General features: G+C 39.2%; 1 protein-coding gene and 1 pseudogene across 1 annotated transcript; one reads left to right on the forward strand and one right to left on the reverse strand.

Moving 5' to 3' along the window:
* The first annotated feature begins 26,773 nt into the window (after positions 1-26,773).
* Positions 26,774-110,095, forward strand: LOC126253695 (DNA-directed RNA polymerase II subunit RPB2). Its single transcript, XM_049955221.1, has 21 exons — positions 26,774-26,925; positions 27,025-27,245; positions 34,360-34,564; positions 34,924-35,051; positions 38,829-38,987; positions 45,828-45,992; positions 51,300-51,496; positions 51,897-52,016; positions 55,280-55,466; positions 70,833-70,989; positions 74,371-74,528; positions 75,051-75,286; positions 81,706-81,928; positions 90,509-90,753; positions 95,974-96,067; positions 105,522-105,644; positions 106,028-106,246; positions 106,399-106,506; positions 106,589-106,863; positions 109,467-109,662; positions 109,780-110,095. Exons 1-21 carry the CDS (start codon positions 26,910-26,912, stop codon positions 109,867-109,869), a joined length of 3,522 nt encoding a protein of 1,173 aa, XP_049811178.1. The 5' UTR covers positions 26,774-26,909; the 3' UTR covers positions 109,870-110,095.
* On the reverse strand, positions 48,644-48,761 carry LOC126253721 (5S ribosomal RNA; annotated as a pseudogene).
* Positions 110,096-144,179: the final 34,084 nt, after the last annotated feature.

Raw genomic sequence — 144,179 nt, forward strand, 5'->3', positions numbered from 1 at the left:
AATGTCTAATTTACTTAAAGATTAGAAAATGTTGATGTTTGCACTAAGTTGTATATTTAAAGGTACATGTCGTCAGATGGGGGTTGTTCACCCTCAGGGGACATGCACTCTTTGTACTGTCAGGTGTCTGATGAGCACCAGATACCCCAGTCGTTGCCAACACTACTTTCGTTTCTTTTCATATTGTCAACCTTCCTCTTCTTCATTCGGAACTTTGACTATCTTCTTTCCTTCTTCTTTATCAGGATGAAGTAAATAGTGTGGTAATAATATAATATACAGTAGATGTTTGTGACAGAGATGTGGAGTAGAAAATTTGCCACACTAGAAAATGACCAAGAATAATGTAAGTATAATGGGTATAGTAAAGAGAAAATGTAGCGCAAACTAAATGGAAAAAATGCTATAATATTACTAAATGTAAATGTTTTGAGAAAAGGGATAAATATGATGTTGAAAAACTGTATGTGTGTTCAAAACTGAGGAGATAAACCTGACTAATGTGTGTAAAATAGATATGAGACATATGTGTCTAGTGCCACAAAAGGTTGGCAGAAATCACTTGCAATAGGATATAAAATTATTGTCCTGATCTTGACATATGTGATAACCTAAATGTGTGTAAAGATAATTAAACTGAATATTGACTATGAAAGAAATATTACTGAGTAAGAAAGTCGGGAGAATAACCACAAATCTGGGACTCTCAAATATCTCCTTAACATTGTCATTATACCAAAAATGTCATTTAAATTTTTCTTGATTAGTGATGTGTATGTTACCTGTTGTCATGGTGTAAAGAAATGTTTATTATTACCAGTGTCTAATTACTGTTTCAAAGTCGCAGGTTTTATGTTTTATACCATTAATGCAATTTGTACCAAAGATGTGACAAAATGATGAAAAAACCTTGAGATGATGGCAATAAACTGCTCAAAAATGTGTTATTGGGCAACAAACCAAACCAACAAAAATGCCAATTAGTTCTGAAGCAGAGAACTATCTAAATTGCTATGTGAGCAATCGCCAAAGGACTTGCTCTTGTAGGGCAGTTATATAGATAATGAAGTAAGTACTGCCAACTGTAGCAAGCAGTAAAGGACTTGCCATTACGGGGCAAGTGATTGATGGGTATGCACGAACTGCCAAGATTAGTATTGGGCAGTATATCTACCAAAAAAGTGTCTTGTTAATGTGCTTGTGCAAAATAGTGTTTATATGTCTAATTGCTTACATACAAAGACTGCCAAACCCATAATGAGCAGAATGTGAATTTGTAATGATTCTTTTGAAATATTTTTTGTATATGTAGAAAAATGTGTTTAATTATTTATAACATGGACTGCTAGTGCAGAGGCAGGCAGTGAAGTAAGTTAGGTTTTTCGATCAATGTGTTGTGGGTTGACTATTGTTATTGAAGTCAGTGAAAAGTTATTATAAAATGTATATGGAATGTTGTTCAGATAGTTGTAGATGTTTTGAGACTAGGTTTTATGGTGTAACTTAAAATTTTGGACTGTCTTGTTTTAAAACACATCAGAGATAACTAAAGCTAGATTCTGAATATGGTAATGTGTTTATGCACAACAAACACTTTGGACCACTATGTGTATTTTTTTCCTCCCAACTGAAGTTGGATGGTATAATTTTTTTCCCTTGAAGTATCTGTTACAGGAAATCACAACGAAACATGGGGCATGTGTAACACCACAACTGAGACCCTACCTAACTCTTTACTGATTCATTTTGCTTTTTGTTTATTCAAGGTTACATCGTTGAGCTTTTGTAATTATTATTAATTCAGTACTGCATAAAACATGTATAATCTTCTCTCAGTTGAAAACTTTGATGTCTTTTAGATTGTAGGAAGTGTAATCTCTGTAATATGTACAATATGAGCAAATGATATGTTTTGTCTTTCTCATACAATCTGTTTGGTTATCTTTAAAACTGAATAATTTTATTTAAATAATTTTGTGTAGAACTTCAAATATGTGCAAATGATATGCTTTGTTTAAAGTGATAGTTTGCTGTTATGTGAACTGCTAACGTTCACTTAGGGTTCTTAGTTATTTTGTATGTAAAAGGTGGTGTGGTTCCCCTTGGGAACGGAACTGTGTGGTGTGCACGATATGTGGTTGGCATGGATAGAATGGTGGAACAAAGAGTCAGTCGGAGACGAGCTACCAAACTGCCAACTGCACATGTAAAAGTTGTGTATTGTGCTGGTGCCGAGAGAGGCTTTTCGTGCCGTTTTCCAATGTGCCAAAGCCTCGGATCGATAGATAAAGAACTGGAACTATTCTGGAATTGGTTTCTATCATCGCCACCAAGAAATTGCCACCATTTCCGCCTGCAAATCCAACCACCAACATGCACTCGCCACCATGTTGTGCAATCACTGTAACGAAATCATAGAATTGTAGAAATGTACAGTGAAGGATCACCTCATGTGGATGATTTATTTGTTTTCCATTGTAAGGTAAGCCAAAATACTATTTATGAAAACTTACCTTGCTTTATCCTCTGTCACATTTCCACTTAGAATCCTTCCCGTGCTAAAGTGATTACTGAGTGTCCTTATTGAAAGAACATTACAGCCCATTGTTTTACTAATTAATGCCTCATGAACTTAGTAGAAAGAAAGTTGAAGTTAATGTAGCAAAAGAGTGAGCTAAAGTAAATAATGTTTGCTGAAAGTAATTTTGCAATTAAAACTGCTTATTAAAAGTTTGTGAGCTTGCTAAAAAAACTAAAGTGAAAAATAGAATTTTAAGTAATAAAGTAGTACAAACAGGTATTAGAACAGTTTGCTATCAAATTCAAAATTAAAAGTTCTTAAAACTGAGGCTTATAAAGTTTTGCTTAGTAAATGACCATATTGCTGCCTGTTGTAAATCGAAAAATGTGAGTCAATATCTTACAAATATGTCAATTTTGTGTCTCGCTGCAGTAAAAGTCGAAAGTTGCAATTCTGGAAATTTATATACTCATGCTTGCTAAGTATTCGTTTATCTTGTGTATTGAAAGTCCATATTAATAGTGTAACAGGATCCACAGTTTGTCCATTATTCTCGTGATAGACAACAATTAATAGAAGGACCACTATCTATGAAAACAGTAACTTCTTTTATTCAAAGGTTAGTGAGAAAGCGTTTGTTAATGAAATACATTAAACTTTCATTCTAAATAGAAAGGTATTGAGCTGAGAGAGACTTAACCTATGCCCAGTTTATAATTTTGCAGTGAACATCATTTACAATTTTTTTGTCAGATAGGAAAATGTTTGAAAAGTAATACTGAACTTATGTCCAATTCATGATTCTACAGTGAATGTTAATAGTAATATTATTGAAACCATTCATTTTGACTAAGACCTGAAGATAATAGTGTGTATCATTATCTTTTATATTTACGAAAATAGTTTGTCGTGCTCTAACTGTCAGCTCCAACCTTAATGGTATCATATGCAAGTGCCAGAGTTCACTGCACTCTTGTGTGGCAAAGTATAGGTTGTGTTGGTCCATTAAATTAACTCATATCTATTTTCTTGAACAACGCTGTTAATCATTCTCATGCCTAATTAGGCTGGCGACCATTTTCTTTACTTTTTGAACTGTGTTGATATGTAAAATGTTGTTTGTTACTCTTTAAATATTTATGTAATCCTGACTTTCACTTCCGATAAGCCACATCTGTTAGGTACCCGGGGTCAACACAACAAAATTCCTTTCAGAGGGTAACACTGCTCTGTTGCTTTATACCACAATTGCTTTATGATCTGCCTCCAACGTTAAGGTTATGGTATAGCAGTAGCGTATGTTAGTGTTATAAACTAAAACTGTTTTTTCCATTTATGCTGACATGGAATGCGTGTTGCAACCAGCTGCTGGTTGCAGTTGCAGTACTCACTCTGGTTCATATGCCAAGCAGATGAAATTGCATAAACCATTCAGCAGTGCTTGATACTTACACTAGATCTGTCAGCACGAATATTCCGAGCTTTAATTTTACAGGGGCTGTGATTGCATGAAATGATTCACTGAATAGCTCAATGCAATCGCTTGAACTGTGAACGCCTTTTTATTACAAAATAAAAAAATGGTATTAAGCCTCGAGGAAGTATTAGCATTTCACTCAGAAGAAAGTTGCCATTTCTTCAGGAAGACCGCTGTCATTTCACCAGTGTGCACCGAGAAGCAGCACACAGTAATTGCCATGTGAATAACAGATCTCACTCTACAGTGCCTGTTGTATGCCACAATCTGAGGAATTGCGATGGGCATTTCTTTATCAGGAAAACGTCTGAACAAGAGACAACGTATGGCGATGAATAAATAAAATTAAATCCATGACACATTTTCATTCTGCCCTCCAATACCGAAAAATATAAACATTTTACGAAAATTATTGCTGAATATGTTCTGAAATATAAATTTCAGATCTATCAATTCGCTAAATTTCTTGATGTGCTAGCTTGAAAAATGTGGATCTTACCTAATATCCAATAAACTCAAAATAATGACAACATTTTCTCCCGACGATAGAAAGTTGAATCTAGGTAATCAGAAGGGAGTTTTTCTGTGTTAGTAAATGAGCAACGAATGGTTTCTGCTGGAAGATCGCCAGCTATCAATTTAAAAGCTTAAACGTTTATTAATAAGCAAAACGATTACAAAGGCCAAGTACTGAAGAGCTGGCAGTGTATAGAATATATTGAAGTGTAAAACATTTGGAGACTATTCCAATTTATATTTAAAAATTGGCGTTCTACTCCTTTGAAAACTTTGACAGTCCTTTCAGTAAGAGATATAAATTGGATCCAGTGCTTCATATTACTGCACCTGGCTCAGCATGGGGTGCTCTGCTTAAAAATTACAAAGGCAGAATTCAATACCAATATTGAACTACTCCAGTTTACTGAGCATTGTGTCAGAGGCTGAACTGTCCATTATCATTGCAGAAATGTAGGCTCCCAACAGATTCATGGTCGATTATAATGGTAACATTAACGAATTTTACGTCATATGCCGATGTAAAAAGCCTATACAGCTGACCGATGTTGCAGCATCATACAGCACCCAGTTTTGAATGGCTTCCTCCATAGAGGTTCGAAACACCTTACGTGAGAAACGTACGAAACGATTCGAACACGTAGGACATATTAGAAATTTGTCTTGAATACCCTGAGAGTATCCACTGTTTACATTTGGATTTGCTCCTATGTCCAGATAAAACCGTCAAACCACCTGATAATAAGAAACCAAAAAAACTGTTTTCCACTAATATGACAAAAAGCTACGTTACTCACTACAGATATATGAGACAATGTTTATAACCATTTTTTGTACAGAAGTCATGGCTCCTGAAGGAGAAAAATACATTTGATCTGACGTTATTTGCTATTGCTCCTGCTTGCTATATTCTAACACTATGAGAATAGTTACATCAGTTCGTAATCTTCTTTTTGTGCAATATAGGTTTTCACTGGCCATGTATTACAATAAGATCTATATAATTTTTCGCTATCAGATAAGGCCGATTCACACTCGGCATCAGCGAAAGAAACAGAACATTGAGTGACTTCTCTGTCAAATGGTGGAGTGTTCATACTAGAGAAAACGTCAATATGGTATCAGTTTGCTTAGCCCAACACCGAACAGTGAATGTGAAGTTGTTCATAACACAATAAGTCAGTATATAGCATCATAATTAGGGAACTACTAATGGTAAACTTTATTAATAGTCAAAGCAAACTCCATATCGGATTTTCTTGATCAGTTTTGTGGGGTAAACTGTCGAGAGTAAACCAACATTATGAAAAAATCTTTATAAGGACATACATACTTTCCCCATCATGTTTTTCCCTTGATGATAACAATGTGAGAAAGAAATGCATTTTTCTTCTTCTGTATAGCTCACTTCTTTGCTTAAAAAGTACTCACTTAATCAAATTGCTTCATCAGTTTATGTTCTTTTTATACACAGCGTGAGTGACTTTTCTGTTCAGTTGTTGTTAAGACTTAAGTCGCTTTTTGCTTTCAGATTCGTGGCCTCGCTTATAGTAGAGCAAAAGCATCAGGTGGTGGCAACCCTTTGATATCTGACACACGAGAAATCCCTGTCGAAACATGTGCTGTCTCTGTCTCTCTCTCGATCTCTTGTCCTGTAGTGTACCACTGCCAGGCCTGCACATGCCGTCGGTCGTGGTCGAATCGAACCGCAAACAAAGCAGCGTTTACCTGGTAAACCCCTGTGGGATACCGACGCACGCGAGAGCTACTCCCAAGGCAAATGTCTGATTGAGAATCGATTCAGAAATACTGCTGAAGTCAATAAATAATTAATTTCCGGCCATGTGTTCGTGATGTATGGGATATAAGGAGGGTGCGATAGCTATTTCACACACAAAAATTGATTAGGTCAGATAACTAGTAGCAGGCTGACTCGAAACACACTTAAAAAAAAAAGATCGCTGTATACAAAGAGGAAGAGAGCTGTAGTTTGCTTTGCAGATGTTATGGGAACCAGCATGTGATATTTCATTCTACCATGGGCCCTAAGCTGCTCCCAGTCTTCCTGGCGCACTTCCAAGAACTTCTTCAGGTGTTATTAAACCTGGTGGGGAGTATCACATCTTGAAGATGTCACAAACGTCGCTACAGAAGACGTGCAACGGAAATATTAATTAAATCGTTAATATAGATGTATATACAATTTGCTTCACACAGTTTAAAACTACTCGAAATAATAAAAAGAACACTACACAAAGTAGCAGATGTGGGTCGAATTTCCCGAATTGCATAGGTGTTGCCACTTCCATATATTGCCTTGCATTTTCTAATGAATAGCTGGACCCTATTTTCTCTACAATACTTAAAAAATAATCATTGAAAATGTTTTCTATTTTTGACTTTTCGTTAGCAAACTTTTCATTAATTGTTATAGAAACACAGTCTTCGTGTTCTCTTGGTTGCCCTGTTTCCCTTTTAACAGTATTCAAAATTGTTTTAATTTTATTATCAGAGGTGCTAATCTCAATCATAATACACATACTTTGGGAGATTTTAATAACTTTTCTTAATACAGGGCAGTAGCTTTTCTGTTTCACAGTTTTTGGAACATTAATCCTTGTAGCTGTAAGATGCATGTCCCTTTTCCATTTACAAGATATTTTTATCCCTTTAATAAGCCATAGCTTTTTAGATGGCTTCTTACAATTACATTTCACTGTTTTCTTAGAAAAACTGTTTTCAAATATACTCACAAAGGTATCATGAAATAGGTTAACTTTTACATTAGCATCAGGTTCCCTGTACACCTCACCCCAGTGTAACTGTTGCAGGCTTTCCCTAAAATTTGCAATTGTTATATCGTTAATTGAACACATTATTTTAGAGGACTGTTTTGCATTACTGTATGGAGCTATCTCGTGCACTGCAACTACCTGTGCTTCATACTCAGACAGACCATTCTTAACAGGAAAAAACTTTTTTTGACTAAATTTATCCTAGTTTATAAAACCACTATCTATCAACGTGATGCCTTCCTATACCACCTGAGTAAGAAAATCAGTTACTGATGCCTAACTGAAAGAATCAAATAATATTTCGAAGTCATGCTTTCTATCGGATTCTTTTGGAATATCTATATTGAAATTCCCACAAACAATAATTTACTTCCCTCTGGCTGACAGATAGCACAACAAAGAATCGAAGTTTTTAAAAAATAGCTAAAAGTTTCCAAATGGGGACCTATAAACACCTAGAATTATAAGAGTACCATTATTTAGTTTAAGTTCACATGCACATGGTTCCGTACGTTGCTCTACACTACATTTTTCATACTATGATAAATTGTAACAATTATGGCAACTCCTCCTCTCTCCATAATGTCTCTACTTACATGTACTGAAACCTTAAATCCAACTACATTTACATTTACTATATCTGTTTCTGTATGATGTCTGGACAGGTATTGTACATCTATTCCACCCTCAGTGTCTAAATCTTTTCAACAAACAAGAAGCCCATCTACTTTGTTTTTTAATCCCCTGATATTCTGATGCGGTATACTAACAATATTTTTTACTGCGCTTTTATAAGAATCTTGTGGTATTTTAACATCTCTAGTAACTGCCTGTCTGAGATTCTCATTAAGCTTAATTTCATTCAGTGTTGAATCACTGGACACCGATCTCAGCCTAAAAAAGAGGTACTCCGTGGGTTTCAGTGCACCCCTCTACCTACCTTGAAGATTTTGCTATGATCCCATCTAATTTACCCTCCCCTTTCCTACTGAGATGCAGGCCATGTCTTGTCAAGTCCCACTTCCCAATGCCATCAACAGGAACCACACCTACACCTGAAAAAGGAACCACTCGAAACAGCTGATCTAGTTCCATATTGACACTCCTGACAGAACTTCGTTTTTAATCAAGCAAATAGCACTTTGATTGTCGACGTGGAGTGTTTTTTGCGTTTATAACTGAAAACAGAGTTCACTGAGTAAGTCATGCAACCAAACAACTTCAGTAGCAGCAGTTGACACTGCTACGTATTTGGCCTCAATTTTTGGTATGGTTACACATTTCTTCTGTCATGAATACCATGTCACAGACCCAGATGCTAACAAGCTCACATGACGTGTTGTTGATCAACGAGTGTCATAGTCACTGGCAAAATTGGCAGTGGAGTAGACCATCAGTCGAGTAGAGTCAGCTTTGTACCTTATGGCTTGGTCCTTGGTCCCTTGCCGACACTTAATAATCCTTTTACCAGCATGCCAATGATCAAGACCTGGATTATATAGAAACCTACTCACCATGCTCACAGCAAAGATCATGTACAGCCATGAGACAGTTCCTGCAACCATTAAGCTGCCAACTGCCTGTCGATAGGGTTCGCAGGAGAGCTTCTGCAAAGTTTGGTAGGTAGGAGACGAAGTACTGGCAGAAGTAAAGCTGTGAGGACGGGGCGTGAGTCGTGCTTGGGTAGCTCAGTCGGTAGAGCACTTGCCTGCGAAAGGCAAAGGTCCTAAGTTCGAGTCTCGGTGCGGCACATTTTTAATCTGCCAAGAAGTTTCAAAAATGTCTCTGGCATAGCAATGATTTATCAAGTATGTAATTACAGCTATCATGAATATAAGCAGTGAGAATGATCAGGTATTTTGTAAATTGTTAATTTGAATCAGCATGATAGATACATATTCACACCTGTTTCCTTTCAAGGATATTTATAGTGCTTTTCCTTTTTAATAGAAACAATTATGAAGCCTGTGCTTATTCACTGTATTCCTGCCTGGCGCAACCATCTAATGCATTTACAGGCTGTCTCATGTTCACAGTGGGAACATTGATTGCTTCCGCAATTTTCTACTAAACATATTTCATCTCCTTGAACATTTATGCTGTCAGTCTCTTTGATCCCAGAAGAATGTGTGATGTCTGTATTCACCTGTCAGCATTACACGCTCTTTGTACTATTTTGTTGCTCACACAAATCATGTCAACAACAAAAAAAGTAGATCAGAAAGCGGAAGAAATACTTCTGTGCTGCTAACACCTAAGTGGAGAGCATGCCAAGTTCCTTTAATGGCTCACTGAGAAACTGATAAGCAGTGGAACAAACAACTACAAATCCAAACTGCATGTGACTGAATGCCTTACGGGCAAATGCGCCAAGCTCTTGCACATCTGTACATCTGCATGTATAGAATTCTGTGTAAAGAGGGTGTGGCGGTATCAGAAAGACGATTCTACTCACGTGAATAGTTTTTGTGTGAAGTTTAAAAGGATTATATTCCCTGCTGTCGGCATAGTACTCATGTTGATTCTCATATAGTTGTTCTTTGAAGTGTGTCTTCTGCGAGATTGAAATGAAATAGTTATTTGAAGCAACCCTTCGTATTCTTCCATAATAAATACATATATGGTGATTTCCCAAATGGTGACCCTGAAAATAAAGAAATGGGGAAACATATATTCTTGGAAGAAATCGATTTGGCGACTGAAATATTGGCGGTGAGACTTAAGACGGAACAGGGTTTTTCACTGGAGCTAGGATTCTCGACAGTTAATTTGCCACCAAAAGAAGCTATAGAGAATAATGTTCAAGAGAAGTTAGCAGATGTCTGAAGTGGGAATGTCGTTATGGATCATGAGACCACAGCTTTGGTTTCCACAGGCTGAATGTATTTTTTAGCAGAACAAATTGTTAGCAAACAGTGATAAATTCAATACAGTGATTGCACACTTGAGGCTGGAAATTACAGAAGAGATTGAGGATGCCTTGGGACAAAAGGACTATGTTACACTCAAGGAGGCATTCATACAACAGTATACATTATCAACAGAGCTATTTAAAAAAATTCTTTTTGCAGAAGACTGTACAGGGGATAAGCGCCCACCACAGATGCTCAGTACCCTCTGCACTTTGACTGGGCCGGATCTTCTAACTGAACAGTCCTTATAGATGCTTTGGTTACGATAACTTCCGGCCAATATTTGCCGTGTTGTAGCAGCACAAAAAAATGCACCATTACAGGACTTAGTCAAGACGGCAGACATCGTTGCAAACACATTAGGGTAGCCTTCTAAATGTGCAACAATAAACACTAGGTGAGGCGAGGGCCCTGAGGCACAGGTGGAAACCGATGAGAATAGTGTGAACTCTTGTAACAAACACGAAGGATTCACACTTACAATATACGCCAACTGGATACACTGTGGAGCAATTGGCAGCACAAGTGGCCAAGCGCAATATGCATGTAGTTTCCCATCAGCCACAGATACATAGGTACAGCTGGAAGAAGCACAAGAATACTGAACCCAGGCATTGGTGGGACAATAATGCTTGTATCAAAAACTTGCTCGCCTATGCACTCAGTCCTGCAGTTGCCCATGCTGCAAAGACGCCTAAAACAGTATAAAATACACGACAGTACAAACGCAATTTTGACCTCAAGCAGTAGTTTCCAATGACCTGTTTGTGTACAACTATGCTTTCGGTGAAAAAGTTCTGGTGAACATGGGGCCAGACATCAGTGCCTGTCTGAGAAAGGCTACAGGCACAAGGAGAGCAACAACACAACTTGTATTGATGGCAGCTAACAATTCGAAAATTCAGACTGTAACGACAACTGTACATATAATAATTTTTTCTTTATGTATTTCTCTAAATTAGTGTGAAAAATGGTTGATTTAATTTCTTGCTCTTTTCGTGATGTTAAAGAAACTGTGGGTAACTTTTGAAATGAATATTATTAATTATGTTAGATTTCAAATAATGTGATAATCAAAAGGAAGTGTACTGTTAAAACTATTGTTAGATGTGAAAATTGTAATTTAAACACTTGGTCCATACGTAGGTAATGCAGTAGGATATGTGTAGTAGAAAACCTGTGGTAAATACCCTACCTGTAGAGGAGCGGGAAAAGGTGGAGGCAGGCGAGCGCGGGAAAACGCACACTGGGCGCGGTTCGGCATAACGGGCTCAGTAGACAGTCGGAGGAAAGGAGTTAGTCGGAGGCGAGCAACAGTAAGAGTCGGAGTGGTGAATTGGTCAGAGTAACACGTACTGTACCGAGGCGGCTACCCAGGAAAAGTGGATTCCATTGAGCCTCGGGTGCACCGATTCCGATGACTACTTGGCATGGCTATATTCTGAGGCACAAAGTTGGAAAGATTACGACGCTAAGAAGAAGGAAAGTGCCGATGTAGTGTGAGCCTTAGCCGTGCTTGTATGTGTGCCGTGCTGCCCGCTATCTCGCTACCCGCCAACCGCCGCACCGACTTGCACAGGTCAAACATTTATTTCATCTTTAGAAGTGTATCTGTGTGGACCAGTGTCGAAACTGTTTCTAATTGTTCAATAATAACGTGATTTTTACCAGAATTGCTTTAGCCATGAATTATCCTGATCACTGACCTAGACAGGATCCTTACCTCGTATTGTGCAACCCGAGTATCCTGAATTGAAAGTCTAAAATCAGTGTTAATAAGAATTATCAGTAGATCAATCTATGCTATAAAGAAGTTTGAAAAGTTCTGTGAGTTATTGCAAATGTTGGTAAAGAACAAGAGTATGACTAACTTGAAAGAGAGTTTTTTTTGCATTAATTAGCGATGTTATTTAATTAATTTGAGACAGAACTAATGACAGTTAAATTATTCAGAAGTAAGACAAAAGAGTAGTTGTCCATAGATAGATAATTTTGAGTGTTAATTTGCCTTTTAGCACTTAACAGTTTCAGTATAACGACTATAACAGTTTCAGGGCCCCCCCCCCCTTTTTCTTGTCCATTCTTTCAAACCTTGAAATGTGTTGATCAGATTTGACCAGTAAAGTTAAGTTCTATGTTAATCCTATGGGTATTAATGTTGTTTTCCAATGTTAATAGTGACAATGCAAGTGTGCTTTCAAAACTGCTTATTCTAGGGAAATCTATGCCCGATTCCAGTCTGATCAATATAAAGAATGCAGTTCGTAGTAATCATTGCTGTGTGGTGTTGTGTGAATTTAGCTCTTCCAAATTAGTAAAAAAGAGAAAGCTTTAGTTCAGTGGATTTTTGTGGTTACAAACTTTGCCAAATAACGCATCATTACTACGTGTTACTATGCTTGTACTTGCACCCACTTGTACAAGGAAAAACTCACTCATTGCCTAAGTAGGCTGGCGACCGAATCATTAATTATAGGTAGCATCTACTGTGTGTACTTCTTGTCCATGCGAAAGAGTAATTATACTTTACATTTGCTTGATGCATCGCTGTAGTTATTAACTGAGTACAAGTCCGATTTTGCTTCTATTAGGTACACGCGGTCAAATTATGTACTGAAATCCTTGTTTATAAGGTGAAGCCTGTGAACTTATTACAGTACAGGCTTTATACAGCTAATGTACGTCCCGTTAAAGGGCGGTAGCGTTACACGTGGCTTCCCGGTGACAGGACATCCAGTTGTTGTCGATTACAAATTAACGTAAAGATCGAACAGTGGATGTTCAGTGGCACGAATAGCAATAAAAGTTAGTAAAATAAACTGCAGTGGGAGTCAAGTATAATAGTGTGGTATAGTTGGCGTTTAATATGGACAGGAACGTAGGCAGGATAGATGCGCCAAGCGAAATGGAGAATGCGGCTGGCAGTAGCAGGAGTTTACGTGGCCAGATAACAGATGGCGTTAGCGGAAGACAATTGGCATACATACAGTACCATGAACACGTCAACGAACAGATTGAAATGTCGAGATCGTCTCGAATACAGCAAGGGACAAAACAGGAAGTAGAGGGTGACTTTGTAGATGATAGTGGGTACGTCAACGAATCCACTGACATGTTTGATTCACCACAGATAAAGAAAGAACCGAAAGAAACTTCTGAAGTAGAACCGGAACACACGGATTCCGTAGAACAAAACAGTATAAAAATTTTAAGTATGAACGACTTATTTGAACAATTAACCAAACAAATCGCAGGACAGAGTGAGCAGCTCAAAATACAGAACGAGCAGCTTAAAACACACGTTGACGAGCAAATCAAAACACAGAATGAACAGCTTAAAACACACGTTGACGAACAACTCAAAACACAAAATGAGCAACTTCAAAAACAAGTCGGCAATCAGGTTAATCAGCTTAAAACGCACGTTGACGAGCAACTCAAAACACACGTGGATCGAATTGAAGCACAGGTCGAAGGACAGGGAATTAAAATTAGTAAACAAATAGAACAAGTAGAACAGAAAGTGGGTAATTTAAATTCTGTGGTAAATACTCTGAAACTTGAAGTTGATACCATTAACAAGAATATGGATACTATGCAGGGGGAAATTGTTAACATTAACAGTAGGTTCGATGTTGAAATTCTCAACATCCAAGAGAAAGTAGAGCCCATGGTAAAAACAAAAGTAGACGAAAAAGTTTTCGGTCTCAAATCTGAGATCGTAAACGAATGTCAACACGGAATTTCACAGTTAAAAAGGGCAGTTTCAGACACTGAAAAAGATTTAGGCGAGAGAGTTACCGAATGTGAACAAAATTCTTCGAAAATTCAAGGCAAAATTTTTGACCTTGAGAATAAAATTAAAGATAGGCCTGGTATTGTCTGTAATGGCACACCGATTACGAAGCTGTTAGAAGGCGAGGAACGCTTTGATCCTGCCAAGAAACACAACGGATGGCATCCGTTAGATTTCATCAAAAATTGCGAGAGAATATTTCCTGAACACTTGTCTAATCAGGAAAAGATAAACGTTGTAATTAGCGCCTTAGCAGGTGACGCTAAGCGCTGGGGAATTAATTTGGACACCGAACGAATGACGTTCGAAGAATTTAGGCAAAGATTTACGGAAGAATATTGGTCTGAAGAAAAGCAGGACCATTTATGGCGGGAGTTCATCATGGCCAAACAGCATGATAACAGGGGCAGGAATTCTTTAAAAGATTTCTGCGAACATTGGTACCGGAAATTGACACACTTAAGAGGTAGGAGATCAGATTCGGAAATTATCTGGGAGCTATATAAAAAGCTTCCGGAGGATTCAAAGAGGTATGTAGGAAGCAATCATCGTAGCTTCCAAGCATTTCTAGAAAGGGTTGAAGACGAAGACCATTGGCGCGAAAGTCGTGCCAATTATCAAAATTTTGGTCATCGTAATAATCGTAATAATGACGAACGAAATGACGGCGAAGGATTTCGCGTCAATATGTTGCAAAGAGGTAGGGGCAGAGGTAGAGGAAGAGGAAATTATTCAGGTCGCGGTAGAGGGTATACCGCGCAAAGTAACAACGACGCGGGAAACTAATTTCCGCGAACGTTGCGGGCCAAACGGAAGCGGACAATACATACCGGCCCCGATTTGAGAAAAGATACCGGACCGACCGTAATGTAATGAGACAGGCTAGGGACAGGCACGGAACGCCGCGACGTGTTGTGGCGAAACAAGCGTCAGCTGCGAGCCAGAATGAGTCATTTCTGCCGCACAGAACGCTACATGTTAACAGGCGAGTGGAGCATCAGAGGGCAACGGCCCAGCCTAGCAGAACATCTGTTAGGAAAGAAGCCGCTAGAAATACGGCAGCAGTAGATACGAACATAGCCGTCAGAGCTAATGAAAATTTTACGAATGATAATTCCGTGGTAAAGGATACGATAAAGGAAACTGTGAATACACAGAGAGGTGCGGTTAGCAGTGTTTGCAATGAGATAAAAGTCGATGATGAATTAGCAGAAGTAACTGATTGGCGTGTGCAGATCGATGATCTGTACAAGGGCCTAAAGCAATGTGAGTGGGAGGATTTTAAGGAGTATGAGGCGAAGAAGGTAGTTAATAGGAAAGGAAATGATAGGGACGTCGATAAGGTGACGTGGCCCGAATTGGAAGAGGAGAGAATAAATAGCGCCGCGCAAAGTACGCGTGCCGCCAATAGGATGCAGATTAAGGATAGGAAGGATTTGGAGGATGAAATCCTCAGCATTGACGAAGAAATAACTTCTGCTAACAGTCCGCCAATGGTACAAGCTGCTACCGAGAGGCACCGTGGAGAAGGGGCAGATGATTACCTGAAAGTAATCAAAGTCCACGAGGATTACACCGAATATGAAGTCACAGTGGATGTGAATAAAGCTGAGGATGAGGCCGTATTGCCAAAAGAGGAGATTGAGTTAAAATCCAAGCCTGACGACAATACAGAGGAGGAACTTAGTGCCTGTCTCAGAAAAGCTTTTATGTTAGAACCTGAAAGCGATCCGGAATGGTCGGATTCCGACGATAGTTCGGATGATGGAAGATACGCAAATACAGACGAAAATGAATGTACTAACTCTCCCTATTGTGCAAAAGTAGAGTACTTAAGTGAATTTGATGGTGAGGAAGAGAGTAATGATGACTCTAGTGACGATGAATTTGCAGGTGTAAACGAAAGTGAATATACTTTTACTGAAAGAGGGTATGAGAAAATTAGTGACATTTTTCCAAAGAAAGATACAGAAAATAGAAGTGGGCAAGAACCGAATGAATTATTCAGTAATGTAAAACAGGGGCATAATTTGCAGGAACCTCCAGATGATACTATACTGGGGCACGCCTTAATAAATGTTTTGAAGGAGTGTGAATTACAGGAACAAAAAGAACCACCTGATAAAATGATGGCAGAACAGGGAATGTTGTACCTTGCTAAAGACTTTGAAATTTCAAAACCTAAAAAGCCGCCTGATGAAACGAAACGTTGGCAAGATCTGAATGGCTTAGTGAAAGATGTAGAAAATAGGAGGCCTAAAAAGCCACCAGACTTAAGTGACTGTTTTATGAACCCTAAAAGACTACCTTGTTAATAAAGAGACTGGGGGCAGGATACTGTATTTGTATGTATTATTAGTATTATGCATGACTTTATTATTATTGTATCTCAGGGTTACCTGAAAGTGAATTATTGGTTTGTTGATTTGGAGTCTGGGGCAGATTTATATCGGATTTTGAGAATGTCATGAATACATTACATCATGAAACTACAGGATTTCCACCGGAAGAAATTTTGTTAGACAGAAGTAGTAAAAGTTTAATTAAAGAAAAACTAGAGTTTTTACCTTGTACAAGTTTGGGATTGGATCAAAAGAAAGAATTGGTGATGATAAGGGCAAAGCAAAAAGTTGAATCTAGATCTAAAAGACACAATAAAAATTTAAAAGTTTCGAAATTTAAAATTGGAGATTATGTTCTTTTAAAAACCCACGAAAAGTCTAGTGAACTAAACCATGAAATTTCAAAATTTAAATATATTTATAATGGACCATATATAATACAGAATATTCCACACGACAATGCTTACTACCTGATCTACCCAAAATCCAAAAGACCTTTAGGTGTAAGAAATATTGTGGACCTGAAACTGTATGTTCCTAGAAATGAGTGAGATAAGAATAATCAGAAAGCGACTGGCAATAAATGTGCTGTATCTTATGCTAAACCCAAGTTATTCTAAATGTAACTAATCTTTGTAAATGTCTGTATACCCTTGAAAGTGTACTAATGTAGTTATGTGAGTTTCAGATTACCAATTGTAATGTAACTGTAAAAATATATGGAGAAAGGGACTGAAATGAAAGGATAAATGCTATCAGCCAGATAAAAGATGGGACTGTCAAAAATGAAAATGGGCAGTGTATGAACCATGATATGAAGGACTGCCAAATACCAATGAGGGCAGATAAATAGTCGATGGAAAATTGTAAATATGATCCAGGAGATGTGATAATATGAAGTGAAAAGGACTGCCCAAATCCGCACAATAGGCAGCAAATATGTGTAGTTAATTTTTTGAATATATGTGTGTGTATTTTGTTTAGTAAGTAAGGAAATGGACTGCTATTCAAAGCAAGCAGCGACAAATTATCCTATAGTGTGTACAAAATATGCAATTGTTTTTGTAGTTAAATGTTTGTATTCCAAAATTTAAATTATTTCTTTGAGAAAATTAGAAGAATTAATTAAATTACTATTTTAGTAATGTTATGATGGGAAGTTGGACTGTGCAAAAGGCACTTGAGTAAATGACAAATAATTATTCTTGATGTGAAAAGAGTGTAAACCTATGTACAGTAAGTAAAAGGGAATATGTAGTGTAATTCTTTTTGGACGTTTAAGTAAAGATTCAGAACCACTGTATAATTGTAAGATTTAGTGTTCCCATAAAATTTGGACTTAAGCAAAATTTTCTGGAAACAGGGGCATGTGTAACGACAACTGTACATATAATAATTTTTTCTTTATGTATTTCTCTAAATTAGTGTGAAAAATGGTTGATTTAATTTCTTGCTCTTTTCGTGATGTTAAAGAAACTGTGGGTAACTTTTGAAATGAATATTATTAATTATGTTAGATTTCAAATAATGTGATAATCAAAAGGAAGTGTACTGTTAAAACTATTGTTAGATGTGAAAATTGTAATTTAAACACTTGGTCCATACGTAGGTAATGCAGTAGGATATGTGTAGTAGAAAACCTGTGGTAAATACCCTACCTGTAGGGGAGCGGGAAAAGGTGGAGGCAGGCGAGCGCGGGAAAACGCACACTGGGCGCGGTTCGGCACAACGGGCTCAGTAGTCAGTCGGAGGAAAGGAGTTAGTCGGAGGCGAGCAACAGTAAGAGTCGGAGTGGTGAATTGGTCAGAGTAACACGTACTGTACCGAGGCGGCTACCCAGGAAAAGTGGATTCCATTGAGCCTCGGGTGCACCGATTCCGATGACTACTTGGCATGGCTATATTCTGAGGCACAAAGTTGGAAAAACTACGACGCTAAGAAGAAGGAAAGTGCCGATGTAGTGTGAGCCTTAGCCGTGCTTGTATGTGTGCCGTGCTGCCCGCTATCTCGCTACCCGCCAACCGCCGCACCGACTTGCACAGGTCAAACATTTATTTCATCTTTAGAAGTGTATCTGTGTGGACCAGTGTCGAAACTGTTTCTAATTGTTCAATAATAACGTGATTTTTACCAGAATTGCTTTAGCCATGAATTATCCTGATCACTGACCTAGACAGGATCCTTACCTCGTATTGTGCAACCCGAGTATCCTGAATTGAAAGTCTAAAATCAGTGTTAATAAGAATTATCAGTAGATCAATCTATGCTATAAAGAAGTTTGAAAAGTTCTGTGAGTTATTGCAAATGTTGGTAAAGAACAAGAGTATGACTAACTTGAAAGAGAGTTTTTTTTGCATTAATTAGCGATGTTATTTAATTAATTTGAGACAGAACTAATGACAGTTAAATTATTCAGAAGTAAGACAAAAGAGTAGTTGTCCATAGATAGATAATTTTGAGTGTTAATTTGCCTTTTAGCACTTAACAGTTTCAGTATAACGACTATAACAGTTTCAGGGCCCCCCCCCCCTTTTTCTTGTCCATTCTTTCAAACCTTGAAATGTGTTGATCAGATTTGACCAGTAAAGTTAAGTTCTATGTTAATCCTATGGGTATTAATGTTGTTTTCCAATGTTAATAGTGACAATGCAAGTGTGCTTTCAAAACTGCTTATTCTAGGGAAATCTATGCCCGATTCCAGTCTGATCAATATAAAGAATGCAGTTCGTAGTAATCATTGCTGTGTGGTGTTGTGTGAATTTAGCTCTTCCAAATTAGTAAAAAAGAGAAAGCTTTAGTTCAGTGGATTTTTGTGGTTACAAACTTTGCCAAATAACGCATCATTACTACGTGTTACTATGCTTGTACTTGCACCCACTTGTACAAGGAAAAACTCACTCATTGCCTAAGTAGGCTGGCGACCGAATCATTAATTATAGGTAGCATCTACTGTGTGTACTTCTTGTCCATGCGAAAGAGTAATTATACTTTACATTTGCTTGATGCATCGCTGTAGTTATTAACTGAGTACAAGTCCGATTTTGCTTCTATTAGGTACACACGGTCAAATTATGTACTGAAATCCTTGTTTATAAGGTGAAGCCCGTGAACTTATTACAGTACAGGCTTTATACAGCTAACGTACGTCCCGTTAAAGGGCGGTAGCGTTACAAGACGTATGGAGAAAGACGACCAGAAATCCAACTGAACCAAAATTTTCACACCTCGTGGACTTTTATAATTGCAGATGTGCCTGGTCCTATAATAGGTGCAGATTTTCTGTAAAATTGTCGCCTCATGCCAGATTTAGTCTACTGTCACTTGGTGCCAATTCATGCAAAAGAAGCACTGTCCATAATGCCTTCCAATTCAGGTTTCATACAATATGAGGTGCCAGTGACTTACCTCGCGAAGACATCTCATTCCTCTTCCACGACAACTGCATCAAGGTTTCAACACTGCAGTTCCATTTCAGCAATGACGCAGGACGCACATGGATGTGCCACGCAGGAAGAACTCTGGAAGGCATTGCAAATTCGGTTGTGGTAATCAGCGTTACAGCACCACGCTTCAGCTGTCCATTTCAGAAATGACTGCTTGACTTTGTAGCACTTACAGGGCCTAAAAGCTCCTCGAGGAATGGCAAAACATTGAATACAACGTCATATCTGTACAACTCAAGGAGAACCTGTTGCCTGTCTGCTGTGGGGCCTGGCTCCAGAGAAACTGCTCGAGGTAGACAAAGTGCTAAAAACAGGTGTCGTAATTAGTTCTGATAGCCACTGGTCGTCGCCAATTCACATGGTTCCAAACAAAAGAAAAATCCTGGAGGATATGTGGCGATTACAGAGCATTCAATGCACGGACAATTCCTGACCAGTACCCCATTCCTAACGTGATGCACTTCAGCAATACCATTAGTGGCGCGACAGTATTTAGTGTGATAGATTCCCATAGCTCTGGCTGATATTAAAGAAGTTGCAATGACCACGCATTTCTGACTTTCTGAATATCATTTCATGGCATTCGGTCTCGGGAATGCCATGCAGATGTGACAGAGGTTCAGACACGAAATACTACGATTTGCCATTTGAATTTTGTTACATGGATGACGTTTTGGTATTCTCTGCTTCGGTAGATCAGCATGCAGAGCACCTACGACAGCTTTTCCACCGGCTGCAAGATTATGGCATCATTATTAATGAAGTGAAGTGTGTCATGGGAAAGACTGAAGTTTGTTTCCTGGGATACTTAGTGTTAGCTGCTGGTTTGGCACCATTACGTGAATGAGTCGAAGCCTTCACACATTTTTGAGAATGCTAAATTATTCTAGACGCCATGTACCTGAACTCGCAGTAGCCCAGGAGCCACTCACAGCGTTGCTCACCGGAAAGACGAGGAATATCTTTCATGGGCAGAGCTACTAGGACATCCAAATCCGGGCAGTCCTGTAGCTGTTATGGTAGATTCAAGGCAGACAGCAGTAGGTGAAGCCTTGAAACAGAAGTCAGACCGGAAGTTGCAGCTACTTGCATCCTTCTCTAAGAATTTGATGCAACAACAACAACAAAAATGGAGCTCCACCAACCATGAACTGCTTGCAATGTACCTGGCAGTCCAACACTTTCACACAGCTATAGACAGGAGACGTTTTACGATCTTCACCGACCGCAAGCCCCTGGTTGCCATTTTCGAATGAAGCACAGAGATTAATTCGCCATGTCAGTACAGGCATATCGAATATATAACTCAGTTCACAACAGATGTGCAGCACATAGGAGGAAAATAGAATGTGGTCGCAGACTGTGTCAATCTATGATCTGCTCACTGGGGCAAGTTAGCATCAGAGCAGCATGTCCATGTTTTTCTACATAGTCTTCTCCAGAAACCATGCACGGGATTATGACTCAGACGAGTACCATTTCCAGATGTCTCAGAAGGAATCTGATGTGACGTGGCAAGAGTCAACAGTGGACCTATATTCCAGAACCATGTTGCCAGCAAGTTTTCGAAGTGCTGCACAATCTGATACACCGAGATGTGCGAGCTGCAGTTAAGATGGTCACTGCCAAAGTAATGTGGCCCAGGGTGCAAAGAGATTGTAGGGTGTGGGCATGTATGTGTTCAACATATCAGTGAAACAAGAATGGAAGGTATGTGTTTGCACCAATTGCTGAGTTCCCAAAACGCACAGGCAAATTTTCACATCTCCACGTGGACATTGTAGGACTCTTGTAGAGCTCTACATGATAACTGTCTTTGTTAATTATCATCAACTGTTTTACAGGGTACGAATACTGATATATCGACAGAGCTGGTGGCGAAAGAACTGGTACACACACACAGTTCATGGAGGTTCGGCTTACCACATGTTATTACCACAGATTACAGAAGGCAATCCGACAGACAACTATTCAACAAGCTCATGTTATTATGTGGCTGCAACCATCTACACACAACAAGCTACCATCCCGCCAGTAACGGCAGAGCAGAATGTTTCCATCACACACTCAAGATGTTGCTAATGTGTCGTCCATTGGAGTCGACAGAAGCACTCCCATTCACCTTTCGGGGAATATGAACGACAATAAAGGAGGACATTCAATGCTCTGCAGCACCATTAGTTTATGGCGTACACTCGCAGTATCCAGTGGAATTAATTCTGCCGGACTCCACACAGTAAACAGAACCACAGTCTTGCATGCAGTTTGCACAACGGCTCAGTAATGGAATGAGGAAGATACAACCAACCAACCAACCCCGGTAGACATGGCAAAGAGAAGGTCTTCATGCACAAGGACTTGGAAACAATGTCTAATTTGTGGCTTCAGGATGATTAAGTATGTCCCCTATTTATCTCGCAATATGCTCGTCCTTACAAAGTGATACAAAGGTGAAGCCACATATTCAAAAATGCACAAAGATGGGAAACAAGAAACAGTTTCCATCGACAGGATCAAACAAGCACACGCGGAAGAGGGTACTCTCCCGAGTTAGCCCGACACTTCGCTTTCTCAAGAGAAAATAGACAAGCTGATGGACAATTCCGTGGAACAGGTGACAACAAACATCAAGCCTGACACCAGACGGGAGCAACCTGCACCTGCAGCCACTTTTTACATGAGGTTGTTTGGCAAGTAAAGTGCTAGTTACCTCACATTCCAGGAGCGCCTGGCTTAAAATAAAAAATGGGGGGGAGGGGGGGGCGCATGTGACGGCATCAAGCACACAAGACACCACATGTGAATAGTATTCTCGTGAAGTTTAAAAGGATTATCTTTGCCACTGTCGGCATAGTAACTTGTGTTGATTCTCATATAGTTATTGTTTGAAGTGTGTGTTTTGCGAGATAGAAATAAAATAGTTATTTGAAGCAACCTTTCGTATTCTTTCGCAATAACTCCGTATATGGTGAGTTCCCAAAGCTGTTTCAGAAACCTTGACTTGATGTCCTTGTTCCATTATCTCGATGACCTCTGTGAATGCTGCCATGTGAATTGCTTTAATGTTCTGATCCGTTTTGTCAAAAGTGTCTCTACATTTTACCTTCAACAGAGCTTATTCTACACTATCAAAAACTTTTAGAGTCGACACAACTGAATACGTAATAGCGAGTAAAATACATTTAGTGCTAGTAACTGTATTTGCACTTCCAGATGAAATACGTTGAACACAACAGTCAAGGAACATTTAATTACATACATAAAACTCAGAGAGAGGTCTATTATATTCCACATGATGCCCTTAGCCGCCGTTTCACACGCAATATATTGTTCACACAATTCGAACAAAAGCAATATTTTAATGAACATTATTTAATCTATTGGTGTTCTTAGCTATGCAGAAAGTTGTCTGTGTAGTATAAAACCTAAATAAGCTGTTGATTTCATTTATTTGATCTCAATACTTATATCTGGCCTCAGAAAACTATCCTAATCCTCACGGGATCTACACAGACGATGTCAGTGCCACTTACTACTTCATCAGCATCAACTTAGCCCGAAGATTGTCAGCGTGAAAACTTCCTTTCCTAAAATCCTTTAAGCCTATTCAGACTTGCCATCACGTCATGTCACATCACCTTAAAACATTCCGCATTGCATGTCAAATGGTGACGTTCACATTAGCCGTCAACGGCACGAAACGTTTAGTCACGCCACTACCAAGGTTTCTCAGTAAGAAAGTCTTGACTGTCACTTTGATTGGGGACAACAGTGAATTTGTTTGCTAACATTGGATTTAACCTATTTTCGTCACACTCACTCATGTTATAGTACTGGATTTCGTATTTTGATATCTTTAAATCTTTATTTTTTTTGTTATTTTGCTTTATTTTCAAGGCAAACGCCAAAAGTTCCTTGACGACTTGAATATTCTTTCCATTGAGTTTTCTTCCCTAAATGAGGCCAGATATGTGACAATGAAAAATGATTTAAGTTTTACAATAACAAAGCAGAGTTGGAATTTACACTGTTAGTTAAGCCAGGTTCAAACACGCAACAAAAGTTGTGCCACAGCTATTGGCATACTGCAGTTGCATGTACAACGTAAGAGACGTAACTTTTTATTGCACCACAAGACGTTGTCCTAGGTTGTACTTTGTTGTGCCACTTCCCTTCCACCACTGCTTCCTGGTGGCTGTATTTCGATACACAAGCATTCTGGCGCAGTCACCATGGAGTAACTGCTGCTGTACTTCTGTCGATTTCAGTGTGAGATCAACAGCTTCTGTAGCTGTGTGTGTGTGTGTGTGTGTGTATCATATTTGCAAACCAGTGATGTATCTGACAATCTTGCAAACCAGTGAAGTATCTGACAATCTTGGAAGATTTTTGGATGAATAAAGAAATAATATTTAACCAAAAAAGCGATTCATATAGACTTCAAGTTTGTGAGACCAGGCGCTGTATAAATTGCGGATCATTTGCGAAAATAGATCCTGAGTGTGATGTGGCAGATATTAAACTAAAAATTAATTATTCAAATTGCTACATCAATGAATACAATAACATTCTAAAATCTTGGAAGAGTGGGTGTCTGCAGATGATAATTACACGACAGCTGTTGGTTAATTAACTGAGTGGCAGTGCATCTGACTGGGGTGCAGCGAGTCCAGGTTCGATTCCCGGCCAGGTCGGTGATTTCCTCCGCTCGTGGCTGGGTGTTGTGTTACCCTCTTCATCATTTAATCGTCATCGACACGCAAGTCGCCCAATGTGGCATCAGCTGAAAAAACTTGCAACTCAGCAACTGAAGTTCTCCTGGTGAGGATACCCTGTTTTCAGTCCCATACGTTCATTTATTTCAGTTTGTCATAGCAGACAGCAGTAATGTCTTCAAGTGTTATTTCTTTTATAAATGTGTTTATGGCTCCTGATTTATCCTTGCGCGAAATCTGTTTTAAGGTCCAACATTTGTGTTTCGTCTTCCTTGTATTTAACTCTGGTCACAGCTCTAAAGGCACTATAACATAGATTTCTCCCTCCCCCCCCCCTCGCCTTTTATGATTTCAGTTGATACCATATTGAAAGCTGTGCAACTACGTTGAATTTGTGGCATTATGTGAATGGTTGCTCACGGATACCACTATAGAAAGCCATAACTTTTGGCTTAATATTAGCTATGTGTGTGAAAATGTCTTTAGTTAGTTTCATGTCCCATGGATTATTTTTCACGAAAGATGAAACTATCTGACTAAAGCCCGGTCCACACGCAACGATCTGTCTGTGGAGACATCGGTGCAGATGTCTGTACATGCAAAAGATCGCTGCAAATGTGGTGTGTTCACACGACACAAACCCCAATCTACTACTCGCCCGCCATCTGTCGGTGTAGAAAAGAAATATCAGTGGGAAGCGACTACGCTCCCCGTAAACGTCAAACATTTAATTCAGTTATTTTGAAATATAGAAATGGAGGAAGTTCTGTTGTGGTCTGTGTTCGCAACTTGTGTTGCAAAAAACATTCAGACCAACCGCAGGAAACAGAGAAAGCGGGCAAAATGGTGTAGACAGTGGCTGCTAAAGCGAAAGCAGTTTTCTCACGTAAATTTACTGAGAGAGTTGCAGGACGAACCTAACGACTGGCGAAATTATTTGCGGATGGATGTCGAAACTTATAATTATCTCTTAAAGCTTGTAACCCTTCATATTATGAGAAAAAATACTTGTATGGGCAGGGCAATTTCTCCTCATGAACGGCTGACGGTAACATTGACACTCCAATTTCATCTTCAATTGTACTCCTGCTTGGTCTTGGTGTTTCTTGATCACTAAGAAAGCCAAGCAGATCAAAATACCATAACGTTGGCTGGTATACTTGATCTACTCCTACACCAGATCTAGATTTCTGAACTTTGGATAACTCAATTAGAGCATTGTATGCTGCAGTCTTTTTGTCTCGGTCACTATATTCTTTACTTTTAATCTTCCACAAACATGGGTGGTTTCTACATATTTCAATGAATTCACTTACAAACTCTCGAGAACACTGACGAGTATCAGCCAATTTCATGCCCGGTGTGCACAAATACAAACACTAGACTGAGCAAACAGCTGTTTCGCGCCAGATTTGCGGCGATCTCCTGTCCACACGCTCCAACTTGTCTGCGCAGATGTGGTTTGAACCCACAGATTTGAGAGGTTTCGCTCAAACCTCCAACTCCAACTTCCAGGTTTGCACACACCTCAGGTTGGTGCAAATCTTCTGTCCACACGCAACGATCTGTCTGCGCAGATGTGATGTGCGCAGACTTTTGCGCAGACAGATCGTAACGTGTGGACGGGCCTTAACAGTGTATGTCATCTCTGTTCTGTTATTTTAAAACCTAAATCAATTTTAGTTTTCAGATATTTGGCTTCACTTATAAATAAGGTGATGGAGCGATTTTCACTAAATAAATTTCTATGTACAAAAGTCAGCTCTATTTAAGGAGAAAATGCTATTGTTTATGACGTGATTTGTTACATAAAAAGAACAAAAATGGATCGGATGAATAGGTTCTATTTATTTCGATATAAATATTGTTTCAGGGTTTGTACGTACGAATTTTCGTTAGCAAATTAGTGTCGATGTTTTGGAATCTTGTTTCACTCCTCAGTAATTTTCCATACAAAGTTGATCAAGGACATCTGTGATGAGTTTTGCTTTGGTCATTATTAAACTTTATCGTTGTTAGTTCCTCAATACCGATACAATACTCAGAATTTTTTTTACCGCAGTGGTATTTCATAACCTCACTTTCAACGTTCGGTGTTGGGCGAATTGACGTGACGTCCAGTGTGGATACACCCTAGAACGCTACGGTGTCGTGATGAGACTGTCCGTTGATATCTAGTATTACTCGGCCTAGCCAAATCACATACAGCCTGTCTCTGGCGACACCTTTCACAGTACACTGTATAGACTAGTGAGCCCTGTACCGAGATCACTGGTATAGGCGAACTCAACATTATCTTTGACGGACAGTGGTTCTTCGTACTGTTTTTAGTGGAGTTGTTGGTGGAAAGTTTTTGGTAATTTGAAGTGATTAGTTTTATTAACAATACAGGATGTATGATGACGAAGGTAAGTAGTTATGTTTTATATGAGCATTCCTATTATTCTGTTAGTTGTCACTCTTATTGCAAACAAGCATGTTTAATATTTGTTCAATTGTTATGACAGATCAGTATGAAGACGATGGCGAGGAAATCTCCTCAGAACTGTGGCAGGAGGCCTGCTGGATTGTTATCAACGCGTATTTTGATGAAAAGGGTCTTGTGCGACAGCAGTTGGACTCATTCGACGAATTTATCCAGATGTCGGTTCAACGTATCGTAGAGGATTCACCACAAATCGAGTTGCAGGCAGAAGCTCAGCATACATCAGGAGAAATTGAGAATCCTGTATGTTTTTTAGTTTCACTTTGCCATTTAGTGCTGTAGCTTGCAGTATTGTCGTACTGAATAGTGCCTCTGAGTTGATTACGAACAGATTACCAGTCTTCTATATATTTTGAACACGGTACTAGCCGACGTTGACTGTGTTTCACTTGTAAAAATCCCTGTGCAATTGATGTAAACAAACGTGTATGTGTTCGCGCGCGTGCGCGTTCCGCTAAAATTTTGGATACAGGCAGCTTTTATTTTTATTTAGATACATCCGCACAGACAGAAGAGTAAACATCAGCTTAGTTTAATAATCATTGGTTTTACTCCCATCATTTATACGAAGTCATAGTATAATTCTTAGGTTTGCCAAGATTGAAACTCAAATGGAAGTTGTATGTTTTTACTTTACTTGAAATAGTCTTGCACAAATTTGTAGTAATTTGTGTCGCGAACAAACAATTCCACCAGTTTGTGATAAAAGGAAAAGGGTGATATTTTAACTGTTCATGTTGCTGAGACTGGGTCTCTCAGATGGAAAACCAGTACTAAGCAAAAGAGGGAAAGCAGAAAGGTGGGAGGAGTATATTGAAGGTCTGTACTAGGGCGACTTACTTGAGGGCAATATTATGGAGATGGAAGAGGACATAGATGAAGATCAGATGGGAGATACGATACTGCGTGAAGAGTTCGACAGAGCATTGAAAGACCAAAGTCGAAACAAGGCCCCAGGGAGTAGACATTCCATTAGAACTACTGACAGCTTTGGGAGAGCCAGCCATAACAGATGTATGAGACAGGTGAAATACCTTCAGACTTCATGGAGAATATAATAATTCCAATCCCAAAGAAGCCAGGCGTTGACAGGTTTGCAAGTGACCGAACTAAAAGTTCAATAAGTCATGACTGCAAAATAGTAACACGAATTCTTTACAGACAAATGGAAAAACTGATAGCTGACATCGGGGAAGATCCGTTTGGAGTCTGTAGAAATGTTGGAACATGTGAGGCAATACTGACCCTAGCCTAGAAGGTAGAGTAAGGAAAGGCAAACCTACATTTCTGGCATTTGTAGACTTAGAGAAAGTGTTTGACAATGTTGACTGGAATACTCTTTAAAATTCTGAAGGTGGCAGGTATAAATTACAGGGAGAAAAATGCTATTTACAATTTGTACAGAAACCAGATGGCAGTTATTCAAGTCAAGGGGCAGTGGTTGGGCAGGGAGTGAGATGGGGTTGTAGCCTATCCCCGACATTATTCAATCTATATATTGATTAGTCAGTAAAGGAAACAGAAGAAAAATTTGGAGTAGGAACTAAAATCCATGCAGAAGAAATAAAAACTTTGAGTTTTGCTGAGGACATTGTAATTCTGTCAGACAGCAGAGGCCTTAGAAGAGCAGTTGAATGGAATGGACAGTGTCTTGAAAGGAGGATATAAGATGAACAACAACAAAAGCAAAATGAGGATAATGGAATGTAGTGGAATTAAATCAGGTGATGCTGAGGGAATTAGATTAGGAAATGAGTCACTTAAAAGTTGTACATAAGTTTTGCTGTTTGTGGAGCAAAATAACTGATGGTCGAAACAGAGGATATAAAATGTAGACTGTCAATAGCAAGGAAAGCGTTTTTGAAGAAGATAAATTTGTTAACATCGAGTATCGATTTAAGTGCCAGGAGTCTTTTCGGGTAGACCAAAGCGTCCGATCCCACCCGTCAGCTTTGACTTGCGATGTAAGGCTGTTATGGTGTGTGATGTCATGATGGCGTGTAGTTTGGTTTGTGAGTGTGGTGTGTTTGCTGGTGTCATTTTGTTGCAGTTCGTTGTGCCCTCTGGTGGTGTGTTAGGGATTTCGTGTTGTGTGGTGTAATGGGTTCAGTTTGGTCTTGCTCATTCTAGTGACTTTTATGAAGGGTGAAAATTTATATTGTGAGGCATAGATAATAGATGGGCGGCAATTGAAATTTTATGACAAGGAAGAAATTTATTTGTTTCAAAACATTGATGAAGGTAAATGTACTAAATGCAGGCTTCTGCTGCAAGGATTGCAAGAAAGTCACATTTCATCCAGATTGCACATAAAATAATTTTTATGTTTTAGCTGTTCTGGTTCTCACAGTTATGCTAGTCCGGACTCTAATGAGAAGGTCTGCTTAGAAAAGACATTGGAAAGTGATAAGTAAATATTGTTGGCTTTCAGTCAGGGGGATAGTGTTAAAGGAAGAACTTTGCAGTATGAGTAGCAGACATGTGGAATACTGCTCAGAGTAATGTAGCATAAATAGTGATTTTTGAGCTTTTAGTGACACAGTTTAAAAGTTTTGAGATGTTCAGTCTCATTGTCAGTTTCATTTTCTTGTAAAAATTTTGACTGTGTGTTATTATGGACTCTGCAACAATACCGGACTTCAAAATTACACCACATGATATAATTGGATCAGGAAGTGGTTTGGTGAAGTGAAAATTAATGTATTGGACAAATAATTTGTGAGCACTTATTACTAGAATAGTAATGCTTTTGTCTCATGTGCATTACAAAAATATTAATCTGTCAGCTTCGTAAAGGAAAAAGAAAAATTCTGTACATAGCTATCCAAATATGGTATGGAAAGTTCTGTCAGAATGTCAATTTAAGAGTAAAGGGGACAAAACACCAAATGCAAGTGTTGAGTTGTCTACAGGAACACAAAAAAAAGAATGAAAACTCCACTAGTGTTTTGCCAGTATCAGTTGTTGACAATTGGTATTCATCAGTAAAAACTTTGTGGTTGCTACAGACCTATTGTGTGCATTTAGTAATAGTCCTTTAAAATTAAGTTCATGTTCCTTGTTTTTGTATGTTCAGTGAAAATTTATTACATGCTGCCAAATTGTAAATGTTCTCAAGTTTCATTTGCCTTCCCAACAAGTTGAATTTAATGAAATACTTTCGTTTATCGCATGGTGAGGACTTATTCAGATTTTTGGTGAAACTGAAGAGTGCGTTTCCACCTGTCAATTTTGAACTATAATGTCAAGATGGACAGTCCTACTTCGAGCATATACAATATGGTTATCATGGCACCAGACATTACACACTCAAACAGACACAAATAATATGAGAAACATTTATTTGCAGAAATTCAATGAAACTAGTGGGACAACCACGGGAGTTAGTATTTTGGGTGCAGCAAAATAAGTACGATGATTTTAATACTGAAGATGTACCAAAACAAGTACTAATGCAAAACTCGAGCAAGATTCTCAGCAACCAACAAAACCACAAAAAGAATCTGAATAAAGAAAAAAATGTTATCTGAAATGTCCATTGACCTACATAGTTCCAATGAATTCCATGATACAAAAAACCATGCACAACTTGACAAATGTGCTATATAACACTTGAATTGATCTATATAGCTAAAACAAAGTTCATGGTACCATGAAACAAAAACTCGCTCATATAGCTGATATTGTAAATGTAACCTCACCAATGTAGGTAAAATAAATTCCACAGTATATGCATTACAGTCAAACGGAACCACCAGCAACTAACAACACAGTCCAGAAATTCACAAAATTGCATTTACACAGATTTCAGTACACAAGAAACACACACAAACACACACACACTATTATTAAAAACAGTGAAACCATAAAAAAACACAATTAACAATGAAAGTCAGCTGACACACAAATCTAGCAATACCAAAAAGTCATCAACACAATCTCTCAAATTGCTGGCCTACACTTCTCAATCCAGGCATCCCTCCAGATAGAACGCTACATGTTGTCCTGCAGACAATGCCACATGTACTGCTCCCTGGCCAGAGTTGCGGCATCTTTGTTCGAACCTTCTCTGCAAACCTAACACTTCATAGTCAGCAATTAAACTGGAGAATTGTAAGGATTTAATCATGGCCAACATGTCATCCTCCATTACAGTATGCAGGAACATACTTGTGAGCTTCATTGTCACATCAATAACTAACAAAAATGGATACCAAGTATAAGCTGGGCGTGAAGACATTGTGTTGATATAATTTTTTGCCATTGCTAGATTTGTTGGCTGAGTGTCTTTGGAAAATGTCACATATTTGGTTTGACCTTGCTGAAAACCTCCAATAGTTGTCCCATTAGTTTGTTATTTCTGCAGTGAAATATTTTTCATATTATTTTTCTGTTTGCATGTGCAATAAGTTATGTCCCCTCTAGGAAACCAGCAAAGAACCTCCTGTTGACCTTCCAGCGATTGTAATGGCAAAATGGCTGGCCTAATTCAGTTCTGTTTTTATTGCAGTCATAATTACAATCTTTCTTCATTGCAATCTGTTACATGATGTGCTTGGTTGTTCTCTTGTCTCTCCCAGTAAGTCCCATTATGTTCCTGTCATTACCTGAGCTGTCCTTAGTTTCGGAAGGGTTTTCACATTAAAGTGTTTCTCAGTGCCATAATTCAGAACTGGCTGTAAACGTTTGTTTTCAACACATGCAAAGCAAAGCTTGGTTTGGAAAATCTTGTGTAGCTTACATTAATTTGTACTATTAAATTCGTGATGCTTTCGTTATACATTATAATCATTACTTTTTTAGAGAGGTGTCAAAATTGCCTTATTGAAGTTTTCCATTAGTTGTTAAATTTCATATAGGGTGCAATAGTTTAGCCAAGGCATCAGTAGTTTAGTCAAGTGATTAGTAAAAAACAGTCTAACAAGAAGCATATAAATAGTGTCTCCGGGGGTAGTGTATCAGGTCCAATTCTCTTCCTGATATATATCAGTGACTTTCCAGACAGTATGATGTGGAAAAGTTACGTTTATGAATAGAGCATGTAATAAAATAACATCAAACATAAAGAAAACAAGCAGTGTTTGCTTGGAACATGAATAGGGAAGACAACTGTTGCATGAAGCATAGAGGATAAATCTATAGATTGTGTAACAAATACAATTTTTTTGTGATGATTATTGATTGTCAAATCTGGATGCCTTATTTGGATCCTACAATTAGATTTCGGAAATTAAATTTCCAACATGTCTATATTTGCTGCCGTGGCATAAGTAACTAACGCATGCTTATGCAGTGGGATTCAACTCCCGGGTAAGCAAGTTCGAATCCTGGTGATGGAAAAAATTTTCGCTACCAGTATTTGGCTGACAAGGGGGGGGGGGGGAGAGGTGATGGTGTAAAATTATTGATCAGCAGACTCTGGGTCAATGCCCTGGTTTAAATGCCAAACCCCTCTGCAGTGTCTCATGAGATGAGGGCATGTGGCACTTTTTATGATTTGTCCTTCTGGTGGGGATGTTAAGCTTGGCAGCCCCCTTGGTGCTATTCGCGAGGATCAGGCTATGTGCCAACACTGGATTTCACTGCCGCCGCCGCCACCACCAGCAGCAGCAGCAGCAGCAGCAGTTGCAACATGATTGTCATCACACACACACAGAATTACAAATACTGTAATGGAGCATGTTGCAAATAAGCAAACAAATAGAAAGTCGTGTGGATAAACACAGAGACTTTAAAATTGCTAAAGTTTTTGTTGGTGAAGCTCAAAGCAAGAAAATAACTTCAACCAGAAACTTCATTCTGGGAACAACTTCATACCTAATAACAAATGCTCTCTCTGATCATGATGCAGTTACAATAAATAAGATATTGCCTTACAATAATAATACTTCTCAGTAGAAATCAGTTGAAAGAATTGATGACTGTAGAACAGAAGTTTAATAATAATTTATGAGAGATGACCTGGGATGGAGTGTTTTTGATTTCCTTGCCAAATCCAACTTGTATCCGTCTTATTTTGGAAGAACATGTTAAGGAAAAAATGTTGCTTTCAGCAAATTCTTTTCATATGTCCAATGTCATTTGTGCTAATCTTGTATTCAGTGTTTTCCACTGAAGACTATAGAAAGTCTTTGTTTGCTTTTCCCATTAAAATGCTCCATTATCTTGTCATAAGATTTAACAGTATCTGTAAGTCTTCGCAGATGTCTTCTACCTAATCAGGTTGTAGGCGTGTCTGGGCATTTGCTCACATAATTTCAATGCTGTGTCTTTTATTTTTAAAACAAACCTTGATTTTGTCTGGAACTACTTCAGTATATGTAATAATGTTTTTAATGTTCTTGTTTACAGTAAAACCTGGACCTGAATTTCATCAGTGGTCTGTTCCTTTATAGTAAAACATATATTTGTTCTCAGTATTTTGCTGTTTTTATAACAAGCATACTGTAACTTATCTATTTGATTATATTAAAGTCTGGTTCCAATTCCACTAACATATTCTGATCTAATCAATCTGAAACTTTTTTGCAGTCAAAAAGTGGTAGAAACAGTAAAATTTCTGAGGGTGTTGTTCTTGTCTGTTTAACCAGACGTCTTGTAAAACAAAGTGGTTGTAGCAGCAGAGCACGCATGTTCTGAATCCATTGCTTAAGTTTGCTTATGCTGACATTTCACCAGGATCAGACTACTGACGTAACTAGAACTTGCACATGAAAGTGGGGTCTCTGGAAGCTGCACCCATGATATAAACTAGCCTGTCAGAAAATGAAGTCATGAAAAGACACTTAAACAGTGCTAAACACTGCTGAGCTACACTCATTGTAATCTCAGTACAGGTCTTGAATGCTCCAAAATCTGAACTTGGAATAAAAGTGGTCTTTTTGCATGCCCCTCACATTCCAAAGTTGACTTCATATTACTACTGTCTCTCTCTCTCTCTGTCTAAAAGTAATCTTTATTGTTATTTTATTTGTACTAGCATATGCAAGGCATGAACTTCTGAGTTAGACATTGGTACTTAACTTGGTTTGTCTTAAACCTCTTTAAGATGTAAGTTTACACTAACCTTTCCCCTCCCCCTCCACCCCTTTCTGTTTCAGCCCGAGCAATATTTTGCAGTTGCAGATAAATTGTGCTTTTTTATGGTTGTCTTGTTTTCTAGCTTATGCTGTATGTCTCTGACATCCACATATTCAGATTATTTGCACTTTATATTTGAAGAATATCCATAGGTTATAAATAAAGATGAAGTCATTCTTGACTGGTAATGTAATCTGTATTATTGCTGTTGCAATATATACTGTAATTCAACGTTTGTTTATAGATTTTCATGTCAAAAATGTCTTTTTTTTAACAGCCAAGGTATTTGCTGAAATTTGAGCAAATATATTTGTCAAAACCAACACACTGGGAGAAAGATGGTGCCCCTTCACCAATGATGCCCAATGAAGCAAGGCTACGCAACTTGACATATTCTGCTCCACTTTATGTTGATATATTGAAGAGGGTTGAAAAACATAAAGAAGAACCTGTTGAGACACTGCATCAGAAAACATTCATTGGTTAGTATGGAGATTTCTGATAGTAAGATTGAGTGTTACTGCAGAATTGGCAACTTTGGCTTAAAGTATGCAAAATTTAAAACTAGAAAAGTAAGTTCTGAAAACTTCAATATTTCACTTGTGAAACTGAATCTCTGGTTAAATATGTACCCGTATAGCTGGTTGAATGTGATATGTATTTGGGATCCATTTTATTTTTATTTATTGTGAGGGTTTGCCATGTAATTACTTTCAATACCTATAAACCTTATTTTGTTTATAGTTGCTAAGTTTCTAATGTTTGATAACTGCTGTGATTTCCTTATCTGATGAAAGCTTTCTTCTGTTGATTTTTATCACAATGAGCCAATTGTTTACAGGAAAAATTCCTATAATGCTTCGTTCAACTTATTGTTTGCTGAGCACTCTCACGGATCGTGACTTGACTGAGTTGAATGAGTGTCCTCTTGATCCTGGAGGATACTTCATTATAAACGGATCAGAGAAGGTAAAATTTGTTTTATACTTGATGAAATAATTTAGTTTGCTGTTGGTTGCAAATATTTTCCTGTAAAAAAATTAGCCGTGCTGGCAGTCTCCTAGTGAGTGTGGAAAAAGAAATTGGACATCAGTGTGGAGAGAGAACTTTGACATCAGTAACTTAAACAGATACGTCCAAACTGCCCCTGCAGGGGCCTGTAAGATGGCAGAGTTGGTGTCAGGTGGTGAATCTGTTGAAGAAAGATAAGGCATCACTAAATTGCTGTAATTACACTAACCCTATCTATAATGCGAAATTTCAGTTTGTGTTTGATATAACAGAACATGAATTTGTAAGGAATCTATATTTTAATGTTTAATTTTGACAACCAGACTGCAACGTTCAGTGTCACCTCTTGCAAGTCTTGCAGCCAACGTAGAAACATAGTGGGAAGTTCTCGAGATGTCCTTTCTTCTGTTCCTCTATGTCTGTCAGACACTTCACTTTCACTATAACACTACTACAATATGAGCCATACCTCCCTTGTTTGATTCAAGATGCAGTTAATTGTCAGCCATTTGTGAGAGGGAAGATAAAAACTGTGCAACCTTCATTGTTGGTTTTGCATCAGGTGAATGTTCATTCCAGCATGTTTTCACATCTTGGTGAATTCTGTAACTTGAAGATTGACCCAAGATGGCTTGCATGACTTTGGGTATGTAGCTGGCAAATTCTGGAAAGTACTCCTAAGAAATTCATTCTTATATGACTCTATCTTATTGAGATTTTTCACCTTTCCAGCTTTTCTTCTGATATCTGAAATAACAGTATTGGATTAAACAGGCAGCCACCGACTGCAAGTAGATCTGACAATTCCAGTAATGGTCTCATTAAGACATACATCTATCTGAGTTGTACATTTGTCATTTTCCCATCCAGATGCACAATAATTAGCAGCTGAGTACACAAGTGAAAATGCATCATTGCGTAGCATACTTGCATTTGCTTCCCATCTGTTGCTGGCTATGTTGTGGAATAGATTTGCTGTTGAGCCAAGCTTCTTTGATAGGTGTGTGCAGTGTTGCTTAAATGACAGTGTCCATTTTAGAAATGTGGGGACATAATTATGGGAAACTTATACCGCATCAAATGTTGTTTAACTTCCTGCATTCCTCTTCATTATTGAGACGGAATGCTGTTGTCTCTGTTTGCTTGGGGTGGTTGTCATCTCCATTTGTAAAGTACTTGTTTAGTTATTGTAACAATACTTGATACCTGTATTAAGACAGATAAGGGGCAATCAAAAAGTTTTTTCGAAGGCCATAAAGGCCAGGATTGGTATGCTAATGCTGCAAAATCGCCATGAGCTTTGAGACAATTATCCTACCAACACACAAGATACCTATATGGTAAAACGCCGTGTCCTGCTTTTCGTTTGAAGTAGTTGGTAAATGCCTGCTGCATGTCCTCATTTGACAAGAATTGTTCACCCATCAAAGCCTTTGTTTTTCAGGAACGAAAGCTGTATAGTCACGTGGGGAGAGATCAGGACTGTAGGGTGGGTGTGCCAGTCTCTCCCACTCGAGCTGGCGCAACTTCTGTGTTACAACATTTGCAGCACGGGGACGTACGTTATCGTGAAGCAGCAGCACCCCCTTGTCATAGTTGGCCTTAATTGCACACCATAATTTCTACAGTGCTGCACAGTACCATTCCTCTGTGATGGAGACATAATAATGGATGAGGCCGGTCTCAGATAAACCGAGAGGACGAGGTTCAAACTCGCATCCGGCCATCGTAATTTAAGTTTTCCGTGATTTCTCGAAATTGCTCCAGGCAAATGCTGGGATGGTTGCTCCATCTCTAATGACATCATTGTTGATGGGATGTTAAACACTAATCTCCTGCTCTCTGGTAGACCAGCACGGAACTTGGCACGTCATTCCACAATGGTGGTTTTCGACAAACGTGCTGCCTTCACACACATTCCTCATTCTCCGATAAATATTTATTGGTGTTTGGTCTTCGGCAGCCAGGAAAAGAATAACAGCTTGTTGGTCCTGTTTGAACGTATTTAGTAATAATGTTGCCGTAGTTCATGTTGCTGCATTTATTGGACGCACATCATCAAGACACGAATGCCACGCTAGTCTCTTGCTTACATACCAGCATTGAAGTCACACTACATTGCATATACACTATAGCAACATCCTCAAATGGAAACTTTCTGGTCACTCACTATACCAACTCATCTACATACTGGATTTTCGTGGAGCTAATTGCTGGAATGTTGTGGACGTACAAACTAATCAGTAAGGGGGCCAGGGTTAATCACTGAGCAGACTATTATTCAGGGTTCTCTGTCTACTAACTTTTCTATTCAGAAAAACTGAAAGCGTTTGATCAGGAAGCATGTTAAGTAAACTTGCTAGTATCTAATGTGCAATTACATCCAAGCCAGTTCTTCTCTCCATACCATATTGTAAACTGCAGTCAGGTTGATGAAAGATGTAGCTTGATTTGAGATCTTTGAAATAGTCAACCCCTTTTTCAGAGTATTAGCACTTGATTTCAGCTACTTTGATTTTATAGAGCCACCCTCCTCCACTGGAATTTTATGTTCTCTTGGATGCAGTTGAGAATTAACATCTCCAATTGTACCATGAAGGGAGATGGGTCTACAGCTAGCTGCATAGGGTTCGTCTTTGCCTGGTTTCAAAACTGCTGTTATTTTGTATTTCATAAGCATCACTGGTAGTTTGTCAGTTCAAAATATTTTGTTAACGAATTTGGGAAGCCGTTGTTTTCATCCGGCATCATACAGACGTAAGGTACTCTGAATACACTCGATCAAATTCAGCACGAGCCCCGAGTTCATAGACACCAGCCACATGCATACTGAGATTTCAAACAAGATCTTTTCTTATAGTGTTTTCTTGAGGTTATTTATGCACCATATCCCAATTTACCTTTTATTAACCTGGCAGCAACTGCAATAACGTGTGTGTGTGTGTGTGTGTGTGTGTGTGTGTGTGTGTGTGTCTTCTTTGTATAAGTGGATCTGTACCAAGTTTCCTTATAAAGTTCCTGGCTTTACAGCTGGAATGTGTAAAATTCAGTGGTCTTCCGCCATCTCTTTTCTAGTAAGATTAGTGATGACTACATTTTCATTTTTTTCATTGTATGCTGCTAAGGAGATAGGTATACTATAAGTCTTACAAATACAAGCAGTAACTCCAAGCTTGCACCATTCTTAAATGCAAATTTTGTTACACAGAGATACCAAAATAGAAGCATATAGGCACCACAGAACCTCTTGCTGCGGGTCTGCACCTTGGACCTTGTCTCGCCCATATGTAGACACTACACACAATTTATCACCTTGTCATCCCCACCCCCTCCTTCCCTGATTGGCCAAAACATTGCTTACTCTTACTATTTCAGACAGTGCTGTAAACAGTGAAAAAGTCACGTTTTTTCACAAGTTTATATTCTGTAGTGAATATACTTCAACTGTAATTATTAGTTGAAATGTGTTGATACAATAAACAAACTTCAGCTTCCATAATACTTAAATGTAAGTCTTTCTATATTGAAGTATGATAAAAACAGTAATTCAATAGATATTAGATTAGGTTCATAAGGCTGATTTGCTTTGAATTGTCTTTATTTCCAAGTCAAAATTTGCTTGATTCAAGGATCTTTCTATGGTAAATTGGTTGAAATTATGATATTTCTGTTTGATGAGGTTTGTTTTTTGGGCTTGCATGCATAAGAGATGTTTTAATCTTTGTGTTTCTGTAGGTTCTGATAGCTCAGGAGAAAATGGCAACAAATACAGTGTATGTGTTCAGCATGAAAGATGGAAAATATGCATACAAAGCAGAAATTCGTTCCTGCCTAGAACATTCATCGCGTCCTACTTCAACCCTCTGGGTCAACATGATGGCTCGGGGTGGACAGGTAATTAGATTTTTTTGTCTATATTGTGATTTCTGTGAATTTTTGTTCCCCTTCCCATTCACATATAACCACCAGTGTTACATTTTTTCTTAAAGTAATCAAGAAATGAATGATAAGATTGTTTGTTATGGTACTAAGTAACTACCAGTTATCACGTTGTAAACAGTATCAGTACATCAGATTCAACATTTACATTGCAGTTTCAAAGAAGAAAGTGACAATGTTATGATTTTTATTTCATTTGGAGTATGTCGTCATTATAAATTCAAAGTAATTATTGTGTGCTGTGTTTTTCTTCACTCACTAGATGTTTTAAAGCTCTGTATTATAGTAAAATATGCACCCTGCATTCAGAAATTCATGGAATCAGCATCTTTAAAATACAAATCATTGAAAACTAATTTCACATAGCTTATAATGGTACACTGTCAATGATTACTGTGCTCGTATAAACAATGAAGGCAATCACTCACCTGGGGTTGAGTGGTGTACAGGCACCATTTAAAGATTAGGGGAAAAAAAAATTCTGATCTGGGTATGTACACTATCCGAACTAAAGTATCCGTGCCTCCCTACGTTTTGTGGAATTAATCACTAGATGCCACTAGAGGCAGACCTCCCAGTATGAAAGGAGGCAGGGAGTATTTTGTTTTAACTAGAGAAGCAGTAATAGCAGAATGAATCAGTTAGGAAAGCTCGGTGACATTGAATGTGGACTAGTCATTGGATTTTTCCTGAGCAACAAATCCATTGGGGGCCTTTAAAGCCTTCTAAAGTTGTCCAAGTTGACTGTTGATGCAATTATGAAGTGGGAATATGAAGAAACAATGACAGCTAAAACAAGACCTGGCAGACCTCCTGTAATGACAGACAGGTACTATCGAGATGTCCGAAAGATAGTTGTACAAAATCAAGTGACATCAGTGGAAGGAATCATTTGTGAATTCCGAAAGTACTACTAGCAGTCCAGATAGTAAAAGGACTGTGGGTAGGGAATTAAAAAGATGATATACACAAGGATTGAACAGCTCTTCATAAGCCACATACTCCTGAAGTCAACACTAAATGACACTTGTGGTGGTGTAAAGGGTGTCTCCACGGAATGGTGGATGACTGTAAACAAGTGATTTGGAGTCAGGTATGAGTTTGGTGAGTGCCTGGAGAACATTACCCCTCGTCTGTAGTGTCAGCAGTGAAGTGCAGAGCTGGTTACTTTGTGTAGTCTTCTTATTGTGCTAAAGAAAATGCTAAATACGGAACGACATGAACACATTTCACAGCATAGCGTGCTGCTTTCAGCAGAGGAACAGTTTGGAGACAATGACTGTATCAGCATGGCAATGCACCCTGTCACAAAGCAATATCTGCGAGCCATTGGTATGTGGACAAAAACATTCCTGAACTGGACTGGCCATCCCAGATTCCCTGTGGAACACCTTCGGGACGAGTTAGTATGTCAACTACACTCTAAACCCCCAATGTCCAACATCACTACCTTCTTTGGTTTCAGCTCTGGATGAAGAATCGGCTGCCATTCCTCGACAGAAATTCAGAAACACTTGTTGAAAGTGTCCCCAGCAGAGTTCTTATCATCATAAAGGTGAAGGTTGGATGCACCCCATATTAAAGTCCACTAAGATATTTCTGGATACTTTTGATCAGATAGTGCATATGTGCAGCCTATTGTGTGGCGATAAAGGATTGCCCATCATTGTTGACTTTTTTGTTTGTTGATTCCATCCTGGAAATCCCAATATTGTAGAGAGGAATAAATATTAATGTAAATTAATCTAACATTAATTTCATTAATGTTAATTTATGATTAATTAATTAATTAATTAATGTTAGGCATCGATGGAATCACTCAATGAACACATCATTGCTTCATAAACATAAATGCAGTGACATCGTCCACCTTTCATACACATTAGGTCTGGAAATGGATGAGACACATTCCATGAAGCTGGGTTAAAGTGGAGGATGCTAAAGAACAGGCATATTATTTTGCAGCAAAACTGCATGTCAGCTGTAGCAGTATGATTGAGCCTAATGTCATACAAGAGAAAGAAATTATGAATATCTGACAGTTCTGGTCAGATATCCATAGTTCCCTATAAAACTGCTCCAGGACAGCCAGATATCAATTGCTTTAGGAGTGATAGTTGCAATAGTAGTAGTTGGGTGAGGCTCCATGTGGGAGGCGCGGCACACTTTAGCCAATATATTGGCTCACTATAGTGAGACGTGTAACAAACCTTCACCCTTGCCACAATAATCCGTGCTTGCAATATAACTTGGGCAGTAAGCTGCTCTGTGGCATTGTTCATTGCGTACTGAGATTTTTCATTTTTTACGCTTGTGGGGTTAATATTTTATGTTATTACTATTCTGTGTTGTATGATACCAAACAATACCAGAAGCAAGTTTGTCAAATGTTTCTTTGTTGAAAAGAATAATGTGGCATTGTTGGCCAAAGGATTGCTGTAAGAGGTCAGTCAATGGAAATGGTTTATGCTTTACATGCCTGCACTGTCACCAGTTCTTGATAATGATCCCAACCATTCTATTGTTATTGACAAGATTCCTAGTGTAGCAGAGTGAGAATTTGATTGGTTGGCTTCACCAGGACAGTGTCGAAGTGAGTCATAAACATTTGGAGCCTACGAAACTAATCCCTGTACAAATCATCTTCTCCCAGGTAAGAAACCAATGACCTAGCAAAAACAAGAGCATACACTCGTTAGGCTGACATATTACTGTCATTTGAATCCATTAGAATTGATACGGACCTAAAGTAAACATTTTTTACCAGCAAATACGAAACGAATTACTATCTGAAGTTGAAGCTGTCACCAATAAAGCTGTTAGGAAAGTCGGGTCTGAAAACTGGAAGAAATGTGCTAATTGTGAGCAGTGCATAGTGCTAAACGCTGGGTGAAATGAAGCTGTGTTAGATACTCAGTAAAGTATTCATTTCATTAAATAATGACAGTGACAGTCCCACTTCAAGCCTCTGTCACAGCAATGAGAGTAATGTCAGTAATTTTTCTGTTACCACAAAATAAGATGTGAGTGCGGGATTAAGTTGACTGTTCCGTGTGTGAGGTTTAACAACCGGCATAGTGAAATCATACGAGGTGGCTGTAATTGAAATGAAGCTACTCATGGAAGCAGTATGTGGGCTGGCATTATCGTATGGCAATAAAACGTAGTAGAAGTGCTAATGCGTTAATGCAGAACCAATTTACAATGACAAAAGATTAGTTCCAGTTTTTACCACCATGTACAAATGTGTCATTGTACAGCATCTTGTTGATGTCTTTTGTGCTTACATTGACTAATTGTGTAAGTGGTGGTCAGTAATAAAATAAACAATATGCCTTGTTCAACAATTTGACCTCTTCATCCCATGTCCCATTTCTAATCCATCACACGCGGAAACATTTCTGTGTGTCTTTCACGCATTCTCAGTGCCAGATTTGCACATGGTGGCCAAAATTAGAACTAAGTTTTTTCCCAGTTGAAATTGGTTCTCCGTTAATGCATTAGAATATTTACCAAATTTCTCTGCCATATATTAATTACGGCCCACACTGCACCTCCGTGAGGAGCTGCACTTTAATTATAACCACCTGGTATTTCATAAGTTTTGAATATTAATGAGGATGCTGAGCCCAAATGAAGTTCATTTCAGGTTCCAGGCTTCACCACAGATTGTAAATCCCTTTGTCTAATAAAATTGCTGCAATATGAAGATAGTGTATTTTTTACCACTATTCTTCTTTCTTGCAAACACACAATGTTTGTTGTTTTTTTTTTATTCCATTGCATTAGAAAAAGTAAAGTTTGATGAGAAAATGCAATAATTACTTAATTGTAGATATACTGGTCTGTTTCTCGTAATGAGACCAAATTAGAGACAGCTTAGCTTCTGATGCATTAAGGGGCCCTTACATGCATAATATTCATTGCACAATGATACTGAGCATGTGAGAGCAGTGCTGACAGTTTGCTCAATATACTGGAATCTACAGAGTTTTAGTCCGCGTCCGATAGCTGAGTGGTCAGCGCGACAGAAAGTCAATCCTCAGGGCCCGGGTTCGATTCCCGGCTGGGCCAGCAATTTTCTCCAGTCGGTGACTGGGTGTTGCGTTATCCTAATCAACATAATTTCATCCCCATCGACGCAAATCGCCAAAGTGGCATCGCATCGAAAGACTTGCACCTGGCAAATGGTCTACCCGACGGGAGGCCCTAGTCACACAACATTACAGAGTTTTAAAATATTGACATGTACTTGATGTATTGTGGAATATATTGAACCAAGTAAGGTAGTATTGTGCAATAAAAGGCTGTTCCTGCTAAGACAGCGAGAAATTAAATACACTCCAAATAAATTCCTGCAAATAAGTAAAAGTGAATGACGAAAAATGGAGTGTGCTGTAGGATGTATATTGACTCTTTGCACTCTGTAATACAGACACAGAATGTCTCTGTGCACTCTTACTAAAATAAATGCAAGCATGCCACAAAGACTTGCACAAACTTCTTCTGAAACAGTGAGGCCATGGACCAACAGTTAAAGTACACATTAAAACAAAAAGTGCTGTTGTAGTCAATATATTTACATAAGCATTACAATACAAAACTTTTCAAACTGTGATATTTTTGAAACAGTTTTCAGGGTGGACTGTTTCCATAGTTATTTTACTCAAATTGTTCACAAATGAATAAGTTATCATCAAAATCATTGTCATTCTCATTTTCACATAAAAATTCTTCTAAAAGTTCTACAGTCTCTCCCTAAGAAGCAACTGTACATGGAGGAAAAGCCGTTTTATGCCTACTGACGTGAACATAATTATTACGACCTTTTGTCCCAACACAGCTGCTACAGTCACAGAGTTAACTCGGGTATCCCAAGTTGGAACATGCAAAAGCTATGAAAAATCATATCAAATGAGGCTTGATATCAGAGTGGTAAAGTAAATTTGCAATGATGAGCACCACTTGTGCTTGGAGTGGAATTTGTTTGCAATAGTTGCTACAGTAGAGACGTACATAGAAAACAGTGCAAGTTCATGGTAAATTAGAGTGGTCACTTGTTTAATTTGTAATTGGTAGTTGTAGTTTACAAATCTATGCTGCAGCGAATGAGGCCCTGGTCCATTGAAATGTTTACTGGAAGCTTTTCAGACTTAATTCATCGATCCTTCTTAAATTGTACTTCTGGTTTGCAAGTTGCAGTACAGAGGAGTTCCACATCGCCAAGCACTGACATGTTCGCTGATGAAGGCAGAATTTTAACTGACTCATCCCAGGCATAAATATTGCACAACATTATTGTGCCATTCTCGTCCTCACACTATTGTGCATTATATTGATGTACTGTTATGGTGCAATAAATATTGAGCATGTGAGGGCCCCTTTAGCAGAGCATTATCTGTCACGTTTAACTCAAATTAGGGTAATCTGACATACGTCTTGTTGGGAGCAGCTGAAAATATGTATTCCTAAAGTGTTGTTTGCATAACATGTCCTAAATTCAATAACAAAAAAATTTCCAGCAACTCAAATTCAACAATGTCACAAGGAAATGCAATTTCATAAATAGTCTGTATATTGTCTCAATGATTTGTCATTGTAAATAAAACTAAAATGAAAACATTGTGTAGCTCTTCCAGAACATACTGATGCTAGTTGTATTTTGGTACGTTTAATAGTTTGCGAGTTTGAGGATGTTGAATGAAATGTAAAATTGCGTGTGTGTTCCGTGTGGAATGTGGCAGCTCTGCTCCACGTATGTACATGCTCCTCCTGAAGTGTCAGTTCTGAAGTAATTTTCAGTAGTCGAAGAAATGCAGTAAGGAAGAAAGTACTTGCAGGTAATGTCTTCTGCATAAAAAGGAAAAAAGGTTGTTGAGCTAAACTTAAATCTAGTTCACACAGAAAATACCTGTAACCAGTAAATTACAATTTTGTATCTAATAAAGTAGGGTGAGGTATTGGTATGCCAATAAAAACATTTATTTTTGCTCGTCAAGAAAAGCTGCATAAATACTTTTAATATCACAGTTCTCTTCACATCAAAGATAACAATTTACTGATACAATACTAGCAAGAGTTTTGGTAAGAAAATTGCCTAGGACTACTAAATGAGAGACTACCTCACTGGGTTTCAGGAATAATAGCATTGGAACTAAATGTAATTCTAAACATAAAACTTTTCGTAGTGAATTTAGTGTACGAAACATTCTTGATGCACTTGTCACACACATTCTCCATAAAGATCGAAGCTTTTGACAGAATTCACCATTGTCTTTGACAGGAATGAAACTTAATGTCAAAGAAGTAATGGAATCACACAGGTGTGCTGCAGTACCCACTGCAACCAGATATTACATTGGTACTAATGGTGAAACTTCATCGGTTGTGTCTTTGTTTTTATCGCAGTGTATAATATAGGACATACTCCCACACAGTCCCTAGATAGTAAGTTTCTACTTCCACTCTTTGCCGAGTGCATTGCCCCCATATCTTGTCAGCATAAATTCTAATTTCCTTACCCTCTTTGATGACTTGGGTTCCAGTAGGTTGAAGTGTGGCCTACAATCTCCAGGCTCAAAAAAGATTCTGTTCTTAAAAAAAGTGGAGGGGGCTGGGTTTCCATTGCTGCTGCTTCACGTAGTGTAATAGGTCTGGAGACACCAAGTGACTAAATATTTTGTAATTCGACAGAAACTTGTAACATTGAACATTATTGACAATTACCATTATATCAAATTTTGTATTGAAGATTCTTATTCTGAGTGCTGCAGTGACTGCCTTTCTGTGTTACAGAGCATTAAGAAGTCGGCTATTGGACAGCGCATTGTTGCTATATTGCCATATATCAAACAAGAAATTCCCATCATTATTGCATTTCGTGCACTGGGTTTTGTTGCTGACAGAGATATCCTTGAACACATAATATATGATTTTGATGATCCTGAAATGATGGAAATGGTGAGTAAAACTTAAGAATTAGATCCTTGATATGCAAAGGCCATATGTCTTATCTGAACATACTGTACTTATTCTTTTATTGTATTACCTGTGATAATATTGTTTAGAAAGTTTGTTGAGGTCGTGATGCAAAAGTAAAGATGGCCAAAATCACTAGTGGCAAAAATGATACTGCATAACATCTTAATGGCTGCCAGGAAACAAAACCTGGACATTGGCATTACTAGCCAGAAACACTAACCACTAGATGTGCAGACAGTATGCTTTTGCTCCTGTGGTATTAGCTTTTACTTTTGTGACATTAGAAGACATACCATAAGTGAATGGCTACTGGATATATTAAAATTGGTCAGCATAGAATTGAATAAAGAGTCAGCATAATCCTGTGCATCTGAAACAGAAGACAGATGATTCAAGACACTGCTGTGGAAATTAGTGACATTACCAGGGAAGGTACTTTTATTGATACTATCACTGAAGCTTCATGGGAAGCCAAGGTGAGAAATTCTATTTCTGTCCTTGTTCTAAATGATCACTTCAGTCTGTGATATATATATAGACATGTAGTGTGTAATAGTGCTCATCATCTTACAGTACTGCAATGTATTCTATTGCTTCCTCCCCCCTTATTCTCAGGCATAAACATGACAGGACTGCCATCCTGCTCAGGTAACCAGTTCACTTTGCCAAGTACTATTGTATCTGGAAGACACACTCTCAGAATTCCTTTATTGGTGGCAACTGTCCTTAATACACGACTCTGTAACGTAACGACAAAAAACCGTACACAGATTATAGTTATTTGTTGATTAACCATGTTAGAAGACGAAGCACTGATGGCATTTGTTGTTCCTATTTTTAATAACTTCTAAGAATAGGGAAACCAGAGCTCAAGGAAGTTAACTGCACAATGTTTGTAAGCACTATGTGAAAGCAAACACAATGCCAGTATCATTGTATGTCAGTTACATCTTTTTGCACGCATGAACATTGTTTCCTTAAATGTAAATGGAGGGAAATTTAAAAAATGATACTGCATAATGGGTACTAATTAACATTGCCAACATAAAAAAAATTAAAATTTGAAACAGTAGGAAAAGTTACTTTCGGAAAGCTAAAATTATTCACATTTTGCTGAGAGACTGGAAGTTATTGTGAAGAACTGTACAAATAAAAGAATTGTGCCACAACGAAACATTTAAATGTAACTCTAAAAATCTTGGCTTAGCATCAATATTTTTCATTTCAGCTGGAAGCCTATTGAAAAATAAGCATGCAGGATGCTACTGTTAGTTCTGAATGACTTCATGTTATTCGCTACAAATCCCAATAATGTATGTGTTAAAAGGATGGCAGTGTTACAATTCATACACATTTGATCAAAATCTGCATGAAATTGGTGAAATGACACAACTTAATTCTGATTAACCATTACTGGGCTGAAAATACCTTTTTTAATACAGGATTATAATGTGACTAGATAGATAAAAAAATCTACCCGACAAGTGGCAGCAGAAGAGCCTAGATACAAAGGTTAAGGAAATTTGCAAGGTTTTGGAGCCAGTGGTTCCTTCTTCTGGCAGAAGGGGAAGGAAGAGGGTGAAGGGAAAGGACTGGCAAGGTTTAGGAAATGGGGGAGAGTTTCTAAAAGTTGCCCGGAACTGTGGGTCAGGGGTGACTTACTGGACCGGATAAGGAAAGACTGGCTGTTGGAGACTACACCAGATGAGCTTTGAAGAACTGAGAGCTTAAAGGTGGAAGATAGGGTAATAAGCAAGACAGAGTTTACTGACAAAACATTGCGCAAGTGTTAATAAGAGCTTTAAAACAAAGTACATTGCATGTGGTAGTTGTGAAGGGCGAGGAAAAATTGACAGATCAGAAAATAAGGTTTAGAAAACTAAAAGCAATTTAAGAAAGCGATAATTGCTGTGAAGAAATGCTGAGACAGAAGAAATTAATGTAAATTAAGACCACGTGGGAGGTGAGGACCAAGGACACGTTAACGCCAGTGCTCACCTGTGGAGTTCTTAGGAACTTGTGACCAGGGGAAGAATCCAGATGGCATGTGTGGTGAAACAGGTACCGAGGTCAAGACTGTCATGTTGCAGAGCATTCTCTGCAGCAGGATGTTGTGTGCAGAGTTACTTCAAAATACAATGCCATAGGACGTCGTATTTGGAAAGTAAATAAATTAACTTACTCAATTCTTTTTCAGTACTGGTTATTATTGTAATAAAATCAGTAGTATGTGTGGTGTCCATTCTTTCGGGCATGTCTGAAAGAACAGACACCACGTATTCATACAGCTAATATCATTAATTCCTTTGTGTCTTAAAGACAGTAATGTTTCTGGAAGTGATAGTTTGCAGGAGTGCATCCCTCTTTACTCTTAAGAATTCAAAATGTTAGCTTTCGCTGACTAAACAATCCTCATGTGTTAATATACGCACTCCGTCTTCAGGCCACAAGTGGCCCATCGGGACCATCCGACCACCGTATCATACTCAGATGAGGATGCGGATAGAAGGGGCGTGTGGTCAGCACACTGCTCTCCTGGTCGTTATGATGGTTTTCTTTGACCGGAGCCGCTACTATTCGGTCGAGTAGCTCCTCAATTGGCATCACGAGGCTGAGTGCGCCCCGAAAAATGGCAACAGCTCATGGCGGCCCGGATGGTCACCCATCCATGTGCCGGCCACACCCGACAGCGCTTAACTTCGGTGATCTGACGGGAACCGGTGTACCCACTGCGGCAAGGCTGTTGCCCATGTGTTAATATAATTCCGATCTTTCTGTGTGTGTGTGTGTGTGTGTGTGTGTGTGTGTCGAGAACTTAATAATATAACAGTCTGTTTTCTGTAAGCCACAAGCTGATGTTACCACATTTCTTCATTTGAAGCATCTACATTCTATTAAACATCCTTCACAGTCAAACTTGTCATTTTCAACAAAGAAAAGTACCTCCATTTCCCTTTATTCTGTCCTATTTCAAGGAGTTGTGTGCTCTGAAAGGTTGTTATTTGCAGTCTAAATAGTTATGTAAAAATTCAATGAAGCGCTTTCAGGTTAAAGAATTATCATAAATGAAAAGCAGAAACAGACAAAAATGCTTTATTCTAATAGTTAACTGAATAAATGAAGGGTGCATGACAGAGGCTGTTAATTTTTGATTATGGAGCATAAGATTGTGTAACAGCAAATTAAAAATAATTGTAATTAAAATCATGCAAATTGTAACTGAAATTGTGGAGAGATATGTAAAGGTTCTCCGTAGTTAGAATAATAGTTTTCATAAGCCAGTTTTTTGAAAATTTTGAAGTGCTGATTTTTAAAATTGTTAGATTGGACTTTGAATGGTAAATGTACTATTGCAGTGAGTTGCCAACATATATTGTTTCTAGAATGTTTCTGGTAAATGTGAATTTTGGCCTAAAATTTAAAAAAAATCATGTTATCTGCCCCCCCCCCCCCCCCCCCCCCCCCCCACCCCCCCCGATTAAGTTGGTACATACTAATTTCAGCATCTTATTCTTGTTGTAAATTAATAAAGATGTACCAGTTTTTGGGGAAATCAGTGTGAAATTAAATAGTAGAGAGATGAGTGTCCAGTTCAGAGGGCGAGGATGTCTCAGTTCCACATGGAAAATTGTAAAAGCCATATTTGTTTAGATTAACGCATTGTAGAAAAATCAAGATGCAAACAGAATCCAAATTGACAGGAATATTTACAAGTAGAGAGGAGTTGCCTTTTGAGCACAGAGTTGTGTGCGCTAGTTCACATATTGAGTATTCCATTTGCCATCGGCACTGAGAGAATAAAAGCAGCACTGTCAGATCAGTCTGGATCAGTCTACAAGAGTCGCTTTGTGTGTTCACTTTGTAGCAGGAGCGTTGAGTGATAGTCTTGAGCACGAGCCTCGAATGGCTGTATGCAGGAAAATCTTTTAAGTATTTGTGAGGGAGATTATGGTTATATTTGATTCTCATTTCATAAATTTGAACTTTAGTGTGGATATTAGGAAAATCTAACAGAATAAATGGTATGTTGCCTTATCCATTTCTGTTTTGCAAGTTTCTGTTGCCACCTGTATTCCAAATTCACATGTTGACTGGAGCATTAGACTGTCTGTTTTTAGATGAGCGAAAGTATTTTTGACTAGACTCGCCGGTGTTTGATATAAACAGGTCTGTTAATAATGGAACTTTGCTAGAATTTTGAATCTGAACTGTGCGAAGTGCTGAGGAAAGAATTTCATTTCTCTAAGATAGCATCATTGACAGTACCAACTGCGGACTTCTTGTTCAGTGGCAAGTGGAGGTCCTGAATCTGAGGCACTGACAATTCTGCAACCATGTAGGTTGCAGATTCCTTGACTTGAGCCATAGGATGGTGGGGTTTTGGATTCCACTTAATAGGCTGGGGGTCCATTAAACACAGGAGATGGTTGTATGGATATTGGGGACTCTGTGGGGTGCTTTTTGTAATTTTTATAGGTTGGAGGTTCTTGCGAATGTGCAAAAAGGAGAGTGGGGATATGGTTTTTGGTGGAAAGGGGGGAGGATGTGGACAGCCGGGGGGGGGGGGGGGGGGAGGGAGATATGTTCCTCCACTGTCAACAAACCAGTACTCAGTTCAATATCAACTTCATTATAGTCAGCTGTTCTCTACAGTCGAGCAATTGGCAACTCTGCTCAGTGTGCACTCTCTCTTTCCCGACTCAGTGTTGGCATATACCAGTCCTTCCACCAGAGAAGGGTACCATTGCTGCCCAGCGACTTATGGAGCTAGAGCAGTGCCAACCTCAGTATGAAACGGAAAAATTGTGCCACCCTTGACACAGTCCTTGACCTGACTGGCAGGGCTCAGATGTGGGTGGCTCTTTAAATTCTCTCTCTTCTCTGGCATCAATATTGATTTCAGTGCTCTGTTTTTCCCTCTCCCCCATACTTTCATAATTCAGGTAAATTTTTAGCTGATGGTACTAATTCCAGATGAACGCTCTTGATTGTGGGACAGATGACTTTGTGGGTTAGTCCATTAACCCTGAGTCAACCATGCTTTCTTCTTTTTTATTGTATTTATAAGGATATTTCACTTCCAGTGACCAGAAGAAGTAATGAAGTTTACAGTTTGTATTGTTGGCAAGGCAATTATCCATGAGCCAATCATCATATTATGTGTACTTCTGCAAAGTGCTATTGCTTCGGTAGTAATGCTCATGGTGTGATGAATGTTGTAAGTTATAGAGGGATGAAATTTTCCTTGTGAGAAATGTCATTTAATTGCTTTGTCTGTGTGTACAGGTAAAGCCATCTCTGGATGAGGCATTTGTGGTTCAGGAACAAAATGTTGCCTTGAATTTCATTGGTACAAGAGGAGCGCGTCCTGGTGTCACTAAAGAGAGGCGTATAAAATACGCACGAGAAATTTTGCAGAAAGAAATGTTGCCACATGTAGGTGTGTCAGATTTTTGTGAAACAAAGAAAGCATATTTCTTGGGGTAAGTATTAGAATCAAATTTTATTATTGCTTTAACACTCTGGTTACCAGAAGCATTTATTTTAACTATTTACTCCATTAAAAAAAGTTTCCTTAAAGAAAATTATTCGCAATGTAGAAAATAGAATCCATTAAACCTCAGGTATCAAGTCAGAAACTGTTAACTTGCTTGCACTGTAAGATTGACATTCTAATTACTGGAGTCTTCTACACCACATTTATAATTAAATGGAAACTTACAGGTTCCACATGTGAAATTATTATTGAAATTTGGGCAGGCCTGTTAATTGATCATTTTGCAAAAACAAAAATTTCATCCTTGATAACCCATTTTAATTGAAATTAATTTTACTTTACTTCCAGAGCTGTCTTAACTATGTGTTACATCTGATTATTTACAGCTACATGGTGCATAGGCTGCTTCTAGCGGCTCTCGGTAGACGTGAATTGGATGATCGTGATCACTACGGTAACAAGAGGTTAGACCTCGCAGGACCTTTGCTGGCCTTCCTATTTAGAGGGTGAGAAATGCTTTTTTTACTGGCAAGATCGATCTTGTTTTTTTTTCTTTGACTGGAGTTTCCTCATAGTCTCAATATTCTGGTTTATTGACAAAGTTATGAAATGGTGTATACGCCCCGGGAAAACTGTGGGAATTTTTTCATCTGGGAGAAAACCGGGAAAACGTGGCCTTGTTGATGTGATGGAGTATGCTATGTCATTTTCAGTTTTGGCTGCCAAGTGTTCATTCCCAGTAATGTTGCTGATTCGCCGAGATATAGCCATAATGGAAAGTGGTATTTTGCTGAATGTGGGTGGTGATCTGGGATTTGTTGTCTCTGCTACGTCCAATAGAATATTCTTTATTAACAGCCCTTCCATTAAACAGCTTGCCAGCTCTTGCTAAATGTAGAACAAATTTATAACTACCTCGAAGAGTCCTTTCACATCACCCTTCCACTTTTTTGCTCTAAAGTGGAGTCAAATAATACAAGCGAAAACAAAAAATGAAGACACATTTGAAAGAAATGGAAACAGACTTCAGTTCATTTTTCTGGAGCTTTAACCAAAGTAAATATGCTAAAAAGCTAGTAAAAACTTCATTTGAGTATGCAGAATTTTCGTCTGCAAGTATTCGCAGCTTCCTTAATTCTTCCTCTCTGGCATCCTCTATGATTTCACTATACATTTCTGAATGCTATTTTTTGTCGTGTCTTTCAGTAGACAACTTTCTTACACAAGTAATTACTGTACTACACATGTATTGTTAAAACTAACAAAAAAATGAAAAAGTTCCCACTACGGTTTGAAGATAGTTTCAGAAATATTGCATTTCTTGGAGCTGATTGTTCCATTCTTCTAGTAACTGTCCAGCACTTCTGTTTCAATGTTGAATAAGCCACCTTTCAACACACTCAACAGCACACAGACGGCTTCGCCCTGCAAGATGAATTGAGGCGAATTAAGCCTAGTTAGACTGATGCACTGTGCACACATTCTCAGCCCTTTGCTTTGAATGCACGTGATTTTCTGTGTGGGAGGGAGCCCTGGTCTATATGATCACTTTCGTATTCATCATTTGATCTGTGCAGGACCAGCCTTTTCTAAATCATTCTTAATATTCTCTGAAATGGTGGTCTAATAGCTCCATCCTCCCTCTGCCCACCAACTAGGATGTACTTCACCCAGTTATGAACGTGTAGTACGTTATTAGTATTAGCACTATTATGTTCCAGATGAGACAAACATCAGTTTGTCTTAGTGCTCACATTACTTTCACTACCTTGTTACGTGCTTCTACTTGTAGCCTTAGTTCCACTGTGCTGTTCGATTTTTCTACCTTGATGAATTATACAAGGGTCGAATGAAAAGTAATGCCTTCACCTTCGTTAATTGGGTTTGGATGGGAATATTTTAATAAATCACATAGAAATAATCCTCAGAATGTGATCTTTAATTGCTAATGTTCACTTTTCCACATAATCACCAGCCAGTTGGATACATTTCTGCCTGCGATGAAAAAGTTTTCTGAAGCAGTCACTGAAGAAGTCGACGCTCTGTTTCAGCAGCCACAGTCTCACAGTTCTCTCAATGTCTTCATCAGAGGCATAATGATGTCCCTGCAGATTGTCTTTCATTATTGGGAACAGATGGAAGTCAGACGGTGCTAAATCTGGACTGTATGGAGGATGCCGTACGGTGGTGAGATTGTCTCTGAAGTTCTGCTATGGTGGCACGTAAAGTGTGTGGTTTGGCATTGTCATGCTCCAGGAAAACATTTCCCTTTTCCTTTTGGACCCTTGTTAGCCATCATTTCAGAGTTCGCAGTGTATTGACGTGACATTCTTGAGTTTATTATTGTTCCACGATCGAGGAAATCGGCACGGATAACGCCATCTGCATCCCAGAACACTGTGGCCACGATTTTTCCAGCTGAGGGCTGCGCCTTGAATTTCTTTTTCTGGGGTGAGTCTTTGTGTCGATATTCCAAAGACTGTCATTTCATCTCCGGATCGTAATGGTGTACTCACATTTCATCTCCTGTCGCAATAGAATGGAGAAAGGCGTCACCTTCATTCTCGTAACGTGAGAAGAGTTACTGGCAAATTTCAAGTCTGTGCTCTTTCATTTCAGGAGTCAGCATCCGGGGTACCCATCGTGCACAGATCTTTCGATAGCCAAGTAGAGCAATAATGTGACCCACACGTTCTTGTGAAATGCTGATTGTGCTTGCAGTTTCTCTCTGAGTGATACGACAATCGTCCTGAATCAATGTCAACATTTTGCTTGTGAAACTCGTCGGTTGCTGTCGCAGGACGTCCAACTCTTTGTTTGTCCTGCATGTCAGATGTTCCCGCCTGAGCATCTTTAAACTTACTCGCCCAACGATGCACAGTACTCACATCAACACGATCACCACAAACTGCTTTCATTCTCTGATGAATATCTTTTGGGGTGACACCTTCTGCTACCAAGAATTGAATGAGTGCACGTTGCTTAAATCGCATTGACCAACTGTCTGCACAGGGTTCCATACTTAACACTGCAACAACACAACCGTTCAATGCTAAGGCTTCCCGCCAACTGGAGCTGTAGAGAATAGGCTAAGGAGCAAACCAGTACCTGCCGCATACCAATGCTGCCAACTGTTGAAGAGTTACAAAGGTGAAGGCATTACTTTTCAGTCAACCCTTGTAGATCAAATAATTTCCTTTTACTTGATATTTTCATATATGATCCCTGTCAAATTTTAATTATATCGCATTTCCTCAGTGTGTTCTGTGCTCTTAAGTTTCTGTATTGTACCCATGTTATCATAAAATTTGATTATTTAGCTAAGTCTGTCTGGCTTCATTTTCTTTACGTCATAATATTTGTTTTTTATTTTCACTGTATATTGGAGGCTCAGAAGCCAAAGTGTCAGATTAAACCCAAAGTCTAAGATCATAATCCCCAGTCGGTCCCAGAGTTTTGGCCAGTTATTGCTGGCAGTGTTTGCCAATATGAAGAAAGAAGAGCTGTGGTTTGGAGTCAGTTTCAAACTGAAACTTAAGTCAGTCCATAGGTGAAGAGGAAGGCAAAGATGTGAGACCTCTAATAGGATGATCTGTGGTAAAACACTGTGCTGTTCAAATCAAGCTTCAGATGGTTGGCAGCTTCACTATATTTGTGTACCACTGACTGCTACTGTGACTTCTTTAGAATATTGTCCAATATTGCAATAAAGTTGTTAGTGGTAGGTCTGTGTTACTGAATAGAAAAAGCGATGTATTTTCTTTTACAGGCTTTTCAAAAATCTGATGAAAGAGGTGCGCATGTATGCCCAAAAGTTTATTGATCGTGGAAAAGACTTCAACTTGGAACTGGCTATCAAGACAAAAATAATCACAGATGGTCTGCGGTACTCTTTGGCTACTGGCAATTGGGGTGATCAGAAAAAGGCTCATCAGGCTAGGGCTGGAGTCTCGCAGGTAAGTTCTGTTGTTTCAATTTCAATTACACATGGGATGAGCCATCAAATTTTCATAATCATACAGCCTTTGACATTTCTCATCCATCTGATGTCTCCTAAGGTGACAAACAATCAGTCACAACACGTTTCCTGTTACTCTGGCAGACATGTTTCATGGGAGCTGCTGTGTGCATAAAGCACTTACTTCTACTGAAGTCTCAGCTGTTGTTTGGTTGTTATAACAGATGTAAAAATTCGGAGTAGGTATTAAAATCCATGGAGAAGAAATAAAAACTTTGAGGTTCGCCGATGACATTGTAATTCTGTCAGAGACAGCAAAGGACTTGGAAGAGCAGTTGAACGGAATGGATGGTGTCTTGAAGGGAGGATATAAAATGAACATCAACAAAAGCAAAACGAGGATAATGGAATGTAGTCAAATTAAGTCGGGTGTTGCTGAGGGAATTAGATTAGGAAATGAGACACTTAAAGTAGTAAAGGAGTTTTGCTGTTTGGGGAGCAAAATAACTGATGATGGTCGAAGTAGAGAGGATATAAAATGTAGACTGGCAATGGCAAGGAAAGCGTTTCTCAAGAAGAGAAATTTGTTAACATCGAGTATAGATTTAAGTGTCAGGAAGTCATTTCTGAAAGTATTTGTATGGAGTGTAGCCATGTATGAAAGTGAAACATGGACGGTAAATAGTTTGGACAAGAAGAGAATAGAAGCTTTCGAAATGTGGTGCTACAGAAGAATGCTGAAGATTAGATGGGTAGATCACATAACTAATGAGGAAGTACAAAATTGTTGAGGCTTTCGTGGCCACTTGTTGACAAACTGCCTATTGGCTTCTGTCTCGGGTTCTTCGGCCGACGTTTATCTAATGATTTTTCTGACGTTTCGCCAGCACGAGTGGCTGGCATTGTCAAAGCTTCACCCTCCATTGCCGGTGGTGAACTGGAGCCGAGCTCGCGGGCGCAGACTATATGTACCTGGCGCGCCAACGTCCGAGGGCTTCTCCGCGGTCATTTCCGGTGCGGTTCTCCTCTTGCTACCTGCGACGGTCGTTCGCTGCAGTACGGGAAGCCAGGATCCGTTGACCTTAAGGCTTTCCTCTTTCTTGTTCAAACTGTTCGCGTGTTTTTGTATTTCTACAGCTTCTCTGAACAAGCGCGTGTGATAGTGGTTCTCTACAGCCAGAACTTCCGTGTCGGCGAATTTTATTACGTGGTCGGTCTCATTCAGTGCGTGTTCTGCCACGGCCGATTTCTCCACCTGCCCCAACTTGCAATGTCGCTTATGCTCCTTGATCCTGGTGTTAATGGATCGTCCAGTCATCCCGACATAAACTTTTCCGCATGTGCATGGTATGCGGTATATTCCCGACATTGAAAGTGGGTCTCTTTTCTCCTTCGCCGATCTAAGACACTCTTTGATCTTCCTTGTCGGTTTGAAGATCGTCTTTACGCCATGTTTGCGCAATATACGGCCGATTCTGTCCGTCACTCTGGGAATGTATGGCAGAAAGGCCGTACCCGACATTTCTTTTTCTGGTTCCTTACTTCGCCGAGTGTTTGGCTCAGTTACACTTCTAATATAATTTGTGGAGTACCCATTGCTCCTCAGGACTGTTTCCAGGTGTTGCATTTCTCGTTTGAGGTGTTGCGGCTCACATATTCGTCCTGCTCTCGTTACGAGCGTACTAATCATGCCCCTTTTCTGGCTCGGGTGGTGGTTTGACAGTTTGTGCAGGTATCGGTCCGTGTGAGTCGGTTTTCGATACACGCTGTGTCCCAGGTTTTCGCCGTCCCTTGTGACCATCACATCTAGAAATGGCAGTTTCTTGTCCTTTTCTACTTCCATGGTAAATGTTATGTTGGCATGGAGGCTGTTCAAGTGTCTTAGGAAGTCACTGAGCTGTTCTTCACCATGGCTCCACACCACGAAAGTATCATCGACGTACCTGTACCACACCTTAGGTTTGCAAGTGGCCGAGTCCAGTGCCTGTGCTTCGAATTGTTCCATGAAGTAGTTGGCCACCACTGGACTGAGAGGACTACCCATGGCGATGCCTTCCAGCTGTTCGTAGAAGTCGCCATTCCACGTGAAATAGCTCGTGGTGAGACATGCATGGAAGAGCTTTCTGATGTCTAGCGGGAAAATGGAACCGATGTGCTCCAGAGCGTCACTGAGTGGCACTTTCGTAAATAACGAAACAACATCAAAGCTGACCAAGGCGTCTTCTCTGCCGGCGGACATACAGAGAAACCTGCGCAACACAGAAGCCCTACCACCTCGGCTGTATGGATTACCCAAGATCCATAAGAACAACGTTCCACTGAGACCGATCGTTAGCGCTCCTGGATCACCGACATATAAGCTGGCAAAACACTTGGCCTCTCTGCTCCAACCACACGTAGGGAAGACCGACACATGCATTAAGGACTCAGGACATTTCATTGACAAGCTGAAGAAACTGAAACTTGCACCAAACGACATCCTGGTCAGCTTTGATGTTGTTTCGTTATTTACGAAAGTGGTGGCCAACTTCTTCATGGAACAATTCGAAGCACAGGCACTGGACTCGGCCACTTGCAAACCTAAGGTGTGGTACAGGTACGTCGATGATACTTTCGTGGTGTGGAGCCATGGTGAAGAACAGCTCGGTGACTTCCTAAGACACTTGAACAGCCTCCATGCCAACATAACATTTACCATGGAAGTAGAAAAGGACAAGAAACTGCCATTTCTAGATGTGCTGGTCACAAGGGACGGCGAAAACCTGGGACACAGCGTGTATCGAAAACCGACTCACACGGACCGATACCTGCACAAACTGTCAAACCACCACCCGAGCCAGAAAAGGGGCATGATTAGTACGCTCGTAACGAGAGCAGGACGAATATGTGAGCCGCAACACCTCAAACGAGAAATGCAACACCTGGAAACAGTACGGAGGAGCAATGGGTACTCCACAAATTATATTAGAAGTGTAACTGAGCCAAACACTCGGCGAAGTAAGGAACCAGAAAAAGAAATGTCGGGTAAGGCCTTTCTGCCATACATTCCCAGAGTGACGGACAGAATCGGCCGTATATTGCGCAAATATGGCGTAAAGACGATCTTCAAACCGACAAGGAAGATCAAAGAGTGTCTTAGATCGGCGAAGGAGAAAAGAGACCCACTTTCAATGTCGGGAATATACCGCATACCATGCACATGCGGAAAAGTTTATGTCGGGATGACTGGACGATCCATTAACACCAGGATCAAGGAGCATAAGCGACATTGCAAGTTCGGGCAGGTGGAGAAATCGGCCGTGGCGGAACACGCACTGAATGAGACCGACCACGTAATAAAATTCGCTGACACGGAAGTTCTGGCTGTAGAGAACCACTATCACACGCGCTTGTTCAGAGAAGCTGTAGAAATACAAAAACACGCGAACAGTTTGAACAAGAAAGAGGAAAGCCTTAAGGTCAACGGATCCTGGCTTCCCGTACTGCAGCGAACGACCGTCGCAGGTAGCAAGAGGAGAACCGCACCGGAAATGACCGCGGAGAAGCCCTCGGACGTTGGCGCGCCAGGTACATATAGTCTGCGCCCGCGAGCTCGGCTCCAGTTCACCACCGGCAATGGAGGGTGAAGCTTTGACAATGCCAGCCACTCGTGCTGGCGAAACGTCAGAAAAATCATTAGATGAACGTCGGCCAAAGAACCCGAGACAGAAGCCAATAGGCAGTTTGCTAATGAGGAAGTATTGAATAGGATTGGGGAGAAGAGAAGTTTGTGGCACAACTTGACCAGAAGAAGGGATCGGTTGGTAGGACATGTTCTGAGGCATCAAGGGATCACCAATTTAGTATTGGAGGGCATCGTGGAGGGTAAAAATCGTAGGGAGAGACCAAGAGATGAATACACTAAGCAGATTCAGAAGGATGTAGGTTGCAGTAGGTACTGGGGGATGAAGAAGCTTGCACAGGATAGAGTTGCAAGGAGAGCTGCATCAAACCAGTCTCAGGACTGAAGACCACAACAACAACAACAACAACAGGTGTAACACAGGGTTTCTTCGTAATGCCACTTGCAAAAGCAGCAATCGTTGGCTGTAATAAAATTTTCTACATACGTGGCTCCTAATTGGTGTGTTTCCTGGTATAGTCCATTAAAGAGAGCAGATGGATGCCATTTAAGTCATTTATTGGAGACAACCAACCTACCCAAATCTTGATGCTGTACTTCTCCTTTCAGCTATACTATTAATAAACCAGCTGTTTCATTTCTGACAATTACTGTATATCATCACATTTTGTGTGACAATAACATGATCTCTGTACCCATGTTAATGAAACATAATTTCCACAAGTAGTACACAAAATTTTCTATTGGATCCTACCTCGAACTGGCTTAGCAGTTTATTGAAATTCAGTTCAAAATTTTTGAAAGCTCTTGTGATACCTTCATTTGTAGGACAGTATCACACGCGTGCACTCACCTGCAATGTGAAAGCAGCAAAAAAATTGGTGTCAGTCCTTGAGAGCAAAGCAAAGCATTGATTCAACCAGTAATAATATACTGAAGAATATGTCATTACTACAACTAGCTGTTTGAGCGATGCTTAGTAACATGTGCCAGTGAGAGACACTGTGAAATATCAGAGTGTATACGACCCAGAACAACCGGAAGATCAGGGAAAAACCTGGGAATTTTTTCATCTGGGAGAAACCCGGTAATTTTTCATTGTTTTCGTTTTCAGTTAAATTTTTGTAATTTTGACTGGTAAGAACTGATACTCTAACAAAGGATATTACTGTATCCCACTATTGAAGAAAAATACTGCAGCGATAAAACATGAACGAGAGGACAAACGAAAATAAAACTTAAATTGCAAAGGAAATTTGTCATATAAAACAATAAAACACAGTGCTCATACAAGCGTCCGCCAACAGAAAAATGTGTCAAAGACTTTAGGAAGACTATGCAATGCTTCGTAACAACAAATAGCCTCCAATGAGCGTGGCGTCACAACTGTTTGCGTTGGATTCGTTTTAGCAGTTACGAGCGGGATCATGCGCATGCGCAGTTGAGTAATGCCTTCTCCCACTTCAGGCTACAGAAATGTGGCTGTTGGCTGTGTAACCAGTCGCAGCTAGATGCTACTGAGAAAAACTTTACTGATACGCCAAAGCTGCTAGATTCATGCATGCATAGCAGGCCCGGATCTAGGAGGAGGGGGGAAGGGGGGGGCAAATTCATATTCTTGAGGGGGGGGGGGGGAACCTTGTTACACAAAGCGCCAAGCATCCAGCACACATTGGATTCATATGACTTTGAAACACATTCTAAATTGATTTGTGAATGCGTGCATAGTGTACGTGATTTCTCTGTCAGGTGAATCCTCGTCGCAACTAAAAATAAACTTTACTGCAGACAAAAGCAACTATAAGAGCTGAGTGCAGTGAAGCCGAAAAGATTAATACCAACCGTTGTCTGATTATGTGGTTGATTGGGTTTGCGAATGATGAGCGTTGTTATAATAACCAGCGAAATCCATAAATTCAGACTACCAGAGTGGAAATTAACGACTAACAGGAAAAACAGGTAAGAAATATTATGTATTATCTTCTCGGTGTGTCCAAGAAAATGAAATTCTGGAAGTAGCACAGAAAATGTGTTGTACGAACATGTAACAATGCCTAACCAGAGAATAATGACAGGGTAACGAAACCGGCGATCCTGGAAGAGTTAGTGAAGTTAACCGGCGAATAAGCTTTGACATTGGCAGTAGTCGTTACAGAATTAGTGATGACAAAACTGTTTATTAGAACGAGGAAGGAGAAAAACGGGGACATCACACAAATTATGGAAGAATATGATGATTCCATATATGTATAAAAATTTCGTACTACTACTTTTCGATCTATTACTTGAGAAAGTGGAGCGTGTGAATGAAGTGTGAAACTATTTCCTAACATAAATCTTTTTGCTTGTAGGCCTAATAGGCATTTGATATTGGTACTTTGTGAATTTTATTCTGTTGTTATAAAATTGACCATTTGTGCTTAAACAGCCTCGTTTATTTGGTGTGTGTTAAAATTGCTGCAGTACTAGAAAGCCTATTTTGTTTTATCTAGGAGACAGGGACAAAATAGACATAATCAGATCGAGAAACCACACCAGTCTTGGGTCCCATTTGTATTAACAACTTTTTCAGTATTAGGCAACAACATTTCAATTTTTAATCTAGCAAAACGTTTGACGAGCTTTGGTAAGGTAATAGATTCTTTCGCAAAAAGGAAAGCTGTAGCAAGATTAGAGAGAAAAAAACTCTAGGTGCTAAGGATTGAAGAAATGGGTACTGTCTTGCTTGTCCCTTGTCTTTACTGGTGTTATGTATCCCACATTTAATTTTATGTCACACAAAGCAGCAAGTTGTTAGCTAATAGGTAATAAAGAGTGCAAATTTTCTAAAGTGTTCTTGTTTACAAATAATCCCATCCAGTATTAACTACGAGAAAAAAAGAGGGGCAGGATGTAGGAGTGGCACTACAGGACATGTTAGTTTCCACTGTCCTGAATATAGCTTGATGGCATCCATTACAAAATGTACAAGTCTCAATTCCACAGAGTGAAATACAATGATGTGCGATAGAAGAATGCTGTGTGAATAGGCGTGGCACTGCACGTTGGCACACTTAAGACCAAATAACGTGTCATACATTTCCTTGAACATATTTGTTTTATGCATCAGACTCTTCAGAAAGATGTGCACTGCAAAATAAAAATATTTTTGAAAATATGATTTTTTTAAATTTTTGACTCTTATCTCCAACGCTCAAGCGGGGGTAAGGGGCGTGGGGGCACCACTATCTAGTATTTCTAGTATTACTCCAGTTCGGAAACATCATAGATCCGGGTCTGGTGCGCAAGAGCAGTCTGATTTATAGTGGGGAAGTGGGTAGACGCCACGTGACCCGTGTTTACTTTTAGTGATTTTACTGTTTCCTCTTCGTTCACTACTCTCACGTCAAATGAAAACAAAACGGATTTCTGTGGCCGGGAGCTATCAAGTGAATTGAAAAATATTCACATAGTTACAGAAGGCAAAAATATGTTATTAGTTTCAGATTTTATTTTATTTCCATTTTTCTGATGGTCAAGCATTAATTGCCTTGCAGAACAATGAAGTTATTTTGTCGGTTTGCTAAAGAAATTTTCTTTCATTAATCCTTTCTGCTGAGGCAGTCAATATATTTGAAACTAAGTTTATAAATCCACACTATTGGCTAGTTTCAACTGTTCGCTATATTTCAAGTGTGTGTTTTCATTTTCTAGCACGTATCATAAATAACCAAACATGAGATAACATAGTACTGGTGTTCCCGAAAATCACAATGAATAGCTTAATATCGGGTCGAGGCCTACTTCATTGGGAATCTGGACATAAAAATGTGCACATTTTAGTATGAGTCACGAAACTCCGATGCTCTTGGAGTAGCCTCTGATGTTTTGTTTCTTTTATGACATAATGTAAAATCTTTCAATGTTTCACGCATACGAACATACGGGCCTCCTACGTCATCGTAGCTGCCCAAGCGCGGTGGCGCCTGTTATATGGCACTCTATGGCAACACAGAGCGTTTTACTCTCATTTAAAAATCAACCTTTTGATGATGAGCCATTTAGAAGAATATGTCGTTATTAAAAATTTTACTGGCTCATTTATGTGATATATCTTAAAGTGTAATACTCGCATAAAAGACCAACATTATATGTGAAAGCTTAACTTCTCTTGCAGCGTATTAACCTTAGAGACCATATTGTATGTGATAGCTTTGCTTTTCTTGTAGCAACATTATGTATATTAATTTAAACCATTAACTTTTCCTGTTTGTGTGTTTTCGTTACTTAACAGTGATGTTGCTAACGGCTGACATCACGTGTCCTAAGCTCTGAATATCCGCTGTCATCGGCTGGCGAGATCATGTGACATGACCTATGACTGGCTTACAAAGGCGCATCTCAATCTCGATTTCAGTGCTTTGGAAAGTAACATGCCCTGTTTGGTGGAATTCGAATTTATACTTTTGTAATACGAAAATATGCAGCGTACATGTTGCTGCACATCAAAGATCTTTCCAAAACGTGTTGTTTTCCCTGAGTTTCGTTTTCTAAATCACCCGGAAATTCTACACCCGTGTATAAAACCATAACTATTCAAAGGATTGATAAGTTATACAGTTCTGAGAGAAAATATACTGTCAGTTAACAGGGAAAAACTCTGTTTTCACCCGGGAAAAAGTGTACTTTTAACCGGGAAATCTGGAAATTTTTTTTCCTTGTCTGCATATACACCCTGAATATTCAACACATCAATGTCAAGTTATTTGTGATAAACCTTGGGATATTACAAACATCTTTTAGCGGATGCCTTCAACCCGTGAAACTTTGTCTGTAAAATTTGTAGCCTCTGTTATTCACCATTAAACCTGTCAAAACACTGTTGTTGATTATTCGTATATTTACCTACGTGATGCCATGCAGTTTTAACATTTGGTGACGTGTAAAGTGATGCATAATTTTCTACATAACTCAAGAAATGGGTGTAAAATGTATTTGAGATATTTATACGGTCACCAAGCTTTTTCTTTTTTATGGCTCCTATTTACTAAATCTGACATTTCATTTTTACTCTTCCCCTTTGATGAATATTTAAATATGTGTCAGTCATTTGACGTCACTGCTGGATCAAGGGTTTCTCTATACTTCTCCATGTGTCGTGGTCTTTAGCTGTATGCATCCATATTGCACTTACATATTTCCTAATCTCTTCCACTATCTACATTTATATTGCCGCCTCAGTCTGTGCTTCTCTCTTTGAATCAGCGTAGTATTTCCTAGCTTCATGTACCTGCCATTCTCCTGGTTACATGTCCAGTTCACTTCCTTTTCATTTCATTGCAATTGTAATTACACGTTCTACTCCAGTGTTACATTTGTTTTCTCATTTTTTTCTTGACTCTCCATAGTGATTCCAAACAAGTACGTATCCATTGCTTGCTGAGCAAACTTCACTTTTGGGATGGTTTTCATGGCAGAAATCCATTTGCCTCTGCCACAAATCAAAGCTGGTCATCTTTCATTTTCAAATATGTACAAAACATTGTTTGAAAAACTATATGTAGTTTACAGAAAGGACTGCAGGTCATTCCTACTCTTCTTGATAATTCAGTTGTCACATATTTTCTTTTGCCTGGTTAAGGATACAGAGACTTCTTGCAGAGCTCTGGAGAATAATTTTGGTGATCTGGGACCCATGTTAATTGTTTCCTATGGATACTTGTAGAATTAAATTTAATCTCCTACATAATTATAGGCTGAAAGCAAGGGAAAAACTGTAGCTGTTACTTTACCCAAGGGCATGCAACTTTACTGTGTGGTTAAATGATGCCATCCTCTAAGGTAAAATATTCAGGAAGTAAAATAGTCTTCCACTTGAGTCACTGAGCAAGGACTACTCGGGAGGATGTTATCAGAAGAAACAAAACTGGCATTCTAGGTGTTAGATCCCTTCATCAGATAAGTAGCTTAGTGGTAATGCAGGAATAGCTTCAATAATGAATAAGAAAATAGGAATGGGAGTACACCTCTGTGAACAGTGTAGTGGGTGTTTCTATCATAGCCAAGGTAAAACATGGTGCCAATGTTCAGCACAGTAGTACAAATTTATATGCCTACTAGCTCTGTAGATGAAGAGATTGAAAGAATGTGTGGTGAGTCGGAAGAAATTACTCAGGTTGTTAAGGGAGAGCAAAATCTCTGATGGAAGACAGGAATTGCGTAGTGGAAAAAGGAAAGGAAGGAAAAATAGGGTACAGGTGGGGCAAAGAATGAAGGAGGTCCTGCCTTGTAGAATTTTTCACAGAATTTGAGTTAATCATTGCTAGCACTTAATTTAAGAATCATGAAAGAAAGTAGTATATATGGAAGAGACCTGGAGACATCAGAAGGTTGCAGGTTGATTATATAATGGTAAGACAGATTTCAGAAGCAGATTGTAAACTGGAAGACATTCCCAGAGACATATGTCGACTCTGACCAAAGTTTATTAGTTATGAACTGTAGATTAAAACTGAAGAGATTGCAAAAAGGTAGAATACTAAGAAGGTGGGACCTAAATAATTTGAAACAACCAGAGATTGTCGAGTTTCCAATGGATGTTAGGTAACAGTTGACCCCTAAGGGGAAAGGATACAGGACATATGGATAACTTTGAAAGTTCAAACAGTGAAGGCAAAAGAGGATCAATAAGTTAGGACAAGGCTAGTAGAAACAGTGGGATATCACTGGAGATACTGATTGTAATTGATGAAAAGAAAAAATATAAAAATTCAGTCAGTGAAACAGGCAAAAGAGAATCCAGGCATCTCAAAAATGAGGCTGGCAGAAAATGCAAAATGGCTAACCAGAAACTGGAGGACAAATTCAAACCTTTAGAACCATGTACAGTGTGGGGCAAATAAGTAGCTTGAAGAACAGAGTTCCATGATAGAAACAAACACAGCAGAGGGTAGGAAATATGGTACTAACCTGACTATAGCAGGTGTTGAAAGTGACCACCGCTCATCTCTTGGCATTTTTGGGCCCTGGTCAGCAGATCAAAGCTGGACTGCTGGAATTTTTGCAGTCTCATTCAAAATGTTCTGCCGCAGTTCTTTAAGACTGTGAGGGCTGTTGTGATACACCTCAGGCTTGGGGGCTCCCCCACCCAAAGTAATGGCACATTGAAAGCACAGGTGACTTGGGTGGTGAGCTAGGTCTGCAGCCAGACTGACCTCTGCTAACAGCTGTGTCAGGCATGAAGTGAGTATAAAAGTGCTCAAAGGTTGAGCAGGCTGTATGCACAGTTATTCCATCCTGTTGGAAGTAACTGTAGGTCTTTTCCTTCTCTGTTAATGCTGCACAAATGGTTTCAAAATGTTGGCAATGTAACGCACCAAAGACAGCGTCTGATGAAAAATGATGGGACCAATAATGCGGTGTGCAGACACCGCACATCAAACCCCAACCTTCTGATCATTTGTGGAAGGTATGTGGATTCCCTGCTGCCCCAAACCTGTGATTCTGAGAGTTGACATATCAAGAACTCTGATGGAAAACAGTACTAAGCAAAGAAGGGAAAGTTAAAAAGTGGAGGGACTATATAGAGGGACTGTACAAGGGAAATTAACTCGAAGGCAATATTGTAGAAAGGGAAGAGGAAGGAGATGATGATGATGATGATGATAATACTGTGAGAGGATTTTGACAAGTACTTGAAGACCTAAATCAAGACAAGGAACGTGAAGTAGGCGGCGTTTCCTCAGAACTACTGATATACCTAGGAAAGCTGGCCAGGACAAAACTATTCCACGTGGTGTGCAAGATGTAAGAGACAGGCACTAGCAAAATACCTTTTGACTTAAATAAGAATGTAGTAATTCCAGCACCAAAGAAAGAAGGCTAAGGTGTGGGCTATTAGTGAACTATCAGTTCAAGAAGTCATGGTTGTAAAATGCTTGCACGAATTATTTATATAAGAATGATAAAACTGGGAAAAGTTGCCCTTGAGGAGATCAGTTTGGGTTTGAGAGGAATGTAGGAAGATGCAAGACAATACTGGTCCTACAACTCTTATTTTAGGTCTTCAGAGAAAGCTTTTGACAATGTTGACTGGAATACACTCTTTAAAATGATGAGCGTACCAGGGGTAAATAGAGCAAGCAAAAGGCTATTCACAACCTACACAGAATCTGGGTGGCACCTCAGTTGAAAGTCATTAAAGGGAGGCAGTGGTTGAGAAATGAGTGTGACAGGGTTGTAGCCTATCTCCAATGTTATTCAATATCCACTTTGAGCAAGCAGTATGGAAAGCAAAGAAAAAAATGGAAAAGGAATAAAATCTTTATAACAGTCTCCATTTTATGTCATCTCTATGCCAACTCTAGTTATTTTGCTGCACCGATTGCAAAACTCATCTATTATACTGTCTCATTTCCAAATATATTTCCCTCGGCCTCACCTGATTTAATTTGAGAATGTTCCTCTGCCTTTTTTTAATTTTAATCTTGTATCTTTCATAGCCATTCTGTTCAACTGCTCTTCAAAGTCCTTTGCTGTTTAACAGAATTAAGAGTTCATCAGCAAACCTTGTTGTTGTGGTCTTCAGTCCAGAGACCGGTTTTGTACGTGGAAGAGGCCTGGTGACACTGGAAGCTTTCAGATAGATTATATGATGGTAAACAGAGATTTAGGAACCAGGTTTTAAATTGTAAGACATTTCCAGGGGCAGATGTGAACTCTGACCACAATTTATTGTTTATGAACTGAAGAAACTACTAAGAGGTAGAAATTTAAGGAGATGGGATCTGAATATACTGAAAGAACCAGAGGTTGTAGAGTGTTCCAGAGAGAGCACTAGGGAACAATTTGACAAGAACAGGGGAAAGAAATACAGTAGAAGAAAAATGGGTTGCTTTAAGAGATGAAATAGCAAAGGCAACAGAGGATCAAGTAGGTAAAAAGATGAGGGCTAGTATAAATCCTTGGGTAACAGAAGAGATATTGAATTTAATTGATGAAAGAAGAAAACATGAAAATGAAGCAGGTGAGAAGGAATACAAACATTTAAAAAATGAGATCGACAGGAAGTACAAAATGGCTAAGAAGGGAGGCTAGAGGACAGATGTAAGTATGTAGAAGTATCACTAAGAAGTATCACTAAGGGCAAGATAGATACTGCATACATGAATACCAAGAGCTCAGATGGAAAAAAAAGTTCTAAGCAAAGAAGGGATAGCAGAAAGGTGGAAGGAGTACATAGTGGGAGTATACAAGGGTGATGTACATGAGGGCAACGTTATGGAAATGGAAGAGGCTGTAGTTGAAGATGAAATGGAAGATATGATATTGCATGAAGAATTTGACAGAGCACTGAAAGACATAAGTCGAAACCGGGCCGCGGGAGTAGACAACATTCCATTAGAACTACTGATGGCCTTGGGAGAGACAGCCATGACAAAACATCTTCCATCTGGTGAGCAAGATGTAAGAGACAGGCGAAATACCTTCAGATTTCAAGAAGAATGTAATAATTCCATTTGCAAAGAAAGCAGGTGGTAACAGGTGTGAAACTTACCGAACTATCAGCTTAATGAGTCATGGTTGCAAAATACTAACATGAATTCTTTACAGACGAATGGAAAAACTAGTAGAAGCCGACCTTGAGGATGATCAGTATGGATTCTGTAGAAATGTAGGAACATGCGAGGCAATACTGACCCTATGACTTATCTTAGAAGATAGGTTAAGGAGAGGCAAACCTACATCTCTAACATTTGTAGACTTAGAGAAAGCTTTTGATAATGTTGACTGGAATACTCTTTCAAATTCGGAAGGTGGCAGAGGTAAAATACAGGGAAGGAAAGGCTATTTACAATTTGTACAGAAACCAGATGGCAGTTCTAAGAGTTGAGGGGCACGAAAGGGAAGCAGTGGTTGAGAAGGGAGTGAGGCAGGTTTGTAGCATATCCAGGATGTTATTCAATCTGTATATTGAGCAAGCAGTAAAGGAAACAAGAGCAAAATTTGAAGTAGGATCTAAAATCCACGGAGAAAATATAAAAAATTTGAGGTTTGCCGATGACACTATAATTCTGTCAGACATAGCAAAGGGCCTGGAAGAGCAGTTGAATGGAATGGACAGTGTCTTGAAAGGAGGATATAAGATTAACATCAACAAAAGCAAAATGAGGATAATGGAATGTAGTTGAATTAAATCACGTGATGCTGAAGGAGTTATATTAGGAAATGAGACACTTAAAGTACTAGATTAGTTTTGTTATTTGGGGAGCAAAATAACTGATGATGGTTGACGTAGAGAGGATATAAAATGTAGACTGACAATGGCAAGAAAAGCGTTTCTGAAGAAGAGAAAATTTGTTAACATCGAGTATAGATTTAAGTGTCAGGAAGTCGTTTCTGAAAGTATTTGTATGAAGTATAGCCATGCATGGAAGTGGAACATGGACAATAAATAGTTTAGACAAGAGAATAGAAGCTTTCAAAATGTGGTGCTACAGAAGACCGCTGTCGATTAGAGGATAGATCACATAACTAATGAGTAGGTACTGAATAGAATTGGGCAGATGAGCAATTTGTGGCACAACTTGACTAGAAGCGACTAGTTGGTGGGACACATTCTGAGGCAGCAAGGGATCACCAGTTTGGTATTGGAGGGAAGTTTGGGGAGTAAAAATTGTAGACGGGGACCAAGAGATGAATACATGAAGCAGATTCAGAAGGATGTAGGTTGCAGTAGTTATTTGGAGATGGTGAGGCTTGCACAGGATAGAGTAGCATGGAGAGCTGCATGAAACCAGTCTCTGGACTGAAGACGATATCAACAACAACATTTGTTGATGATTTTGTAATTCTGTCAAAGAGCAAAGTACTTGAAAAAGTAGCTGAAAAGAATGACAGTGAAAGATATAAGATGAAAATCGGCAAAAGCATAAAAAGGCAGTGTAATGTACTCAAATTGAATTAGGTGATGCTGAGGGAAATAGATTTGAAAATGAGACAGTATAATAGATGAGTTTTGCTATTGGAGCAGAAAAAGAACTATAGTTGCCTTAGATATAACATGAAAGGAAGACTGACAATAGTGATGAAAGAATTTCAAAAAGAGGAATTTGTTACTATCTAATATAAAATTAAGTGCTAGGAAGTCTTTTCTGGATGTATTTGTTGTGGAAAGTAGCTTTGAATGGTATTAAAACATGGATGAAATGCTGTTGAGACGGGAGGAGAATAGAATAATTGGAAATTTGGTGCTCCAGAGGAATGCTGAAGATTAGTTGGGTAGCTCGCGCAAGTAATGAGGAGGTGCTGGATGGAACTGGGGAGAAAAGGAACTTACAATGTCATTTGATTAGAAGAAGGGATCGGCCACATTCTGAGATATCAAGAAATCATCAGTTTAGTATTGGAGGGAAGTGGAGGGGAGGGGGCCAGAGGGTAAAAACTGTAGAGGGAGACCAAGAGATGAATACTAAGCAGGTTCAGATGAATGTCAGTTGAAGCTGTACAAAGATGAAGAGGCTTGCACAGTATACACTAGCTTGCAGAACTGTATCAAACCAGTCTTTGGACTAAAGAAGTAGAGGAGGAAGAGGAAGTATCAGGCTTTGGCATGTCTAATAGATGAGAAAGGGTTATAAAACATAATGACATAGTGATGGTTTTTTTGTTATCCTATAAATTTTATATGTTTATCAGTGCCAATTATTATTTGTCTACTGAAAATATTAAAAAATCCTATATAAGATTCTCTTTCATGACAAGGTGCTGAATAGGCTTACATTTGCGTCAACGCTGTCCCATCTTCGTCGAGTGAACTCACCTATAGGACGAGATGGCAAACTGGCAAAACCCCGTCAGCTACACAATACTTTATGGGGGATGATTTGTCCAGCAGAGACACCAGAAGGTGCTGCTGTAGGTACGTATATCCTCACAGCTGACAAAGGTGCTATTTGATAGTTTTGTCATTTTAAACAATTAAGATTCTCATATGCTGTGCATTGATGAGTCAAAACATTATGATCACCTGCTTCACAGCTTCTTGGTTTGCCTTTGGAATGCAATACAGCAGTAGTTCTGCATGATAGAATGGATTGATAAATAAATCCTTAGTACGAATCTGTGGGTATCTTTTGCTAGATTTTTACCCACAGGTCTTGTAGTTCCTGCAAATTGTAAACTTGTGACTTGTGAGTGCGGAACTGGCACCCTGTATCATCAGAGATTTGTTCTCTAGAGTTCATATCAAGTTAGTTTTGTGGCCATGACATCAGCTTAAGTTAACTGTCGTGCCCCTCAAACCACTGTAGCGTGTTTCTTGCCTTACGACACAAAATTATCATGCTGGAAGACACCTGCAACAATATTCCTGTAGTCTGTAGCTGTTAAGGTGCTGTAGATTATTATCCCAAATCTCATGCAAGCTCAGGTGAATGTCCCTTATTGTATAAAACTGCTCCCATTGCCTCAAGTCTGTGGTGCAGTGCATGCTTTGAGATTTCATTTCCATGTGTTTTGCCATAATAATCTGCCCTGTAGCAGTCAGTCACATCAGTGGATTTCTTATTTTTCAGTCCATTTAATTGGTCAAATGATTCTTCATTCCTCTGCCCCTCTTATATGTTTCGTTTCCCACAACACAACCAAGTGATTTCATTCTTGTTGTGGGCAGTGGTTGTAATGCCTTGGCTCATACTTAAATTTTTAACCCAAGTGAATAGACAAATAAGGATAAGTATTCAGATATATTATTAACAATGAATTATGTTTTGATTGTTCTAAAAATTTTTATTAGTAAATTACTGCCAAACGCTATTATTTCAGAAAACACAAGTTTTATAGAACTGCAACACTTCAAAGATTGTACTTAGGATTCTTCAAACTCATAATTTGGGTCACTGAAAGACTTTGTACATATAATTTTTGCACAGCTAACACACAGCTGTTAAAATTTTCTGCTCTTCATTGGGCATGAGGAATGCCACTTCATTCTGGAGCAGCTTATAGTAGTGTGTGAAGGATCATGTAGACTAGACAGCCTTTGTAGTCAAAGCAGCAGGAAAATTTTTGTCTCCTTCCGCCCACTCCTGGCTGGCCATAACCTTGATTCAGTACCTTGGAGATCTGCAAGTGAAAACATGTTAAATAAAACATGTTAAATTCACAAATTACACACTTGTTAATAACAGCATATTTCTGCTTCAGACAGCAAAATTTAATTATTTTGTGAATACACTTTGTGATTACCGAGTGGTATTGAATAATTTTTAAATAGACAACTTAATTTTTTCTGTAGTGCACCAAGACCTTTTCATGGAGGTGATAAACAGTAGTTTAATATGATCACACACCTGAAGTGTAAATTATGTTCCTGAATGAAATTAAACATGTTACGTATATATTGTATATATTGTATTCTGTTTCAGTTAAATCCTCTGATGTAGAGATGTAGCTGAAATGCTTATCACTATATAAATGAAATTTTTTATTTCAACACAGTTAAAAATGTCCAAACCAAGTAAAAAAAAATCTTGGAGGTTATAGTAAGGGCAGAATAGTCCCATAAAGACAGGTTTTGGGAACAGCAGCCTTTCTCCTGATACTATTACTTAGCAGCTTGTGCTTAGCAAAAGATTGAGGCTCACATAAATATAACATAAGGGAATGATAAAAACGTATTGAAACTAGCGAATCTGGTGCATGGAAGTCAATAATAAATCTGAAATGGTAAAGGAACAGTTTTAGAGATTATGACCATGAAACAGTATGTAGGCACCAAAGCAAGTTCATTGTGTAAGTCCGTTTTTCTATGTTTGTTTCTAAATAACGATCAGTCTTCTGATACGTATAATAGACATATTTTTACTTTTGCAACTCGTAGTCGCAGTGGCGAGCGTCAAAGCAGTCCTAGTGCAGTTAGGTGTGCACTACACAAGGAAATTATGCCGCTATACGAAAAATTTATTGGCAGACCTGAATTAATTCCCAAAACCAGGGGTATGAACAAAGTAGTTCAAATATCACTAGCCCTGCCTTGACGTGCGAGACAGTTAAAGAAATGTAACCACCTGTATACTACTATTAGCTCTGAAACAAACCGATTCCATTCCATTAGGTTCAAAATCTGTCTCACTGAACAACAAACATGTGTCATATATCATTGCCATGATCTACTTAACTCCCAAACAGGGCACTGTAACATCATCAGAAATATTAGTGAAGAAAATTCTGTAGACCAATGGTCAAAACGAGAAAATCCAAGAGTCACAAAAATCAAACACATCAGTTCTCACGGAAACAATATAGTTCATTTTGTTTTCAAGAAGCCTTAAATCTCTTAGTTATTTACACAAGGTTACCATTTAGTAAAAACACCAGTTTATAAATTAGGGTAGTTCATGGAATCATTTCATCAGGAAGCAGCAGTGTCCAGAAACCTTCAGCATTTTTGCTGTTAGCTATGAGATGGAAAAAAATGATCAGCTAAATTGCCTTACTAACAGTAGGTTGTTATAAATTAAGAAGAGTGGGAGGCTTCTAAAGAACCATATTACTGGCACCAATCCGTAGTGTATGGATTTGCATGCCTGTGTGCCTATTAAATAATATAAAGAGTTTTTCAGGTTGTAGACAGAAGAGTGAAAAATTTTGAATTAGTCACAGCAGCAAAATAAAAACAATTCAGTTACAAATATTAATGCAGTGTATACTGTCTTTGCTGTAACCACTGATTAATTATGCACCGTTATGAAATCTTCTGGATGTGTCTTTTTATTTATCAAATACAGATTTTATTCAGTCTCATTACTGCGGTTAAAGTACCTTTTGTATGGACAACGCAGTAGTTTTAAATTGTTTACTAAGTCCACACAGTAAAGAAACTGTGGCATCACAGCTGAAGTATTGATTAGAATTCCATTGATGTATGGATACAGCAGTGTTTTCCTTGTCAAATGTATGTCAGTGATCAGTCATCAGTGACCTTAGTGAATGGGATATTACATTTGAGCCACCTTTCATAATGCTCTGCTGAAATGGATACAGATTAATGGCACAGTACACACATTATATTTTCCTTCGTATCTGATATAGTTCTTCAGTCAGGAAGAATAGGTTTGTGTTATTTTTGGCGTGAAATATCTGCCAAGTGGAGCTCTATTTCTGATATTCACAACTGTGATTTGCTTACAAAGGTATATCGCGTATTCCTGTATTAAGTGCTGTTAGACCCCTAGTCATCAGAGTCCCTCTTTGTAAAAATGGTATTTTATTTTCCTAATTATTTCCTTACAACTTCCAGGTCTGGTAAAAAATCTGGCGCTGATGGCCTACATATCTGTAGGATCTCAGCCGTCTCCAATATTGGAGTTCTTGGAAGAATGGAGCATGGAAAATTTAGAAGAGATTGCCCCATCTGCAATTGCTGATGCCACAAAGATTTTTGTCAATGGCTGTTGGGTATGTACTAGAAATTTGTTTTAGATGGTCATGAGGTACATAGCACTCTTATCTGCAGGGAAAATAATGGCCGGCCGAAGTGGCCGTGCGGTTCTAGGCGCTGCAGTCTGGAACCGCGAGACCGCTACGGTCGCAGGTTCGAATCCTGCCTCGGGCAGGGATGTGTGTGATGTCCTTAGGTTAGTTAGGTTTAAGTAGTTCTAAGTTCTAGGGGACTAATGACCTCAGAAGTTGAGTCCCATAGTGCTCAGAGCCATTTGAACCATTTTTGAAAATAATGAAACTTCAAAGGTGTGTTGTGAGGGCTGTAATTATCTTCAGAGTGATCCCTGATTTTGTAGGAATAATACATGTATGGTGTGCTTTTGGGTATTCAGCAAAGTAGTTGCTTCCATTGGAAAGTATGTCGAATCTTCTAAAGAGAATTAAATTTGATATAGCATTGAGTTTTCGAATTTTGTCATTAATATTGTGAATAGTATCATGTTGACAGTACTTAATGCTGCTAAATTATATGTATAGGTTGGCATTCATCGTGACCCTGAACAATTAATGGCAACACTGAGGAAACTACGACGGCAGATGGATATCATTGTGAGTGAGGTGTCTATGATCCGTGATATCCGTGACCGAGAAATACGAATTTACACTGATGCAGGACGAATCTGTAGACCTCTGCTCATTGTCGAAAATGGTAGTTTACTCCTAAAGAAGAGACACATTGATAGATTAAAAGAGCGGGACTATGACAACTATGGGTAAGTAGTAACATTCCTCAATTAAATCAGTAATGATGAGTCATTTCTTTTTTATTATTCACTTGGGATCCCTATACACTGTTCCTGTGCACTACTGTTCTACTGTAGCAATATCCGTGAACATGGACAGTTCCACAGGTTAGGAAATGGATGGGGATTGCATTGTTGCCTGTTCCAAGTGGCAGTTGCAGTTCGCCCATACAAGTGCTTTGCAATTTGTGTAAGGGTGTATACTGAAAACTGTCCTGTTCCTTGTGTAGAATTTGTTGCTTGTCACAACCATCAGCCAAGGCAACTCACAAGTGGAATAAAATTTCACTAAACAACCTGCTACAATAATGTTGAATGCTCCTATTGGGTATGACATTCGAAGCAGAGCACTCAGAAAACTACTGAATGCTCATTGGCTGTTGGAGAGTGTTTGATGTAGGTGCATTGGTTGTCTAGGAAAACATTCATTAGATATAATAGAGGGAAACATTCCACGTGAGAAAAATATATCTAAAAACAAAGATGATGTGACTTACCAAACGAAAGCGCTGGCAGGTCGACAGACACACATACAAACACAAACATACACACAAAATTCAAGCTTTCACAACCAACGGTTACTTCATCAGGAAAGAGGGTTGTTGTTGTTGTGGTCTTCAGTCCTGAGACTGGTTTGATGCAGCTCTCCATGCTACTCTATCCTGTGCAAGCGTCTTCATCTCCCAGTACGTACTGCAACCTACATCCTTCTGAATCTGCTTAGTGTATGCATCTCTTGGTCTCCCCCTACGATTTTTACCCTCCACGCTGCCCTCCAATACTAAATTGGTGATCCCTTGATGCCTCAGAACATGTCCTACCAACTGATCCCTTCTTCTGGTCAAGTTGTGCGACAAACTCCTCTTCTCCCCAATCCTATTCAGTACCTCCTCATTAGTTATGTGATCTACCCATCTAATCTTCAGCATTCTTCTGTAGCACCACATTTCGAAAGCCTCTATTCTCTTCTTGTCCAAACTATTTATCGTCCATGTTTCACTTCCATACATGGCTACACTCCATACAAATACTTTCAGAAAAGACTTCCTGACACTTAAATCTATACTCAATGTTAACAAATTTTTCTTCTTCAGAAACGCTTTCCTTGCCATTGCCAGTCTACATTTTATATCCTCCCTACTTCGACCATCATCAGTTATTTTGCTCCCCAAATAGCAAAACTCCTTTACTACTTTAAGTGTCTCATTTCCTAATCTAATACCCTCAACATCACCCGACTTAATTCGACTACATTCCATTATCCTCGTTTTGCTTTTGTTGATGTTCATCTTATATCCTCCCTTCAAGACACCATCCATTCCGTTCAACTGCTCTTCCAAGTCCTTTGCTGTCTCTGACAGAATTACAATGTCATCGGCGAACCTCAAAGTTTTTATTTCTTCTCCATGGATTTTAATACCTACTCCGAATTTTTCTTTTGTTTCCTTTACTGCTTGCTCAATATACAGATTGAATAACATCGGGGAGAGGCTACAACCCTGTCTTACTCCCTTCCCAACCACTGCTTCCGTTTCATGTCCCTCTACTCTTATAACTGCAATCTGGTTTCTGTACAAATTGTAAATAACCTTTCGCTCCCTGTATTTTACCCCTGCCACCTTTAGAATTTGAAAGAGAGTATTCCAGTCAACATTGTCAAAAGCTTTCTCTAAGTCTACAAATGCTAGAAACGTAGGTTTGCCTTTCCTTAATCTTTCTTGTAAGATAAGTCGTAAGGTCAGTATTGCCTCACGTGTTCCAGTATTTCTACGGAATCCAAACTGATCTTCCCCGAGGTCGGCTTCTACTAGTTTTTCCATTCGTCTGTAAAGAATTCGTGTTAGTATTTTGCAGCTGTGGCTTATTAAACTGATTGTTCGGTAATTCTCACATCTGTCAACACCAGCTTTCTTTGGGATTGGAATTATTATATTCTTCTTGAAGTCTGAGGGTATTTCGCCTGTTTCATACATCTTGCTCACCAGTTGGTAGAGTTTTGTCAGGACTGACTCTCCCAAGGCCGTCAGTAGTTCCAATGGAATGTTGTCGACTCCGGGGGCCTTGTTTCGACTCAGGTCTTTCAGTGCTCTGTCAAACTCTTCACGCAGTATCGTATCTCCCATTTCATCTTCATCTACATCCTCTTCCATTTCCATAATATTTTCCTCAAGTTCTTCGCCCTTGTATAGACCCTCTATATACTCCTTCCACCTTTCTGCTTTCCCTTCTTTGCTTAGAACTGGGTTTCCATCTGAGCTCTTGATGTTCACACAAGTGGTTCTCTTATCTCCAAAGGTCTCTTTAATTTTCCTGTAGGCAGTATCTATCTTACCCCTAGTGAGATAAGCCTCTACATCCTTACATTTGTCCTCTAGCCATCCCTGCTTAGCCATTTTGCACTTCCTGTCGATCTCATTTTTGAGACGTTTGTATTCCTTTTTGCCTGCTTCATTTACTGCATTTTTATATTTTCTCCTTTCATCAATTAAATTCAATATTTCTTCTGTTACCCAAGGATTTCTACTAGCCCTCGTCTTTTTACCTACTTGATCCTCTGCTGCCTTCACTACTTCATCCCTCAAAGCTACCCATTCTTCTTCTACTGTATTTCTTTCCCCCATTCCTGTCAATTGTTCCCTTATGCTCTCCCTCAAACTCTCTACAACCTCTGGTTCTTTCAGTTTATCCAGGTCCCATCTCCTTAAATTCCCACCTTTTTGCAGTTTCTTCAGTTTTAATCTACAGGTCATAACCAATAGATTGTGGTCAGAGTCCACATCTGCCCCTGGAAATGTCTTACAATTTAAAACCTGGTTCCTAAATCTCTGTCTTACCATTATATAATCTATCTGATACCTTTTAGTATCTCCAGGGTTCTTCCATGTATACAACCTTCTATCATGATTCTTAAACCAAGTGTTAGCTATGATTAAGTTGTGCTCTGTGCAAAATTCTACCAGGCGGCTTCCTCTTTCATTTCTTAGCCCCAATCCATATTCACCTACTACGTTTCCTTCTCTCCCTTTTCCTACAGTCGAATTCCAGTCACCCATGACTATTAAATTTTCGTCTCCCTTCACTATCTGAATAATTTCTTTTATTTCATCATACATTTCTTCAATTTCTTCGTCATCTGCAGAGCTAGTTGGCATATAAACTTGTACTACTGTAGTAGGTGTGGGCTTCGTATCTATCTTGGCCACAATAATGCGTTCACTAAGCTGTTTGTAGTAGCTTACCCGCGTTCCTATTTTCCTATTCATTATTAAACCTACTCCTGCATTACCCCTATTTGACTTTGTGTTTATAACCCTGTAGTCACCTGACCAGAAGTCTTGTTCCTCCTGCCACCAAACTTCACTAATTCCCACTATATCTAACTTTAACCTATCCATTTCCCTTTTCAAATTTTCTAACCTACCTGCCCGATTAAGGGACCTGACATTCCACGCTCCGATCCGTAGAACGCCAGTTTTCTTTCTCCTGATAACGACATCCTCTTGAGTAGTCCCCGCCCGGAGATCCGAATGGGGGACTATTTTACCTCCGGAATATTTTACCCAAGAGGACGCCATCATCATTTAATCATACAGTAAAGCTGCATGCCCTCGGGAAAAATTACGGCCGTAGTTTCCCCTTGCTTTCAGCCGTTTGCAGTACCAGCACAGCAAGGCCGTTTTGGTTATTGTTACAAGGCCAGATCAGTCAATCATCCAGACTGTTGCCCTTGCAACTACTGAAAAGGCTGCTGCCCCTCTTCAGGAACCACACGTTTGTCTGGCCTCTCAACAGATACCCCTCCGTTGTGGTTGTACCTACGGTACGGCTATCTGTATCGCTGAGGCACGCAAGCCTCCCCACCAACGGCAAGGTCCAAGGAGAGGAAAAGACGAAAGGATGTGGGTTTTAAGGGAGAGGGTAAGGAGTCATTCCAATCCCGGGAGCGGAAAGACTTACCTTAGGGGGAAAAAAGGACAGGTATATACTCGCACACACACCCATCACTCTGCAAACCACTATGAAGTGGATGGCAGAGGGTATTTCTCACTGTACCATGTATTAGGATCTATTCTTATTCCATTAGCATTGAACAACAGTAAAATGATGTTAAACGCTTATGTGCATGTAGTAATTAGTCTGATCTCATCTTTGTGAATCTTTCGGGAGCAAAATGTGGGTTCTGTGTATTATAGATTCCTCATTTATCCCTTAGCTTCACAGGTAATTTTTTTGTCGGAATATCCCAGGTCAGACCACTGTTGTTAAATAACAATAAAAATTGCAGTCACCAATTTCAGTGAAACAGTTCAGTTGTTTGTGTAAAAGTTTACATTAATACCAAACAAAAATATATTCAAATAAATTTTAAAGTTTATTTTTACATAAAAAACATTCAAACAGAAAATTGCACAAAATGAGCATGACAATGGTGATGCTGTGAAAACTCGAATATCTTGCACTCTAAATTTTACTTTTTTATTGTTTGTTATATGATATTATGATGATGATGATGATGATGATGATGATGATGACGCAACACCACCCAGTCATATCGAGGCAGGAAAAACCCTGACACTGCCGGGAATCGAACCCGGGACCCCGTGCGAGTTTATATTTTTTTGTTATATATGTAACAATAAAAATATAAACTCCCATAAAACATTTTTAAAAAATTAAAATTGCTGTAGTACTTTATAGGCTTTTAATTATGTTCTCAGGTTTTCTTTGCATTCGCTGGAAATTTTTGTAGAGGTTTAGTTGGGTTTGGTTCTTGCAACAATGGCAAATATAATGCACCTTTCTCTTATTTTTAAGTCACAGATGGAGCATGTTTTGCATTTTTCCAATCCTTCTGCAACAACTCCTGCACTTGGTTCTGCTACATTCAAAACACAGTTACTGGATGTGCGAAGTTTAGGGGGATATGATAGTTAGTTGTTCACTCATTTTTGTCTGTGGTGTCGCCAACAAGTTTGCAAGCTTCTTCAGAAAATTAAAGCAGCTCACCTAAGTATTCTGTTCGTGGGAATTATGAAGGACAAACCCATTCACCTAACTTACGTACAATATGCAGAAAAATAATGACATTGACCATCGTTTGATGGAGCTTTGACGACCAGCAATATTTGTTTTGACCAAATATATTTCTTGCAGAACCTTCAGCTAAAGATTAAGTCTCTACACTTCCATCTTCATCACTTTGCTCACATGTTTCATTCAAGAAATTCACAGTGACAGAACAAGTTTTTCTTCACTTTCACACAGTTTCTATTCTGAATTTTGTTCACATTTACTTTTGTTGTCACCATCTGATTCAATATTATGTACTAAACCATCTTCAGACCATTTTAAAACAGTATCCTGAAAGTCATGGTCTGTAACACAAACAGTAGATGAAGACCCGGCTACGGAATCCATAATGCAAAGTCCCAGCTGCAGTTTCTGAGACCACTAGCACGAACGAAACGGTAATAGTATAGATCCATGTCACGTTCAAGTGGCCACTGACGAAGGAAACTGTGACAAGTTTCATGGAAGAACAACTAGGCAACGTTATTATCTCCTATCCCATCACATTACATTAGCAACAAAGATACTAACGTTCTGAGACACTGCAGCTTAGGCGTGAAGGGTTAAACATTTCTTGAAACATTGTAACTAAGCTACCCAGACAGTTGACATCTGTCTACAAGCTACAAGCATATGCTAGTTCAGATTTTTCAGCATTTGTATAGTGTGATTCAAACAGACCTGTGACCATTTATGTCCCTCTCCTGTGTACGAGGCCATTCCTCTTCAGGTTCCTCAGTGGTTCCAACCTGATCGTCTCCAACCTGATAATCTCCAATCTGAACGAAATTTTGCGCAGATGCTCCTTTGTTTTATTCTAAAAGCTGTGAAAGATTAGAGCTAAAGATATGTACTCGCACAGCCTGGATGGCATTAAGCGTTTAGAGTCCACATTGGTTTCCCATCATTTAAGTTGTTAAGACATATGTGGAGGCAGGCAGGCAGACAGTATTCCCCCCACTCCATGTATTAGTGGAATAGGACAAGGTTCTCTCTCTCTCTCTCTCTCTCTCTCTCTCTCTCTCTCTCTTACACACACACACACACACACACACACACACACACACACACACACACACACACACACGAGACCACTCTCTCTGGCTGCCAAGGCCATTATTCCTCCTGTATATTCCACTGTTTCACACATTGAATACGTATTTTTTGTTTCTATAAATATATATTTTCGTTACTTACACTATTTTACCCCTTGCAAATATATTTTTTACTGCTTGTAATTGCTTGGTATGAAAGTTTATTAAAAGTATTAGATATTATATGTGAAAGATTGTTTTAAATGCTGTTTTTACTGTAATTAGGTGGCAGATGCTTGTTGCTGAGGGTGTGGTTGAATACATTGATACACTTGAAGAAGAAACTGTTATGATTGCAATGTCACTAGATGACTTGCGTCATGACAAATCGTATGCCTACTGTTCAACACACACGCATTGTGAAATCCATCCGGCAATGATTCTTGGTGTGTGTGCTTCCATCATCCCATTCCCTGACCACAACCAGAGCCCTAGGAACACGTACCAGGTTAGTAAAAGGAATAAATTTAATTTACAGGTTTTTATAAATTTGCAAAATATGTGCTGAGATGTGAAATATCAGTAAAGCATACAGATCAAATTAATGTTAACACTTAAAATATTACTGTGCAAGACTTCGTATTATATTTAGTATCACTTATTTTAGTAGATATAGTAGGCCATATTGTTCCTTTGCGGAAACTGTCAGCCACGCACTTCCATGATTAGTACAAAGTGAATGATGGACAATAAGTGTTGGTCACATGGGTTGCCATGCTGATGCAATGCTCTACAAACTAGGATACTTATGAAGGCATTACAAAACTTTTTTGAGCGGTTTATTAATTTGTTCTTGAGAACCAGCATGATATTGTCCTCCACAAACACTTTTATCGGTCACTTGCATGTTTAAAGTCATAATTATATATGATGTAATGACATGGATGGGCAAGAAGAGAACCACACAATGAGGAATGAATGCCACTGTTAATATCTCTATATGTAATATGATCTTAAAGGATGAAACTCACTTAAATATGAATAAAAATTTCTGTGATATTGTTCTACAGAATGAACTTCTTTAAGTTGTGTAAGTTGTGTGCCTGTGGGACCCTGCATTTGTAAATAGAAGACCATACAAAGATATGAAACGGAAGTGTGTTCCTGCTTTTGGTGCAGTGTTGTAAAAATGTACTCAAATGATTTGGGGCGAGATGCAAGTGTTACATAAGAAGCCAAAAGCAGAAAAACTCCTCAGAAAGTGGAGCTTGTTGTTTCGAACCCAAAACAAAACAGACTAGTGTGACCACTTGAAATCTGCTGTGTATTGTGTTTGGGGGACAGATAAGATGATAGCTGGTAGCCTTTACAGAGTGCACTGTAACCCTCAGTGCCAATTCTTACTGTGATTTTTTTTTTTTTAGTCATCAGTATTCTGACTGGTTTGATTCCTTTCCTGTGCCAACTGCATCCTCTTGAAGTAGCACTTCTATTATTTGCTGAATGTATTCCAATCTCTGTCTTCCTCTACAGTTTTTACTCTCTACAGCTCTCTGTGTAGTACCATGGAAGTTATTCCCCGATGCCGCAACAAAAGTCCTGCTATCCTGTCACTTCTTCTTGCACTGTTTCCCATATATTCCTTTCCTCTCTGATTATGTGGAGAACCACCTCATTCCTTATATTTTCAACCCACCAAATTTTCAGCATTTGTCTGTGGCAACTCTCAAGTCCTTTGATTCTCTTCTGCAGTTTTCCCCAAGTCCGTGCTTCACTGCCATACAATACTGTGCTCCAAACATAAATTCTCAGAAGTTTCTTCCTGAAATTAAGGCCTATGTTTGATATCAATAGACTTCTCTTGGCCAGGAATGCCCTTTTTGCCAGTGTTAGTCTGCTTTTGATGGCGTCCGGGCTCCGTCCATTACACATTATTTTGCTACCTAGGTAGCAACAGAATTACTTAACTTCATTGGCTTCGTGACCATCAATCCTGCTACTTTTTATTACTTTCGTTTTTCTTTGATTTACTCTCAATCCCTATTATGTACTCACTGTTCATTCCATTCAGCAGATCCTGTAATTCTGCTTCACTTTCACATAGGACAAGTGTCATCAGAAAATCTTATCATTGATATTCTTTCACCTTGAATTTTAATTTCACTCTTGAACATTTTTTGTTTCAATCATTGCTTCTTCGGTGTATAGACTGAACAGTAGGGGTGAAAGACCACATCCCTGTCTTGCACCCTTTTTAATCTGAACACTTCGTTCTTGCTCTTCCACTCCTAATGTTGATTCTTGTACATGTTGTATATTACACATCTCCCTATACATTACATCTGTTTCTGAGAATTTTGAACATCTTGCCCCATTTGACATTAGCAAATGATTTCTCCAGGTTGACAGATCCTATGAATGTGTCTCAACTTGTCTTTTGTCTTGCTTCCATTATAAACTGCAACGTCAGAACTGACTCTCTGGTGCCTTTACCTTTCCTAAAGCCAAACTGATCATCACCTTACATATGTTCAATTTTCTTTTCCATCTTGTCTGTATTATTTTTGTCAGCAACTTGTATGCGTGAGCTGTTAAGCTGATTGTGTGATAATTTTTGCACTTAACAGCTCTTACAGTCTTCGGAATTGTGCGGATGATATTTTCCTAAAAGACAGATGGTATATTGCCAGACTCATATATTCTGCATACCAATGTGAACAATCATTTTGTTGCCAATTTCCCCAATGATTTTAGAAATCCTGCTGAAATGCTATCAATCCCTACTACCTTATTTGAACTTAAGTCTTCCAAATAACTTTTAATTTCTGATTCTGATACTGGATCCCATTTCTTCTATATCGACTCCTGTTTTTCCTTCTTTCACATCAAACAAGTCTTCTCCTTCATAGAGGCCTTCAGTGAACTCTTTCCACCTGTCTACTTTCTCTTCTGCTTTTAACAGTGGAGTTCCCGTTGCACCCTTAATGTTACTACCTTTGGTTTTAATTTCATTGAAGGTTGTTTTGACTTTACTATATGCGGAGTCAGTCCTTCTGACAATCGTTTTTTCTCTCATGCAACCATTTCAACTTAGCCTCCCTATACTTTCTATTTATCTCATTCCTAAGTGATTTGTACTCCCCCAGAACATTTTTGTACTTCCTTTTTTCATCTTCTGTTACCCATGGATTCTTCGCAGTTAACTTCTTTGTACCTGTCTTCTTTTCCAACTTCTGTAATTGCCCATTTTAGAGATGTCCATTCCTCTTCAGTTGAACTGCATATGGAGCTGTTCCTTGTCACAGTATCCATAGCGTCAGAGAACTTCAAGCGTCTCTCCATTCCTTGGTACTTCGTTGTGTATTGATTTTTCGTGAGTTCTCTCGTATTAAACATCAGCCTACTCTTCATCACTACTACATTGTGATCTGAGTCTATATCCGCTCCTGGCTGCGCCTTAAAATCCAGTATCTGATTCGCAATCTCTGCCTGACCATGATGTAATCTAACTGAAATCCTCCCATATCTCCTGGCCTTTTCCAAATATACCTCTTCCTCTTGTGATTCTTGAACGGAGTATTCACAACTACTAGCTGAAATTTATTGCAGAACTTTTGCCAGTGGAGAGATCATCATGGTACTCTTTCCATTACAGGCCATATGTCCTGTGGATACACAGTGTGTCTTTAATGCAGTGGTTTCCTCTGCATTCTGCAGCCTCATGCTGTTGACAATTGCTGATTCTTCTGCCTTTTTGGGACAGTTTCCTGCCCCAAGAGTAAGAGATTGCCCTGAAGCTCTGTCTGCTCCTTCATTCCCTTTGACAAGGGCGTTGGCAGAATAAGGGCGACATGTTCTGGAATCGCTTGGCCTTCATTGCTAAAAATTTTGAATAAAAAATTTAAGTGGTGGCACGTGGTGCGAACTGGGACTGAGGATGTTTTGATGACTAATCAGATGCTACCCCTAGACAACATTACTGTCTGCACACACTATGCGTATTGTATTGCACAAACAAAACTAAGGTTGGCTGCTTGGTTTGTTTAGCATTCTGCTTGTTTCATCCACAGAATTTTTATCCCAGTTTGGAAACTGCAATACAATGAACTGTATAAAGAACACAACACACAACTCTGTATAAAGAACACAACACACAACTCTGCCATGATTTTCTAATGTTCCATCAACTACTTTGGGTCACAGTGCTAACATGTCTCTGGAATAGATTTTTGCCGGTAAAATTTTCCACATCACCTCTATATCACATTTTCGCATATGATTTTTAATCGGAATGCTTCTTTTGTGTCAGAAGATTATGTGGTGGTCAGCGTTGTGCCATTGTCAGTCTGTTACTGGTTGTCTGTCACAGAAGGTTGCATGTTTCCGTGTAGGAGGATATGAAGCATGTACAAGTGTGTTACAACTGTTGGATTATGTTGAAACAGCCCAAGGCCCGCACTTAATTTTAATGGTTTTTTGTTTTTGTCATCTGTTGATTAGCTAGCAGAACTTAAGAGATTTGATAAAAAAGTTACAGGAATGTTTTAATTTTGCGGGCTTTATACATCAGAGTTGGAAAAAGAGGGATCAAAGAATTTGTGTTACATTTTACTTGAAACATGTAATAAAGTACAGCACTGTGTTTTAAATGTTGACTGTGGCTTTTGGTGAAGATATATGAGTAAGACAAGAGTTTGAGTAATACCAGTGTTTCAAAGAGGTGGTGTTGAAGATGACAACCACCCTGGGTGCCCTGGCGCATCAATTAAGCAACGATAATGTGGAAAAAATAAAGAAAATGGTTCTGGAAAGTTGCGAAATCACCATCGGAGAGGTTGCTGATGATGTTGGCATATTCTTTGGCTTATGCCAAGCAATTTTTCGAACATTTTGGGCATGAAACAAGTAGCAATAAAGTTCGTTCCAGAATTGTTGAATTTCTACTGGAAACAATGTCAGAGAGATTGCTCAGGAATTGCTCCATGAAGTATAGAATGACCCAGAACTTCTAAAGAAGCTTATAACAGGTGGTGATATGAGGACTATTCAGAGAGTAGGGAAGGTTTCCATCTGACGCCGATAAACGCACGCCGATCGTGTATATTTTGATACGTGCGTGCTTGGCAGCTCAGTCGGCATCCATCCGTGATAGCAGGAATGCCTCTGTGCGTCTGTGTGGTTTTTTTTTTTTTTTTTTTTTTTTTTTTTTCAATATTCGAATTTGAAATGTGTGCTGCAATCGAAAATCCTGCCAGTTGTGAGGTGCGGTCTGTGATAAGGTTTTTGTTGGTAAAAATCCTAAAACCTATAGAAATTCATTGTGAACTGTGCAAAGTGTACGGAAACAACGTAATGAGTGAATGTTCTATCCAGAAATGGTGCATTTGGGTTAAAAATGGCCGAACCAGTGTTCATGATGAAGAGAAGAGTGGACGCCTGAGCATTGTTTCAAAGACTTTGTTGTTTGAAATTGACACTCAAAAGCTAGGCTTTGATGACAACGCAGAACTCCAGGCAAGCGTGACTCATTGGTTGATGTCTCAGAAGTCTCAGGCAGCAGAATTTTACGATGAAGGTCTTTTGAAGCTTGTCCACCGCTATGATAAGTGCCTAAGTGTGTTCGGTGACTATGTGGAAAAGTACTATGTCGGTCGCTCTTTCAGATGTATATAATAAAATGTATTTCTTGTACTTAGTTTAAATGCCAAAATGTTCCTTACTTTCTGAATAGCCCTCGTACATGTGTATATGGGTATGAGGTTGGAATGAAGACCGAATTGTCCCATTGGAAACTGCCTGAAGAGCTAGGATCCAAAAAAATTGACAAATTTGATCATTTAAAGGTTCTTCTTGCTGTTTTCTTAGATTACAATGGGATAGTGCATCATGAGGTTGTTACATTGTGGTCATATAGTCAGTAGGGAATACTGCCTGGAAGTTACCGTATTTACTCGAATCTAAGCCGCACCTGAAAAATGAGACTCGAAATCAAGGAAAAAAAATTTTCCTGAATCTAAGCCGCACCTGAAATTTGAAACTCGAAATTCAAGTGGAGAGAAAAGTTTTAGGCCGCATCTCCAAATCGAAACAAAGTTGGTCCATTGTAATATGAGACACAATTTAGGTCGAATGAATGACAATACAGCTACAGTAGTTTGCTTCGAGTCGTAAGCTTAGCAGTTAAGCTTTACCAGGTAGCCATTGCTATGCGTCAGGCGCCCCGTCCATATTTATACGGGTACCCTTCCTTTTTAATGTGCTTCGTCTGGTTTGAATTGATTGTTTATTTTTCTTTGATCTGATAAGCGCCGTTTGCTTTGTTATAGGTGTTTACGTCACTCTAAGCTGAAAATGCATTGCTGTACTGTCATGCATTGTTTGTCGCATTCTGATACTGCATGTTTACAGCCTGTCACCGCTCGCGGCATGGCTTGCTTTTGTGCGCGCTACCACCGCTTACAATTAAAAAAAAAAGAGGAATCATGTCATTAGGGAAACAATGGCAAGAGACTGCTATTTTTGTTACTTACACTGCTGCTTTCTTTGATAATGATCAACAAGAAACAAATAATAGACAGCGTATGATAGAAGATGTTCTGAACGAGAGTTTAGCGAAAATTTTTCTCCATTTGAAAATCTTTGCAGGCGCCTCTTTAGTACGTTACATTCTGCACAGAAATTAGTCATCTTAGATTTAAAAATGTAGTCAATTGCCTCGCTTCATTTCTGACTGTATCACTGTTTAGCATAAGAATAATACGAATATAAAGATGGCATGATATGTATATTCTTCCGCGTTTGCTGTTGTCTCACTCTAGTTTCGTAGTTTATTAGGCAGACAGGATTTAAATGAGATAGCAGCAAACACGAAACAATACATAGTAAAATGTTTATATTCGTATTATTCTTATGGTGAAGAGAATACTGCATGTGAGTCACAATTCATAAAATTTCCAATTAGCAACCATCTCTTCTCCCAGGTAGGAAAAAATTCAGAACGTAGAGTTGGCCATATTGACAAACATCCCAAACAATCTTGCCAGTCGGGTTTTCATAGTACATTGACATGCTGCTACATTCGAAGATGAACAATACGGAATTTGTATTTACTTCGTTGGATAATGTATGAAAATGAAAATGCAGTGGTAGAAACTCGGGGCGGAGAAAAAAGCTCGTCTTCCACCTTTTTTTTTTAAATTTATTTACTGACGCAGAGGTTTTGGCCATGTCATACCAGCTCGCCGCCATGCTGTTTAGAAAGTTATGAACCTTTTCTTTCACTTCATCGTTGTAGCTGAATCGCTGGGACCACAATTAACGCTGACAGGTACTGTGATACTCTGAGAAAACTCCAAACAGGCAATTCAGAACCGGAGAAGAGAAATGTTGAGCAAGGGCGCACACATTCTCCATGACAACACTTGCCCACACATCGCTCGGCAAACCGTTGCTCTCCTGCAACAGTTTCAGTGGAACATAATCACCCACCCACCCTATAGCCCTGTCTTGGTGCCCAGTGACTATCACCTGTTCCCTAGGTTAAAAGAACATTTGGCCAGAAAGCGGTTCAGCTCCGACGATGAGGTGGAAGAAGAGGTTCACAACTTTCTAAATAGCATGGTGGCGAGCTGGTATGACATGGGCATACAAAAACTGCCACAGCGTTTACAAAAATGCATTGACAGGAATGGTGATTGTCAAAAAATAGCCAAATGCTCAAGCTGTAAAATGATGTAAACCATTGTAGAAATAAACAGGTCTATGTACTTATAAAAAAAACAGGAGGCCTTACTTTTGGGATTACCCTCGTAGTTTCTTATATACAAAGTTTGCTGTTAGTCACAGCCTGACAAAACTGTGGTGGTGGTGGTGGTGGTGGTGGTGGTGGTGGTGGTGGTGGTGGTGGTGGCGGTGGCGGCGGCGGCGGTTCTGCAGATGAATTGGTCTGATAATGCAGCAGATTGCACCTGGTAACTATTAACCACTTTGAGCTGAGCAACATATTTCTTAAACTCTGTCTTTCTCTCTTAAGAGAGCTACATATACCCCCTCTCTTCAGTGGGGGTAACTTTCTTTCAAGACAGTTGAAGCCTCTCATGCGTAATCCATGGCTGTGTGAAAAAGTTATTTCTGTCCAGGGCTCAGTATCTCTACACGGTGAAGATAACAAGTAACAACAGCACATTCGGTAAAACTTTTTCTGAGGAGTCAAAGGAAGTCAGAAAATCACATATTTATGTTAGTGTACGTTCTTGTAGTACCTGAAATGAGAATCTATTAAATTAAAAGGAAATCCCTTTTGCATTAAAACCAAATTTGTTGCATATTTTTGAACCTGTAACATGGAGTGTACTGAATTACTGTAAAAATTAACTTTTTACTTGCCTTACCAGTTTGGGATCGTGTGCTTTTTATTGGAGGCAGTGTTTGCGTTAGCTAATACAGTGTTTAAATATAGGTCGAAGAGAATTGTAAAGCAGTATGTGTCAGAAGTACTGGTGCAGCCATATGTGCACATATTGGATTTTTAGAAAATATCTATCTGTAACTTTGTATAACCGTTATTGTGTATGAAAATCATTCAGTAGCAGATGCCACTAGCTCGCTGGTGCATTTGTGCTTGACCTATAGGGGTCTGAACTGAAACCTGTCTGTGGAAGAAACTTTCAGCACCAGAATTTAAGAAGTAATTAAAGAAAAGATAGTAGCATAAATTTTTCACCAAATACAATTCATATCTTGAACTTCTGTGCAGCCTTTCATGCAAGCTGTTGGAATGTGGAGAAGTTTGTTGCTCTGATCTAATGTTCACAAATGCCATTCCCACCCATCTTTGTTTGATTGCAACTGAAATGGATATGCAGGAAAGTTTTACTGACATTGACAATTTGTATGGGGAACATTTCTGAAATTTTATTTTTAGATATTATTTTTCAGTAGTCTCTTCAGTGTTGTCTTCAGTATAGAAAAAAAATCTTTGATCTTGCTTATTTGATAAGCTGTTCAGTAAAATGCTGCATATGTTAACCCTGATTTTATTTTTCTAGTTTTTATGTTTACTGTATTATCTTTGGATGTTTTGTTGCAGAGTGCTATGGGTAAACAAGCTATGGGCGTTTATATTACAAATTTCCACGTAAGAATGGACACCCTGGCTCATGTGTTGTACTATCCTCATAAACCACTGGTTACAACACGTTCTATGGAATATCTAAGATTCAGAGAACTTCCAGCTGGTATTAATTCAGTTGTAGCCATCTTGTGCTACACAGGTTACAACCAAGAAGACAGTGTCATCATGAATGCTTCAGCTGTGGAGCGTGGTTTCTTCAGGTAGAATCTGCTGAATTTATCTACATAATTTTTAAAGTACAAATACTGACTTAAAATGGCCAAATGAGGAGCATCATTTCAAATTGTGTTGTGTGCACCATGATATATTTTCGTATAGTTACTGAAGGAATCTTTCATAGTGTTAAATCAGATTGTCACAAATTCGTATTCTCTAACAGTGTAAGTAGCAACTGAAAACCAGCTGTTTCAAATTGTGTGTGTGTGTGTGTGTGTGTGTGTGTGTGTGTTTTAACACTATATGAAGCTCATTAATTACTTTGCTCCACTTGTTGTACTGAGAATAGGCCACTTTCCTCAACAGTGCTACATGCCCAATAATGACAGTTATCCTTTTCCTTGTGAATTGTGTGTAAGTGAACCACTTTTTCATTTATGGGGGAAGAACTTGCTGTAAGTGGTGATTCAAGTGGAAGCCGAAAGAGGGAAAAGAAAACCAAACATGCACATCTACTTAAATTATCATACAGTAAAGTGATTGAAGTATTGAAGACTAACGTGAATAATTTGCTGCAGAAAGTGTTAGGGATGATTGGAGAGCTATAGAAGATATACATTTCTATGCAAACATGGTTTGTAACTGCCAGTGGGTGCCAATGAAGAAGAAGTTGGTGTGTCAACTTGTGGTTGCTTGGGAGGAGGAGGAGGAGGAGGAGGAGGAGGAGGATTGAAACAAATTTGAAGAGAAACTACTAGGATGGTCATTCTATGAATCAGAATGTGTAACCACACGATTTAGAGTTTGAATTAACAGTTGAACACAAACAAGCATTTAACTAATACAGTATATCATTACAGAATTATAGCAGGAAGATAATGTGAACTGTACATCAAAATGGTTAATGGGGATACTTTTTGTGTATTAACATGATTTTGAATATAATGTTATATATCTAAAAACAAAGATGATGTGACTTACCAAATGAAAGTGCTGGCAGGTCGACAGACACACAAACAAACACAAACATACACACAAAATTCTAGCTTTCGCAACCGACGGTTGCTTCGTCAGGAAAGAGGGAACGAGAAGGAAAGATGAAAGGATGTGGGTTTGAAGGGAGAGGGTAAGGAGTCATTCCAATCCCGGGAGCGGAAAGACTTACCTTGGGGGAAAAAAGGACAGGTATACCCTTTTTTCCCCCAAGGTAAGTCTTTCCGCTCCCGGGATTGGAATGACTCCTTACCCTCTCCCTTGAAACCCACATCCTTTCATCTTTCCTTCTCGTTCCCTCTTTCCTGATGAAGCAACCGTCGGTTGCGAAATCTAGAATTTTGTGTGTATGTTTGTGTTTGTTTGTGTGTCTGTTGACCTGCCAGCACTTTCATTTGGTAAGTCACATCATCTTTGTTTTTAGATATATTTTTCCTACGTGGAATGTTTCCCTCTATTATATGAATATAATGTTAGTATGATATAAATCCTATTAGTCACATGACAGCAAGGAGGGTGTTATGAACACTCTGTACATCAGAATGTTTATTGTGGAAAATTCAATTTCTTATTAAAAGACAAAGTTCTATAATATCAAAAATAATTTGTTGGTTATGTATTTACTTCAGTAAGCATTTTTATTTGCAAATTTTACAAATCATTGGCTCAAAGCATATTAAGTAAACACATTTTCCCTAAATGTGAAGAACACAGATGCAAATTGTTTTCACTTTTTCCTGTTATTAGAAGTAACCTTCCAACACAGCAACTTCAAATTTTACAATTTGTAAAAAATTTCCTGCTCAGGAGTAATCAGTTGTTTTGCTCTGCCTGTAAAATTTGTTTTTTTAACTTAGTATGATTTGAAATGATGCTCTTCAAATATAAATGTGGATTAAACTAAAAATCAAATAAAACACAGAAGTTTCCAATTTAAAATTTTTGCAAACTGTGTTTTAAAACTTAGCAGCTGAAATAATTAGAACTTTAAAGGAAAATTTAATTTGTTAGAGTATTGGCAATGAGGCTTACCTTCTGACATAAGAGTGGCAGTCGGTGGATGTTCAGGTGCATATTAACACAGTTTCTGTAAATAATATGTAAAACGAAGTACTACCTGAAGATATGGGGCTTTAATCTGAAAATGCACAGTTCAGTGGTAATAAAATCATGCTTAGTTGCAGATGTCAGTTTGTTTCTTCACACTTGACTGCTGTGATTGTAGAAAAGTGCGCTATCAGAACATTTCATTAGATGTAGACCTGGTTACTCATTATCAATAAGGAAATATCTAGCTTAGTTTTTATTTGGCATCATCATTTCCATGGGACATGTCTGTTATTCTGCCCTGTAGTTTAAATGGTGCAATTCACACTAACCTTTTCACTTTGCTCAGCGTGTGCAAGCTGCATATTTCCTCAGATACGGAAGTTTTTGGAAACCAGAACCAGATGGTGCCAGATCTGGTGAAGGTGGAGTTTTCCCAATGTCAGTGTGTGTTTTTAGAAAGGGGCACTGTCATGAAGAAACTAGATCTCCCCCCCCCCCCCCCCCACTTCCCCCCTTGTTTCCACAGTATTTACACTCTACTATTTTGCAATTTGTAAAGTAACCAATAAGAATAACGAATTTTGCACCCCAGAATACACTGAGGTGACAAGTCATGGGATAGCGATACACACATGCGAATTGCAGTAGGATCATATACACAATGGCAGTGCATTGGCAGAGCTGTAGTTTCTACTCAGGTGATTTATGTGAAAAGATTTCCGATGTGATTGTGGCCACACAACAGGAATTAAGACTTTGAACACAGAATGGTAGCTCGAGCTAGATGCACGGGACATTCCATTTCAGCCATTGTTAGGGAATTGAGTATTCAGAGATCCATAGTGTTAATACAAAATTTCAGGCACTACCATTCACCACAGATAATGCAATGGCCGATTGTCTTCAATGATGGTAGAGAGCAGTGGCGTTTGTGCAGAGTTACCAGTGCTAACAGACAAGCAATGCTGCATGATATAACCACAGAAATCAGTGTGCGACATACGACAAATGTGTCCATTAGAATAGTGCAGTGAAATTTGTCATAAATGAGCTATAGCACTGGACAACTAATGTGAGTGCCTTTGCTAACAGCACAACATTAACTGCAGCACAACTCCTGCGTTTGTGACCATATCGGTTGGACCTTAGATGACTGGAAAACTGTGGCTTGGTCAGGTGAGTCTGACTTTCCGTTGGTGAAAACTGATGGTAGGGTTAGAGTATTGTGCAGACCCCACAAAGCCATGGACCCTAGTTGTCAACAAGGCACTGTGCCAGCTGATGGTGGCCCCATTAATGGTGTGGGCTGTGTTTACATGGAATGGACTTGATCCTCTTGTCCAACTGAACTGATCATTGATTGGAAATGGTTATGTGCGGCTGCTTGGAGACAATTTGGAGCCATTCATGGACTTCACGTTTCCAAACAATGATGTGTGTGTCAGTGGACCACAGCTGCTCACGACTGGTTTGAAGAACATTCTGGCCTTTTCAAGCAAATGGTTTTTCCATCAAGATCGCCCAACTTGAATCCCATTGAACATTTATGGGATAGAATTGAGATGTCAGTTTGTGTATAAAATCCTGCACCGGCAACACTTTTGCAATTATGGACGGCTATAGAGGCAGCGTGGCTCAGTATTTCTGCAGCATACTTGCAAAGACTTGTTGAGTCCACACCATGTCAAGTTGGTGCACTACACTAGGAAAAAAGGTGGCCTGACAGGATATTATTAGGTATCCCGTGACTTTTATCACCTCAGCGTATACTGTCTGTCCTTTCTGCCAGATGAGATTCACTCAGCCTTTTTTGTAAAGTCTCATCAGGTTTCAGCTAATCATTTGATGGCTGTTTCATTTATGGTGTGAAGGGTTTGACCCGTGTATCATCTAAAGTAACAAAGTGACTAAAGATCAGTTTTTTTATGTGATCTAAATATTCATTTCTACATATGCTCTGTAGTGTAAGTATCCAATAAATGACACTCGTGGGTAATTCCTCTTATGAAATTTACTATAACTTTCCTTCTTGTATGCATATGGGACCAGTTTTATTGCCAGTGATTCAGTTTTGTGCTAGGAACTCGTGTTTAGTTCACCTGACAGAGCAAGGTGGGACACAGGTTAGCACGCAGGACTAGAAATTGAGAGAAGTGGATATCAAAATTCTGTCCAGTCATCCTACTTCATGCTTCCGGTGGTTTTTCTAAACTAATCAAGATGTCTCCCGGACTTTCGAGAAGGGCATAGATCGTTCCCTAACTAAACTTGTGCTCACTCTCCAGAGACGCATTGATGAGACATTTAACTTTAAATCTTCATCCTTTTCATGAATTCAGCTGCCTACTCTTACCTGATAGAATTGAGGGAACAGACTTCTATAAACCTCCATTGGCTTCAAATTTACCGTATTTACCTTAGTTTAAAACGACCCAGACTATGGACACCCCTCTTTTGAATCACAATTTAAAACATTTCCTTGATATAAAGTATCTGCCCAAAAAAGTTATCTTTATTCCTATTTTAAACTTATGCTATGTATTGATTATCTAATTTTTGATAATACAAGGTGAAATAGAAGTGAACAAAAAGAATTCTGGAAGGAAGGTTGCCACTCACCAAATAGTGGAGATGCTGAGTCGCATATAGGCACAACAAAAAGATTTTCACACCTTAAAGCTTTTTGTTGTGCCTGTCTGTGACTCAGCATCTCGACTATATGGTGGGTGGCAACTTTCCTGCTCGGAATATTGTTACATTCCATCCTGGATTTTTCATTGTTTGAGTAAACAAAAAGAACTGATTTACATTAATTTTTTACATCACTTCCTTTACCATTATCATCAGCATTATTATTTGAAACGATCTTCACCTAATCAATGAGGGTCAAAAAAAGATGCGCAACTTCAGGGGTTTTGATTTCAGTGAGACATCAGAACAAGCTGGTTTTCCATAGCGGATTCCTATCTGTATTGATGTGAAAATGTGACTGTATGCCTTCATTTGTTGGTTTCAAACATGTTGTCTACCTGCTGCTCGCTCATTGGCTGTGTTGAATCAGCAGCTGACATAACCCCTTGTGTTTGCTGATTCCTGACTAGAATTTAACCAGCCCCTGCGGAAATGTGTACTATTGCTGAGGAGAGGGTTGGCTGGTATCTAACAGTGCATAATTATAGAAACAAGAATTTAAAGTCAATTGATATATCAAAATCTTTCAGGTCAGTTTTCTTCCGATCTTACAAGGATGCTGAATCCAAGCGGATTGGTGATCAAGAGGAACAATTTGAAAAACCAACAAGGCAGACCTGTCAGGTAAGAGCAATTTTTAGCTCATGTTTGCAGAGTTCCACTTATGTTTTTTGTTATCAGCCGCATGGTGGTTGGGGAGGATAATTAGATCATCAAATTGCTCAAACAATTTGCTTGACTCTCCAGTGTACGTATTAATTTGCCATAAAGTATGCCTGGCATCTGAAGCAGAAAATTCATTTTAATGCACTATTTCCACTTCAAACTTCCAACAAAGATAATAGAATAACGTAGGTGTGCCCATTTAAATATTTGATGTTTGAGTTGGAGTGGCCTAAAGTTAAAAAAACACAGTTAGATGTCAGTCAGTGCTTCTTCTCACTTTGTAGTCAGCCAGAGTAAGATGGAGTCTGCTCAACAGAAGGTGTTTTGTGTGCTGCGGTTTACAAAGATAAAGTCAGTCAGTGGTTTCAGTCCAGAATTCTTTGTCGGCATTTTGGCATTGATCTGTCAGCACCAAAAAAATTCAACATTGGTATCGCCAGTTTGAGACAGGATGCTTGTGCAAAGATAAGAGTCCAGATCAATCTTGCCATACTGATGACATTGCTGAAAGAATTTGACAAATGTTTGAACAGAGCCCATGGAAGTCTACTTGCCACACAAGCAGAGAACTGGCAGTGCCTGGTAAGACTGTCTGGCAAGTGTTAAGATGTCGTTTGGTGTATAAACCATACAGACTAAAATTAGTGCAAACTCTTTGGGTTGGTGATAAAAGGAAACAAGTTGACTTCAGCAATACTCTGCTAAAGGACATGGAAGAAGATATATTTGCACTATGATTGCTTTTCAGTGATGAGCTAACATTTAATGTTAGCAGTAAAGTAAATCGAAATAACATACGTGTATCGGCTTCCAGAACCCTCATGACATTATTGAGCACGACAGAGATTAAGCAAAAGTGAATATTTTTGAGTTATTTCTCATGAAAAAATGAATGCTCCATTCTTTTTTGAGGAAAACACAGTGGCTGGAATATGCTACCTTAAAGTGCTGCAGAATTGGCTTTTCCAAAAACTTCAGCAGGACTCTGATGACTTCATGTTCCAACAGGGTGGAACACCGCTGCATTGGCGTGTCAATTTATCAATGTTACTCTGACTCAATGCTGGATGAGGACCTGTCTTGCATTCTTGGCCTCCAAGATTGTCAGACATGACCCCTAGTGATTTTTTTCTTGTGGAGATGTGTGAAGGAAATTATGTTCATCTCCCCTTTACCTTGTGTTGAGAAGAAGTGAAGAACAGAACAGCAAGCATCGTGGCGTATGTAAAAGCAGATACATTGTGTAAAGTTTGATAAATTTAGCTATATTATAGATATTGTTTGTGCTGCTGCTGGTGGACACACAGAGCATTTCTAATAACATAACTAAAACTTTTAAGAGTGTGTGAGCATTTTGCAGATTATACCATGTTTGTAGTATGCTTTTATCAGTAAATATGTAGTTGGGAAATTGGGTCATTCTTACTGAAACACCCGGTATGTGGGTATGTTTTACATACTATTGTCCGAAGACGTAACAGTGTACAGAAGAGGGTGGTTGTTTATTTTAGCAGTGAGAAAAATGAGGGTATACCATAGGTTGCCTAAAATATAATTGCTGCAGAGCCTGTAATTACTGGGACTGCTGTGAAACTGATAGAAAAGACAGAATTGTCCAAATAAACTAAAAACAATTGGTTATGACGATGATACAAAATAGGAACAGATGCCAAACATAAAAACGAGGGTCTGGGGTAGGATAGTTGAACATGATAAAAATAGGAAAATGACCTAGTAGTTGTTCACTGTTCAGCACTGAGGTACTATTCCATCCTACGCAGTTCAGACGACTTTGGTTGACAGGTGAAGATCCAATCCCAAAAGTTACAAAACAAAGCTGTTTGTGGACTAAGCAGCATATAAACTGTAACTTAACTGTAGTTTGTCAGTTGCTATCCATCTGATTGCTCAACTAGTTGATTGGTTGTCATAACACATACATAACATACTGAACAGTGGTTATAATGGTTTACAGTGGCCTGTTCACAGCTGTGAGACGCACGAGACACAAGCTTGTGAGATGAACAGGAAGTTTTGGTTGTCATGTGCCAGTCTTTCAGGGAATCAACAGGAGAACAGTTTGTTTGTGCATTATATTACTTGCTACAAAGTAGAATTTTGTGTGTACAAAATTTTGTAGTTCATTTCTTAAATTCTTTGGGTGTCTGTGCATTTAAGAGCCATAGTCTTGCATTATAGTTTTGTGTGCTGTAAATTTAGGCTACCTGTATTGCCGCTGTCATTTGTTTTGGTCTGAACAGCCAACGACTATTGTAAAAAGCTCAGTCAGGCACCATCCTCCATTCCTTAACAACTGGGAGATTAGGTTGTTTGCCAGCGTGGAGTGAGCTAGTGTCAGTGTTTTTCTATAAATAACATTTTTATTCCTAACAAATATGGCAGTACAAATCCTTGTCTAAAAGACAACAAGGTTTGTTTTCATCATTTTTATTAGTATGTTGTTTTCATTCAAATTTTAGTATTAGGACAGATGGAGAGTGTGTACGCAGTGTGCAGATGCAGGAGGAGTTGGCCACAGTTTGCAAACAGCTGAAGACATTGTTGGCAGTGGCCAGCTGTCTGCAGGCTGCTGCCATGTGGTGTAGTGGCAGTGGAGAAACTCTAATGTTGCATGGGATACTTCAGGTGCCATTTGATTTGCCCACAGGCTCTGATGTCGAGACACCTTAAAGTGTACATGATGCAGGGATCCGCCCTTGCCAACTAGTGTGTGACAGATAATAACTCATTTGAGTCACAAAAAGTGGAGAGTCAATGAGGGGACTGGCTGTCAGGCCTCATCTATTCATTCAGGAAGTGGACAAGTGGCCAATCCTTCAGCAGGGAGTGAGCAGCAAATGGGGAAAGGTTAGCTAGTTACGAGGAGCCTGAATGTTAGGCGCAGTATGGAGTGCCTTTGGGAAATAGTGTCTAGGGCGGGCAAGAAGTCCACTAGGTGATCAGTATGTCTGCTGGGGGTGGCTTCATCAGAGATGAGGAGGATGCTCTGCCTACAACTGTCAAACGCACAGATTGCAGTTGTCTTCAAGTATTGGCTGATGTCAGCAAAAGCAACACGTCACTTGGGTTCTGAGGCCATCCTCAGTTCTTATGGCTGGCTGGTGGAAGTGGTAAAGACTGCTGGCCTCGCTTGTGGGTACAAGCAGAGCTTACAATTTGCAGTATCATATCTAGAATTGATGATAGACCTTTGGTTTGGAGCAGGCAAGAGGATCCCACATAATGCCACCCCAAAACAGGAGGGAACCTCCACCTTGCTGCACTCGCTGGACAGTGTGTATAAGGCGTTCAGCCTCTCCAGGCTGCCTCTACACACGTCTGACGATTGTCTGGTTGAAGGTATATGGGACAGTCATTGGTGAAGAGAACTTGATGCCAATCCTGAGTGGTCCATTTGGCATGTTGTTGGGCCCATCTGTAGCATGCTGTGTGGTGTTGTGGTTGCAAAGATGGACTTCGCCATGGACGTTGAGAATGAAGTTGCGCATCATGCAACCTATTGCACACAGTTAGTTGTAACACGACATCCTGAGGCTGAACGAAAAGCATTATTCAACATGGTGGCATTGCTGTCAGGGTTCCTCCGAGCCATAATCCGTAGGTAGGTGTCGTCCACTGAAGTAGTAGCCCTTGGGTAGCCTGAGCGAGGTATGTCATCGACAGTTTCTGTCTCTCCTCCACATGTGAACAACATCGCTTTGGTTCACTCTGAGACGCCTGGATACTTCCCTTGTTGAGGGCCCTTCCTGGCACAAAGTAACAATGCGGACACGATCGAACCGTGGTATTGACCGTCTACGCATGGTTGAACTACAGACAACAATGAGCTGTATACCTCCTTCCTGGTGGAATGGCTGGAAGTGATCAGCTGTCGGACCCCCCTCCGTCTAATAGGTGCTGCTCATGCAGGGTTGTTTACATCTTTGGGTGGGTTTAGTGACATCTCTGAACAGTCAAAGGGACTGTGTCTGTGATACAATATCCACAGTCAACGTCTATCTTAAAGAATTCTGAGAACCGGGGTGATGTAAAACTTTTTTTGATGTGTGTAGTTACAGACAGGCACGACCTTATTACATTTTCAGTATATACACAGATATTTGTGATCGTGTCACCATAGTGATGATGGTTACTGAAATTCTGAAATTAATAAATCCATCAATAACTGTGGAGGCTTTTTTTCCCCTGGAAAAGAAGTAATTAGCCTCCTACTTTGACAGAGATCAGAAACCATTTGGTTGCAGTATGATGAACATAGAGGAAATGTGGGCAAAGTTCAAACTGATAGTAAGTCATGTAATGGTGAGCATGTGGATTAAGGATGGAAAAGATCTACCTAGATTTAATAATAAAATTCAGAAAATGTGGAGAAAGAAATAGTTGCACTCACAGTGTGGAGAAGAATGTGTAGATGTTGACAGGTATGAAAATTAATAGAAATTCTTACTTCTATAAAAAGAGTGATGTACAGAGCATAAACCTAGTTTGACTATAATACCGTAGCAGAAGATACCGAGAACCAGAGATAGTTCAGGTTCTATGTAACATAAGTGGTTTGATTCCTTAGGGAAAGAGTTGTGCCCAGTAACTGTATTCGTTTCAAGTAGTAAAGCTTACAGAAAACATTTGCAACTGATTGCTGTTCCCTATAATACTTATGATCAGTAAGTGGGTCGAAGGCTTCTATCCAGTTCCTTGTCAACCAGTCTGGCAGGCACTAGAAGTCAGTAAAGGAAATCTGAAGTTTTGAATTTCACATTAAAAAAATCTTTCATGCAAGAGGATCAAGAGACATACCATCGTTTGATGGACTCCTTTATGGAGGATATGGAAATAGTCATCCTGGTAATGAGAAGCAACCTAAAGAGTTGTAAACAAATAAGTTACCAGGGCCAGGCGGAGCCTCAGCTCAGTTTTACAGCGAGTACTGTTTGACATTGGCCCTTTATTTATCTTGTATTTGTCACTAATGTCTTGCCCAGCACCAAGTCCTAAGCAAATGGAAAAAGTGAATGTGACTCCTGTATAGGAGAAGGGTAAAGAACAAGGACTAGCAAAATTACAGGCCAACATCATTAATATTGGTTTGCTGCAGAATCCTTAAGCACATTCTAGGTTAGAATGTAATACATCTATTTGAGACAGAAAAGCTTCCGTCCACAAATCTGCACAGGTTTACAATCACTCTAGGTTCGCAGGAGAGCTTCTGTAAAGTTTGGAAGGTAGGAGACGAGATACTGGCAGAAGTAAAGCTGCGAGTACCGGGCGTGAGTCGTGCTTCGGTAGCTCAGTTGGTAGAGCACTTGCCCGCGAAAGGCAAAGGTCCCGAGTTCGAGTCTCGGTCGGGCACACAGTTTTAATCTGCCAGGAAGTTTCACTCTAGGGAAATTCAGCTTGCACTTTACTTGGATGATAGCCAGCAAACTGTGGATAAAGGACAAAAAGCAGATTTCACATTTCTCGATTTCTGGAAAGTGTTTGATACAATGACCCACTGCAGACTGTTAACGAAGGTATGAATACGTGGAGCAGGTTCCCAGATATGAGAGTGGCTCAAAAGACTTCTAAGTAGTAGGACCCAGTATGTTGTTCTTGTCAGTAATTTTTCATCAGAATCAAGAATATTGTCAGGAGTGTGCTAGGAAAGTATAATAGGGCACTTATCCTCTGTATAACAATCTGACAGATTGGGTTAGCAGCAATCTGCGACAGCTGAAAACCCTGTAGTGTATTGGAAAGTATTGTCATTGAGTGACTGGAGGAGGATACTCTATGATGTCGACAGGATTTCGATTTGGTGTGATGACTTTTGGCTTCCTCTGTGTTTGGAAATAGGATAATGAGATGAGTCGGGAAAAGAATCCTGTAAAATTGGAATACTGTATTAGTGGTGTATTGCTTTACAGAGTTAGGTCAGTTCAATATGTAGGTATATTGTTGCAAAGTGATATGAAATGGAAAGATCATGTAAGGTCACTTGGAGAGGTGGTGGTGATTGTCAGTTTATTGGAGAATTCTAGGAAAATGTAACTCATTCTGTAAAAGAAGAATGAATACAGAACATTAATATAGTGAAAAATGTGCCAGTTTTCACAACTGAGGGAAAATTTTCAATATATTAGTCTATCACAGTAGCTGATGGGGCTGCAATATGCTAAAAATTCTTAGAATACAGAACACTTGTGGTACACATTTTTTAATACTGCCAAAGTCTTGGTATCCTCACAGGCTCGTTGTAAAGGAAGACATCAAAGCAGTTCAGAGATATGCTGCTATATTTATCAGAAGATTTCAGCAATAGTGTGCGCAAATGCTCGGTGAACTCAAATGGGAGTTCCTATGAGAGAGTTGAAGAAGAAAGGTGGTGATTTAAGAGTTGTACAAGGTACCCTCACCATGCACCTTGTGGTTGCTTGCTGATAACAGATGTGTGTGTAGATATGTATATGATGTGATCATATCTGTGGTAGCAAAAATGAATTTTTTGCCCAACATTGGTATAACCACACTTCAGTATTCTGTCACAGCATGTAGGAATTAAAATAATTGTTCAATCAAACTTTAGTACGTACACCACTAGTCACAAGATAATGATTGATTATAGTAGAAAGAAAAATAATGTTTTGCGTATGTGCAGCAGTACCAAAAAACCTGACAAAATAAGTGTCAAGTTGTGACTTCGTGTGCACATATGACTGATCCCGCAGATCTGTATTTTCATAATACACTTTACGTTTTATGAGAGGGTTAATATTTTCTGGTCCTGCAGAAGATGGGTGTTAGGCTTGATACTGATGGGGCAGTTATGCAGCTTCATTAAACCTTGAATCAGTATGTTGTTTCTGATGGGCCAGTGGAATAGACTGAATGGTGGTTTATTGCAGAGAAGGGCCAAGTAAAATAGGTACTGCAGAATATGTAAAGAAAAAATGTTGCCATGCGTCCAGATAGTAATTTTAGCAATGGTGCATGACCAAATGAGCAGTTAAGTGATTTGGTTAGATGATGATTGCTTTGTTATCCAACAACAAAATTTGCATTCATTAGTGCCAATGGGGGTCATGAATTTACCTCTCCATTTGACCTGCAAAGCAAAAGTAATTGTCAGAGCATAATTCTCAAAGTTTATGAAGGAGTTGTATGACCGTTAATGTACAGGATAAATTATGGATAGTTGAAATTAACTGTCTTTGATATTCTGAACAGATGAACCTCGTCTGGGTACAAATAGAATTTTTGAGAGGTTTAATGTAAATTAGTGGTGGACTTGTTATTGCTTCTGTAGATTAACACATTATATTTTATATTACGTATGTAAATGTTTATTTTAATACATACACTGATTGGGAAAAGATTGCAAAACCAAAAAATAATTAATGTAGAGTAATGATATTTTTGGGAATACAATTGTCTAGGTAACGTATTTTAGTTTAACTTTGCAAGATAAACCATTGCAAATGTCAAATGCTGGTACATCATTAACAGATATAATTGCCAGACTGTTGAATGCAAGCATGCCTGTTGCACTTCATTGGTCGATACATGGATGGTTAATACTGCTTGTGCATGACGCTGAGTTGTTGTCCAATGCCATCCCATATGTGCTTGATTAGAGACAAATCTGGTGATTGAGCAGGCCAAAGCAACATGTCAGCATTCCGCAGAGCATGTCGAGTGACAACAGCAGTATGCGGGCGAGCGTTATCCAGCTGTAAAACACCCTCTGGAATACTGTTCATGATTGGCAGCCTAACAGGTGGAATCACTAGTTTGGCATACAAATTTGCAGTCAGGGTGCATGGGATAACTACGAGAGTGGTCCTGCTATCATATAAAAATTGCACCATCCAGATAGTAGCTCCAGGTTTAAGTCCAGTGTGTCAAGCATGCAGACAGGTTGATTGCAGGCCCTCTCTTCACAAACACCAGGCCATCACTGGCACCGAGGCAGAACCATCTTTCACCAGAAAACACAACAGGCCTCATCTTGCCATCGAATGAGCTCCCACTTGGCACCACTGAAGTCACAGATTTCTTGATGCAATAATTTACCAACAGCCGTATGTATTGTAGAAATTTATTTTATTTTATGAACTTCTATGTTCTGAGTCTGTGTCGCCTGGCCACCAAGAGCTGTTGGAGGACAAATTGATTCACGGATCCAGTTATATGGCTCCTTCCGTGTATAGTGGTTTTACGACTATGACGAGTGGGGCCTGAAGATGGCATCAATATAATGCCGAAACTGGTAGCACATAGAAGTTCATAAAATAAAACAAATTTCTACAATACATACAGCTGTTGGTAAATTATTGCATCAAGAAGTTCATGACAGCCGTCGTCCCACGATCCATAGTGGATCAACAAAGAAGTCACAAATGACAGTGATTTGGGGTAAATGGGATACACACTACAAGGCGTCTGACTAGGAGCTGTTCTTGCAGTAACTGGTGGGGAGGTTGGGTTTATTTGGGGGAAGAGACCAAACAGTGAGGTCATCGGTCTCATCAGATTAGGGTAGGGTGGGGAAGGAAGTCGGCCATGCCCAGTCAAAGGAACCATCCTGGTCTTTGCCTGAAACGATTTAGGGAAATCACGGAAAACCTAAATCAGGTTGGCCGGACAGGGGATTGAACCGCTGTCCTCCCGAATTCAGAGTCCAGTGTGCTAACCACTACGCCACCTCGCTCGGTGCGGCAACTGATGTGCAACAGTTGATTGTGTCACTGTAGTGCCAACTGTTGTTTAAATTACTGTTGGGATGCAGTATGATGCACCAGAGCCCTATGCCAAACACAGTGGTTTTCCCTCTCGGCAGAGCCAGATGGCTGTCCAGAGCCTGGTCTCCTCATAGTTAATTACATTCTCGTGACCACAGCTGCCAGCAGTTATGTGCAGCGTCTACATTCCTGCCAAGTCTCTCTGTAGTGTCGTAGAAGGAACACCCAGCTTCTTGTAGCTGTTACACGAACTCATTCAAACTCTGTGAGGTGTTGATAATGGCATCTGTGTCACCTGAAAGACATTATTGAGTAACATCAGTTCACCATGTCCAGCCTCAAAGGCAACTTATGCTCACAACTATTCCACATGTATTTAAAGCAAACCTGATTTGCGTCCTTTTAGTGGCACTACTAGTGCCAGTAATGGGCAACTAGAGGGAAATTTGAAGAGACATCTTTCAGATGTAGAAACGTGCCTACCAATTTCAGTTTCTCGTACAACTCCTCCTTAATATTGAGATCTTTTTTTCCCCATCAGTGTATAATACCACGACAAACCAGTAACTAAACCACAGTATGAGTGTCAGTGTTAATAGTGTGCAAATTTCGAAGTTGTCTCTGTTACTGCCTTGCTTACAGAGGACTGAATGTCACTTTTCTTCAAACAGGGTATGCGTAATGCCTTATATGACAAGCTTGATGACGATGGGATTATATCACCTGGTATTCGTGTATCTGGGGATGATGTTGTGATTGGAAAGACAATTACACTACCAGACAATGAAGACGAGGTAAGTATTTTATAGACCTCGGTTATCTGCCGTAAAAGCTCCTACTTTGCACAGTTAACTGTATATTCTTTGGCTTCCTCTGCATATAATACATAGTGAAGAAAATCTTTGTGAAGCAGGACATTGATACTAAAATAACTTGAAAAAAAGCTTGAATTAAATTAGAATCAATACATTGAAGCACAGCACTTAACTTTTTAATTGTGTATGTTGAATTTTAACAATAATACCAATTTAAGTGCTTTGGTATCCCTGTGTATAGAAGTACAAGAATTATTAACTAATTTAAACCCATCAGGATGTAAAGAGGAGTATAGTCAGTAAAAGTACTTTAAGTGCACCACAGCTAGGAGGAGAACTGAATATGAATGTTTTGCCTGCAGTTGGAGGGAACAACGAAAAGATACACAAAAAGAGATGCAAGCACATTCCTTCGAAACAGTGAGACAGGTATTGTGGATCAAGTGATGTTGACTCTAAATTCTGAGGGTTACAAGTTCTGCAAAATACGTGTCCGATCAGTACGCATACCTCAAATTGGTGACAAATTTGCCTCTCGTCATGGCCAGAAGGGAACCTGTGGTATACAATATCGGCAAGAGGTAATTATTTAGAATATTAACATGTTATTAAAAATTATTATACTTGCTTCAGTAAAAAGTATTATGAGAAGCAGCAGCATAGTTTCAGAAATTATTGATTTTGTTTAGTGAAGTGTTATCTTCCTGCACTTAAAAATATAATCTCTGTTTAGGACATGCCATTCACTTGCGAAGGTATCACACCAGACATCATCATTAACCCACACGCCATTCCATCTCGAATGACGATTGGTCACTTGATTGAGTGCTTGCAAGGGAAGGTTTGTATAACACCGAACACTGCGTTGTTCAAGTGTAATAGCATTATCGACAGTTCATGTATACACACTTTTCTCCTTCCAGGTCTCCTCGAACAAGGGTGAAATTGGTGATGCAACCCCTTTCAATGATGCTGTAAATGTGCAGAAAATTTCCTCACTTCTACAAGAGTACGGATATCAGTTACGTGGAAATGAGGTTATGTACAACGGTCACACGGGGCGTAAAATTAATGCCCAGGTTTTCTTAGGGCCCACATACTACCAGCGCTTGAAGCATATGGTGGATGACAAAATTCACAGCAGAGCACGTGGTCCAGTTCAGATATTGGTGCGTCAACCTATGGAGGGCAGAGCCAGGTAAAGTTCTCTATAGTATAGATTTGGGCATATATTTTTTCAGAATTTTGAGTGCATCAGCATTGTTTTTCTTACAATTCACAATAATTAACTTTGTGTATTAGTTGTACAGAACAACAGAAATGTTTCCACACTAGTTATTCTCAATAGAACTGTTAATAAATTTTCTCGCATACTGTACTTACACAAAGCATTGTAAAGTTGTTTCACAAATAGTGGGACCTTGACTGAAAGTAAATTATAATTCAATTTTCATCTCCTTTAAATCTTTACTTATGGTACTCTCCCTCCCTCCCCCCTCTCTCTATCTCCCTCCCTCCCCCTCTCTCTATCTCCCTCCCTCCCCCCCCTCTCTCTATCTCCCTCCCTCCCCCCCTCTCTCTATCCCCTCCCTTAGAATTTGAGCACTGTGGTGCTTCATTTGGCATGGCACTGTTGAACATAGTGTGCCCTTGCATTCTCTTAATCTTTTTACTGACTTGTCCATCCAGTTTAACCATACAAATAAGGATGGCTTTGAATCACAGATCGACTGGACATTTTGTCACATTACAAATCATTTGTCAGGTTGCCACTCCAATTTCGCGGATGCTGGTGAAGAGCCTCTTCAAACTTTTTTCTATGCTTGTCCTCATGGATCCAACTGCATAATTTCTGTAATACTCCAAAAATTGTCTTATTAGTACATCACAGTCTCATTTATAATACCACTATTCTTTCAACACAAATACTGCTGCTGACAGATTTATTTTGTTTCCATAAAACATTAAGACTAGGTTGTTCAATCTTGATTATTTAATACAAAGAATGCCAGCCATAGGTCATTGAGATAGTTGGATGTGGTCCTAGTTCTGGTAAAAAAAAAAAAAAATTGAAGAGCAGACAGGTTGTATACAGTCTTTATTTAGAATGTCACTTTTCCTTTTCTCTTACAAAATGTCATATACACTACATTCTTGCACATAAATGATAAGCATTTCATTTCAGTTTGATTTTTTAGAATCTGTTTTAGTCTCTAGGCCTGATACAAGAATGTCTGTGTAAAATTAATTTGCACCCTGAAATAGTTTATTTTCCACTTTACACTGAATTTCCACTGTATGACAGTCTTTAACTTAGTTCCACAGATTGTTGTGGTTTACTATATGTTATAAACTTCCATTGATTTCATCCATTATATGGACGGCATAGTGTCTTTTGGTGATATCCTCTACTTTGTTGATGCATCTTCTCCTTGGTTGATGGTCTCCAGCAAGTTATTCTCCGTTTATCATTATTTCAAGGAATTAGTCTATCTTGGATTCTGTGATCCATTTCGCATCACCTTGAATTGACAGAATTTTTCTAATACAGGGTTTTACTCCTGCATCCATTCTGTGTCTTTAATTTCTTATGTTACCCTTTTTTATTCACCTCAGCACTGTCACACTGCCCAAATATGAGAAATGTTGCACATTCTCCACATGTCTTCAGTTTGGCTGGAACTCGGATGCTCTCCTTGTCTGATTACTGTCATGGCTATAGTCTTGATTCACTGACTTTCAGACTGAACTACTCAAGATGATTGTTCCAGATATACAGTTTTTCTTGGATATCATTTGTATCTCCCCAGATTATAACAGCAAACACCATTGCTTTCAATTTAGGCCCACATTGTTCCTTTGTCTTTTTTATATCGTCCACCACAGTGATGAGGATTGGAGGCAAGGCACTCATCTGCTGGACTCTGTGTTGGTCTCTCATTGTTCGCTCTTATCATTTCCTGTCCATTGAATGCAGCTGACACATCTCCTGCAGCATATGTTCATTTTCTCAATTAGAGTGGTGTTCCTGTTGCAAAGGTCATATCAGTTGAACCCCATTTTTTCCCCCTAAACCCCATACCTTTCTTCTTCCAGGAGAGATTAAACAACCTTTTGAAGTCTCTCTTCTGTTATTGTGTTGTAATATAGCCATATTTACCTGTGCAAATATGCCCTTGGTAGCAGTGCATTATCCAATCTGGCTGAAAGCTGGTGATGGAGACAACACACTATGTGAATAATGTGGTCCACACAGGTTTTGCAATTCAAATGGTTTACTACTTGTTTGATTTCTGAATGAACTACACATATTCGGCTAGTCGACTATCACTTTTTTCGAGAGTAGTCTGGACTCATACACAACGTAATAATTTACTTTGCTTAACAAACACATCTCAGAACACTTAGAATGATTGTTCCTTGTGAGTGTAAAAGTTGTTGGTGTGTAACTCCATGCTAAAACTTCCCTAAGTATCTTTTTCATTAACTCTTCCTTTCCCCCTCCTACTCACTTTAGACTGCGTTGTATGTCAGACTATTACAGCATAGCTAAAGTAGTCAAAGCTTTCTCAATCATTCTTGCCCCCCACTCCCATTTTTCATTGGCTTCGTTCATTCTGAATTTCTTCATTCCGTATTCTGGCATTTGTGTTTCTCCATTTAAAATTATGATTGTCCTGTCCACTCTGTCTTTCCAAGTTAATGGATAATATCTGCGCGCACACACACACACACACACACACACACACACACACACAGAGACAGAGCACGGCACTAAGTTATTACTATTTCCTTCTTCAGGGATGGAGGCTTGCGATTTGGAGAGATGGAGCGAGATTGTCAAATTGCTCACGGAGCAGCACAATTTTTGAGGGAGAGGTTATTTGAAGTTTCCGATCCTTACCGGATACATGTGTGCAACTTCTGTGGGCTTATAGCAATTGCCAACTTAAGAAATAACACATTTGAATGCAAAGGCTGCAAGAATAAGACTCAGGTATGTTTCCCACATGTTACAAAGACTGTTAGTATAATTTAATAGTGTGCCCTGTCTCTAACTAATGACTTTCCTTTTCAACATACTACTACTATTATTATTATTTTTATTTTACAGATATCACAGGTGAGGCTACCATACGCAGCGAAACTGTTGTTCCAGGAACTTATGGCTATGAATATTGCTCCACGTTTGATGGTTATTTAAATATTCAACCAGACATTATCAGACGTTATGAGTACTGTGTACTCCGCAAATGGAAATGGAAATAAATTCTTAAAAGTCTGCAATATGGAGATTTGTAAATTGGCTTTCCAGTAGAACGTGAACTATTTCTATTTTGACAGTGGATAATGAAAATGTGTATTTTACACCTATGATTTGTGGTGATGTGTTGCTTGTTCACATATATCCTGAGGATATTGTACAATTTTATTATGTAACTGTTTATAGTAAAGATAAATTAAATTATAATTGTATAAAAAAAAATTCGTTCTTTTAAATGTAGCTATCTTATTTCCATAAGTGAGCAGTCTCAATGGCTATGTTCTACAGGTAATACATATTACAGTTTATTTTTTTTTTAATCATTGAAATGGTTGCAAATTAAGCTTATGAATTCTTTAAACATTTCATTGTTCTTTTGGCACCAACTGAAATAGTTTAGCATGGTTGTGAGTGTATCATTGCTACAACTGCAATTATCAGTTGCACACTCAAAGCACGAAATTGACACTTTCCACAAAAGCCAATACAGAACTGATTCTCTTTCAAACTCGGCACTTCCCCATCCCCCTCCCCCTATAGGTATGAGATGGAAACTTACCTATCTGTTGACATTCTGTGGGGTGGTATTGACATGAGTTACCATAGAAATGAGAAGAATTATTGTGAGGAGTGAGAGTGAAAGAATCATTGTTGGTCATGCACACACAAGGGAGGGTTTGGGGAGGATGCAAGTGCAACAGTTCTTACATAAGTGTTGGTGAATCTGTGATACCATCAGCTCACGGAGCAAGCTGTGGGCTCACATAGTAATGAGGCAGAAGTGTACTATGTTGCGACCTAGCTGCTACTAATTTCAGTTTACCCAAGACTGGTTCCCAGGGAGATGGAAGCAAGTTGTCAAATATGGTTGTAGCTTCCACACTGTTGTCGTAAGATCTGTAACAGTGATACCATCTCGGAGTCCACTGCAGAGTTGGGCTTAGACTGTGGTTTTAGATACTCATAGACAGCAGTGTGCCAACTCTGAGAGAATGTAGTCCCTCCAGTGAGCTCAACACCATGGTGGTTGGAGGCATTTAGGTTCGATAATCTATTGTCGCCAGGAGGATGACAGTGCCAGAAAAGCATTTACGCCCATGGCAGCATGTCTGCAGCTCAAATTTGAACACAGTGGTTCTAAACTTTACCAATTTATGCCATCTTGTGGCTTTAATAATTTAACTGATTGATGAACATTAAAAATAATCTGCCCCGCCATCCAATGGTCCTTTATCTATGCTACGCATTGGCAGATCCAGATAGCTGAGGAATATCCACATTAATATATGAATGCGCCAAATAAGATTACCAAACTTTCAGTTAACTATGCAATAGGTCTGTGAATACCATCACTGGCTTCATAGTTCAGCTTACCATATTAATCTGTGGTTGGAAACATGATTACTATGTAATTACACACACTTTCTCTGTACAGAACTGGACTTTCACAGATGCTGAGGCTCCTCAAAGTTTTCATTCTTTTTCTTGTCCTTCTGCACTACTTCCCTTGTGAGCCACTGAGCAAACTGGATGCAATTAGACACCATTGCTCGACTAACTCGTGTACTATTATCGTTATCATCCAAGTCCTTGCAGCCAATATAGCAGTCGGGTAAGTTTTCATTTGACTAAGCGTGTACTGAGTTATGCTAATGAGGTGGTGCACAATCTTGCTGGAAAATAAAGTTCTGTGGTTCAACTTCTTCCAATGGAGGAGAGAGCCATAGTTCTAGCACATCGATGTAAGAAACACCAGTCACAGTTGCTTCACCAAAAAGGAAAGGCCCATAAACTTTGTCAGAATATGGCATAAGAAACATTCAGTTTAGGGGATTGCCATTGCAACTGTACCATCTCGTTGCAATTTGCTGACCCCAGATCCACACATTGTGTTTGTCCATGTTTCCACTTAGATGAAATGTGAATTGATCATTGAAGATGACATGACCCAAAAAATCTTAGTCAGGTAGCAACATTTCATTTGCAAAAGTTTGTATGTTCACAGAAGTCTATAGGCTTTATAACGTGTAACAGGAATCTTTAAGTCTCCACATATAAATTACTGGAATTGCTACTTCACAACCAGCCTTCTGAATAGAGTTCTTGGGGCTACACATGAAAGAATCTCACTCGTTCAGCAGGTTCTTCAGTCACTCTTGGTCATTCCATACTCTCTTCCTTTGTGCAAAGGAAACAAAACTGTTTTTAGTTCCTCTTTCATTTGATGTATTATGTATAATTTTAAGTTGAACGTAAATGCTACAAAGCCTTAATAAAACCCTGATAGTCATTTTGAAACACCCTGTGCCTGTATCAGGACAGGTGGCACAGGCTGATGCAACTTGTTAGTTTGAAAAGAAATAATAATAATAATACTGATAAGATAAAGAAATTATTCACTGCTTCAGCATACTGATTTCTTAGTCATCCTAAGCCTAGTCATTATTTAAGCCCTCACTCTAGTTTCGTTCTTGTGTAATGCTCTTTAAAGTAAGTTACGTAGCACCATATATTCCTATGGAGGCAGAATATGACATCTGTTAAGAGAGAACACTTCTCAGCAAAGGTACTGTCACTTAGATATTGTCCTAGAGGATCGGCAGTAATTTTTTACTCAAAATCCTCTACATGGATCAGAAATTGGAGTATTAGTATTTGAGCTTAGATAATTAATTGATTTAACATTTCAGATATTAGTCCAAAGGTGATTTACACCACCATTTCCCATTTAAAATATGTATAATCTTTCATTTAACTATATATATTGTTTTTACACGGTATGCTATACATTGCAGAAAAGTTTGTTTACAACTGCCCCCATTAAGAATTCCATGAGGTAAATGCCATCTTTGTGGGAAACAAAATTATCTGCTACTTGTCAGATACATGTGAACAACTAATACTGAAAAACACCCAGTGTACGCAAAAAAAATCATATTTACAAGAAAGAATTAAAATATTGTTCCCTGCAAAATTATCCAATACAATTTTTAGAAACATAATCCCCATAACAGAATATAGTTCCAAAATTTGAAATAGATTAAGTCCACAGCATTGTGATTATCTTTACAGTTTGATATTAACATGCAAAATAAACATTTTAATCGAACGTATTAATGCTTATTACTCTTCAGTAAACATTATTTGGCAAGCCCAGTGTAACTTTGAGGGACCTTTACAAATAAAACTACGAACTGAGCACAATTAATTGAAAATCAAAGAAATTTAATGTAACTCTGAGACTTTTCTTGCTCTTTGTGGTTCAACTACTTAATTTATCACAGTTGACATGTGTAGTCAAAGTAAGTGGATTAATGATGCTAGGGCAAAGTGGTTAGAGACTAAACTCACTTTCCAACTCTGCATAACAACTACTATTTTCTACATACACAAACCAGACTGTGGAAGGATGGAATAGAAGGCAAACAGTTCCGTTACTGACAGGAGTGGACTTAAGCCATTCGGAGAGACTAGTTCAGGTAAGCAGTGCTCTACTGTTAGCATCTGCTCTCAGCTGATAGCACAAACCTCTGTGAATAGAGCCGGTGACTAGTCCAGGTGGCCAACTGGTGGATGCCATTGTCCACAAAGTAGTGTCTACAGCACAGTTGGCTGCAACAGTCACTTGTGTCTTGGTGGACAGCACTGATTCCCCTGGGACCCAGCTGCCGGTGGCTCAGCCCTGAGCAGACCTCTCCCAGGCTCCAGGGTTAATTTTCACTACGTCTTGTTGCTAGCATTATAAAATCCATAATAAAACACTATATTTCCTTACAAACTATTTGTCTCATGAATGCCTTTCTCCTTCAGTAATGCCTCTAGATGACTGGGTGTTTGTGTTGTCCTCATCATTTCATCATCATTCATGAAATTGGTGAGACTGGACAGTGAAAGTATTTGTAATTTGTACGGGCGCTGATAACCGTGCAGTTGAGCACCCCACAAACCAAACATCACCACCACCTTTCAGTAGTGTCACCCAGAGGTTTTCGATCATCTTGGGCTCATATTTACACATGAAAACAGTAACTTTTATCATAAAAAGTATAGGTCTTGCCTTTCATTCCTCACTTAACCCACAATGCTTGAATTAATGTGCTACACATCATTCTTGTGGAATCAATTGAACTTTTGTTTCTCCTTAAAACCATTCCTGAACATCAACTCCTGGACTTGTACATACAAGTGAATGCTAATAGACAAGATGCTTCTCTACACAAGGTGCCTTCTATTTATTCATAGGTTATCCTTTTATGGAAGTTTTGAGTCACTGGCTGAACTGGTGAAAACTGGCACAATCCTGTTGAATGTAGAGTTGTTATTGCTCTCCAGCTAAGTTTTCCTTTATATAAAGTAACCACAATTCTGATTCTATCTTCGGACCTGGCTGAACAACTTAAATATACTGCCACGAGCTGTTGTGCATGCAGTGTGGTGTAGTGGTTAGTGACTGGTGTATTGTGGGTCATAAGTTCAAACCTGAACACAAATAATTATTTGTTATTTAGTATTTATCCTTTCTGGAATTTACTTGAAATATGTTTGTTGGAATATTTGATTTTTGCATAAACACCAGCATTCTGGAATTAAGATATTTGCATAAATGACCCCAATCTCTGACCAGGTGGTCACTTCTGTTCTGGCTGTACATTGGTGTTTTTAACATACACAGTTACAATGCTAAGTGTTGTATTTCATTGATTACCCTTTTTTCAGACTTGGACTAGTGGATTTACAATGTTACATTGTTTGATGGATACACAGGTTACTTGAAAATATCCACATTACTGTGATTTCAACTGGGCAACGTAAAAAGTGTCATCTACAGTGATAGGAACCTGAATGCAAGCAATACGATTGTTCCAAAGGTCTATATATTCAGGAGACCTTTGGATTCCAAGCCAGCAGTAAGTCAATCTACACATTAGTGATCTGTCGGTGTACTTCAGAGATGTCAGTCAGGACCCAACAAAATGGCTGAAAGGATTTGATCAAGTTGCCAGGTACAACAGGTTGTTCAAAAATAACAAAAGCAATGTCAAAGATGGGATGAATTCCAGCCGAACATAACAAAATGTTTGGTGACAACTGCCAATAAGTCTGCTTAGCAGAACATCTACTGAAGAACAGGGCCCACTGTCATGGGGGAACAACAATCGTACATACAGAATTCTGTGGCATATGCCACATTGTGAATCTGCATGAAATGCCAACAAAATGTCACACTTGATGGAGATATACCAAGCTCTTCTGGTAAAGGATGCCGTGAATACTGAGGAACTCGTCAGATGGTATCAATGCATTGAGGAAAAGCAACTGTTGAGTGTCAGGTGAAAAACACATAACCACCTCCTGAATGCAATCCCTATGGCAGTTGTGGAAGATCATCATGACCTTGCCTCTCTCTCTCATGTAGTGAGAGAACAGGTGTAGTGTTTTATAGCTTCCAGGACTGTCACACGGAGCAGGCCAGAGATGAATGTCAACTTAATGCATTAGGAGGTAATGGAGAATATTGAAGAATAGGTGTATTGGTCTTTAGCAGCTATCTCCATCACCACACAGGGGAATGGACGTTTATAGGACAGCAGACAACACAACAGTGTTTCTCCACTGTGGATGACCAGGACACATTGTATGCTACTGCAGAAAAGAAGGCGAGTTTTTGATGATTCCTATCCCATCAAATGTCACTGATTACAGCTGTACTATTTATGCCAGTCAACTAAATACGACTACAGTCAATCTGTCGGATGAAGCCCATCACCGTATCTTGGAGGAAGTCAATTCAGTAGCCATTCCTCATTGTCGTACAGAGGTACTAGTGCTTGTCTAACCACTGACTTCAGGAAAACTAAGCAAAGTGACCATTTATGGAAGTGAGGTGACCACAGATGCAAATCCTCCATGGACAACAATCTCTGAGATGAGATGTCACGAAATCTCATTGACGTCATACAGTCAGTGGCCAACTTGTCCAAGTGCTAGTCATATTGGGCTTTCATTTCTGTAGAGTAGGATGCTTGTAGTCTTAGCTAAAGAAGACTCTCCCTTGATATGAAAGCGATTGTGTTGAAAGTTGCAAATGGGAAATACTTCCAGTGAAAGGTTGGCTCTGAGCACTGTGGGACTTAACATCTATGGTCATCAGTCCCTCCAGTGAAAGAAACATGTATTGCAAAAATAATGATCGGTGATTAAACACAGTTCTTAAAATTGGTCATTTTAACAGAATATACCCAAGAACTTTTTTTTTAATGGAACATCTTGCAGGCATCACAAGCAGCCATAGACTGTGGAAGATCAGAGCTCCAGATTAATGAAGCTATTCCAATGAATTCATAACAAGCAATGCTCTTTTTTTACTATTGAATACATTGTTATCCTGCCACCATCAACGAGAAGAGTTCCAGTCATCAATTGCGATGTTAAGCTGTTGTCAACTGGAAAAACCTACTCACTCACATGCCAGCAATGATAATAAGCATTCCAGGTGGTCCAGGAGAACTTTGGATCACTAACTGTCATGAGCAGCCACAACTCATCCCTGTAGGTGTGTAGAGAGAGCTGAAACCAGTCTAGGAAGGGCAGCTTAGTGTCATCAGTGAGGAATTATTCACCCAGAAAATGCTACAGAACTGCTAATTGGTTCTGGCCCGACTGAGGAAAAGACAGCCAAAGCAGCCCCTGGTAGAACACTGTATCAGCACTGGGAATCGTACACCAGTTGCCAGACGCTCATATAGAGTTGAACCTTCAGAGATTCCTTGGTGCTCTCCTGTGGTCCGTGTGAAGGAGGATGGCGCATGGCACTCCAACATCCACTACCAGTGACTAACAGCATATATTCCAGGTACTCTTACAAATACAGTGCTGCCTCATGCAGCATGTCTGTATGTGCCACTGAGTACAGTGTCCATTTAGAGCAGGAATAGGAACAGGACACACAGTGCGTCTCACCTTGGCTGCTCATGACACTTTGCTGGCAGTATCCATAAAACTACTGTCCTTGGTGATTTCTTCAATCACTACTATTTTATGGTAGTGAAAAACATTGAGAGTGAAATTCCAGACTCAGGTCAGATCCTACAGCCCATATGAAAAGATATAAGATGTTGCACTATTAAAAACTGGAAGTAAGTATGCCCTAAGTATACTGTCAAAATAGTAAATTCTTATAAACATTCAGAGTAGGCAGATATCTGTGACATGTCCTGAACAGGCGTAAAGAAAATCATTCTGCAGCTTACTCAGCCTCTAGCCACAGTAACCAATAGGTATTTATCGCTTAGTGTCTTCCCAGAATTTCTGAAACTGGCATGGGCAGACAGTCTGCAAAAACGTGACCAATGTGAACTGTCCAGTTCAGACCAATTTCAGTAATACCAGTTTTAGTTGAAAATATGGAGTCTGTAATGAAATTCCAGAAATTACGTTACTCTGGAGACAACAAAGAATTCTAGGTCACACAGTATGGTTTTTGCTAAGGAAAGTTTATGGTTACAAGAGCACTAAGATGAGTGAGGAAACTGAAGACAGAGATGAAGTGGCACTGACATACTTTGATGTCAGTAGAGCCACCAATTGCATCTCTCACGAGATACCGGTACTGCTTAGTAAGCTTAAGTGTTACAGTACTGGAGGTTTTACGGCAACTCTTCAATCTGACCTTGAAAACCAAAGGCGGGTGGTGTCAATCCATGGAGAAATCTCCCAAGAACAAACATTGGAGCATGACATACACCAGGTATCCATCATTGGATTTTTCCTGATCCTGTTTCATGTCAGTGAGTATAGGTCGTAACAACCACATATTAGGTTGCTGATGACACCACCCTTTGTGCAAAAGAAAACACTGCACAAATACTAACAGCAACAGACTTGCTTTTTGAAAGCATGATACACCAGATATAAAATAAAATGAAGGAAGAAGAAAAACATCACTGATATACAGCCTCAGCAACATTGGATGCTAGTATAATATGGAGGCTGTCAATCCACTGGCCTTCATGATTGATAGCAAACTATCAATGGATATGCATTCCATGAATGTGTGTGCAATGCTCTCCCGTGTGGTATATCATCTGTTGCGACTAAAGGCTGTAGTAACTGGTCGGTTGCTGCTAATAATGTGTTATATGCTATTTCATAGCCTCATTACTTTTGTTCTGCAGTCATTGGGCCACTGGAGGTAGTAATGATGTGTTAATGCTAAAAAAAAAGTCAGGAGCATCACTTCAAGCAGAAGTACAACTCAACATGGCACCGTTAGGATTGTGTGGTGATAGGATGCTCCAAAATCAGTTGAAATTAAATGGTTCTTCGTGCAGAAATTGTAAAAAACGGTGCATAAAGTGCAACTTTTGGTTAACACGAGACGTGCGCAAACGTGTGTCTGAGATTTATAAATTGCGATATTCAATGGACATGCCTCGACAGCATATGTGACGAAAATGCGCGATTAACGTCCGCATAAAGTTCTAAATACGAAATTATTCGTATTCTTCAAAGTTACATTGATGCTCTGAAATAGGCCTGACGTTGCTAAAGCAGTAAAATGTTGCATTTAAACGCGAAAAACGTCGTGTATGTGAAAAAACGCCAATATTGGATGGATACATCGGCAAATACGCGAAGTGACACAACTGATTGACCACTAAAAAATTTAGCCGCCATTACGAAAGAAAAGTAAATAAGGATACGGAAAAACTAAACAAATTTAAGTGGACCAGCGTAACGTACAAAAAAGACAAAAAGAAGCCTTATAGTAAGACAGAAAGTGAACTCCTTATTACTGGTAGGTCATTGTTGAAAAACATACTCGTTCCAAACTCCGAAATCGACGTTCGACCAGGAATCAGGAAGCATGAATTGCATACACATCTAAACGACGTCTTAAACTCAAGTGAGAGCGCAGCAGAAAGCGTAACAGGAATCCAATCGGTTCTTTTATTCACGTGGAATCAAATTCGTTTCGAAACAACAGCAAAGAAGAAATAGTAAACCACACAATATTCGAAAGGCCAGACGCCTCTACACAAATTCCAGAATAATAATCAGTGGCATTGTGTACAGGAGATCGATGAGTGACAGCTATGTGCAGAGAATAAACGGCAATATTAAGGAACTAGTGGTGGGCAGGAAATCGCGTATCTGTTAGAAATCACAGTGACTGAGAAGTCACAGATATCACAGTAGCAACTTTACAGAATCTAACTGCGATTTCAGTCACAGTTAGCAGTCGCAATAAGTATTTCACATTCAAAGACGTGAGCCATCTATTGGTCGAATTTAGCACTGCTTTCTGCGATTTCAGTGACAAGTCGCAACTAAGAGTCGCAAGTAGCAACTAAAAAGCGCAGTTAGCACTCCCATCTGTTGAGCAAAGTTCATACTACGCTATTCGCTACCGAGTCAAACTGCGATTTCTGTGACAAATCGCAACTAAGAGTCGCAAGTAGCAACTAAAAAGCGCAGTTAACATACTTTTCCTAGTGTCATCTGTTGACCGACGTACGTACTTCGTTATGAGAGCCTTGTGCCTCACGGGATCGATGTGCTGTGTGTGCATATGAAGGGCTTATTTCAATAGTGGTACAAGTCCATTTTTGTTCATTTTGAGATACAGAGTCGTAAAGTTAAATGAGCGCTGAAAAATCTGCAGTTGAGATACCAGAAATATTCAAGCATATGGCTTCTTGCTAGAGATGAACCTTTATTTATGTTTGTTTGGATCACTAATTTCAGAAGCATTATAGACAGAAAAGTGGAGGTAATGGACTTGTACCACTATTGAAATAAGCCTTTCATATTATATGACGACATGCACATTCAGCATCAGTTATGGTTGGTCAAATACTGCTGTGACTCTGAATGTATTATATTAATAAGAAGCAACATTGCCCTTTTCTCCTGAAAATATCAAGTAACGTAACAAATGTGTTTGATTCTGCTTCCAATATGACAGTTTTGGTTAATACTCCACATGCCTACAGGACTTTGCAATGTTAACACAGCAGAACTCCGACATCTGTATAAGTGTAGAGAAATGAAAACAGTCATATGAATGCCTCACTTTTGTTCCGACACAGTTCAAGACTCGGGAGAAAAGTTTTACACCTGGTGTTCTACATGGCAACTTCACACACAAGAACTTTTTGCCGACACTACTACCACCTACATAAGTAAGCTTTTCCTGTGTTACTTTCAAGTAATGCACTTAAGCTATTCCTGATTTAACTGGAAGATCTGCACTTCCCACTTTCATATCAACAGCCTCAAAATGCATATTGTAGACTTCGGGATATGTTACAGGTCAGTGTCACACCAAGATTGTGGAGAAAGGGGGGGGGGGGCGGCATGTCGCTCTCCAACAAGTGTTTACCAATAAGTAAGTGGCGGAAAATTATGGCTATAGGACGGCTTAAACATGTGGAAAATGAGATTTTTATTATTCACTCACTGTATTTGACATTTATTATTCCTTTAAAATCGCACAACTACTTCAATAAAACACAGTTTAATCATTCACACACTTATTTCACAATTATTTCACTTTTAAACTGCAAATCCTCTAAGAGCTGTCTTGAATCTTCACGAGTCTCTCCCAACAGCCTTGATGTGGATAGATACGTACAGCAACCAGTAATCAGAGTCAGAACTGTGTCTGCAAAAACACAAGGATTATTAAACAATTTTTGCTGTCATTAATTACTAGCAATATAATTGACAGAGTAGATTGCTAATATTTGCTATAATGAATATCACATTTGCAAGAACGATCTCACTGAAGTAATTAAGTCCATCGAAACGCTTAGAAACTAACCTCTCGTCTGACGAAAACGGTCTAAAGACGCAGTGGCAATTTCTTCAGATCTGTTGACAATGATATTTTGAGTTATCACTTTACTGAGTGACTGAAATGTAGTTCAGGTACCTGTGAACATAACAATATGTTAGAATTCATTTTCTAAATACGAACTATTATGGTACTGTACGGCTACTTACATATTAATTACGCTATTAATATTTTCACAATTGTTTCTTTAATACAAAATTAAAGCCAACGGAAGAAAAAACGTAAAACATACTTGCCAATGACAGGTTTGTTGCGATGCAATTTTCTGTGTTGACAGATGTAACTTTTACATACAGTGGTAAGTCGCAGAAATCGCAGGAGTCACAGAAATCGCAGAAGTCACAGAAATCGCAGAAGTCACAGAAATCGCAGAAGTCACAGAAATCGCAGAAGTCACAGAAGTAGCAGAAGTCGCAGAAGTCGCAGAAGTAGCAGAAGTCGCAGAAGTAGCAGAAGTCGCAGAAATCGCGGAAGTAGCAGAAATCGCAGAAATAGCAGTGGCAGAGGGATACACGACCTATGTTCCTTAACTGCGACTCTTAACTGCGACAAATCGCAGTTAAGAATAACAGATACTGAAAAGTAGCATTCACAGAAATCACTGATATCGGAAAATCGCAGTTTAGCCCATCACTTTAAGGAACAGTGCAATAAACTAGGAGCCGTTGTCATTGATCCCCACAAATTTCGAAGTGCAAATGTCTTGCCAAAGATGGTCTAAATGGTGTAAATATAAAATACTGGAAACTGATAGGTAGTGATGGGGTGAAAAAACTTGTGTTGCATTAAGAAAGACAAAACCAAACCATTATCTGGAAGAAATGTGCTAAAGCCTATAAGTAATAGTCAAAGTGGATATGTTATCCACTAGAATATAAACGGTTTAAACACTGACAGGCCCTATTTAAAACAGTAAAACCTCCAAAATAGACGGATTGGAAATCATTCTGTCAGAATGAGCAAATATTAGAGCTGTTTATTTAAATGAGCACTGGTTTACTGAGGATGCAAATAAAATTTTAAACAAAACAGGGAACTTAGGATTAGCAAGAACCTTTTGCAGAAGAAACAGTCATATGGAGGCTCATGTGTACCTCTTACATAGTGATATAAATTATGAGACTAGAAACTGTTTTAATTATTTAAATAAAAAATGTGTGCTTGAGAGCTGTTGTGCAGAAATAGTGGACTCATTATCAAACGTTATAATAAATTCAATATAAAGAATTCCATGTATGTCAACAACAGAACTATTATTATCTAAGCTTCAAATTATGCTAGAACACCTTTGTAGAGAAAAGAAGAAGAAAAATGGTAATAGCTGCTGATTTTAATACTGATGTCATACGTGATAATAGCTACACTTCAAGATTCACTGACTTAGTAAAGAAATATGGTTTCAAATTGAATTTCTTTGAATCTATCAGAGACAATGACCAATCAGCAACCTGTATTTGACAATGGTCTAGCTAATTATCTATATGAAGATGGGTATAAATTTTGTCTAGATCTAGGTATTTCAGATCATTGTGCATTGTTCATTGATCTGCCGCAGACAGGAACATTTCACATATGAGAACCCACATAACCAGGAACTTTAGCAAAGAGAACTTGTTAATATTTAGTAAGAAGCTAAAAGAGGAAAAAATTGGCCTTTGATTATCATAACACAAGTGGTGAAAATTTCGAAAAATTCCTAAATGGTGTATTTAATGAAACATTTCCACCTAGACCCTGTGGCAATAAACTGTCAAATAAATTAAATTAGATTGCCCAGGGCATAAAAATTTCCAGTGTAAGGAAAAGGCAAGTGCACAGAGAATTAAAATATAATAAAGATATTGTCTTCATTGAATATGTTGGACTCTGTGAAACTATATTTAGAAGAGTTTTCAAGGCAGCAAAACAATTGCCAAATAACAGGCTAATTTTTAATCATAAAAGTAAGTCATAGGCTGTGTGGTCAGTCAGTAGATCTGAGTTAGGTGTTCATACCTGCCAAGTTTTCCGGTTTTCCCGGAAGATTCGCAGATTATGGGGTAGTCTTCCGGTTTTCCGGATGAAAGTCGCTTTTTCTCAGATTTGTAAATACCGGGCCTTTTCCCGCCCATTGATTGCATTTCAGTTTTGACTTTCGATAATAGCTGTTATTCTCAGATGCGAGTGTTTGAAATTCGACGGATGTCGACCGATAATATTATCGATGATCCCTTCTCCCAGAATATCGCTGCGCTTTTGTCATTAAATCTTTGTGTTTCAAACACTGCTGGCGAAAGTCGATCGAACGTTCTATAGATAATCACATCTCACAGGTTATTGCTGCATTCGCTTTGTGCTTCGACTGCACGTTAGCGGGAAAGCTTTGTTTATGCTTGCTTTTATGGGGTGTTTGCTGTGTTGTCTGGTATTCGTGCAACTGTGTGACGAATTTTTGTGCGATTTAGTGTTTTCGTGATAGCTAAGAAAAGATATCATCAGTCTTTCAGGGATGCATATTCTGCTGAATTTCCGTGTATTCTGCGATCACGGAAAGATGAAACATTCGCGTTCTGTTCCATATGTTCGTGTGATATAAACATTTCTTACGGAGGAAGAACTGAATTAATAAATCATATTAAATCCGTTAAACACGTCTCCAATACGAAAATGGAGGACAGTACTAGGAAAATTGATTCATTTTGCAGGTAGATGACTCTGCTACTGTTGAGAGTGAGAACTTAACAAATGATTCCAAATGGGCTCGCCTGATGAGAATTCGTGGAGCTGATGATGTTCCTAAGTACGATAGCTTATCCAGCCTAATGCTTTCTGTTTTGACTCTACCACACAGCAAAGCTGAGTGTGAGCGTGTGCTCAGCTTGGTGAAGAAAAATCGCAATCAGTTTAGGTCGTCCGTGTCGAATGAAACTCTGGGATCCATTACTGTTTTGAAAACAAGAATCAGCGCTCCATGTTACATGAATAGTTTTACTTCAGAACTTCTGAAGGAAGCAAAGAAAGCTACTCATCTTCATCTCTCCTCTGCAACCTGTGATGGAATATAAGTAGTGTTCTATGAACTAGAGAAAATTTTGTAAATAAGTGTAAATAAATGTTCAGTTTGGTAGTTTTTACAGTGTCGTTCGTATTGTGGCTTGCAGGATCAAGAGCAGAAAAGCTCATTTTTTTGTAATGTGTAAACTGTTCACAGTGTTAAGTGACAAAAAATTTGCATGCATGCATGCATTAAATTTTTGCGATTTGGGTCTTCTGGATTTCCGTTTTTGAAAGTTGGCATGTATGGGTGTTAAGAACTGTAACCAAGAAATTTCAAAAATTGACATTGAAGGAAACATTATTGTAAGTCCATTTCAAATACCAGAATACTTACATGGATTCTTTATAATTGCAGCAAAGTCGGATGTAGATGTAACAGATTATCACAACAAAGTAAATCCCTTTGGCCTAAGTGAAAACTCTGAAAACTTACAAAATTTTTAAAACTTTCTGTGGAGGATGTAGAAAATGCTGTTCTAACATTAAGAAACAAAAAAATCTGCAGGTTGGGATGGAATACACACCAAAGTCATTAAAGCAGTGTACAATAAAATTGCAAATCTACTAGCTCAAATTAAAAATCAATGTTTTGAAGAGGGCTGTTTCCCACAGGAACTGAAATATGCGAAGCAAACCACTCTTCAGGAAGGAATCAAGAGAGATCATAGGAAATTATCATCCCATCTCAATTCTTCCAGTCGTCTCTAAAATATCGAAAACTTGCTGTTTCCCAAATCCAAATTTCATTGCAAAATATTCTGTTATTTTAAACAATCAATTTGGTTTTCAGCAGGAAAAACCCCACAGACGCAGTGAACAGTCTCTATGAGAAAATAAGTACTTCATTAGACAGGAGAAATAAGGTGGCACGGATTTTCTGCGACCTCACAAAGGCGTCTGATTCTGTAAACCATGCAATGCTTATTTAAAAACTTGAAAAGTTTGGCATTAGTGGCACTGCCCCACAGTGGCTGAAATCCTACTTATCAAACAGAAGGCAAAGAGTTAGCATCTCTGTAAATGGCGCCTATTATTTTTCTGATTGGGAAAAAATACAGGGTGTTTCAAAAAGAAAATACGTATTACAAAGTATTATTTTGTCCAAGCTATCGATTGATGCACTTCTGCTCGGCTATTGGAGAAACGAATACATAGCCTAGTTTATATTAACAGCTGCTAGATGTCAATTGTCTTCTGTTTTGCTTGGTAACTGTCAGCTGTTTAAAATGGCTACTCTGCAGCAGATCATTTTGTGTTCTCGAGTTTGTGAAGTGCAATTCCGTGATTACAGTGCAAAGATGTTTCAGGTTGAGGTACTAAATTGATCCTCTGAATGGGTGGAACATCCATAAATGGTAGTGACAGCTTCTAGAAACAGGATGTGTACGTGACAGAAAGAGCCCTGGCCACCCTCATGTTCTTGAAGAAAATGTTGCATGAATTCAAATTGCTTTCCAATGTAATCCTTCAAAGTCAACTCGTCATGCCAGTCAGGAGCTACAACTGCCTACAACAACAATTTGACATGTTTTGAGAAATGGGTTCGTTATGAAGCAGTACAAATTACAGCTGTTACAAGCTGTGTGTCCTGATGACAAACACAAACATGTGGCATTTTTTAAGGTGATTCTTGATGCTATTGACAATGTTAACACTTTCGCACAGTGCATCGTGTTCAGTGATGAAGCGACTTTCCATGTTAGTGGTCAGGTAAACAAAAACAATGTTCGAATTTGGGTCCTACATAACACACATGCAGCCATTGAACATGTACGAGATTCGCCCAAAGTCAATGTCTTTCGTGCGATCATCATCATCTTGGACAGTTTCCAGCCACTGGCTGGGTCTGTCGGGAACACAAGCCTCTCCATCGTGTTCTGTCTTTCCACCATTCCCCCTCTTCCACCTTCGTCCAGTTCTCTCCTCTTCTCATCACACATTCCTTCACTCCCTTCACCCATCTATCTCTTGGTCTTCCTCTGGGCGATATCCTTATCTATTTATGGCCTATTCTTCTTTGATGGAAACACAGTTAACGGTCAGCAGTATCTCGCTATGTTACAAAACTGGTTGAATCCGAGGCGGCATGAAGACAACTTCATTTTTCAAGAAGACTGGCCACCCCCGCACTGCAGTCACCAAGTGCATGAATATCTGAATGAAACTCCACCAAACTGTTGGATTGGTCGTCAAGGAGCTGGTGACTTAGCATGTCTCAGCTGGGCTCCATGGTCACCGATTTGACACCCTCTGACTTCTTCCTGTGGGTTTTCATTAAAGACAACGTTTATGTACCACCACTCTGACAGAACCTGGAAAAGTTGAAGAACCGGATCCGTACTGCCATAACATCAGTGACAAAGGACATGCTTGCCTGAGTATAGGAGGAATTTAAGTAGCGATGTGATATTGTTCATGTCTCTGATGGAGGACATACTGAACATCTGTAATCTGAACTGGTGAAGTTAGTAAATAGATTAGATTAGTACTTGTTCGATAGATCATGAATACGACACTTCGTAATAATGTGGAATGTGTCAGGTTAAATGCTTTTAATTTCCTTTTAAATGCTATATGGCTATCTGTCAGATTTTTGATGCTGTTCTATGTGTGTAAAGTTTCATATTCATATGTCTTAAAGTTTAATTAATAGATGCATCTGAAAGACCTATATTCTTTTTGAAACACCTTGTATTTTCCACAAGGCTACATATTGGGCCCAGTCCTATTTCTCTTTTATGTTAATGACTTACCCTTAAATATCCGCTCCCCATCAGTTCTATTTACAGATGATACTTTTGTCTTTGCTGAAAATCAGGATTGAGAAAAAATTTCCAAATCTGTGATCAGTATCCTCAGTACCTTAGAAACTTGGTTTCAGCTAAATGGGTTGAATCTAAACATATCTAAGACTCACATAATGCAATTCAAAAGCAAACAGTCAAAATGTGAGCAGATTAAGATTGTTCACAACAAGCAAGATATAGAATAAGTTGACTCACTCAAATTCTTAGGGCTAAATGTAGATAAAAATGGAGCCTGCAGGCACACACATTGAATACCTAGCAAAGTGAGGAGCTTTGCATTTGCAATGCAAATATTATCAACTGCAACAGACATGGACACATGAAAAGTAGCACATACAAGCTACTTTGAATCCATTATTAGGTATGGTACTTTTTTTTTTTTTTTTTTTTTTTTTTTTGCAGTAGCTCTGTTATGGTGTAATGTCAAGCACCAGCAGGCCATTTGGGAACAAGAGAGCAGATAGGGCTGTGAAGAAGATGTTAGCCAACTGCATGCTGACTGACCCCTCCCCAGGATGGAAATGTGACAGCAGCAGCCTCTATGCGAGGAGGACATAAGCGCCGTGCTGGCTGGTCATGGCCCAGTTCTACAGCAACTTGAAGACTAGCAGCTAGATATAAGCATCAAAGCTCGTACATTCTGTGCAGTTCAATCTTGGACTTGTTATGCTGAAGAACATTGATTATTTTGTCTGTCGCCCTTTGCTTGCGATACATGTGTCTGACACAAAGTTAAGTATTGTATTTTTTCCTTTCATAATAAAACTCAGTAATACAATTTGCTTGAATTGTTGTCTAGTGATCCGAGAAAGCAAGTTTCCTAGACACCTCATATTCGATGACCAGGTAGAATTCAACATTGGCGACGAGTATTATGGAGAACCCAGTGCCAGGTGGTTCTGGATTTTCTTTTGTGTTTTGTTGGCACCTTGATTCTACATCTTCTTTACTTTGCAGAGGTGTATTTACTTGCTTTTACAGTATCTCTTACAGTGTTTTTGCTAATCAGTGTTTTCAGGTAGACGTTGCAGAAATTCTCTTTGCTTGCTTCCTTATTTTTCTTGCCTGTCTTGCCTGTTTATTGCATTTGTCTCTCTCACTATGAGCAACCGCCCCCCCCCCCCCCCGCCCCCCACTCAGTCGCCTCAGCTGCAAGCGATAGATGCAACACAGCTAACTCAGATGTTCCAGTTTCAGACCTAGCAAATATCTACACTGCTAAACATGGTACAGCAGAGCTCTTCACCACTCAAGCAGCCACCGCAGCGCAAAATACAACAACTGTAGCCCTGAGTGCCATGCCACCTATTCGCAAGTTTTATGACAAAGACGAGGAGTGGCTTGAGTGGATGTAACAGTTTGATGTCCACATAATTGCTCACAATGTACCAAGTACTGTGAAACTACATTACTTTTTGTCAATGGTAGGAAGTGCAGTGTTTCATCTCATTCAGAAGTTGTTCTCTAACGCAACTCTGAGTGAACTTTCTTATGATCAGGTTGTAGATTCACTAACTTTTATGACCAACAAGTAAATGTTGTAGCAACTAGGTATCAATTGTTTAATTGCAAGAAAACGTCAGAGCAAACTTATCGTGAGTGGCTAACAATTTGCAGGGTATGACAAGAAACTGAAAATTCCAATTTGCTTGTGGTGCTTTATATTCAGATGTTAGGTTGCATGATGGAATCGTGTACAATGTAACTGATGTCAAAATTAGAGAACAGATTTTGAGACAGTCTGATCCACCATTCCAGCTTATAGTGCAAACACTAGATCAGTATGATACAGGTGCCGTGTCAGCCGGTAAATTTGAGCAGCCACCAATTTGTCGGGTTAGTCATCCCTTGCTTACGACTGGCCCATTAGGCAGCGGCAGCTTGCGCGTGCCATGCCACATAAACAGTTCTCTACACTGTGAAAACAGCTCTCTAAATATGTGAGCGGAATTAAGTCATGCCCCAGGTGCTATTCACGGCACAAACGCCAAGACTGCCCGTCCAGACAAGCACAGTGTTGTGTTTGTGGCAAGAAAGGTCACATACAATCTGTATGTTTGCAATCGAACAAATATAAGAATTCGGCCCACTCAAAAAAATCTATTCAGAAGGCCCATGTAATTGATGCTGTGTATTCAAAGCTGGCTGCAGGGATGAGCAAAACTAGCAAGAAAAACTGTTTGTTCAGTGCTTTGAAGGTCCAACAAACTTTTTGTCCAACTGCATATTGGCGAAAAACGTGTGAAATTTCAGTTGGACATGGGAGCCTCTGTTACATCGCTGAATCGTAACACATATAAACTGTTAGCCTCCCCACACCTGTCTAAAATTATGACGCACCTTATGGCTTATAATGGGGTAGTGTAGCGGAATAGTGAAGAGTTGGGAATGTGGAATATTGTCAAAGTTTCGTTGCCTATGCCGAGAGGCAGAGGCAGTATGTTAACCAAGAGGTAGTAGGATTGCACATATATTGGAATGTGTCGTCACACAGGGGCAATGGCCTGGTTACACACAACAGGTGAGAGAGGATTGCTTAGCACGGGGGTTTGTGTTAGACGGAGACTTTCGTAGAGTGCAAGGCAGAGGTGTAGCGTCAGCTGTACTGCATTTCACAATTTCGCGAAAGTCTGTGGCAACAACACGTAACTCTGTCGCAAGAACACCTAAGAGGAGAGTACGACAGATGAATCAGCAGTATAAGTGGGACGAATGCGTTCATTACAGACGAGCATGACGTCAGGACGTCGCTCGTGCTTCCTTTAAATACGCCAGCTTTGATAGCAACAAGGCACTCACACTTGCAGTCAGACTTGCAGTTAGATGTGTACTGGGTCGCTGCGTAGCGCTCAGCTCGTTGATCGACATGTAAATCTTTATTAAGGAGATGTTGCAGTAAGGGCGGCCCATCCAGTAGCAGACGTGGTGGGACAGTACCAGCTCTGGTCCTCTCTTCTGCCGCTGTCAATCATCAACCCAGGATTAGCAGACATCGCGGCAGACTCGCTCGACGCCAATGCTGACCACACCGGTGAGCCGTCGTCGAGGTCGTGCGGGGCCTAGGCCCTGTGCATCCGCCGTCACAACCGGGTGAGCCGACAATGCCGGGGGACTGCAGCCCGTTCTGCCCGTCCACTGCGGACGAGCCACCGGGAGGAGCAGGGAAGAAGACGGGGTGGGATAGAGTACACTCCACACTACGAGAACGCCTCTCGTGCCGACAGCGCCGGGACTCCAACCCGGAGCCTGCTACGCAGGTGAGCCGCCGGCCAGCCGGACGCCACCAGCCACGCGCGGCCAAAGTTAAGGGCATTCCTCCACTACATCACAGCACGCAGCACTGCGCTAGCAAGACTGTGTGGCCCGGATCTGGTGTCGTCGCTACGTCTCAGCGAGGACTCGGGGAAGGTCATTGATATCACCAAGCCACATTGTACTCGGCAGGAATGAAGGTGTTATGAATTAATAATGTTTCTTTGGCGTTTTTGACGCTTCTACAGCCATTTCCTAGCATTCTGACAACTGGAGAGGTCACCGCTCGGCCATCCAGTCCACCGTAGGCGACCGGGACCACCGGGGCGCCTACAATGGACAAGAAATTCCTGTTCTTGGAAAATTTACTTTGCCTGCCGTGTATCGCTCTCATACGCGAACTATAACTTTCACTTTGCTACAATCACACGACTGTGAGAACATATTTGGTCTTGGTTCGCTTGATTTTTTTGGCTTTACAATTCACAACAGTGTGTTGTCAGTAACTCTATTCAATGCAAAAGACAGTGTAACTAGCTAGCTGAAAGAATTCTCAGAACTCTTCTGAAGATAAAATTTTTGAAAACATTATCAGTGACCTCATATTAATGTGATAATTAAAAAACAGTCTTGAATGCAAATTTCTTTTAACCAAAGTGACGAGTTGCAGTCCTTAAGGATCGTCTCCAGATTCTGAAATAACACACGTACAGATAGAGGGATGCTTACAGTATCGTACGTACACTGAAATACAATTACGAACTACATATTGCCAGAACTGCAGGTGGACTTCCATGGAGCAAGCTGAGCCGACCTGCGACGCTGAACTGACTGCTAAACGGATAGGCAGGGAGTGGTCTTAAATAGCACTAGTCCCGTTCACCATTCTGTGTATGACATCAGTGCTAACCAATTAGAAGTATAGCATGTACTATTAGTATAAAATGTATTACCAGTGGAGCGCTGAACTGGACTGCGCCGCGCCAAGAGCGACACCTGGAAGAAGCGAATATCAGCGATGCTCCTGCCAGTCTCGGCGCGCAGATCGGCACCATATCGCGGACGCTAGTTATCAGTGACGTGTGTCAACTGGCCTGAACAGTTCACATATCAAGAACTCTAAATTATATTCCAAGCCGCCCTTCGTTTGCAACTACTACTTTTAAATCTCCAAAATTAAGTATTGTCAATTGCTTTATAGAAATAAAACTGCAAATCTAATTTGTTTGAATTGTTGTATAGCATTCCGAGAACGCAACATCCTCTAGGCACCCTATAACAACGAGTGGGCAAGACCCCACAATTACAATTTTTACAAACTATGGTAATTGCATGTGGTGGCTGACACCACCGTTGAAAAGAATCTTCTATCAAGCAGACATAGATAATTGTCTAAACAATATTTAACAGTTTGTTGTCATTTAATGTGAGTGTTCTTGTGCAAAAAGCTGGCTTATTTATTTAAGAACATACCCTATTTATGTTCATCATAGATCTTTGAGTGCCACCAAATGATTATAAAATTTCTTTATTTAAAAGTTGTAGTATATCAGTACCCCCCATGAACCATAGACCTTGCCGTTGGTGGGGAGGCTTGCGTGCCCCAGCGATACAGATGGCTGTACCGTAGGTGCAACCACAACGGAGGGGTATCTGTTGAGAGGCCAGACAAACGTGTGGTTCCTGAAGAGGGGTAGCAGCCTTTTCAGTAGTTGCAGGGGCAAAAGTCTGGATGATTGACTGATCCGGCCTTGTAACACTAACCAAAATGGCCTTGCTGTGCTGGTACTGGGAACGGCTGAAAGCAAGGGGAAACTACAGCCGTAATTTTTCCCGAGGGCATGCAGCTCTACTGTATGGTTAAATGATGATGGTGTCCTCTTGGGTAAAATGTTCCTGAGGTAAAATAGTCCCCCATTTGGATCTCCGGGCGGGGACTACTCAAGAGGACGTCGTTATCAGGAGAAAGAAAACTGGCATTCTACGGATCGGAGCGTGGAATGTCAGATCCCTTAATCAGGCAGGTAGGTTAGAAAATTTAAAAAGGGAAATGGATAGGTTAAAGTTAGATATAGTGGGAATTAGTGAAGTTTGGTGGCAGGCGGAACAAGACTTTGGGTCAGGTGAATACAGGGTTAAGACGGCCGGTGTGGCCATGCGGTTCTAGGCGCTTCAGTCTGGAACCGCATGACAGCTACGGTCGCAGGCTCGAATCCTGCCTCAGGCATGGATGTGTGTGATGTCCTTAGGTTAGTTAGGTTTAAGTAGTTCTACGTTCTAGGGGACTGATCACCTCAGATGTTAAGTCCCATAGTGCTCAGAGCCATTTGAACCATTTGAAGCCAATACAGGGTTATAAATTCAAAATCAAATAAGGGTAATGCAGGAGTAGGTTTAATAATGAATAAAAAAAATAGGAATGCGGGTAAGCTACTATAAACATCATAGTGAATGCATTATTGTGGCCAAGATAGACACGAAGCCCACGTCTACTACAGTAGTACAAGTTTATGCGCCAACTAGCTCTGCACATGATGAAGAAATTGATGAAATGTATGACGAAATAAATGGAATTATTCAGGTAGTGAAGGGAGACGAAAATTTAATAGTCATTGGTGACTGGAATTCGAGAATAGGAAAAGGAAGAGAAGGAAACATAGTAGGTGAATATGGATTGGGGGTAAGAAATGAAGGAGGAAGTCGTCTGGTAGAATTTTGCACAGAGCATCATAGCTAACACTTGGTTCAAGAATCATAAAAGAAGGTTGTATACATGGAAGAACCCTGGAGATACTAAAAGGTTTCAGATAGATTATATAATGGTAAGACAGAGATTTAGGAACCAGGTTTTAAATTGTAAGACATTTCCAGGGGCAGATGTGGACTCTGACCACAATCTATTGGTTATGAACTGTAGATTAAAACTGAAGCAACTGCAAAATGGTGTTAATTTAAGGAGATGGGACCTGGATAAACTGAAAGAACCGGAGGTTGTAGAGAGTTTCAGGGAGAGCATAAAGGAACAATTGACAGGAATGGGGGAAAGAAATACAGTAGAAGAAGAATGGGTAGCTCTAAGGGGTGAAGTAGTGAAGGCAGCACAGGATCAAGTAGGTAAAAATACGAGAGATAGTAGAAATTCTTGGGTAACAGAAAAAATATTGAATTTAATCGCTGAAAGGAGAAAATATAAAAATGCAGTAAATGAAGCAGGCAAAAAGAATACAAACCTCTCAAAAATGAGATCGATAGGAAGTGCAAAATGGCCGAGCAGGGATGGCTAGAGGACAAATGTAAGGATGTAGAGGTTTATCTCACTAGGGGCAAGATAGGTACTGCCTACAGGAAAATTAAAGAGACCTTTGGAGAAAAGAGAACCACTTGTATGAATATCAAGAGTTCAGATGGGAACCCAGGTCTAAGCAAAGAAGGGAAAGCTGAAAGGTGGAAGGAGTATATAGAGGGTCTATACAACGGCGATGTACTTGAGGGCAATTTTATAGAAATGGAAGAGGATGAAGATGAAGATAAAACGGGAGATATGGTACTGCGCGAAGAGTTTGATAGAGCACTGAAAGACGTGAATCGAAACTAGACCCCAGGAGTAGACAACATTCCATTAGAACTACTGACAGCCTCGGGAGAGCCAGTCCCAACAAAACTCTACCATCTGGTGAGCAAAATGTATCAGACAGGCGAAATACCCTCAGACTTCAAGAAGAATATAATAATTGCAATCCCAAAGAAGGCAGGTGTTGACAGATGTGAAAATTAGGGAACAATCAGTTTAATAAGTCACAGCTGCAAAATACTAACGCGAATTCTTTACAGACGAATGAAGAACTGGTAGAAGCCGACCTCGGGGAAGAACAATTTGGATTCCGTAGACATGTTGGAATACGTGAGGCAATACTGACCTTAGGACTGATCTTAGAAGAAAGGTTAAGGAAAGGCAAACCTACGTTTCTAGCATTTGTAGACTTAGTGAAATCTTTTGACAATGTTGACTGGAATACTCTCATGCAACTTCTGAAGGTGGCAGGGGTAAAATACAGGGAGTGAAAGGCTATTTATAATTTGTACAGAAACCAGACGGCAGTTATAAGGGTCGAGCGGCATGAAAGGGAAGCAGTGGTTGGGAAGGGAGTGAGACATGATTGTAGCCTCTCCCTGATGTTATTCAATCTGTATATTGAGCAAGCAGTAAAGGAAACAAATGAAAAATTCGGAGTAGGTATTAAAACCCATGGAGAAGAAATAACAACTTTGAGGTTCGCCGATGACATTGTAATTCTGTCAGAGACAGCAAAAGACTTGGGAAAGCAGTTGAACGGAATGGACTGTGTCTTGAAAGGAGGATATAAGATGAACATCAACAAAAGCAAAACGAGGATAAGGGAATGTAGTCGAATTAAGTCTGGTGATGCTGAGGGAATTAGATTAGGAAATGAGACACTTAAAGTAGTAAAGGAGTTTTGCTATTTAGGGAGTAAAATAACTGATGATGGTCGAAGTAGAGAGGATATGAAATGTAGACTGGCAATGGCAAGGAAATCGTTTCTGAAGAAGAGAAATTTGTTAACATCGAGTATAGATTTAAGTGTCAGGCAGTCGTTTCTGAAAGTATTTGTATGGAGTGTAGCCATTTATGAAAGTGAAACATGGACGATAAACAGTTTGGACAAGAAGAGAAGAGAAGCTTTCAGTGGTTCCAAGATGGCCGCCGAGTAAGTGACGCCAGAAACCATTTCCAGAAAGATAAGTGATTTAGACAGTAATATAATTTAGTTTAACGCCGACAACAAATTAAATACGTGCATTAGTGTATCGTTTAGTCTTGCCATTAAAGGTTTCACTTTTCTTTGCGTATTTTTACAGAAAACACAAAAAGATCGTAACTTCGCGAAGTCGCGCTTAGGCTTAAATTTTGTAAACGTGTTTGTTTCTTGTTTCACGGTAATTTAACTAGTTTCTCGGTAACAAATAAGTAAACTACCGCAAATAGCGTATAACTTCATTGTTTTAATACAGATTTCAGAAAAACAGCGTAACTTTATATCAGAAACTTGCCTATATACATTTGTTTATAGGCCTAATTCTCGTAACGTTTTTGGAGAATCAAAGTTAAAGTATCTCGTTTAATTGTCCTTTATTTCATTCCATCGAGTGAAATATATAATAAATAGCGTATACCTTCATTGTTTTAATACAGATCTCAGAAAAACAGCGGAATTTTAAATCAGAAACTTGCTTATATACATTTGTGAATAGGCTTAATTCTTGTAACGTCTTTTTTGATTTTCGGTAATTTAATTGATTTATTCTAGCTAAAGTATTATTTTTGCCATGAGTGAGAAGTGCCTGACTTGCCGTAGAATTGTTAGTTCCGGGGTTTGGTGTGATGGATGTAGTAGTTTTTTTCACTGGGGGGACTGCAGTGGCGTGGGTGTTGGGAAAGTGGATCAGGCTCATCAGTGGTTATGTAGGATTTGCAGCAGAGATAGGAAGATAGTGGAACAGGAGGGGAAAATTGCTGCCCTTCAGGCTGAGCTAGATCAGGCTAGGGAAGATCTGGACAGGTTAAGGAGGGAGAAGGGCAAAGAGAGGTGGGAAGTGGCAACAGGTAGCAGAAGGAACAGGCCTAGAACTAAGTCTGACAGTTTTGTGGTGAATGTCAAAAATAAGTTTGACCTGTTGCTTCAGTTAGAAACTGATGAGCCTCAAGCAGAGGTAGGTGTAGACAGGACACAACAAACTTTCAATAGGAAATTGAAAAAGAATGTAGAAAAGTTATCGAAAAGGAAGAAAGTTTTGTTGTTAGGCAGTTCTCATGCCAGAGGTGTAGGCCAACTTCTGCAGGAGGAATTAGGACCAGAATACCAGGTCACAAATTTTTTCAAACCAAGTGCTAGTCTGGATCAGATGACAGAGGATTTAGGTTCACTCTGTAAAGGATTTACCAGGGAAGACACCGTGGTTATTGTGGGAGGGCCAGGGAACAGCATTGACAGAGATCCTGGGTACAGTATAGAGTGTGACCTGGCAAAGATTGCGTCGGCATCGAGACACACCAATGTTGAATTTGTATCTGTCCTGAGACGTCATGACCGGCCTCATTTGGACTCTTCTGTTGGGAGAGTTAATTTGGAGTTGGAACGGCTGCTTGGGTCGGGTGCGGGGGCTCATATTGGTGTGGTTCCTGTTGATTATCTCAGTAGGTGGGACTATACCAGGCACGGCCTACATCTCAACAGGAAAGGGAAGGGGAAACTGGCTGGGGTAATAGCAGGAAATTTAAGGGGGGGAGGCACTGCCATGAATGGTAATAAAATACCAGTGGTTACAGGTGTTGGAGCAGCACCTTTTTTAGGATAGGTAAAACAGAAAGATGTCAAGTTCTACGAGAGGTCAGGATTGAAACAAATCTTCAGTTTAGGAAAGAAATTAAACAGCACAATTCTGGCACATTGGATCACCAATCACAGCTATCAATTATAAATTTTCACCAATCACCAGAAATTGTATTTCCACCAAGTTGTAGCTCAGTCCTAGGTAATTGCATTGATGAATTAAAGTCACCCAACCCAGTTGACATAATCTGCCTCTCTGAACACCGTGTGACCACTGGTATAGGAACTAGGCCTAAGCACAATGAGAAACTCAGACAGGAGAGTACTGCAAATGTTAGAATAAGGAAAGGTTCTCATAAAGGTATAATTAAAAATAATGTAAGTATATTTCATCAAAATATTGGGAGTTTAAAGAATAAAGTAGATGAGCTTCTGGTTTGTTTAGAAGATTTAGAAGCTGAGAATGAAATAGATATACTATGCCTGTCTGAGCATCACATTGTTACTGATATGGATAAGGTAAATGTAAGTGGATATAAGCTCTCTGCACATGTAATGAGAGAAAATATGGAGAAAGGAGGAGTTGCCATATATGTCAAAAGTTATCATTGTGCAAAAAGTATAGAAACAAAAAAGTTTTGTGTAGAGAAACATATAGAAGCATGTGCCTGTGAGCTTAAATTAAATAAAGGCACATTTATAATTGTAACTGTATATAGGTCCCCATCAGGAAATTTTCATCTATTTCTGAAAAATTTGGACTCCTTGTTGTGCTATCTGTCAGACAGGGGGAAGCAAATTATTATTTGTGGGGACTTCAATGTAGATTCTCTGAAAGAGGGTAATAGGAAAAATGACCTTGAAGTATTACTCGGTTCTTTCAATTTGACACCCGTTATTGATTTTCCTACTCGGGTGGTAAAGGATAGCAGCTCACTGATAGATAACTTCTTTATAGACCAAGATAAGTTTAACCAGATAAATGCTCAGCCTGTTGAGAATGGTCTTTCTGATCATGGTGCACAGCTAGTTACAATATATGACATAGCTCCATTCAGCAATACTAAACAGTCCTCCAAAGTGGTACGTTCAGTCAACGATTTAACAATTGCAAATTTCAGGGAAAGCCTACAGCAGTTAGACTGGGATGTGGTGTACCGTGAACCTGATGCCAATTTAAAATATAATTTATTTCATGACATTTTTGTAAATGCATTTGAAAACTGCTTCCCCAAGAAAATAGTTAAATATACTCGTAAGAAACCTTGTAAGAAACCATGGCTTACTAAGGGTATAAAAATATCTTGTAACCGCAAAAGGGAAATGTATCTGACAGCAAGAAAGAGTAGTGACCCAGAAACTATCAAAAATTATAAAAACTACTGTGTTATATTAAGAAAAGTTATTAAAAAATCCAGGAGTATGTGTATCATGTCTGAAATCAGCAACTCTGATAATAAAATTAAAACAATTTGGAATATTATTAAAAGAGAAACAGGTCAACCAAGAGCAGAGGAAGACAGTATTACCATCAAATTGAATGAAAACTTTACGAACAAAAAGTCAGAAGTTGAAAATATTTTTAATAATCATTTTCTAAATGTTGTGGATATAGTAGGATCCAGGTGTTCATTAGAAGATGCTAGGCTGTTAATGGAAGAGGCCATACCTATGCAATTTGATACAATTGAAATCTCACCCACTTCTCCCTTTGAAATTAGGAAAATAATAAACTTGCTTAAAAGCAAAAACTCACATGGAATTGATGGCATTTCCAGCAAAATACTAAAAGCTTGTTCTCAACAGATAAGTAAGATTCTCAGCCACCTGTGTAATAGCTCTCTGGAACAGGGCATTTTCCCTGATAGACTGAAATATGCTATTGTTATACCTTTGCATAAAAAGGGGGATAGATCTGATGTCAACAATTACCGTCCAATCTCCCTTCTAACAGCTTTATCCAAAATTTTTGAGAAAGTAATGTATTCAAGAGTAGCTTCACATATCTGTAAAAATGAAGTACTAACAAAATGTCAGTTTGGTTTTCAGAAAGGTTTTTCAACAGAAAATGCCATATATGCTTTCACCAGTAAAATTTTGAATGATCTGAATAACCGAACACCACCCATTGGGATTTTTTGTGATCTCTCAAAGGCTTTTGATTGTGTAAATCATGAAATTCTGCTAGACAAGCTCAAGTATTGTGGCATGAGTGGGACAGTGCACAAATGGTTTAATTCGTACCTAACTGGAAGAGTGCAGAAAGTTGAAATAAGTAGTTCTCGTAACATGCAAAGATCAGCACATTCCTCAAACTGGGGAACTATCAAGAATGGGGTTCCACAAGGGTCAGTCTTGGGTCCTTTGTTGTTCTTATTATATATTAATGACTTGCCATTCTATATTCATGAAGAGGCAAAGTTAGTTCTCTTTGCTGATGATACAAGTATAGTAATCACACCTGACAAACAAGAATTAACTGATGAAATTGTCAATACTGTCTTTCAGAAAATTACTAAGTGGTTCCTTGTAAACGGACTCTCACTGAATTTTGATAAGACACAGTACATACAGTTCCGTACAGTGAATGGTATGACGCCATTAATAAATATGGACCTTAATCAGAAGCATATAGCTAAGGTAGAATATTCCAAATTTTTAGGTGTGTCCATTGATGAGAGATTAAATTGGAAGAAACACATAGATGATCTGCTGAAACGTTTGAGTTCAGCTACTTATGCAATAAGGGTCATTGCAAATTTTGGTGATAAACATCTTAGTAAATTAGCTTACTACGCCTATTTTCACTCATTGCTTTCATATGGCATCATATTTTGGGGTAATTCATCACTGAGGAATAAAGTATTTATTGCACAAAAGCGTGTAATCAGAATAATAGCTGGAGTCCACCCAAGATCATCCTGCAGACATTTATTTAAGGATCTAGGGATATTCACAGTAGCTTCTCAGTATATATACTCTCTTATGAAATTTGTTATTAACAACCAAACCCAATTCAAAAGTAATAGCAGTGTGCATAACTACAATACTAGGAGAAAGGATGATCTTCACTATTCAAGATTAAATCTAACTTTGGCACAGAAAGGGGTGAATTATACTGGCACTAAAGTCTTTGGTCACTTACCAAATAGTATCAAAAGTCTGACAGATAACCAACAAGTATTTAAGAAGAAATTAAAAGAATTTCTGAATGACAACTCCTTCTACTCCATAGAGGAATTTTTAGATATAAATTAAGAAAAAAAGAAAAAAATATTAAAAAAATAAAAATAAAAAATAAAGAAAAACAAAAAACACAAAAAATAAAGTTTTTATATTAACTTAAGTATGTTGTTAAATTAACCTAATTATGTCATGTATTGGAAAATTCGACTCGTTCCACATCATTACGAAATATCGTATTCATGATCCATGGAACTAGTATTAATCTAATCTAATCTAATCTAATCGAAATGTGGTGCTACAGAAGAATGCTGAAGATTAGATGGGTAGATGACATAACTAATGAGGAGGTATTGAATAGAATTGGGGAGAAGAGGAGTTTGTGGCACAACTTGACTAGAAGAAGGGACCGGTTGGTAGGACATGTTCCGAGGCATGAAGGGATCCCAAATTTATCATTGCAGGGCAGCGTGTTGGGTAAAAATCGTAGAGGGAGACCAAGAGATGAATACACTAAGCAGATTCAGAAGGATGTAGGTTGCAGTAAGTACTGGGAGATGAAGAAGTTTGCACAGGATAGAACAGGATAGAGTAGCATGAAGAGCTGAATCAAACCAGTCTCAGGACTGAAGACCACAACAACAACAACAACAGTACATCAGTTTAGAGTTGAAAGTGGTTGACTCAGATCGTGCCTGTAGAACTCAAGAACTATTTAAATTTTGATGGGGGATGGCCTTAAGCCAATGAGACTTGGACAGTAGCAAAACACTGCTGGAGTCCGAGTAGAGACATCGACTTCTCGAGTGAAAAGCTTAAGAGAGTGATTATGGGCACGTTACATGGCGATCTTGAAGAGGACACTTTTGTGACGAGTGACGGTAAAGCGGGTTATTCGGTTGTGTGAGTGGATTGATTCTGGGCAGTGAATGGCCACCCTAAAGTTTAACTTTTGAAGTGACTTTATATTTCGCAAGGTCTGAATGTGCTTCAGTGCTAAACTTTGGTTGGTTGATAGATTGGGGGGAAGGGACCAAACAGAGAGGAGTATTTATTATTTGCTGAAACGGTACCAAATATTCTGTCCACTTAGTCTGTTTGAGTCCTAATGAACATGTTAAACTCTTTGAATACTCTCTCTGCCGAACTTGCTTATGGGTGGAAATGTGTAACTAGAATATGTTTTATCTGTTGTTCATTAAAAAAAAAAAAACTCTCGGCTTACTGCTTCTGAAGTTGGAAACGTTATCAGTTAATATTTCTAACCAACTCTTGGTAAATAATCATTTGTAATAATTTGTGATAATGGGTGTGGAAGTCACCGTTTTAACCACATACGTGCGAAAGTAACTAATAAAAACATTATATAATGCAGTTACGTATTTTACCTACCCCTAGCTGCGTCTAGGAACACCAACTCCAGTGGTTTAGTAGGAAAAATTGGGTGGAGTTCTGTTAAATTATATCAATTTGGTTGTTTCACCTACTGACAGATGACGCTTTTTCTTGTGACTCGATGTACCCTGTGTAGCACATTAGGAAAATAACAGTACGAAACGATCTTGTCTGTGAATTTTGACATCGCATACTGTCCTTAGCATGATAGGTGTATTGGATAAAGTGATCGGCGTGTGCACCAGGTAGACATACGAACCCCTAGGACGACTCTGTTGTGCTGTGATGAGACAGCGGTTCCTGGTCAGAGTGTAGTACACACCCATTTCTTCACTCTTATCTTCTTGAAGTCTCCGCTTTACATTTCGCCAGCGTGTATCTTTTTCCTGTATCTTATATTTCGTCACATCCTTAATCAGTCTGGTCGGTATATGTAGACGCACATAAGAAAAATGCAAAAATCGGGAGTTTGTTCTGTCAACTCGCTGAATTCGTATAACCGTGTGGCAGGCGTGAATGTGCATACGCTATAATATCTATAATATTCCGCTCTCCTTATATGTATACTATCTCAAAACTGAACTCTTGTAAGAGAAGACGTAGCAGGCAATATGCCTGTGTAACAATTGGCAGGTTAGTAGAAAGGACAAAGTTTGATGATCGTAAAACACTTCTGTGTTCTTACCCTATAAATAGTACTGAGATTTCCTAAACACCCAAACAACCGCTAAGGCTTCCAGTTCTGTTACTGGATAAGATGTTTCACATTGTATCAGGGATCTACTTGCGAAACTAATCACACATACAGTATATTTTCCGTCAATTTTTCTGATTTGAAACAGGCATTCGCAAACTCCATGTAACGATGCATCGGTGCTGAGACGAAAGTCTTGGCTCGTATGAAGGTTATGTAACAGGTTAGCACTGGCTGGGGCCTCCTTAACTGCGTCGAAAGCTTTGTGGCATTTCGCTGTCCACAGCCACGTATTGTCCTTTCTCAATAGGTTTAACAGAGCATCACTGTTTAGCAACTGATCTGGCACGAACTTTCTGAAAAGAGTACGTCAATCCTAAGAACGATTTCTGTCGTCTTCGGTTTTGAGGGTGGAAAATGTGTTATTGCATCAGTCTTTCCTTTGTCTGGTGCTGTTCCTTCTGAGGAAATAATGTGACCTAAAAAATTTATTTTCTGACGTCCATACTCGGACATTTGGAACTTTACTGTGACATTATACTCTCTGAATTTTTCTAACACTTTAGCCAACAATTCCAGACGTTCTTTCCGTGTTGTAAGGGCAACCAGTAGAAGCATTTAATCTGAAGGGAACTACATGGAATTAGTAACATCTATCTGTACAAGCGGATGCTTTATACTTTCTATTGTTTGGATGAAGTGCTATCTGTCAGTATGAGGTTAGAAAATCTGTGCTATTTAAGGACTTTACATTATGATATTTTAGCAATTACTCATCTAAATTTCCTGGCTTTGCCCTAGCTGGCAAATGATCTTGTTGATTTGTTTGGCATCTAAAGCTAGGCAAACATTGCCATTCCGTTTCGTGACTGGCCACAATATGGTGACTGAGAAAAGATACAATTATTTCCCAATTTATCTTAATTTTTTTTCTTTATGTACTTTCGTTCTCGCCCTTGGCATTGCATACGAAGAATAACTAAAGGTTTGGTGGGGGTACACATCCATGTTATACGTGTAGCCCTTAGTGCTACCAGGACGATTTTGAAACACTTGTATATATTGTAAGAGTTGTTCACCAAATTCATTTCTCTTTGTTGTGGATAGGCATGAAGACTCTCGCACCTTACCCTGAATGACTGCCATATCGGTAGGTGTATCTGACGATTGATTAGCATACGTTTCATTTACGAAGACTATCTCTTGGAAAATGACTTGTAAGTGTACTTCATGTTGATTGGTATTTTGACTGTCCTCGTCTTGACTAAATCAAGAGATACAGTGCGATCTTCCACTTGTAAAATATACTTGCCTTTACCTATTTTCGTTTTATACTGCCGAAAAGAATTAGTGCGTAAAATGCAACTGACTGTTAGTTTTTCGACGTTAAAAAGGTCACGTCTTATTATGGTATCATTTATGGTAATAATTTTCACTAATTGTGGTTTGTTACCCACTGTTATCATAATTCTGTAATTTTCCACGGGTAAGGTAGGTACATACATATTTCTTTTGATTTCTTTGAACAAACTAACTGATATTACATTCACCGAAGTGCCCGTGTCAAGAATAATATGTAAAAGTACGTCACCTACTTTCACTGTATCACTTCGTCTGTCTCTCCGCCATCACAAGTCTAATCAGAATACAATTCGTGCCTCATATCCCTACCCTGACCGTATCGCATAAAAAGTATAAAAGTATAAGTCCATTCCGTATGCCCCCACTGCTTCTGTCAGTCGTTGTCGGTGGCTAACCGAAGTTTATCGTCACTTAACCTTGACTGTGTGTGCTGCGTATTCTGTACTGTGACAGTTTTGTCTGTGCTGCTGCGGAAATTGGGTCCGCTTGCCTAACCTCTCTCTGATTCGCATTTGTCCAGTATTCATTGACCTGTAATCATTACGCGTTTCATTATTTCTTCGTCTTCTATCTGTATTGCTTGTCACTGGTTGTACCGGTTTCTGTTATTGTGATTGGGTGAATGTTGGTACCCAGGGTCATATCTACTCCCTCCTTTTCTCTGGTAATGCTTATTTCTTTGGCGGTTATTACCTCCGCACTTGTCGTCTTGTAGCGGCGTATTTGGACCATTGTTACTGTTGTTATTTTGGGATAGAGCATTTTGGAAATTCGGTGGCATACCCGAGTTATTCCTTTGGCCTCGACTCCTCGCAAGTCAAACCAGTGGAGTCCAATATGGAAAAAAAAGTATTCCAGGTTTGTCTTCGGTATAGTGACTAGATTTTATAGAATATGGAGCAATAGACCTTTCAAAATTTTCAGTACATACACATGGGATATGGGTTTGCTGAGGTACCATGTTTTGTTAATATAATGTTCAAAATATTTTTTTAGTCCTCTCTCTTTGCGATTGAATGCTTGTATGTCAAATAATCCATTCTTTAATCGTAATTTTCAAGAAGACCTGCTCGAATTGGTCGTGCGTTTGACGTCTGTTATACCTGTAGCTCAGGTCAATGCGTCATCTTGAGTAAATCTCTGCACGTGGCGTCCACATTGCGAAATACTCTTATGAATATGATTGGGTGTGCTTTTTTCGATTCAGTAGCAAACACCTGAAGCTGTCAGTGTTTCAAGAGGCTTTCATCAGCTAATATCGACAAAAGATAAGAGTCTGTTCCTGGTGTGTGTGACGTTGCAAGTATGGTGAT

The sequence above is a fragment of the Schistocerca nitens genome, chromosome 4 (genome assembly GCF_023898315.1).
Source record: "Schistocerca nitens isolate TAMUIC-IGC-003100 chromosome 4, iqSchNite1.1, whole genome shotgun sequence".
Classification (NCBI taxonomy): Eukaryota; Metazoa; Arthropoda; class Insecta; order Orthoptera; family Acrididae; genus Schistocerca; species Schistocerca nitens.

Excerpts from the sequence above, each read along its gene's own strand:
- LOC126253695 (XM_049955221.1), top strand. Across the intron at positions 38,988-45,827 it reads TGATGGCTCGGGGTGGACAG|AGCATTAAGAAGTCGGCTAT; the intron begins GTAATTAGATTT and ends TCTGTGTTACAG. Across the intron at positions 45,993-51,299 it reads ATCCTGAAATGATGGAAATG|GTAAAGCCATCTCTGGATGA; the intron begins GTGAGTAAAACT and ends CTGTGTGTACAG.